The following is a 119,387-nucleotide window of genomic DNA, read 5'->3' as shown; positions in this document are numbered from 1 at the left end:
GTCTCACCACACTCTGGTCCTGGTCTTGGTCTCACCACACTCTGGTCCTGGTCCTGGTCTCACCACACTCTGGTCCTGGTCCTGGTCTCACCACACTCTGGTCCTGGTCTCACCACACACTGGTCCTGGTCTTGGTCTCACCACACTCTGGTCCTGGTCTTGGTCTCACCACACTCTGGTCCTGGTCCTGGTCTCACCACACTCTGGTCCTGGTCCTGGTCTCACCACACTCTGGTCCTGGTCTCACCACACTCTGGTCCTGGTCTCACCACACTCTGGTCCTGGTCCTGGTCTCACCACACTCTGGTCCTGGTCTCACCACACTCTGGTCCTGGTCTCACCACACTCTGGTCCTGGTCCTGGTCTCACCACACTCTGGTCCTGGTCCTGGTCTCACCACACTCTGGTCCTGGTCTCACCACACTCTGGTCCTGGTCCTGGTCTTGGTCTCACCACACTCTGGTCCTGGTCTCACCACACTCTGGTCCTGGTCCTGGTCTCACCACATTCTGGTCCTGGTCTCACCACACTCTGGTCCTGGTCTCACCACACACTGGTCCTGGTCCTGGTCTCACCACACTCTGGTCCTGGTCCTGGTCTCACCACACTCTGGTCCTGGTCCTGGTCTCACCACACTCTGGTCCTGGTCCTGGTCTCACCACACTCTGGTCCTGGTCTCACCACACTCTGGTCCTGGTCTCACCACACTCTGGTCCTGGTCCTGGTCTCACCACACTCTGGTCCTGGTCCTGGTCTCACCACACTCTGGTCCTGGTCCTGGTCTCACCACACTCTGGTCCTGGTCCTGGTCTCACCACACTCTGGTCCTGGTCCTGGTCTCACCACACTCTGGTCCTGGTCCTGGTCTCACCACACTCTGGTCCTGGTCCTGGTCTCACCACACTCTGGTCCTGGTCCTGGTCTCACCACACTCTGGTCCTGGTCCTGGTCTCACCACACTCTGGTCCTGGTCCTGGTCTCACCACACTCTGGTCCTGGTCCTGGTCTCACCACACTCTGGTCCTGGTCCTGGTCTCACCACACTCTGGTCCTGGTCTCACCACACTCTGGTCCTGGTCCTGGTCTCACCACACTCTGGTCCTGGTCCTGGTCTCACCACACTCTGGTCCTGGTCTTGGTCTCACCACACTCTGGTCCTGGTCCTGGTCTCACCACACCCTGGTCCTGGTCTCACCACACTCTGGTCCTGGTCCTGGTCTCACCACACTCTGGTCCTGGTCTCTCCACACTCTGGTCCTGGTCATAAGAACCTTTCCCTTGGCTCCAGACACCCTCCCCTCCTCTGAGTCTCGTGGACCTCCCTCCTCCGGTCCAGACCTCCTCGTGGTTCCAGCAGGTTTTAAACCTGCAGAGACTTGACCGTCTCCGTGAGCCGGCGTCTGCTCGTCATCGTCGTGTTATCACCTGAAGAAGAATGGACCACCAAACGTCTCCATGTGACCAACGCTAACACCGGAGAGCAGAGGGTTCTCCTTCAGTCGGACGTAGCGCGTTAGCTAGAGTAGCATTTTACATACAACAGTTATACATGAAGCTGCTAAATGAGCTACAACATTCTAATCTGGCTTTCAAGTTCATTCATTAATGATCTAAATACTTATTCATATAATGTTTGACAGTATAAACCCAGTGAAAGGGGACATCCAGCTGGAGGAGTCCTTTCATTTGAAATTATTTATAAAGAACACGTTTCTTAAGACACTTCATGCTAGCAGCTCTTTGAATATCGGACATGCATTCTCACAGTATTGATAGCTAGCTTTTAAAGAACCGTTTAAAACTCGTTTTTAGAGCTGATATTTATCTTAACTGCTGACGGCAGAATGCAGCCGTGACGCCGACGCGCCCACAACGTTAGCCACTCGTTTGCAACCGCCACACAAAAGCTAATTATTTCCAGAAACGGATATTTACCGACGCATATTTCACATCATAGAACTTAATGTTGATAATGCTGGACGAAGTTTCTAGAGTTCATCCTCACGGGAACGTCGCTACTTTATAGACATTCACGTTCCCCAATATCCAACAGCTGTCGAGGCATGTCTCTTTAACATTCCTCTTGTGTTAGGGTCGGCACCGACCCGTTTTAGGTTTTAAATGCAAAAAAGAACCACATACATTTGTTTATTTTCATCAAGGCTTTTTGACTTTGTCAGGAACCTCTATTTCAACAAAATAAAACAAAAACATTTTGTTTCACTAAATTATCAAATGCTCTGGTTGAAATTATGACCTTTGTGTTGTTAGGGTCGGTTTCGACCCGGTTATAAAAATAAGATTATAAAGCAATAATTAGAGCCAAAACTGAAATCATAAGTGCACTGTCAGCCAACACAGTTTCAGCCAGCTCCTCTCCCAATCATGGGAGCTTTAGGGGATTCTCATTTTGCATTGTTCTCTACAGAATCTACAGATGTACACAGGCAAAGCTGCGAGTGGCATCCCCGAGAAAAACCAAGGAAAACGTGTGGTCCTCGATATGACTACTGGACTGCAGGGTCACAATATCACTTGTGACAATTTCTTTACCAGCCATGACTCAGGCCACCTGATTCTAAAAGAAAGAGGTGTGAGGTCTGCCCAAGCAAGACACACGTATTGTGCTTCAACTGCAAGAAATATCTCTGCAAAGAACACAATAAAAGTGTCACTTTTTGCCACACATGCATCTAAACACACACATACACATGCAAGTTCTTGCACACAGAGACTTTTACTCTGATTGAGTTTTTTTGTTTGTTTTGGAACTAGTAATTGATTTCTATTGGTTTGATTTGCTTGATTGGTAGTTTGTTTGACCTTGCAAATCTATATTTTGTGTTATGACTTGTTCTGCTTTTTATTTTGTGTTTGTATTGAAGTTCTATTGCTGAAAAAAATACTTTTTAGCCTTTTTCTTGAAGTAAATATACTGTATATGGGTCGAAATTGACCCTAACACCATAAATGTTACTATCGTTAATAATATTAAAATAAAAAAATAAATATAACACATTTATTTCAGAGATGTGTTCTAATACCCCTCAGTAATAGTCAAGTAACACAACAACCCTTTATTTATTTAAATGATTCTCTTGAGGTTCATTTTACCATTTTTAAAATTGAAATATGATATACTGACAAAGAAAAGGCCCAGAAGCCCACACCAAATATATTAAAACCAATATTTTCATGGATAAGGAAGCCTAACAAGGTAACCAAGAGATGAGAAACAAATTGGATGATAGATCATTGTTGTTGGTGTATTTTACAGCTGATTTAAGACACGGGTCGGCACCGACCCGCTAACATAAGAGATGGTAACAGAAAGCTAACACAGGAGGAAGGTTAAACGAGGCGCTACGGGGCGAGTGGTGACATCACCAGACACAGTGGGGTTCACCCTCTGGGGAACATACATATCTTTATATTCCAATACACTCGGTACATGTTGGCTGTTTAACCGGATAAGTAAACAAATAAGACCTACCGGTGGCACTTCATCCATGCCGGGGTTCACCCCCTGGGGATCATGAACGTCAATCCATGGAGTGGTTGAGAAGTTTAGTCTGGACTAAAGACCTGGAGCTGCTCTCCGTCACATGACAGATACACACTGCAGAGTCATGAAGACGACACGCTGGACGTTATGCTTGTTATGGCAGTCAACACAAAACTGCTCAAACACACTTACTGCAAGTCTCACGGTGGTCAGGGCTGATCTGAGGTCAGCCGCTTCCAGGCTCTGAAGCTAACGGTTTGGCCGACGCGGTGTGCAGCTAACGGTTTGGCCGACGCGTTGTGCAGCTAACGGTTTGGCCGACGCGTTGTGCAGCTAACGGTTTGGCCGACACGTGCAGCTAACGGTTGGCCGACACGCTATAAAGCTAACGGTTTGGCCGACGCATTGTGCAGCTAACGGTTTGGCCGACGCGTTGTGCAGCTAACGGTTTGGCCGACGCGTTGTGCAGCTAACGGTTTGGCCGACGCGTTGTGCAGCTAACGGTTTGGCCGACGCGTTGTGCAGCTAACGGTTGGCCGATGCACTATAAAGCTAACGGTTTGGCCGACACGTTGTGCAGCTAACGGTTTGGCCGACACGTGCAGCTAACGGTTGGCCGACACGCTATAAAGCTAACGGTTTGGCCGACGCGTTGTGCAGCTAACGGTTTGGCCGACGCGTTGTGCAGCTAATGGTTTGGCCGACGCGTTGTGCAGCTAACGGTTTGGCCAACATGTTGTGCAGCCAACGGTTTGGCCGACGCGTTGTGCAGCTAACGGTTTGGCCTACGCGTTGTGCAGCTAATGGTTTGGCCGACGCGTTGTGCAGCTAACGGTTTGGCCAACATGTTGTGCAGCCAACGGTTTGGCCGACGCGTTGTGCAGCTAACGGTTTGGCCTACGCGTTGTGCAGCTAACGGTTTTCCCGACACGTTGTGCAGCTAACGGTTTGGCCGACGCGTTGTGCAGCTAACGGTTTGGCCGACGTGTTGTGCAGCTAACGGTTTTGCCGACACGTTGTGCAGGTAACGGTTTGGCCGACACATTGTGCAGCTAACGGTTTGGCCGACACGTTGTGCAGCTAACGGTTTTGCCGACACGTTGTGCAGCTAACGGTTTGGCCGACGCGTTGTGCAGCCAACGGTTTGGCCTATGCGTTGTGCAGCTAACGGTTTGGCCTACGCGTTGTGCAGCTAACGGTTTGGCCTACGCATTATGCAGCTAACGGCCGCGGAGCCAAACATGTGGCATATTCCTGCTAAATGTAGAGAGATTTGCATTTAAACTGGGAGAAGCTCCCCGACTGCATACGAGTTGGAAAATGTTTCATTCATTAAGCGGGCTCCGTCTGGCTGACCTTCATCGGGGAATACAATCTCCACGACCGCTGAAGGTCGAATGGCACGAATCCAAGAGCGCCCTCCTCCCCCTCCCTCGCCGCTCATTTTAATGGAGGAATCAGATAAAACGGCACGAGGCCCCGATGTGATCGATTCATTCGTCACAAACGAGAACGAAATATAAATACAGGGTGGTTGTTGTTTTTAAACCCTATTGTTTTTCAAATCGCCACATAACCATCAAAATAACATGTTTAGAGTTTAGAATGTTTTATTATAGTTTATTGTGATAGCATTTTCATTTTTTTTGTTTTGTTTTTTCCAAAGAACAAACACGGCAAATAACGGCAAGGGGGAGAGAGGGGGGGGGGGCAGGAAGTGGAAGAGAGCAGGGCCACATGGATAAAGATAGACCGATAGATGGATGCATCAGGTTTGGCTTGATCCCCCCACCCCCCTGCAGACCCCCGGGTTCACACACACACACACATACAAACGCACTACATTTAGCTTTACAAAGAATAATTGTCACCAGAATGAGATTAATAACTGTCTGAATATATATATATATATATATGAGTTATAAAAAAAAAGAACAATAAGAGGGACACACTGCAGTGAAACCCACCGACTCTCTACGGCTACGCTAGATTACAGAAATAGACGTAGGCGTCGTCTGCGTATGGGCGCACATACCATGTGTGTGTGTGTGTGTGTGTGGGAGGGGAGGTAAATGTTGGTTTGGATTCCTTCCAAATGCCCAGATTCATACGCACAACTCAAACTCGGCCCGTTTCTGCGACCTCTGCCTCTACGTGTGCTTCTGCACCGCCAGCTGCTAGCTGAGTTTCTATTTACTGTTTCTCTTTTTAAGCAACTGTCCAAATCTCTCTGGGGGGGGGGGGGGGGTTAAGGCAGGCAGCTGATTTCAAGACATATTACGGGGGGGGGGGGGGAGACTCGATTTTTTTGTTTTGTTTGTTTGACAAAACACAGGTAAACACAATAATTTGGCATAAAAAATAGATACAGAGCTAATGTTACCACAGGGTCAGAGAGAAGTGGAGCTGAGCGGGGCGGCTGGAAAACAAGCAAATCAAATAATAAAACAGTTCAACGGTGCCGATGACATCCGGGAAGAAGTAAACATGGCAGCATCCATCAAGCTCTAAACGTTACACTTTAGATATCTGCCTGCTAGCTCGCGGTGGACGTCTTTTCTCACTTAAACTCACAAAAAGGACACGGCGTGACATTATCAGCCGGAGAGTGTTCCCCACCGGGGCTGTGGGGCCTCGGTTCGGCCCCGTTATCATTCACACTCGTCATTCGGGTGTAAAGGAGTCGTTAAGCGGCCGCCCGGCGGTCTTCTCCCCGGAACGAGAGTCCACAACACGTCAAGCTTCACCTTGACAAGCCAACGAAAAAATAAAGAAGAAAGAAATGCCACGGAAACCCAGAGAGCCATATATACAGAGACACGTGCCGATAAATACAGTTAACACAAAAAGATATCTCCATTTCAGATCGACTTTCCCCTCCGTTTACTTTTCTACTTCATAATGGCGGCCGCTGCTCCCACTGGCCCTGAACGCGTCTTTGAACTTTCCCTTTTCTGTCGTCAAGGATCCAGCGTCACACTCAGTTTGCTCTCTTTATTCTCTCTTTAACACTTTGTTTGTTAAACCACAACCAGTCTGTAGTGTTCATTAAATACAAATCATATGAACGTCAACGAAAAGGACACAGAGATAAGAGAGGGAGGAAGAGGATGAGGGAGGGGAAGAGAGGGAGAAAGAACAAATCATGGCGACAAAGAGTGAAAAGAAGCACAAAATAACATAATCATTTGCACTTTTATGGACAGAAGATACAGAGGGAGCTGAATGCTTCCTTAACCACACACACACACACCGACATACTGGAATACCTATATGTCGTCCCTACACACACACAAATAGCATGAAAACTGACTCAACATGTGGAAACATGTCCTGCTATCAACGGGCTGCGTCATGGTCTTCACAACATGTACAGGTGTGTGTGTGTGCGTGTGCGCGTGTAGACACAACACAGCGCATGGTTTGTTCCATACAGACAGTTTGTTAAGAGTGTGTGTAATCTCTACCCAGAGCCTCATCGTTGCTGCAGACACTCAGGTTGTGGAGTATCATCAACAACAACAACAACATCTCTGTGGATAAAGAGGAGAGACAGACTCTCGTGGCTGGAATACAATTCTTCACATCCCGGCATGTTGTTAGATGACATTGTTTAACCAAAAACCAACGGACAATCACAGTAAACTGAACGTGGAGGTCTAAGCTAACTCGGTCAGGTGGTTTCAGGGGGACGCGGCCCCTCCCCCTCCCCGGACCCTTGGGAATGGACGAGGGACTTAGCGAAGACATGGCTGAAAGACGGAGAGAGAGAGAGAAACAAGAGACACCGAGGGAGGGATGAATGAACGAATAGAGCTGAGAGAGATGGTGGGGGGATGTTAACAAACTGTTAGTGAGCCTGGACAGTTCTGTAGAAACGCGAGGAAGAGTCGGAGAGGGCGAGGAGGAGGAGGAGTGTGTTGGGGCTTCAGCAGCAGCCTCCTCCAGCATGTTGGCCCCCCTGGCTCCCGGACAGCGTGGAGTTGGTGGTGGGATGCTGGGGTCCGATCTTAATACCGTTAGCCTGAGGAGACAGAGACGGAGACGATGAGGACATGTTCCTCTGGACACAGGGTACGTTATATATATATACATAAATATATATATATATATAAAGATATAGACATGTATATATAAATAAAGATATATATAAATATAGAAAGATACACTACCGTTCAAAACTTTGGGATCACTTAGAAATGTCCTTATTTTTCAAAGAAAAGCATTGTTTTTTTCAATGAAGATAACATTAAATCAATCAGAAATACACTCTATACATTGTTAATGTGGTAAATGACTATTCTAGGTGGAAACGTCTGGTTTCTAATTAAATATCTCCAGAGGTGTATAGAGGCCCATTTCCATCAACTATCACTCCAGTGTTCTAATGGTACATTGTGTTTGCTAATCGCCTTAGAAGACTAATGGATGATTAGAAAACCCTTGTGCAATTATGTTAGCACAGCTGAAAACTGTTTTGCTGATGAGAGAAGCTATGAAACTGGCCTTCCTTTGAGCTAGTTGATTATCTGGAGCATCACATTTGTGGGTTCGATAAGACGCTCAAAATGGCCAGAAAAAAAGAACTTTCATGTGAAACTCGCCAGTCTATTCTTGTTCTTAGAAATGAAGGCTATTCCATGCGAGAAATTGCAAAGAAACTGAAAATGTCCTCCAGCGGTGTGTACTACTCCCTTCAGAGAACAGCACAAACGGGCTCTAACCAGAGCAGAAAGAGAAGTGGGAAGCCCCGGTGCACAACTCAGCAAGAAGACAAGTACATTAGAGTCTCTAGTTTGAGAAATAGATGCCTCACAGGTCCTCAACTGGCAGCTTCTTTAAATGGTACCCAAAACGCCAGTGTCAGCGTCGACAGTGAAGAGGCGACTCCGGGATGCTGGCCTTCTAGGCAGAGTGGCAAAGAAAAAGCCATATCTGAGACTGGCCAATAAAAAGAAAAGATTGGTATGGGCAAAAGAACACAGGCATTGGACAGAGGAAGATTGGAAAAGGTGTTCTGGACAGATGAATCCAAGTTTGAGGTGTTTGGATCACACAGAAGAACATTTGTGAGACGCAGAACAGGTGAAAAGATGCTGGAAGAGTGCCTGACACCATCTGTCAAGCATGGTGGAGGTCATGTGATGGTCTGGGGCTGCTTTGGTGCTGGTAAAGTGGGAGATTTGTACCAGGTCAAAGGGATTTTAAATAAGGAAGGCTATCACTCCATTTTGCAACGCCATGCCATACCCGGTGGGCAGCGCTTGATTGGAGCCAATGTCCTCCTCCAACAGGACAATGACCCAAAGCACACCTCCACATTGTGCAAGAACTATTGAGGGAAGAAGCAGGCAGCTGGTCTGCTGTCTGTAATGGAGTGGCCAGCACAGTCACCAGATCTCAACCCCATTGAGCTGTTGTGGGAGCGCTGTGCCAACGGCTGCTTGTTTCAGTAGTGGCGTTTTGCTTTTATTTTATTGTCTTTTTTTGCACTTTTCCTCTCTTTTTCTTTTTCTTTTCTTTCACGTTTGTCTTAGTTACGGTCGGACACTGGACCATAACTACTTTTTTCGATAATTCTACTGTGGCTTTTGTTCACTTTGTCGTGAGTATCGGTGAGCCACAGCAAAACAATGACGGGGACCGTCGTCTACTCGCGTGCTCAGTTGATCGCGCTGTGCAGGCGAAGCTTCTGCCTGGAGACAGACCTGTGATCCCGCTGGAGCTACGGAGGAGGGCTCGCGGTTGCAGATCGGGTGTCAAGCGGAGGGCTAAAACGAGGAGATACAAACCCTCGGTACCGTCGATCATAACGGGGAACGTGAGGTCTTTGGCGAATAAGACGGATGAGCTCGGCGCGCTGGTAATGACCGAGAGGATCTTCCGTGAGAGCAGTCTCTTGTGCTTCACTGAGACGTGGCTACACGCGGACTATCCGGATCACAGCGCGTCTTTGCCCGGCTTCAGAACTGTTCGGGCTGACAGAGACGCTACACAGAGCGGTAAGATGAGGGGCGGGGGGATCGCTGTTTATGTGAATGAACGGTGGTGCCATCCGGACCATGTGTGCGTGAAGGAGCGCTTCTGTAGCGAACATTGAACTGTTGGCCGTGGGGATGCGCCCGTACTATTTGCCGAGAGAGTTCACGTCCGCCATTGTGGTTGTCGGTACGTGCCGCCATCAGCTGACGCTGAGGAAGCTGTGGACACCATCCACTCCACTGTGTCTGCTCTGCTGAATCATCAGCCTGGAGCATTCATGGCTATCACTGGTGACTTTAACCACACCACATTGGAAAAAGCTCTGCCAACCTTCCATCAATACATAGACTGCCCAACAAGGAACAATAAAACTCTGGACTTGCTGTATGCTAATACTAAGGACGATACAGCGCCACTGCCCTTCCCCTCGGCAGGTCTGATCATGACCTGGTCCGCTGACACCAGGTATGTTCCTCTGGTGAAGAGGCTGCCGGTGACCACCAGGACTGTGAGGAGGTGGTCTCTGGAGGCTAACGACGCTCTACAGGACTGCTTGAGTCAACGGACTGGGATGTGCTGTGTGGACCGCACGGGGAGGACATCAACAGTATGACCGACTGCATCACGGAATACATCAAGTTCTGTGAACACACCACCATCCCATCACGGACTGTGCGCTGCTTCCCCAACAACAAGCCCTGGATCACCAGGGACCTGAAGGCGCTTCTTAACATGAAGAAAGCTGCTTTCAGGTCTGGAGACAGGGATGAGCTGAGGAGAGCCCAGCGCAACCTAAAGGTGAAGCTCAGGGAGGGCAAGGACTCCTACAGGAGGAAGCTGGAGGCCAAACTCCAGCTGAACAACACAAGGGAGGTGTGGTCTGGCATGAAGCAGATAACTGGCTTCAAGGTGGGAGGGAGACAGCCAGGGGGCTCCCTGGAGAGGGCCAACCAGCTGAACTGTTTTTTCAATAGGTTCAGTTCACAGCCCCCCCCCCTCTCCTCCCCACCTCACACCTCCCAAACACCTCCTCCCCTCTGTCCCCCTGCTGAGCTGCACATCCACCGAGCCCTCAATAACAATGGGCTCCTCCACCCTCCCCTCTCTCTGTGACGACTGACCAGGTGAGAAGACAGCTGGAGAAATTACACCAGCGCAGAGCTGAAGGTCCTGATGGCATCAGCCCCAGGGTCCTAAAGACCTGCGCCACCCAGCTGTCTGGTGTCCTGCAGCGCCTCTTCAACCTCAGCCTGAGGCTGGGGAAGTCCCGTGCTGTGGAAGGCGCCGTGCCTGGTCCCTGTCCCAAAGAAGTCAGCACCATCTGGCCTCAACGACTACCGACCGGTCGCCCTCACCTCCCATGTGATGAAGGTGCAGGAGAGGCTGGTCTTGGCCCACCTCCGGCCGCAGGTGAAATCGTCGCTGGACCCTCTGCAATTTGCTTACCAGCCTCATGTGGGAGTGGACGGCGCCATCATCTACCTGCTGCAACGAGCTCAGTCGCACCTGGATGGAACCGGTGTCTCTGTGAGAGTCACTTTCTTTGACTTCTCCAGTGCATTTAACACCATCCAGCCACTGCTGCTGAGTGAGAAGCTGCGGTGGTCAGTGTGGACGCGTCCACCATCTCCTGGATCACTGACTACCTCACAGGCAGACCACAGTTTGTCAGAATGGGCGTGTGCTGTCTGGAACGGTGGTCAGTGATGTTGAGCCCCACAGGAACTGTTCTGTCTCCTTCCTCTTCACCCTGTACACCAGTGACTTCCAGTACAACACGGAGTCATGCCATCTGCAGAAGTACTCTGATGATTCTGCAGTGGTCGGGTGTATTAGGGATGGACGGGAGGAGGAGTACAGGGCAGTGGTGAGCGACTTTGTAAAGTGGGCGATGAGAACCACCTGCGGCTGAACGTGGCCAAGACCAGAGAGATGGTGGTGGACTTCAGGAGGAAGGCGACAGCTCCTACACCTCTGAGTGTCCTGGGAGTGGGCGTGGACATGGTGGAGGAGTACAAGTACCTGGGCGTCTCCATCGACAGCCGACTGAACTGGAAGGCCAACATCAACGCTGTGTACAAGAAGGGGATGAGTCGACTCTTTTTCCTGAGAAAGCTTGATCCTTCAACGTGTGCAGCAAGATGCTGGAGTTATTCTACCAGTCGGTTGTCGCCAGTGTGCTGCACTTTGCCATTGTCTGCTGGGGAGCAGCATCGGGCCGGTGACACCAGCCGTCTTAACAAACTGGTTAGGAAGGCTGGCTCCATCATCGGCTGCCAGCTGGAGCACCTGAAACAGGTGGTGGAGAGGAGGCGTTGAAGAAACTGGTGTCCATATTGGACAACCCGGACCACCCTCTCCACCACCTCCTACAGGGACAGAGGAGTACTTTCTCCAGACGTCTCCTCACGCTCCGCTGCCACAAGGACAGATACAGGAGAACATTCCTGCCGACGGCTATGAGGCTCTACAACAGTTCACCTCTTGCCAGATCACCCTAACCCTTCTTATATTTTGTGTTTTTTTTTTTTTATTCTTGTGTGTTGCTGCTACTGACTCGACAAATTTCCCCTTGGGGATTAATAAAGTATATATCTATCTATCTATCTATCTAGCTTGACCGTATGGTCCGCAAGAAGTGCCCATCAAGCCAATCCAACTTGTGGTGCTTCAGGAAGCGTGGGGTGACATTTCAACAGATTACCTCAACAAATTAACAGCTAGAATGCCAAAGGTCTGCAATGCTGTAATTGCTGCAAAAGGAGCATTCTTTGACGAAAGCAAAGTTTGAAGAACAAAATTAATACTTCAAATACAAATCATTATTTCTAACCTTGTCAATGTCTTGACTATATTTTCTATACATTTTGCAACTCATTTGATAAATAAAAGTGTGAGTTTTCATGGAAAACACGAAATTGTCTGGGTGATCACAAACTTTTGAACGGTAGTGTATATATATATATATTAGGGCTGTCAATCGATTTAAAAAAAGTAACTAATTAATCGCACATTTTGAAATTCATTAATCGCGATTAAAAGGTTTTTTTCCTTCTTTTTAAAGACAAAACTTCACACAGAGCTGTGTTTTCAAAGAGGCTCCTACCTATAAAGTGCCAGCGAGGTATTTAATATTGTGGATGATAAATTGTTTCTTCAGTGAAACATCAGATTAGTAAAAAAAAAGAAGTATATTGAGACCCCATTGGTCCTGTCATCTTTAACACTGAACACAGCAGAACCAGTGGCCTTGGTAACTGACTGACATTCACAGGCTGGGCTCATTTTATACATTTTACAAAAAAATGTAAATTCACCTTTTAAAGACTTTTGCATATGACACATACCCACGTGTTATACATCAAACATTCCAGAACAATCTCAGCTCTATATATTGAGGCACATTGTCCTCGCGCCGTGTTCTCTGCTCTCTGACTGACAGGCTGCTAATGAGCCTTACATGTTTGGTGGGAGGTCCTTGTGATTTACTGAGTGTTCATTGGTTGTTTTTTCGCTAAATGTTGACAGACAAACGGATTGACCAATCACGTTGAAGGTTTCGTGTGACGAGTTCTTTCCGCGCCGCGTCACCCAACCCGTCGCCCCTCTGTTCCTCTGTGTATCAGAGGGGGAGACGGGAGGAAGGAGCGGAGGAGGAAACCCGACTGATTTCGCGGAGAAATAATTGTTTTAAAAACGGAAACAGTGTCAAACCGCACTGCCGCGGTTTGACACTGGATTAATAAAGTATACTTTAAAAAAAAAAAAAAAAAAAAATTTGCGTTAATTGCGTTACAAATATTTTAGTGCGTTATCACGGCCACATTAATCGCATAGATTAACGCGTTAACGCTGACAGCCCTAATATATATATATCTTCGTTTCATACTGCAAGATGGATACATGCACATCTCCCTTTAGGAAGCCGTCTTTAACCACGTTACAGGCCGAGTGTTCCGTGCTAAGCTAACTAGCATGTCACCAGGGGGGCGTCGCCGCTCCCAGGAAAGACCCGGGTCCTCGTTCAATTATTCAAAAGGAGCATCATGGTGTCTGGTAGCTGGTCCTGCCATCAGGCCGTCCCCCCTCCCCCTTCTACTGCACGCTACCTGACGCCTCCAGAGTCACAGCTGTGTGAATCTGGACTAATCGCGTAAAAAATGTTTTTTCACAAAAGAGTTGTCACGAGTCGGTTGTCTTTGAAGAGAGCAGAGCGAGAGAATATGGATCTAACGCGAGGAGGAGGAGCCTCTGGCCCCTGCACGAGAGTCCATTAGATCACAGACAGCCAACAGGTGATGCTGCGAGGCACAAAGGCAGGGGGAACACCAGCAGCACTCGAGGAGGGAGGAAATATGAAAAGCACTTATGAAAGAACAGTAATCGAGAGAGAGAGGGAGAGAGAGGGGGGGCAGGTGGTTGGTAGAGAGACACAGCTCTTTCATGTCTCTCTTGCTCGGTCTACTGTGGTGCTCTTTCCCTCTGTGTTTCATCATAGCTCGCTCTCTCGCTCTCTCTCTTTATACATTTATCTCTCCCTCTCAGCCTAACTCCCCCTCCTACACTCAGTAGCAGTGTTGCCTCTGGGAAACACGGTATGCCTTTAAATCACATTTATTGAGCTACGGCCATGTGTGTGTGTGTGTGTGTGTGTGTGTTTCTCATCGTGGCTGCCAACATTTCTGGTGGGGCTTCCCTCTCTCTCTCTCTCTCTCTCTCCCCCTCCCTCTCTCCCTCTCTCTCAGCTGATGCGGTTTGGCCGTCTCACTGTTACTAATAACAAAAACACTCGCTGGCTGGCCAACTTCAGACCTGTGCTGACGAACACTGTGCGAATGCAGGCTGGCAGAAGGGACACACACTCACACGCCTACACGCTCGTCGGCGTGTGCAGAGGCTGCACGTGGCCCGCGTCATCATTCAAGGGATGATTTACGACGCGGTTTAGAGTTCTCAAGAGGAAGAAGAAGAGAAAAAGTACATGACATCACAGATGAAGGTCACATGACATCCCAGCTGAAGGTCACATGTCATCCCAGCTGAAGGTCACATGACATCCCAGCTGAAGGTCACATGTCATCCCAGCTGAAGGTCACATGACATCACAGATGAAGGTCACATGTCATCCCAGCTGAAGGTCACATGACATCCCAGCTGAAGTTCACATGTCATCCCAGCTGAAGGTCACATGTCATCCCAGCTGAAGGTCACATGACATCCCAGCTGAAGGTCACATGTCATCCCAGCTGAAGGTCACATGACATCCCAGCTGAAGGTCACATGTCATCCCAGCTGAAGGTCACATGACATCCCAGCTGAAGGTCACATGACATCCCAGCTGAAGGTCACATGACATCCCAGCTGAAGGTCACATGACATCATCGCTGTCCACTCGCATTTCCAAATAAAATTTAAATGAGAAGTTCCGGTCAAATCTAATGTTCGTCTACTGACCTCACAAACCGTTGATAGTGTTAATCGACATTACAGTTACAATAATAATAATACAGTGATCATACTGTTCTATGTTCTTCATATACTCATGTTTACTTGAAGGAGCCTGAACGCACCATCCCGAGTCTCAACGCAACCTCTGCTGACGTTAACGCTTAGCTCGGCGGTAGAGCTCGGCCGGACCGTTAGCGGTTCACGTTACCCGGAACACGGGGTTGTGGTTCAGGACGGCGTGAAGACGGGCCGGCCGGGCGGGGCTTCACGGGAAGCTCGCGGCGTTAGAGGAACCGGCGAGGACGAGATCACCGTCGCTGCTCGTGTAATAGCTCAGAGAGAGAAGCATGACTCGGCTACATGCCCCGCCCCCCCACACCTAAACAGGAAGTGGATTCTCCCGCTGTCGTCCAGGCTGTGACGGAGGTGCGAGGCGACGGCGTGGACGACATCACGGTGGGTGTCGTGCAGACGGCTTCCTGTCCGTCCCCCTTTTTAAAAAGACAACCCGGGGAAGACGCAGGGCTCGGCTGCGGGGGCGACCGGACGTCCTCGGGGACCACGACAGGAAGGCGGCGAGGAGGCTCCGCCCACCGCGCGGCGCTGCGTGTCACGCGCAGAAGTGCATTCTGAGTGGTTTCGGCCGGAGACGGCGTGCGACTAACACTCGCTGACAAGTGCATTCGCTGCATGGATAACGGCTCCGATGGGGAGCATCACCATCTGGCTGCAGGCTGGCTGACGATTGGCTGACTGACTGGCTGCAGCCCGATTGGCCGGCTGCTTACGGAGCTTACGGCTGGACGGTGTTTGTCTTCTCGCCGAATGACTGGGACCGTGTGGGATGTGAGGAATTTATGAGCTGGCACGATGCCAAGAGAGGGAGGGAGAGAGAAAGAGAGAGATAGCGTGAGATAGTGAGTGAGCGAGAGAAATAGTCTGAGATAGCGAGTGAGAGAAAAAAAAAGAGAAAAATAGAGAGTGTGAGATAGTGAGTGAATGAGAGAGAGAAAAAGAGAGAGTGAGAGAGAGATGAGTTTTGCTTGGCTAGTCAAAGGAAGCAGAGAAAAAAAGAGGGCTATTTTTTATTTTTCAACCCTCCCCCTCTCTTTTTGAGGAGAGTGTGATAAACCAGGGAGGAGAAAGAGGAGAACAAAGAATGGAGGAGAGGAGGCGACAGCCTTCGGCACGAGGAGGAAGGGAAGAGGAAACAAAGTGGAGGGTTGAGGAGGAAGGGAAGAGGAAACAAAGTGGAGGGTTGAGGAGGAAGGGAAGAGGAAACAAAGTGCTCCTCACCTCGTTGTTGATGTCAAACACTCCCTCCTGGATCTTCTCATAGATCTCCTTGGCTGTGTTGATGAAGGCCTGGGGAAGGAGGGAGAGAGAGAGAGCGAGAGAGAGGAAGTGAGGACAGGCACAGGCTTACTTACTAAAGTAATCAGACTACAGTGAACTACTCTTTTTCAAAATGACGGCTGAATTTGTTGATATGGGATTATTTTTTTTTTTTAACGGGCTAAAACACAGAAAAAGATAAACAAATACTTTAAAACCTGTTTATAAAGAGACCTCACAGAATGAGTTCCACCCCTCTGGAGGACAACGCCACGACTCTCACGCCACGACTCTCACGCCACGACGCTCACGCCACGACTCTCACGCCACGACGCTCACGCCACGACGCTCACGCCACGACGCTCACGCCACGACGCTCACGCCCACGACTCACGCCACGGCGCTCACGCCACGACTCTCACGCCACGACTCACGCCACGGCGCTCACGCCACGACGCTCACGCCACGACTCTCACGCCACGACGCTCACGCCACGACGCTCACGCCACGACTCTCACGCCACGACTCTCACGCCACGACGCTCACGCCACGACGCTCACGCCACGACTCTCACGCCACGGCGCTCACGCCACGGCGCTCACGCCACGGCGCTCACGCCACGACGCTCACGCCACGACTCTCACGCCACGACTCTCACGCCACGACTCTCACGCCACGACTCTCACGCCCCCGCTCTCACGCCACGGCGCTCACGCCACGACGCTCACGCCACGACGCTCACGCCACGACGCTCACGCCACGACGCTCACGCCACGACGCTCACGCCACGACGCTCACGCCACGACTCTCACGCCACGACGCTCACGCCACGACTCTCACGCCACGACTCTCACGCCACGACGCTCACGCCACGACGCTCACGCCACGACGCTCACGCCACGACGCTCACGCCACGACGCTCACGCCACGACGCTCACGCCACGACGCTCACGCCACGACGCTCACGCCACGACTCTCACGCCACGACTCTCACGCCACGACGCTCACGCCACGACGCTCACGCCACGACGCTCACGCCACGACTCTCACGCCACGACTCTCACGCCACGACTCTCACGCCACGACTCTCACGCCACGACTCTCACGCCACGACTCTCACGCCACGACGCTCACGCCACGACTCTCACGCCACGACGCTCACGCCACGACGCCACGACTCTCACGCCACGACTCTCACGCCACGACTCTCACGCCACGACTCTCACGCCACGACTCTCACGCCACGACTCTCACGCCACGACTCTCACGCCACGACTCTCACGCCACGACTCACGCCACGGCGCTCACGCCACGACTCTCACGCCACGACGCTCACGCCACGCCGCTCACGCCACGCCGCTCACGCCACGACTCTCCGCCACGCCCACGACGCTCACGCCACGACGCTCACGCCACGACGCTCACGCCACGACTCTCACGCCACGACTCTCACGCCACGACGCTCACGCCACGACTCTCACGCCACGACGCTCACGCCACGACGCTCACGCCACGACTCTCACGCCACGACTCTCACGCCACGACTCTCACGCCACGACTCTCACGCCACGACGCTCACGCCACGACTCTCACGCCACGACGCTCACGCCACGCTCTCACGCCACGACTCTCACGCCACGACTCTCACGCCACGACTCTCACGCCACGCGCTCACGCCACGACTCTCACGCCACGACGCTCACGCCACGCCTCACGCCACTACTCTCACGCCCCGACTCTCACGCCACGGCTCTCACGCCACGACTCTCACGCCACGACTCTCACGCCCCGACTCTCACGCCACGACGCGCTCACGCCACGGCGCTCACGCCACGACTCTCACGCCACGACTCACGCCACGGCGCTCACGCCACGGCGCTCACGCCACGCGCTCACGCCACGACTCTCCCGCCACGCCGCTCACGCCACGACTCTCACGCCACGACTCTCACGCCACGGCGCTCACGCCACGGCGCTCACGCCACGGCGCTCACGCCACGCCTCACGCCACGCCTCACGCCACGACTCTCACGCCACGCCCCTCACGCCACGCCTCACGCCACGGCGCTCACGCCACGCGCTCACGCCACGACTCACGCCACGACTCCACGCCACGCGCCACGCCACGCGCTCACGCCACGACGCTCACGCCACGACGCTCACGCCACGCCGCTCACGCCACGACGCTCACGCCACGACGCTCACGCCACGACGCTCACGCCACGACGCTCACGCCACGACGCTCACGCCACGACGCTCACGCCACGACTCACGCCACGACTCACGCCACGACTCACGCCACGACTCACGCCACGACTCACGCCACGACTCACGCCACGACTCTCACGGCACGCGCCACGCCCTCACGCCACGACGCCACGCCACTCACGCCACTCTCACGCCACGCCTCACGCCACGCTCACGCCACTCTCACGCCACGACTCTCACGCCCGACTCTCACGCCACGACTCTCACGCCACGACTCTCACGCCACGACTCCACGCCACGACGACTCCACGCCACGACCTCACGCCACGACTCTCACGCCACGACTCTCACGCCACGGCGCTCACGCCCACGACTCTCACGCCACGACTCTCACGCCCACGACGCTCACGCCACGACTCACGCCACGCTCACGCCACGGCGCTCACGCCACGCGCTCACGCCACGACGCTCACGCCACGACGCCACGCCCACGACGCCACGCCACGCGCTCACGCCACGACGCCACGCCCTCACGCCACGCTCTCACGCCACGACTCTCACGCCCGACTCTCACGCCACTCTCCACGCCACGACTCACGCCCACGCCACGCCACGACGCTCACGCCACGACGCTCACGCCACGACGCTCACGCCACGACGCTCACGCCACGACGCTCACGCCACGAGGAGGAGGGCCGTTCTCCACGGCCACAGCTTTTGAAGTCTAATGAGTCTTCCCCGTCTGCTTCACCGGCTCGTTCATAATAATGAATCAAAGAAGAAGAAGAGCGGAGAGGGGCGTGAACGAGACAAACTCAAGTCTTTTCTGATCGAACCCAGTCGACGGCTCGAGGGGTTCTGGTTCTGCTCTGAGCCCGACGGTCTGAGGTCTCGGGGGTTGAATACAAACCAACAGAAACACCTGGGACAGAGCCGATGGCCTCGATTTGGACCTTTTACTTTTCTCGGGACAAACCGACCTGCGAGGGCTGCTCTTGGACCGCCTGTGTACCGGAGACACGGCACCGCTCCTCATCACGGTGCCTGTAGAACCGGACCGGCCCACGCCTCGGCCCGGCATTCACCTTTTAATACAACTAAATACTTGGAATCTTGCATTTTAACTTGAGGGGCAAACAGGCCGTCACTTGTCACGTGGCAGCTGGAGGAGGAAGACATCACATCAAACAGAATCCCCCGACCCAACAGGAAACGAGAAGCTCCAGAAAGTCCCATTGGACTCAAAGAGATTAAGAAGTTTTAAGAAGTAAACCCACGAGTTACGAGAGCAGCAGAAACACTTGAGAACAGATTTGCTTGTACTTGTCGACAGCTGCTACGAGAAGACACACACACACTTTGTTTTCTTTCCACACACAGGATCAAAGACGTGAGCATAAAGTGGCGTGAGCCTCCCTGAGCGACTCGTCTGTGACATCACCGCATTCGTCTCCGGGGGCGGAGCCTCAGAGCTGGAGAACAGCATGAAGACCCCAAGCGTGTGTGGTCTACGGGGGACTCGTGGTCTACGGGGGACTCGTGGTCTACGGGGGACTCGTGGTCTACGGGGGACTCGTGGTCTACGGGGGACTCGTGGTCTAATGGGGACTCGTGGTCTAATGGGGACTCGTGGTCTACGGGGGACTCGTGGTCTAATGGGGACTCGTGGTCTACGGGGGACTCGTGGTCTAATGGGGACTCGTGGTCTAATGGGGACTCGTGGTCTAATGGGGACTCGTGGTCTAATGGGGACTCGTGGTCTACGGAGGACTCGTGGTCTAATGGGGACTCGTGGTCTAATGGGGACTCGTGGTCTAATGGGGACTCGTGGTCTACGGAGGACTCGTGGTCTAATGGGGACTCGTGGTCTAATGGGGACTCGTGGTCTAATGGGGACTCGTGGTCTAATGGGGACTCGTGGTCTAATGGGGACTCGTGGTCTAATGGGGACTCGTGGTCTAATGGGGACTCGTGGTCTAATGGGGACTCGTGGTCTAATGGGGACTCGTGGTCTAATGGGGACTCGTGGTCTAATGGGGACTCGTGGTCTAATGGGGACTCGTGGTCTACGGAGGACTCGTGGTCTACGGAGGACTCGTGGTCTAATGGGGACTCGTGGTCTACGGAGGACTCGTGGTCTAATGGGGACTCGTGGTCTAATGGGGACTCGTGGTCTAATGGGGACTCGTGGTCTACGGAGGACTCGTGGTCTACGGAGGACTCGTGGTCTACGGAGGACTCGTGGTCTAATGGGGACTCGTGGTCTAATGGGGACTCGTGGTCTACGGGGGACTCGTGGTCTATGGGGGACTCGTGGTCTACGGGGACTCGTGGTCTACGGGGGACTCGTGGTCTACGGGGGACTCGTGGTCTAATGGGGACTCGTGGTCTAATGGGGACTCGTGGTCTACGGGGGACTCGTGGTCCACGGGGACTCGTGGTCTAATGGGGACTCGTGGTCTCTGACGGGGACTTGGTCTGGGACTCGTGGTCTAGGGGACTCGTGGTCTAATGGGGACTCGTGGTCTAATGGGGACTCGTGGTCTAATGGGGACTCGTGGTCTAATGGGGACTCGTGGTCTAATGGGGACTCGTGGTCTAATGAGGGACTCGTGGTCTAATGGGGACTCGTGGTCTAGGGACTCGTGGTCTAATGGGGACCGTGGTCTCTGGGGACTCGTGGTCTAATGGGGACTCGTGGTCTAATGGGGACTCGTGGTCTAATGGGGACTCGTGGTCTAATGGGGACTCGTGGTCTAATGGGGACTCGTGGTCTAATGGGGACTCGTGGTCTAATGGGGACTCGTGGTCTAATGGGGACTCGTGGTCTAATGGGGACTCGTGGTCTAATGGGGACTCGTGGTCTAATGGGGACTCGTGGTCTAATGGGGACTCGTGGTCTAATGGGGACTCGTGGTCTAATGGGGACTCGTGGTCTAATGGGGACTCGTGGTCTAATGGGGACTCGTGGTCTAATGGGGACTCGTGGTCTAATGGGGACTCGTGGTCTAATGGGGACTCGTGGTCTAATGGGGACTCGTGGTCTAATGGGGACTCGTGGTCTAATGGGGACTCGTGGTCTAATGGGGACTCGTGGTCTAATGGGGACTCGTGGTCTAATGGGGACTCGTGGTCTAATGGGGACTCGTGGTCTACGGGGGACTCGTGGTCTACGGGGGACTCGTGGTCTACGGGGGACTCGTGGTCTACGGGGGACTCGTGGTCTAATGGGGACTCGTGGTCTAATGGGGACTCGTGGTCTACGGGGGACTCGTGGTCTACGGGGGACTCGTGGTCTAATGGGGACTCGTGGTCTAATGGGGACTCGTGGTCTAATGGGGACTCGTGGTCTAATGGGGACTCGTGGTCTAATGGGGACTCGTGGTCTAATGGGGACTCGTGGTCTAATGGGGACTCGTGGTCTAATGGGGACTCGTGGTCTACGGAGGACTCTTGGTCTACGGAGGACTCTTGGTCTACGGAGGACTCTTGGTCTACGGAGGACTCTTGGTCTACGGAGGACTCTTGGTCTAATGGGGACTCGTGGTCTACGGAGGACTCTTGGTCTACGGAGGACTCTTGGTCTACGGAGGACTCTTGGTCTAATGGGGACTCGTGGTCTAATGGGGACTCGTGGTCTAATGGGGACTCGTGGTCTAATGGGGACTCGTGGTCTAATGGAGGACTCGTGGTCTAATGGGGACTCGTGGTCTAATGGGGACTCGTGGTCTAATGGGGACTCGTGGTCTAATGGGGACTCGTGGTACCCACCAGGGCCAGCGAGGCGTGCTCGGCCTCTTCATCGTGGTGAAGAAGAGGAGACGCGTCCTGAACTTTTTAATCTGACACAGCAGCTGGAAATAGACGAGCAGCCCGAGGGTGCTCTCTGGTGTCCTGTTCACTCATGTCCTCCTTCCTTACTTCCTTCAATTTATCTCATCCATGTCCTCCTTCCTTACTTCCTTCAATTTATCTCCCTTGTTTCACATGAGTCGTTTAGTGGTTAAACTCTGATGATGTTATAACAGGTTTCTGCTTATCGGTCACATAAAGATCAGGACATTTAAGATGCAACTCCATGAGTTATATTTCATTACATTATGTTATATTACATTATATAATATAATGTAATATAATATAATATTACATAATATAATGTAATATAATATAATAAAACATAATATAATTTATATTACATTATATTATGTTTTATTATATTATATTACATTATATTATGTTACATTATATTACATTATATTATGTTTTATTATATTACATTATGTAATATTACATTATAGTATATTATATTACATTATATTATGTTATATTATATTACATTATATTAAGTTATATTATATTACATTATGTGTTTATACTGAACGGTCCAGTGTTGTTTCTAACGGTTTAAAGGAGGAGAAGAGAATCAGGAATAAGATCCTTAACCACATCCTGGTCCCGTCAGTTCAGTCTGTCCATCCCACGACGAGAGGAGAGAGGAAGCAGCAGAGATAGAAAGACTTCCATTTATTTCTTGAGAAGTGAAAAAATATATATAGCCAAGAACAAAAATAGAGAAATATAGAAATAAAGACATAAATGAGCCGAGCTGAGGAAAAGGTATTCAGGAAGGGAGGATGGATGGAGAGGAGAAGGGAGGGGGGGGTGAGAGGATGCTTACAGGAACCCCTCTAAGGAGCATCCCACCGGCCCGGTGTCCACCCACAAACCCTGACGACAAACCCGGCCCACCGATTGGCTGCCGGGTGTCGCTGAGGGGGGGGGGGGGGGGGGCGCAGGGTATGAATATGTATGAACTCTAACTGGTTGATATACTGCTGAGAGAGAGAGAAAGAAAGATGATGGAGAAGAGGGAGGAGGGGATAAATGAATGGGAGAGGGGCGAGGGGACGAGAGAAGAGGAAGACACGCCGGAGGAGGAGGAGGATGGAGAGTGTGTGGGAGGAGGAGGGGGGGGCGGGGGTGAAGCAGGATGGGAGGGAGGTAAAGAGCAAATGATGGACGTCGAGGGATGGAGTGAAGGAGAGATGAAGGGAAGGGAGGAGAGGTATCGGGAGGATTCAGAGGACACTAATGAGACAAATTAATCATACCACACACACACACACACACACACGCGCACACACAGAGAGAGAGGGAGAGAGAGAGAAACTCTCTGGGGTTAAGATGAGGGGGAGGGGTGTGTGTAGCGTGATATCGGCCAATCAAAGCAAGGGGTTGGAGAGAAAAATCGATGCACACACACACACATGCAGGCACAAACAGGCACACAAACATACATACAGGCACACACACACACACATACATACACACACACACGCCCTCGGCTGACGTGCTGCGCGGCATTAGATGGGATTATTTATGATTGGATAAGTGAGGAAGGGTCCCCTGGGGAACAACGCCGCGCAATCATTACACACTACAACACCCATGGGCGTGGCTCCACGGGGGGGGGGGGAACCGTGCTTTGTGACGCTAGTGTGACGCGCTGGCAAGGTCTTTGGCTCCATGATGTCACGGGGGGGGGGGGTGCTTCGAGTGTGGTGGTCCACTCAAGGGGGGCGTCTCCCCAGAGGTCCGACCTTTAACCCTCAGCAGGTCACAGTGACCCGACTCGTCTCCTCCGCTGGTGGAATGAAATAGTTTTGCCTCTTCAAAACCGTCAAATCACGATGACCACTTCACAACAGAAACAACCTGGAGGGTCTAAACTCGTGGCTCCGTTCCTGCGCCGTCACGCATACGCAGCTGGTACGGGCCAACATTACCCACGATGCTGCTGGGCAACGCCAGCGCGCCCGTGACGACCGACAGCCCGATAACGTGAACCAGAGACGAGGACGTTCACGGCTGCGTGACCTCTCCGGTAAAGAGCGTTACGTGTCATCCAGCATCGTTTTTTTCCCGTGATGACGAGAGCTCTTTTCATTTAGATTTCAAAATAAGAGCTCTGCAGAAAAAGTGCAGAAAAAGTGCAGAGAATAACGGCGTTAAATAAATGTCAGTTTAAAGTCGGCCATTTTGCGGCTCATTTATTATTTGACATGATATCGGCCGACCGCATATTGCCTGAACACAAGAACATCCGTGTTGTGTGTATTTGTGTATTATTACCTCCTCGACATTAGAGGCAGTCTTGGCTGAGGTCTCCATGAATATGAGGCCGTGTTCTCTGGCAAACGCCTCGCCCTCTTCCTTCTTCACCTCTCTCCTCGACTCCAGGTCACTTAAAAAAACACAGTTAAATACGTTAAATTACAGCCGAGAGGGAAACAGCGGAGCATCAGCGCACCGCGAGGAGGAAGACGCCTCCAGTCGGGGTCCAGCAGAGTTTTCTCACGAGTTAAAGCGAGAAGTGTTCTCGATGGCGCCGATAACAGCCCGGAGCGAGGCGTTGTCGTTTCTGCACGTGTGGTCAGGCATTCGGGCCTCGCCGTCCTCAACCGGCCGAAGTCATCTTCCTCATTTAAAAAGAGATGCGTTCACTCCGGGGGAATGAGCTCCTGCACTTCCACCAGCAGCAGGCTTTGACAACACTGTTACGCAACCTCAGGTGCGGTGTTTGTCAGTGGCTGCCGTGGTGATTGGGGCACCGAGGTGGAAGGGGCAGACTCGATCCTAAGTGTGTTGGATTCCAGAGACGCATGTCTGGGACCAGAGCAACGTGGAGCATGAAGAGGGAGCAGTGTGCGGAGAAAAGGAAAGATGACGCGTTATGTTTCCATTATGAAAGGGGGAACGGTGCCACGGGCTTCCTGATACTTAACCGTGATTACATTAACATCTGTGCGTGTTATCAAAATGCCCATTGGGCTGCAGAAAGTTTAGAGTTTTGTTAACCGTTTAAACTTAAAATAATGTGTCTACGTTAAAGAATGGCTCGTCAGTACCGGCTCAAAGTTGACGTTTTTTCTCTCGAATCGCTGACAAAAGTCTAGCACAACATTCCCGATCAGGTTTTGGCGTTTAACCCCCGACGCGCCGACGGTCCGGCCTCGCGTGCCGCGTCTCACCTCTTGTTGCCGATGAGCATGATGACCATGTTGGAGTTGGAATGTTGGCGAGCGTCCTCTAACCAGGTGGTCAGGTGGTTGAAGGTGTCCCTTCTGTGGAGACAGGCAAACGACACGGCGTCACGGGAGGAACCGCCACCACGGAGCTCTGTCTCTCTGGCCTCGTGTCTGGAGTCCCTCTAGTGGCCCCCAAAGGTTGTCATGACCACCGTGCCTCAGTTTTAGAAACTATAACAAATACTAACTGGGTCAGAGCTAAGAATGCTGCCCCCCCCCCCCCCCCCCTACCCCTTCAGTCGACTAATCGGTCGTTTTGGTCTCGGTCGACTCACATTTCTTGAATCGATAAATCATATTTTAAGGCTTTTTTATGCTAAAGACTCATTTACAAGAAACGTACGAGGACATCTCAAAATATTAAAGTGATGTAAACTTTAACAGATCGGTCGATGGCGTCAACGAGAGGATCGGTTGACCAGAGTGAGCGCGAGGCCACGGAGAGTTCCTTTAGTGAAGGGCGGTCCGTGATCAGACTTCTGGGGAAGTAGAGTACCCACAAACCCCCTCCTCGATCGATCGATTAATATCATTATTTATTTTAGATGGAGAAAGCTGCTGGAGGAGAGTTTGACCTCGCGGCCGTGCCGGATAAAAAGGTCACGGGGTCGTGGCGATCGTTAGGAATTAACCTCCGGGGACCGCGAAGATCAATAACAAATTTCACGTCAATCTGGTCGTCGATACATTTCTGCTGTGGTGGATTTATGGGAAGACCGGCAGCTCGTTGAGAAGAGAAGCGGCTAAACACTCGTCAGAGCTCCCCGCTGGGAAGAGCTGCGTGGAAATGCCTCCAACAGAAGGAAATGTGCGAGAAGTTTGGTTGAGACGTTCGTGGCTAACGCACGATGAGGACGCCGAACTCGAACGCCTTCATCGCGTCTTTCTTGTTGTCGGGTTTATGATCAAATACCTGAAGAAACGAAAGACACACTCATCGAAATCATTTGAGTTCAAGGTGAGCGAGTGAGAGCGTGCTAACACGCTAAAGGAAATGGACTTGGAGAGCGCTTTTATAGTCGTCCGACCATTCGAAGCTCTTGAACACTACATGACATCATTCACCCATCCATAACCTGATGGGAGGAGCTACGGTTCCACCTGTACAGGAGTAACTAACATGCACACCCTGATGGGAGGAGCTACAGTTCCACCTGTACAGGAGTAACTAACATTCACACCCTGATGGGAGGAGCTACAGTTCCACCTGTACAGGAGTAACTAACATGCACACCCTGATGGGAGGAGCTACAGTTCCACCTGTACAGGAGTAACTAACATTCACACACTGATGGGAGGAGCTACAGTTCCACCTGTACAGGAGTAACTAACATGCACACCCTGATGGGAGGAGCTACAGTTCCACCTGCACAGGAGTTACTAACATTCACACCCTGATGGGAGGAGCTACAGTTCCACCTGTACAGGAGTAACTAACATTCACACACTGATGGGAGGAGCTACGGTTCCACCTGTACAGGAGTAACTAACATTCACACCCTGATGGGAGGAGCTATAGTTCCACCTGTACAGGAGTAACTAACATGCACACCCTGATGGGAGGAGCTACAGTTCCACCTGCACAGGAGTTACTAACATGCACACCCTGATGGGAGGAGCTACGGTTCCACCTGTACAGAAGTAACTAACATTCACACCCTGATGGGAGGAGCTACAGTTCCACCTGTACAGGAGTAACTAACATTCACACCCTGATGGGAGGAGCTACAGTTCCACCTGCACAGGAGTTACTAACATGCACACACTGATGGGAGGAGCTACAGTTCCACCTGCACAGGAGTTACTAACATGCACACCCTGATGGGAGGAGCTACGGTTCCACCTGTACAGAAGTAACTAACATTCACACCCTGATGGGAGGAGCTACAGTTCCACCTGTACAGGAGTAACTAACATTCACACCCTGATGGGAGGAGCTACAGTTCCACCTGCACAGGAGTTACTAACATGCACACCCTGATGGGAGGAGCTACAGCTCCACCTGTACAGAAGTAACTAACTAACATTCATACTCCATTTTGGGCTTAAGTGTCCAAGGACACATCGGCACGGACTAGAGGAGCCGGGGATCGAACCGCCGACCCTCTGCTTGAAGGACCACGCAGCTCACCACTGAGTCGCCCTGAAGTACGATGTTGAACCTGTAAACTTGTTAGCGTGAGCGTATATAGCACATGTCTTTGGTGCAGCCATAAGTGGATTTACTCAAAAACTAAAATGCTGATCTTAAATGATCTGGCGACCCCCGATGACGAGGAGCGGATGCGCGTGAAGGGGCGGGTTCTTTGAAGTTGAAGTTCTTTTCCTCGTTTCACGCATTAAAGGATGAGATTCATGTTGGGCTGTACACAATAACCGGTTCATAAATGAAGAGCAGCGTTCCTGAACGCAGCGTTACCTTGTGATGTCGTAGACCAGCAGAGCTCCTGCTGCTCCTCTGTAGTAAGACCTGGTGATGGACCGGAACGACTCCTGACCGGCCTGCAGAGACACATGCATATTCATAAAGAACAGGAATCTGAATAATTTAAATGAACCACGGACAACTGCCCCCCCCCCCCCCCTGCTCTCTTAAAGGAGCCAGGCCTCATCTCCAGGTCACCCTCCCACCGGCTCGTCCCAGACGTGTCCTGATCCTTGAGCCGTGTCCTGATCCTTGAGCCGTGTCCGGCTCCAGGTTTCCCCGTCAGCTGGGGGAGGACAGAGCAGCGCCTGTAACGGGATACAATAGCCTCCTCTCTCTCTCTCTGTCGCTCACAATCCCTTTCTTTCTCTCAGCTCGCGTGCATAGTCTCTCAGCTTCCTTATTTACGAACACGGAAGGTCACATCGGCTGCATTTATAAACCCCCCCCCCAGTCACCTTGTTCTCCCTCCCCCTTTACATTATTACCCCTCATTGTCTCTCCTCCACTGTCTCCTCCTTGCATCACTCATCTTCTCATTCTTTTCGCCAAGGCCTCCACTCTTTCACCCCCCACTTCATCCTCTGTCTCCGTCCCATGTACAGTAACAATGTTGTCTGTGTTTGGCCGGAGCCAGAAAACAAAACGGCGCTCTATCCCGGCAGCTGCTCCGCTCTGACCTCATGCGAGAAACAAAACCAGCCGGTCAGAAAACACAACCGGTCGGTGAATCACTCGGCAAGGCGGCCGCTCCGTCAGCCAGGAGCCCGGTCCGGTGACTCGAGTCGGTGCACTCGTCACCCGGTTACCGAGCAGGAGGTGGAGACCGCTAGAACACCGGTAACTAGGTCAACTAGTCAGAAAGAGGACGGCTGGGAGCAAACAGCCAGCCAGGAATGCCATTAGTGAATACATGATAAATAAGGGTGAAGGAGAGGGAACGCCATCACACACACACAAGTCTATGCTTCATGTGTTAAAGCTGCATTCTCTCCTGACCACCAGGGGGCGACTCCTCTGATGATTGTTTCAACTGTTGCATTGTTTGCTGTTACCCACTTAGTCATTATATCCACAATACTGATGATGTAAACATGTTGTGTGTAAGCCCTACACATGAGTGTTGTCATCTGATCCTATCCGACATATTTCACCTTATATTTTACTTTTCGTGCCCAGGTCGTACGCTACATGAACAGGAAGTGGCCTCCTCCCGGCTGCAGTGAGCCCTGCTCCTCGTCATCATGACATAATCAGGGACAACATGACACCCGGAGAGCCCGATTAAAACCGACAGCAGTCAGAGTTTCAGAAGCAGGAGCGACGTCACTGCTGTGGGCCTTCTCCGCTCTATCCATGGAGCTCTACCTCCACCTGCTGGCCCGCCGGAGAACAGCAGGGACGAGGCGTCACATCTTGAGATGTGCGTTTACGGCCTCCGTGCAATTAGGAACAACATCACATCTGCTTTCTCCTTTCTCCTTTTTGACTTTATCGGACCTTATGAGTCGGACCCTATGCGATCTGCCTGATGGATCTGCCTGATCTGCCGTCTGGGATCGTCACGGAATTTCCCTCCTGTGAGCACCCGCCCACTCCTCCTCCCCCCTCTCCCCCTCCTCACCCCCGATGGATCTGCCTGATCGAATATCATCGTGATCTATGAACTATACTTACACTCATATTCATTCATTCAATGTATTTGAATGTATTTTAACTCTTCTCTGTACATTACATTACATCATCTCCATCCATCTGTCCATCCCTCCTCTGTTGCTCCTCCTCTTCTTCTCCTTTTTTTCCCCTTTTTTCCTATTTGGTATTTTTTTGTTTTTCCTGGTCCGATTTTGGGGCAGGGATGTCTATGTGTACAGATTGTAAAGCACTCCGAGACAAATTTGTAATTTGTGAAATTGGGCTATACAAATAAACTGAATTGAATCACCGCCGCAGATGGACGACACGTTCATTCACGAACAGAAACCATCGCGCTTCCATTAGTTCTCTCTTTACGACGGGAACATATATTCATAGGTTTTCATTATTTTCCTCATGTAACGGATGACTAGAGCAGCATGAACACGACGGCCCTCTGCAGTCCAGAGACGGACGGACGGTCACAGCCTCGGACTCTTCACAGAGAGCTTTAAAAATATATACATATACACAACAGATATATTACCGTATCCCAGATCTGCAGTTTGATCTGTTTTCCATCTATAGTGATCATCCTCGCTCCAAACTCCACACCTGGACACACAAACACACACACAATAATTTGCATTAGTAAAATTAAGCCACAATAAACAATGTTATGTTAATCCATTTTCACATAAGATAAAATAAAAAGAGCATTATGAACCTCATTAGATGAACATGACAGAAAGTAATATGGTCGTACACATTCCACCCGTTTCACTCACTTTTTATTGGATAAAAGAGCGTGTGTGTGTGTGTGTGTGGGGGGGGAGGACGACACCTTTTTGACTTTCCTCTCACGCCCACAAAATGACCTCAACCACATCTTTGGCATTTCTGTACGGCACGTTGTTCGGTTCCCTCTGGGCCGCCACACCTGCCCACAATGGGCCCCGCAGAGGTCACGAGGTCATCGTGGCCCGTGCACATCTCCTGGTCGCGCTGGACGCCGCAGCTCGTACCGGCCGGCGTGGACGACTGCGTATTCAGCCGCCGGTACGTCTCCACTGACTCAACCGGTCATTTGATTGGACGACGGCATCGTGCCGCGTTTCAACACACGAGGCGAAACGAAACCGGCTCGAGCGAGTTAGTCGTCGTTTTAAAACCTTGCGGCGCGAGACCCGGAGCGCGGACATATTTCACATTCCTCGGGGTTTTCCCTCCACGATCATAATCGGGGTGGATATTAACAAAAGTCAAATACGGTTTTCCCGTGATCGTCCTGGAACAAAGCGGTAAACACGGCCGCCGGCTGGGCGTCTATTCAAGCTTCTTTTGATGGAACTACGCAAATCCATCTGAAAGAGTCCCGTCTGGATTCACTCGTTTCTTTCTTCTTTTCAGAGAGACATTTGTACCTTTCGCACGTATATAAATAAGAGAGCAAGGCGATGACATTTTTTAAATATTTGAATATTTAAGTTCTAAGACGCGGTGATGTGATTCCATCCGTCTGCATGTTAGGACAAGCTCAACATGTCAGAATTAGCTGCGACACAGTAACTTACAGGTGGAGCAACAACAGATTAACAAGATAATCACGCCACCTTTCCAGCCCCGCTAACACCAGCTGGACTGGTTTTGAATAAGAAGCTCGAGTTCAGTTGGTAATAAATGTGTACGGATGATGACGTGAGGCGCGTGATGAATGCAGGTGTCGTGATGGTGCGTCTCTTACCGATGGTGAGGTCGTGAACGGGCTGAAACCTCTTGTCTGTGAACTGTAGTAATAGACATGACTTCCCCACACCTGGAAGAAAGAACACACACACACACCATTAAAAAGAGCCGTCTCTGAGATGATATCGTCTCGCATAAACAAGCATAGAAAGGAACAATGAGAATCCCAAAGCATACAGTTTATAACCTTAAATGGCACAAGTGAATGAGACAATAGTTTAGATCAGGGGTGTCAAACTCATTTTCACCGAGGGCCACATCCGCCTCATGGCTGCCCTCAAAGGGCCGGTTGTCACTAACACGGTATAATTCCAGAACATATTGTTAAATAACTGTCTTTGCATTTGTTTATTTAGGTGTACTTGTATAAATGTATAACTATATATGCAAATGTATTTAATATTATAAAATCAATCTATTTAATTTAATTATATTTATTTTAACCCACATTACTTTATCAAAGATCAAACAAACATTATTACATTAACTTTGTTAAAAGCTTTGTCACAGTTGAGACGGGTGGTTCTCCACTGGTCTGGGCAGTGGTTCTCCACTGGTCTGGGCAGTGGTTCTCTACTGGTCTGGGTATTGGTTCTCCACTGGTCTGGGTAGTGGTTCTCTACTGGTCTGGGCAGTGGTTCTCCACTGGTCTGGGGCAGTGGTTCTCTACTGGTTCTCTACTGGTCTGGGTAGTGGTTCTCTACTGGTCCGGGCAGTGGTTCTCTACTGGTCTGGGCAGTGGTTCTCTACTGGTCTGGGCAGTGGTTCTCCACTGGTCTGGGGCAGTGGTTCTCTACTGGTCTGGGGCTGTGGTTCTCCACTGGTCTGGCTTTGGGACGCACTATCACCCCTGAATGACAAGCTGAGGCCTAAATCGAGGGACATTTTTAACTTCTCAAATGTATTTTATGAAAAGATGGTGCAGTTTGAACCTGAGAGTTCAGAATATCACAGTATGCACAACAAAACTATTTAGTAATATTCCCTTTTACAGTCAATTATGAACCAACAAGTGAATCTTAAGGACACAAGGTAATACAACATACATTACTACTCAGTAACTTCAGACTTTAAAACATGTATAAACAATGCTTTCATGCATAAACATAAAATAAAAAAGTCTGGTTTTAAAAAGCCTCAAAAGATGTAATTCATGTCTCACTCACTGAACCTATGACACATAAAGCTGCTCAACAAGTCAGAGTCTTGAGGAGCAGCTTTTATACACAAACTCTAAATAAATTAAACAAGGGTAATTAAAAAAGATTCACATATTCAACATTAACTTTTCTTCTAACTATATTATAAATACACAAAAACATGAAGCAGCACTCACTTCAACCTTAGTGACCACTGACATAGACCTGATGAAGGAATTCATAATAGGGGAACTGGGGATGTTTGTTAATACAAAGTCAATGTGGTCACACACGCACGCACGCGAATGACAGGACGCGAAAAATGCGCCTCATTCGGGCTGATTTTTTAAACTCGGGCGGTAAAAGTACCTGAGACTGTTGAAATGCTCCGCGTGACGTCACTGACGTCATACCGTTGAATCAGAACCTACGGAGGATATTGATCGTCTGGAAGCGGCCGTCATCCAGACGCAGCTCCTGGAGAAGCTGCGTGCGGCTACGGATAATATAATATGTAATATTAATATTATTAACCCAGACTCGAGGGCTTGATGGTCCGACGTGTGTGGGACTTTCTCAACAGCACAAAGAGTGTGTATTTCTTCCGTGGTGGACAGTGGTAACGAACTGTTATATGCCACGATAAGCCACGCCCCCTCTCCGGCGCGAGTGAAGAAAACGTGATGAATAGTCCGGCGACTGAACTCACGCGAGTACATTTAGTAAAGCAACGCAAGGGTTCGCCTCTCCTCTGGCGTGAACGCAGCATGAAGGAGCGTGAACAGACCGCAGTCCGCTGCAAAAAAATGACCTTCAAAATAAAAGCACAAGATTTTTTTCCTCCCTTTTTTAAGAAAAGGCATCATATATATTTCATGCCGTCGCGGGCCACATAAAATGACGTGAGTTTGACACGTATGGGTTTAGATTAAAAGAATAATCATTCATGTCTTTTCAGTTAAGGTGCGTTCACTTGCAGCGCGTAAAAAAGTGTGAGAAAGCGTATTCCGGCTTATATTTTGAGTGTCATTCTTTAAAAAGCATATTCATTATTTTAAACTCACTACTTAAGCATATGAATACAACACATTTCCAGGACTTTTCCAAAACTTTGGGGATTGTTTTCCAGGCCTGAATATCACCATTTACAAATATCCATGTTTTTACTTTTCCAGGTTTTTAAATGGCCGTACGAACTCTGCTTATAGGTTTACCTCATCAAAATGAGACATGGCAACATATCGGAGCCGTGTGTGTGTGAGACAGTGTGTGTGTGTGTGTGGAGAGAAGCCATCGGTTACACAGTGAGACGTTACTTCCTTGACCATGCTGGGAAAAACAAACACACACGGGGAGCATTAGAAACCGGTTGAGGAAGAATCTCAAGAGGTCTGAGTACCTAGAAAACATTTTTATATTCCCAGAGTGGACTCTTATAACCCTCAAGGCCTTTATATGGGTATATAAACACAACGTACTCCACGTATTGCTGATATCATGTATAAGTCACATGGTCAAAATAATCTTTGAGCTGAATCACATCCGTTACACTCATGAGGTACACATACTACAAGTCAATCTTCACACTTATTTATATATATATATTATACAATACAGTATTATACTGTATAATATTATAAAAAAGGGCTTTCCAGACATCAGCTCAGTCAATATGAGGCTCCTGCAGTTTCAGATAATCAAATAAAATGAGTATCTTCAAAGTCTTTTTGAGAACAAAACCTGTGTGTGTGTGTGTGAGTGTGTGTGTGTGTGTGTGGCTGTAACCAAGTCTTTTGATAGAAAATCATTCCCGTGTTCTTTTCCTCACAACTACCTGGAGTTAGTGTGTTAGTTGTGATATCTGTTCCACCAGGGAAGCTGAGATTGGAAACCGTGACGGGAGTTTTTTTCCCACCATGTCCTGACATTTTATTGAAGGTGAATACTTGGGGGGGGGGGGGGGGGGGGATCAATAGCTAGTTGCAGGTCTAGGTGATGTTGACAAAAAGAGAGGTTGTTTTTTACCCTCGATCTCGCCACTGGAGGGTTGTACAGCGTTAGCTTTGGCTCCGCCCCCTTGTGCGTTCTGCACAGAATCAAGACTTTCTATTGGCCAAGCGATCATCATCCTCCACAATCACACATCAGGAGGTCATAGCAAGTGAGGCCTTAATAAACATTTTATTATCGGGAGATATATGAACTGGATGAAAATTAATCCAACAATAAATTCAGTCTTTAAATGTATTAATCAACGAGAGGTTCTTGTAGACGTCTGCAGAAGCCAATCTGCCTCCCCCCCCCCACACTAAACCTACTGACGGCCCTTCATTCACCTCTAAAGCTAATGTACAGATTGCTTTAAGATGTTAATTAAAATAAAAAGGTGCGTGACTATCTATTGACGGAGGGAGCCTACTGATGACATCTTTGTATATTGGAAATATTACAAACTTGTGTATCGTTGTGGTAAAGTTACTAGAAAAAGTACTGTTGCTCTACATTATATACACACACAAAAATAGAAATTCCAAAAATAGAAATTCTAAATGATGGAAATTGTAAAGGATCGACATCGTAAGAAAGAAAGTTTCCATTTCAAAGATGTTTTTTTCTCTCTTTCGGTTTGTAAAATGTGAAATCATCTTCCCTTCAAGTTAATATTAAACGTGATTTAATTTAAAATGCACAACTCTTTGGGAAAGGACCAGAGTGTCCGACAGACAAAAGGCCGTTTTGATGCTTGTTTTGCAGACGTGGGCTGGAGCCAATGAGCCGGCAGAGGCTTGAGGGAGTGACACAGCGCTGTCAACAGGGAGGAGGGGGGGGGATGAGTGGGAGGGAGGATGCTGATGAGAAGGCCAGCGTTGGCTGACAAGGAGGTGACAGGGAGGGACGTGTTCTTCCTCCTTCGTGGTTTCCCAGGGTTACCATCGCCAGGCAGCAGGGCGTTGCTAGGCAGGCGTCCCTGCGTGAGTCAGACGATGGTGACGATGATGATCAGAGACGGCGGGGAAGGAGCAGGGCGGCTATCCGGGGGCGGCACGACCGCTTGGGCGTGGCCTCCTTCACACGCGCGTCAACGGACGCTCACGACGCAGCACGGCTGAGACAGCAGACGATTAGCATGTAGCACGTAGCATGTAGCGGTGTGACGGACCCGGAGTTATCACACAGTTTAATGTCAACCATCACGGTGTGAATCAGCAAATATTCAGGACATAATTCATGGTTTTCTAGTCTGATCATGTGACCTTGTAAAGAACCAATGAGTGTTTACACCAGTGGTTCTCAAGCTGTGGTGCGCGCCCCTCTAGTGGGGCGCGCACCACAGCTTGAGAACCACTCGTTAACATCAACAGGAGTGCTCGTAACGTTAGCAGCACAGTTACATTGTGATGCGTTCAGGCTCTGTTCAGTAAAAATGAGTATTGGGCGACGTAGGGACATTTGAACATTATCATGACGCGTTCAGGTGTAATCTTGTAAAATGAAATACGAGTTTACACCAAGTACCAAAACTATTAATGACAAGATTAGAATCCATAGAACTACAATCTTTTATTCCCTCATCATTTTATGAATGAAGACCAGCTGCTATCATCAAACAGCGACGGGATCACCACTCAGGCAGATCAATGATCGTCAATTAGTAACCCGATCGTCTCTAGAAGTGATCTTTGACCTCTTTTTTTTTGTGCTGCTCCGATCTGAGAGTCTCCTGATTCGTCGCACCACGAGCTCAACAACACAACACCTGCGGCCCGGAGGCGGAGCATCTGAGGCGGCAACCAATCACAACCTGCTGTGCCTTCAAGTGGCTGCAAGCTGGGTTCTTACACTTGACTTTTCCGGGTTTTCCATGACCGAAGGAACCCTGGAGGAGAACGCTTTGACGAGCACCTGAAGAAGTCTGCTTGAAGAGCAACAACAATATTCTGTACGGGGGCAACCTGGACAGAGCTCTACCTGGTCAGTGGGACAGGTGACCCTTTAACTGGACCCTCAGTCCTTCAGAGACGGCTTTAGCCGTTGTCACGGCAACAAGTGTTTCAGTGTCACCAGGTGAGAGGAGGGTGTTCCATGTACCGACTTCAGGGGACGACGTGTCGGCTTCCTCTTTAGGTTTGAAAGAGATTTAATTATCATCGCAATTTGGTTTTAGCAATAAAAGACACAAGCAGCTTTACCCGGCAACAAGACTGCACGCTGCTCTTTAAGCCACGCCCTCTCAGTCTGTGTCTCACAACCACGAACAAAGTGTATCCCTCCTTCACTACTCGAGTACCAATACAATTAAAGAATAGATGCAAATGTGGGTGGAGCTTCTCTATGGGGGTCCGGTGGTGATTGTAGAGGGAGAAACAGACGGTTGTTGCTCACGCTGTACTTTAAGGCGAGGATGTTTACAACCTGGCCTTCATAGAAGCGTCATCAATAAGAGGCTCACATCGTCTGGCGGTCCTGGTGGTTCCGCCCGATTCATCAATGGATGGAACTGCAGATGAGGGGTGGAGCTCGGCAGGTGGATGACTCACCGCTCCGCTCCCGGGAAGCAGGAACATGAGTCAGGAATGTGACGGGAGGTCTGAGAAAAGACACGTCGGTGCCGAGTCCCGGCCGAAGCCGAGAGACGTGGGAGCGCTGGTTCTAAATCAGTGTGAATGCGTCCAGAGGAAACACCCGTTATCTTTCTGAAGACGCGTCACTGTGAACAGATCCATGTTGAAACCTGGAGGGCCGCCATCGAGGAGTCCATGACGCTCCCTTAAGAAATGCATTCATGCGTTATCATCATCATCGTCGTCGTGTGTATTTCCACGGTCCAAAGGTCTGTGACGATGACGCAGTCACAGAGTTCCTAAGTACACGGAGAGGATGACTTCATACAAGGAAGCGCTCCTTAGGAGACACATTCCCAAATAAAAATGTATCATTTAACAAAGCAGAGAACACTTAACCCAGACACACAAGTTTGCGTGTTGAGTAATCAATGTAAGGCGGTTCAAGTCATTGTGTGTCAACATGTTGAGTACCAGAGCCCACCAGAGCTCCCCTGATCCAGCATGGAGACAGAAAATCAAACGGAAAAACAGAGTTCACATCTTTCCTTTCTATTGACCTGGAGGGTTTAATCCACGATGACTCGCTCTGAGGGCGTCGGGCCTCCGCCCCTCACCGGAGAGGAAAGTCTCACCGCAAACGACCACGAATGAATGCGTTTCATTTTCTTTAAGTATTATTTGGGGAACTATTAGACAGCAGAGAGCTACACGGAGAAGAGGGGGGGGGGGGGGGGCATGGTGAGCGTCTTACTGCTCCCGGATGCCCCAGTGAGTGCTGCTTTTTAACTCCAGAAAGGCTCAATGACACATTGAAGAGTCAGTGTCACCATAAATATTATTTAATCAGTTGCACTTTCGGCGGTTTTCTTTCTGAAAAGGGAAATGTGTTTTAAAGTAACACAGGGGCGTGAAAAGGATTTTTTATTTTTATTGAACCCAGACGGTCACACAGACTCACCTTTTAAGTGGAAGCCCAACACCGTAGGATAAGAAAGTCTGAATACGTGCATTTAGGACACAAAGATGCACAAAAAACTAGAAAAACTGCCGTTTTGGAAGTTTTTTTTCTTCCGCCCCCAAACACTTATCCTGTGCATCACCTTTCTAACTGCGTGTGTGTGTATATATATATACATATATACACACACCGTGATATATAATATATATACACTGCCGTTCAAAAGTTTGGGGTATATACAAATATATGTATATACTTATACACACATATTATATATATATACACACACACATACTGTGATATATAAATGTATATCATATAAATATATATTATATATGTTAAATATACATTATCTAAATATATATCTACACATTAAATAAATATACATACAGTATATATATATATACACTACCGTTCAAAAGTTTGGGATCACTTAGAAATGTCCTTATTTTTCAAAGAAAAGCATTGTTTTTTTCAATGAAGATAACATTAAATCAATCAGAAATACACTATACATTGTTAATGTGGTAAATGACTATTCTAGGTGGAAACATCTGGTTTCTAATTAAATATCTCCATAGGTGTATAGAGGCCCATTTCCATCAACTATCACTCCAGTGTTCTAATGGTACATTGTGTTTGCTAATCGCCTTAGAAGACTAATGGATGATTAGAAAACCCTTGTGCAATTATGTTAGCACAGCTGAAAACTGTTTTGCTGATGAGAGAAGCTATGAAACTGGCCTTCCTTTGAGCTAGTTGATTATCTGGAGCATCACATTTGTGGGTTCGATAAGACTCTCAAAATGGCCAGAAAAAAATAACTTTCATGTGAAACTCGCCAGTCTATTCTTGTTCTTAGAAATGAAGGCTATTCCATGAGAGAAATTGCAAAGAAACTGAAAATGTCCTCCAGCGGTGTGTACTACTCCCTTCAGAGAACAGCACAAACGGGCTCTAACCAGAGCAGAAAGAGAAGTGGGAGGCCCCGGTGCACAACTCAGCAAGAAGACAAGTACATTAGAGTCTCTAGTTTGAGAAATAGACGCCTCACAGGTCCTCAACTGGCAGCTTCTTTAAATGGTACCTGCAAAACGCCAGTGTCAACGTCGACAGTGAAGAGGCGACTCCGGGATGCTGGCCTTCTAGGCAGAGTGGCAAAGAAAAGCCATATCTGAGACTGGCCAATAAAAGAAAAGATTGGTATGGGCAAAAGAACACAGGCATTGGACAGAGGAAGATTGGAAAAGGTGTTCTGGACAGATGAATCCAAGTTTGAGGTGTTTGGATCACACAGAAGAACATTTGTGAGATGCAGAACAGGTGAAAAGATGCTGGAAGAGTGCCTGACACCATCTGTCAAGCATGGTGGAGGTCATGTGATGGTCTGGGGCTGCTTTGGTGCTGGTAAAGTGGGAGATTTGTACCAGGTAAAAGGGATTTTAAATAAGGAAGGCTATCACTCCATTTTGCAACGCCATGCCATACCCTGTGGGCAGCGCTTGATTGGAGCCAAGTTCCTCCTCCAACAGGACAATGACCCAAAGCACACCTCCACATTGTGCAAGAACTATTGAGGGAAGAAGCAGGCAGCTGGTCTGCTGTCTGTAATGGAGTGGCCAGTCACCAGATCTCAACCCCATTGAGCTGTTGTGGGAGCAGCTTGACCGTATGGTCCTCAAGAAGTGCCCATCAAGCCAATCCAACTTGTGGAGGTGCTTCAGGAAGCGTGGGGTGACATTTCAACAGATTACCTCAACAAATTAACAGCTAGAATGCCAAAGGTCTGCGATGCTGGAATTGCTGCAAAAGGAGCATTCTTTGACGAAAGCAAGGTTTGAAGAAAAAAAATTAATACTTCAAATACAAATCATTATTTCTAACCTTGTCAATGTCTTGACTATATTGTCGATACATTTTGCAACTCATTTGATAAATAAAAGTGTGAGTTTTCATGGAAAACACGAAATTGTCTGGGTGATCCCAAACTTTTGAACGGTAGTGTACATTATATAAATACATTATATAAATTATATAACTATATATATATATGTATATATACATTATATAAATAAATTGTATAAATATATACATTTGATTTTGGGTAGGACCGTGGACGACGCAGACAGGAGGGAAAGAAGCCAATTGGGAAGCAGGCTGACCGACATCGTCATCACAGCCACCACAGGCATGGCGGCCGTGGAAAAATGAAAAGGTGAGACATTATGTGAGCGGATTTGACTAAATCTTCGAGTGTGGACCAGCCAAACTGACACGAATCAGTCCCCGGCTGGCGTGGTGCGGGTTAGACCTGTGAGCCAAATGGAGAGCAGAAACATATAAAAACAGTGACTTTCTGTAATCGTGCATGTGTTGCCACAGAGACCTGAGAGGACCACGCTGCTGCTCTTGTGGATGTGTTATTCATCTGAGCGGACTCGACAGTTACTAGGATACAAATGGACAACGCGGACTGATCCTACTGCAGACCTCGATGAGCCTCGGATAATGAAGGCCAGATAACACCTGGACAGGGAATCTCTACCAGAAGGACCCGACAGCTTGCATTAAACTGTAGAGGAGCAATATGATTGGACGATAACAAATACAGAACTGATAACATATCTGCTGTCGCTCTCGTCAGGGTAAGAGGCCAGTAGGTTGACAAATGAGTCAAACGATTACAAAATGAAATCACATCCCTCTATGATAATAATGCGAAAATAATTCCTTCCAATTGTTGAACATCTTCTTTCTAATGTATCCATGGATTTAGTCAAATATAAAGTAAATCGTCAAAAATGAAAAATTGTTTACAGCTTCAAAGATGCTAAGCAAAAATACTACATTTTGACTATTTAAAATAAATAAATGAATATATATACACACACACATATGATTACATAAATAACATAATTTCAACAACTGCTTTTTGGGGGTTGGTGTCAACTTAGCTTTAACCTTTGGAAAAACAACTTCCGAATCTCCTTTTCTGTCCTACAGACAAAAATGTGTGGCTCGTGTCAAGTTGTCTTTGGAATAACCAACAAACTCATCCGATTAAACAATCACACCGATGTCAACAGAACCGGACCGACTTCTTATATGTTGAGACCTCGTGAAAAATAAATGTCATCTCAGAAAGGTTACTACAAAAATACATGTCTCTTTGTGTCTTGTATGCCTTTTTCTTTCTTTCTAGGTTTACTATTTAATTTTATCTTACTACATATTGATGTTTTCAGGGTATGGCCAGAAGCAGCACGGTCAAATAGAGGGATTATGCAATGTGATATCAAAAACTGTCTCCTTTATGCAGCACAAAACATTACATTTAGAGTATTAAAATGATACGTGTGTGTATATACACACACACATATATAAATATATATACCGTTATCAGATCATCAGCCCAAATCTAGTCTTTTAATTTACATTGGGAAAAAATTAACAAGTAAGCCAACTGGGTTTGTGCTTCAGAAAAACAAGTTTTGGAAGCTTCTGTGGAACACACACACACACACACGCTGTTATGGGGAGACTGAATCGATATTCCAGGTCATGTGCCTCTTCTGTTCCATAACAGATATCAGTCAAATATGTTCACCAACAGCTGAAGGTCCACGAAGTGATCCCCTTCTTTTCTTTCCAATAAAAAAGGACCTATGATGTCATGGCTCGACGTGGACAAACGCAATGTGTTTGGGATTTTTATGCCAGCCCATGGTGCCATTTGGGAGCAGGTGTAATGCTGCCGACCAGAGGAAATGTCACAGACAGAGTGTGCGTGTCTATCGGAGTGGGCACAAAAAACACACACACACCTGCACAATCAAATTGAATTCAACACGTCAGCTCTGCAATGAAAGCCGCCTCGAAATGTAAACACACCAGATACTATACACACATTACACAAGACTGAACTACCAAAACAGACATGTCATATTACTCCAGCTAAGACCAGTGAAAGGGAAACCTGCTGTCGCAATGATCATGTGTACCCTCTCATGTTGCTGAATGAAAGAAAAAAAGCTTGGGCAACACTCACCCAAATTAGAAACACACATATACTGCTTTAGATGCAGAGTATTTCTGGAGTAGACGTGCATGTAATCAAGCTAAGCTGCATCTCTCTTCAGTACTCACTATTAGAGATAAACAACAACAACAACATCAAGCAAAAACAGGTGTCTCAATAAAAAGGTAGTAGACTTCCAGTCCACCAGTGATCAAGTCAACACGCATTACGATTCTGTTTCAACACACTGTAATAACTGCCTGGGTCTGTACAGTACGATCACACACGTATTCACATGACTCAACCGTCTTGACGGGAGACATTTGTTTGTACTGTGTATTTGTCTTTGGTTTGGCCTCCTGCACGATGCTCCTCAGACACGTCTCCCTGCAGCGAGCCCTGTCTCCGGGTAGTGAAACACTGAAGCATCGTCACAATACAGCCGGAGCACCGATGCACCTGCCGCCGGTGTGACCGGGCAGGCCGCTCATCAGGGCGGCCAGCTCACGTTAAACATTTGGGTCGGAAACAGTGCTTCTACGCCATTTTAGAGGGAATATTGACAGGCTTTAGCTTGACGTGTTGGCCTTCTGTGACAAGAAGCTGAGCTCGTGTAACGTGTTTAATTTAACGGACGGGCCCGCGACACGAAGAGACGAGTATTATGAGCTTATTGTATGCGAAAAGTGAGCTAATTAACCACTTAATGTCGCTGTAACAGCTGTTTAATCAAATATTTTAGTGTAACCGCTAATGCTAGGCTAGCTAGGCTAACACCCCTACCCTCGACGCGGACGGACAAAAGGCCCAAATGTGTCAACAACCGCCCCGCGAAACTAGTTTATGGAACCGTTAAGTCAGAGTGTCCGTGTCTCTTTCCCCGGGGCTGTCGGGTGTTAATAACATAATATAAACGTGTTAACGGGGAAGAATCGGAGCTGTCATCCCGCCCCTCGCCTCGCTCCGCTTTTACCACGTCATTGGACTGTCCAACACTGCGGAAATACACCACTAGCTCCGCGCGCGCTGCATGCTAACTGACATGTCTCGCGACTCACCCGTGTCTCCGATGATGATGTACTTGAACAGGTACGCGTACGCCATGGCCCCTGGTTCGTGCGGTCAGCTGTCTCGCGCGTTACACCTTTCGTTTAAAACCCGACTGTGAACCGTGTGGACTCGCGGGGAAGCGGACAGCTTGTTAAGCCTGCTTTTCCTCTGTCGGTGTCGGGGAAGGAACAATAAACAGCCAGAGCCTCCGCCCTACGTCACACGGTCCGCCCACGCCACGCTACAGAATGATGCCTTCAGGGACTCCTCGGAAAATTCAGCGTTCTTCTTTCTCCTGGTTTATTAACTTTGGTTCTTTATTGCAATAGTTGGATGGAAGTCAGCGGGCGCAGGACTATTGAAACTATTGATTTATATTAGATTATTACCTTCGCATTGAAAATGCGGAAGGTTATGTTTTGATCGCCGTGTATTTATTTATTTATTTGTATGCGTGTTACTCGCATAACTCAAAAAGTATTTAACCGAATCGCGTGCAATTTGGTGGGATGATTGGTTATTATCCAGAGACCATTTGATTCGATTTTGGGATCGATCGGGTAAAAGGTCACGGTCATGGTCATGAAAAGGTCAACATCTTCTTGAATCGCATGCAATTTGGTGGGATGATTGGTTATTATCCGGGGACCATTTGATAAAATTTTGGGATCGATCGGTCAAGGTCATGAAAAGGTCAAAATCTTATCTTTACCATATTTTTATCCAATTGGCATGCAACTAATGCCAAAATGTTCATAATTCAATGCCCAACCTTGTGATATGCGAAGGTATGCGCTCTACCGAGTACCTGTTCTAGTTGCAAAATAAAATGGTTAAAAACTGTCATAAGACAAGTTTAGCCTCTAGCGGCTACATCGCTCACACAAATGGACCCACAGCTCAAATGTGATGGGCTGACGTTTAGAAAAGTCATCACTACTTTTCAAGTCTGACATCTTTTTTCATTTTTAATATGACACGTTTAGTTATACAATATAATTAAGTAACTAAGTTTAATGAGGACAATTTACTAAATAATGATAAACAAGTAGACCGCCTCTGTTGCTGGTCGAGGTGGAGATGGTGTCACGTGAAGATCACTTTCTTGATTAATTAATTGATTTTTTGACGAAATGAAAATAATCGAAATAATTAATAGGGAAAGCAGCAAATCCTCATATTTGAAGAGCAGCAACCATGACATATTTGGCATTTTGCAAGAAAAAGGAGAATAATAATTATCATAACAGCTGACTATTGATTTGTCTTTACCGTGCAGAGACTACTAGTTTCATCTGTATAACCGTTGGCTTTGAGGTGTAATCTATGAACAAGTCGATGTGTATGTTTGTGTTCAAACAGCTTTGTAAATGAACTTTTTATACCAAGCAAATCAAAGTAGTATTCAGTGCAATGAAGTTTCTAAGTAAATCTCCTTAGTTACTTTTGACCACAGGTAAGTTAAAGACAAATTATGCAAATTAAACTTTATCGTGTGAATGTATGAAGGAAAAAATAAGGATACCAGGTGTCAATATATAGTTGGAAAAAAAAACCCAAAGAAAATAACTATGTTATTGTTCCTGAAATGTTGTTAATGCTCCATATTTCTATTGCCATCTATGTAACAGCCAGTTGATGGCAGCAAGAATGCAATGCTAAGTGATGGAAACATAGTTCAGAGTTTTAAATGAGTTCATTATGACAACAGAGAGAACCGTCTAAAAAGCAGGAAGTACACGTACAGGTGAGCTGTAGTGGCTCATCATTTCCTGCAGGGGGAAGCAAAGTGATGTAATTATTATAATTGTATTCTGCGTGTGCTTCTTTGTTATTTTTATGTTATGGTTAATTATAGGACAGTGCATATTAACACATATTGTTGGAGTTTGCCAAAAGGCGTGTCTTCACATTTAATTCGTGAAAAGATGTGAGTGCTATCATAAGAAAAGAAAAATATTAAAATGACAAAAGTTATTCAAATGAACTATGAGAATTAAGAGTAATAATAATATTATTTTTTAAAGCAAATATTATAATACAGGGCACCATTTCACAACACTGTCAATGCACACATTAAAACATGCAACACATAAGCATATAATAAATATCATGCTAAACAATGATTCAGGAAATATCAAGATGTATTAAAAGAAATATGCACTTTTATGTATAAACAATATTTTCTGGTTAATTAAAAAGAAAGTCTGATCAATGTTTATTTTGTAACTTTCCTTCGTTTATATGACTCAACAAAAGGTGAAAATCATCTTTCTTTACTCCTTAAAATAAAATGCAGGTGAGGTTAAATTTCTCCATGCACTCTAAACCCCCAAAAAATAAAAATAAATGTGAACGTGTTAAGTCATATTTAAAACATGGAGCAGTGGACGCTTCAACCTCTTGTGGCTGAAATAAGGATTACAACATTTAGAAGATGGATCACCACACATTTTATTTGTCACTTGTCCCTCAGGGCTTCTGTAGCCATCTCACCAGCCTAGCCAAAGGAATATGATTGAGGAGTATTGCAACATATTTGTAGGAGCAGAAGAACATTTCATTTTTTTTATATTGCTTGGATGAGATTACAGGCCGGTTGTTCTCATTCACGATATCCACACTGGACGTGAAATCATTCGCAATGATAAAAAGTAGAAAATAAAATAGAAATAAACGGTGAGGTCGGACTGCATGCTGCCATATCACATGATAAGTTTATGAAATAACTGACTTTAAGAATAGGGGACACTCGATGGTCATCCGATTATGGATTGCAGCAATAGAACAAAAATGCAGGTAAATTGAGGCACAATCAGCATAAACAATCATCTACCTCTTTTTGGGGGGATCAAATGTTTATCTATTCAACATTATGGAAAGGAGAACCGTCACATGCAGCCTGGGAGTGAGGTCCATGAGCGTAGCTCAGGTGGATCTGTTGGTGATCTGAGATCAGGAGAGGTCAGCAGAAGATTGAAGAAGTTAAGAATGAAAAGCAGAGGCAAGCCCCTGGAGGTCCCTCTATCAGTGATGAGCGATGAGTGGAATATGTTTTATATTTTAATGGAGCTGAAACAGTTGGCCCAAATTAGATACGCTTTTTCTTTGTTAAATATAATGATTTTCACCTGATTTGAAAAACTCAGCCTCATATCAGCTTAAGCTAAACTTGAAAAAGCCTTTTGAAACAGAATGAGGGTGGTGGATTTTTTAGAATAGCCTTATTAAGGGATGTCCTCATGACCGGGAAGGACAGGATTAAAGTAACCGTTGACTCTTTCAATGTACGGATGGGCAAGTGCACTGATTGTGTATATGGGAATGCCTTCAGGAAGTGCCTTGTATGGAGAAAACACAATAATGGAAACAGGGTCCCCTTTGAGTGGAGAAAACATGATAAATGCCCTCTTGGATGTCCCTGTAGATAAAACACGATAACGTGCCCTCAAGTGGAGAAAACACGATAAATGCCCACTTGGATGTCCCTATAGATAAAACACGATAACGTGCCCTCAAGTGGAAGAAACACGACAAATGCCCTCTTGGATGTCCCTATAGATAAAACATGATAACGTGCCCTCAAGTGGAAAAAACACGATAAATGCCATCTTGGATGTCCCTATAGATAAAACATGATAAATGCCCTCTTGGATGTCCCTATAGATAAAACATGATAAATGCCATCTTGGATGTCCCTATAGATAAAACACGATCCTCGGTGGTGGAACAGGGGAGCTCGGCTGCATTTAGATGCTCTAAGGACACTTTCCTGATAAGGAATGTAGGGTAATTAACACCAGCAGCCTGGAGAACATGGGATGAAGGGAGAAGGAAATGAAACAAGGAAGAACAAAAAAGGGAACATGAACTATTTATCCCTCTTGACCTTTCACACACGCTTTTGTAAAAGAATCCAGATAACAGATCATATCTGGTCCATGTTTGAAAGAGCATGACGGGTCTGACCGCGGGTGTGTTTAATGGTCTCAGTATTATGACCATTTAATGTGCGAGAGTTTCTCAGTCCATCTTGAAGTCATCAAGGTTGGAGAACAGTTTGGCCTTTCACCCCCCCTCCCCCCCGCTGCTTTCTGCTTGTTTTCTCAACCATTGCTGTTTCCTACACCCTGGGTCTGTGCATGGCGTCCAACCGAAACACCAGCATGACCTTCCTGCCGGCATGCCAACACACACACACACACACACACACACACACACACACACACACACACACACACACACACACACACACACACACACACACACACACACACACACACACCACACACACGCCAGGCTACCCAAAACAAAGTATCATACAAGTCAAACTGCAACTGAGAAACATTCATTATGTGCTAGAGAGGAAAGAATGACGAAAGCTAACAGAGTAAGAGCAAAGAGGGAAGGTGGAGATTATTTGGGGCGAGCGCACCTGCAGTCTGCAGAGTAAACGAGAGAGAGAAAGGAAGTAAGACAGAGAGAGAGAGGGGGGATAGCAGCAGAACAAAGTGGAGAGAGAGAGAGCGAGAGAGAGAGAGGAGGAGGAGCGACAGAATAAAGAGAGACACAGAGAGCTCCACACACTTCAGTCAGTAGCTGTGAGAAGACAAGAGTGAGAGAGAGAGAGAGAGAGAGAGGACATAAAGGGAAAAGAAGACACTCAGATTAGAAACAAGAACAAAATCCAGAGAACAGACAGAAGACAGAAAGGAGAAAGTGAAAGGCCGAGGGAGTCGCTGCTCCGTTGGGAACCCGTCCAGCAGACTTTAGTTTGTGTCCGAGTGAACGGTCCAAACCAGTGTGACTGGGCATCTACTGGGAGGAAGGACTGGTTTCTACCCGCAGTGAGCAGACTGCAGAGGCACCATGGCCGACGGCGTGAATGAGGAGTCGGATTATAACCCGGGGAAAAATGAGCTGGGCTGGGGCTATGAGGAAGGTAGGCCGGCGCTGGTCTTCATCAGCATGTGGAGGGATGCTGGGAAGTATGGGGTGTTGTATAAAACCAGTTCACAGTCTGAAACAATGACTTGGATTATGAGGGTAGTCAACCTGTTTGTTTGTTTTGCTGCCCTAGTTTACAGGTAACTCTAATGTATGTACCTTTTTACTCATGAAGGCTGAAGGGGTGTTTTTCTACAAACTAGTTATGTTGCACTAATTAAAATAACTAATGGTCAGAGGCCTAGATTTCCTTGGATCCTTTAATTCCCATGATGGAAGTCAATGGTGTGTTTTATGGCATTGGTTCTGGTTCAGGATTTATTCAATAATCCTTGAACAGTTTTTAATAATCTTCACTTAGTTCCTGTGATTTAATGTAATTTTTCCTTTCTGGTAGTTTGTCATTGGGGACGCCTTTATGAACTGCAACTCCCAAAAAGCCTCAGCGAATATTGTTGATTTGTGCATTTTGTCATTGCAGTTGGGAACAATTCATCTCGCCACAGTTACGAAATTCATCCGAAACGTAATCCAAAAGAGACGCTTTATGCTGCTTAGACTCCTGTCTAGATGGTAAATCGGAAAACTCCAGCAAGACTCCTGCGAGAGTTTCTGTTGAGGACCTATCCTAACCGTAACCTTTCAAGGTCAATGCCAGACCTCAACCATCTCACCAGAGTTTTTCAAATGGAGGGTTGCCATCTCTGACATGACCAATACGCAATTTACGTCCACCATTAGTGGCAAACATATTCGTAAAAACCAATGACTAAAGTTGGACCTGAGCAGCTCAAGTTAAAGGCATAACTGACTGCATCTCAGCACAGAGCCTCTGGGTACGCCACGCTTCTGCTTACTGTCCAGCCTGTTGGTCCGGTTAACAGTGAAGGAACTGGGCCAGACAGGGACCTCATCCTGAGTGGATCCTCATCCACGAGTAAAGCCTGTCGAGATACAGACCAGTTCAGGGTCTCAAACACCAGGTACCTTCAGGTGATGTAGAGCTGCCCACTTGACTCTCCCAATGCAAGTTACGGTAGACGTAACCAGTGGCGGCTGGTACATTTTTGGGGGGGGGGGGCGCAGTTGGGCGACGCGGTTTAAATAGCACTCAACAATGAGAAGAAAAGGTTTTGAGTAGAATATTGTAAAAAACAAAGCTTTATTTCAAGAACACAGCGTGCTCAACACTGTCCAATAACAACTATCAACACACTGTAACTTTGGGCATGAGAGGTTCAGAGCAGAATGCTTTAAGAAACTTTGGGTTGGGTTTCAGAGGTTTACAAAATAAAAGAGTTTCACCCTCACATGAAAGAGGTTCAGAGCAGAATAGAGTCAGAAAGAGATGCAGCACATGTGACATTGGGTGTTTGACAGAGTAGACCCACTACGTGTAAAGAAAAGTAGCCCTCCTCTCTTTAAAGTTGGCAAACTTCTCAATAACTCTCTGGTTAAAGTCAATCATGTCTGTGACAAGCCTGTTTCCATCATTCTGGAGGGAATGTGTCTGTTTTTCAGAACTTCTTTGTTGTGTTTTCGATGCCAGTTCGGTCTCCTTCTGCTGCTCTGCAAACAGGGTTAGCTTCATGCTGTTAGCTCGTTAGCTCCATGCTCTTAGCTAGATAACTGCGGCAAGATTCGTGCTTCTTACACTTGTCTGAAGCTCTTTAGATCCCTCACCCCGTTGTAGTCCAGAGAGTTTCAGTCTCAGGACTTTGGAACAACAGACAGGGGAAACTAAACAGCGCATTACTCACTGAGCTCCAGCTAACCAGCTCCGGTTAGCAACCTGCTCGCGTAGCTCCGTGGAGCTCTCTGGGCTGAGGGAACGATACCGGTCTCTGATTGGCCGAATAGTCCAGTCACGTAAAATAAGAAACGATGTCATTGGCCAGGGCGCACATTTTTGCGCCCCAAGATTCACGTTTCATCCGCCAATGAGAAGCCATCCTTGCCGAAAAGACCGTGAAATGTTTGCTCGCTGCCGCACACACACGTTGGGCTGACGCCCCGAAAATGGGGCGGAGCTTCTCTGAGTGAAGACGAGTGGCGATATATTATTTACGTCACATTTAACATAAGTGGTTGTTGACAGGCTGACGGTCTCCCACACACATGGAGCGCGTCAACACGGTATATTTGCTATTTAAATGATTTGGTAGATAATGTTTTTTGACAGTATATATTATATTTTTTTCTTCTTCTTTTTTTTTCATCTCAAAATTTTAAGAGGGGCTCCGCCCTAGCGCCCTTTATGGACGCACCGCCACTGGACGTAACTTGGGGATGTAGACCGGCCCACTTGATTATCCCAATGCAAGTTACGGTGGACGGTAACTCACGGGAATGTAGAGCGGCCCACTTGACTGTCCTAATGCAAGTTACGGTGGACGGTAACTCACGGGAATGTAGAGCGGCCCACTTGACTGTCCTAATGCAAGTTACGGTGGACGGTGACTCAGGGGAATGTAGAGCAGCCCACTTGACTGTCCCAATGCAAGTTACGGTGGACGGTAACTCAGGGGGATGTAGAGCGGCCCACTTGACTCTCCCAATGCAAGTTACGGTAGACGGTAACTCACGGGGCTCCAGTAGATTCTGTGCCACAGTTTAAGCTCTGTGATTGGGTGTTTCCTGCTGAAATGCACACTGGGAGTTGTAGCTGACTTATCACCTTACAGTTTCCCAGACTTGAGCCTTTTTCCGTCAAAGAGATATTTTTTAACACATCTCTTGTACTGGTTATTCAGGTAGGAGAGTTTCACGCCCCTCCAAGCTGTGGCAATGCTCCCCCTGTCAGTCACGCTACATTATGGGACTTTTCTCCACGCGACCAGGGGCTTCTGAAATAGCTCCTCTCACTTTGTGATGGACAGGGCCTCCTCTTGTCATGTCGTTCAAACTCTACATTGTTCCTTAAATAAGACGAAGCTCTTCCAGAACCATTTTCAGAGGCTAAATCATACTCCCCATGACCAATAAGCGTATCTTTGTGCTTAAAATAGGTGTCTCTCCCCTTTAACTAACTGGAGGGTCAATCGGTACAAGATCAGAGGGAAATGAGACACCATTGTAGCGTTGTGGTAAGCCTTGGAGCTGATTTATGTTAATCAAACAAAGAGAAAGGTAATCTGGGTTCCAAGATGTTCTCTGACACATGTGAAAGTTCAAAGTGATGAGTTTATTAAAATTGTGTTGGTTCACTCTGTCTTCTTTCTGCTGCTGCCTTCACTGAGCATCGAGGGATGCACTGTGGCATTGAGCTGTGACATTCTCACCGTGAGTATACTGAGTGATATGCAACGCTTCGTCGGCACGAGATGGCCACTAATGTATCACTTGCAAATATCACATCCGTGTCCTGTGGAAATAGAAGTAATCTAAATCATAGTAATGGGATGTTCCATTGACAGAGCTATTCCTTTTCAAGTATAAATGAATTTGAATTGGTTTCTCCTCACATCGTGCAGAGAGCTATACGGTGCACTGGAGATTAAAGGACTTCTGCAGGACACTTGTGATTGCAAGTTCGTTATTAGAACGTTGGAAGAACTGACTTAATACACTTTAAGTAACCTGTGGCATTGTAAAGTAATAGTACAAACTCCACACAATGATAGGTTATGAGACATCATATGAGATATCATATGAGATATCATATGAGATAATAATATCAGTGAGAGGACACAGCTCCACTGAGACTGGTCAATCCGTTTCTTCAAAAGTATTTGAAATCTTTTGCAGTAATCTGCATGTGAATCTGGATCTGCAACAACATGCTGTGAGTGATGGAGAAGTCATGCTGATGATTTGGAGAATGTTTAAATCTTGTAAGCATTCGAGTTTCCAATCCAATGATAAAGTCAACTGTGTTGGTTGGATGTGGCCACAGAGTCATTGTTATCCAAAGTTATCTTAAGAACTGTCCTTCTGTACACATGACATCTATTGTTCTGTCCATCCTGGAGAGGGATCCTCCTCTGTTGCTCTCCTGAAGGTTTCTTCCCTTTTTTTCCCCCTGAAGGGTTATTTGGGAGTTTTTCCTGGTCCGATGTGAGGTTTTGGGGCAGGGATGTCTATGTGTACAGATTGTAAAGCACTCCGAGACAAATTTGTAATTTGTGAAATTGGGCCATACAAATAAACTGAATTGAAACTGAATTGAACTAATGAAAATGTTCCTGAATCTGTCTGAGATTTAACTGGTTTAGAAAACCATTTCACTCATTGCATTGGTACCAATTAGAAAAGTTCATTTTAGGTTTGTTTTAAGATGCATGGATGACTAATATGGCTATTAACTTCAACTCTAAGCTGCTTCCCATGTTTACAGTTAATTGTTTTGGTTCTCTGGACCAGTATTAACACTAGCTAACTGCAAACTACCATTCCACCGGAAATCTCCGACCTTTCTGTAATAACAGCAGAGAAGTACATTCATTTCAGGATTTTGCATACTGAACATTATACAACCCTGTCTCCTACAAAATGTCTGTATGTTGCCACAAAACAGAGCAAAAAGGTTACTTGGCTACGTTTCTACAACAAAAGTACTTGGTTTGGTTTCGTAAAAGATGATGATTTGGCTTTAAATAAGTATGTTTGTTACGTTATTTAAGTTAAATAAGTGAATGTATATTTTCACATTGGTGATGAATGGTGGTCTCCTCGGTGAGTCTTCGCCCCAATCCAGACTTTCACAGACAAAGTAATAAGAAACATTTCTTACATTGGATAAAAATACCGTGATCTAAAAAAGTAATTGACAGTGTAGTTTTAGTCGCATGGAAACGTCACTTTTAGAAGACGAGGCTAACGTCTTGCGGTCTTGTGGTTTTAGGATCAAAGTCAAAATCTCCACACAGTAGATTTGCTTGACAATTGCAGGTCCGTCGTCCTCTGCTGGTTGGATTGTCTTGCCGCCGTCTCAGGGTGATGGCCTTCTGGCCAGGAGCCAAACAAAAGATATTCACCATGTGCCAATACGGTTATCTGGAATTTTGGCAATCTTGTGCTAATATGAATGAAAAAAAGGTCGAGAAAAGCTGAGAGCCAATGAGGTTTCATCAGCCCTCAAAGACTAGTAGATGCACGAAGACCTAAAAGCTTCGGAACAGAGTCAGAAGCATTATATGGTTTAGCAATGTGATCTGAACACTAATTTATATAGCCGGACAAGCACACACACACACACAAATAATTCTGCACGGTCTTTTTTGTGTACTGTGGCTTTAGTAAACCCCTCACTGCTTTTAGTAAATTGTTGTCATGGCTTTAGTTACTGAGGAGAAAGGGAATGTGGTGGGTCCCCTCAGCCCTCTCTGCTATGGAGAGAGTACACACAGAACAATAAAGGTTCTTAAATGGTTCTTTATAGGGCTTTGTGGTTCTACGAAAGAACCATCACCTACTGGAGAACCATTTTTTATTTTGAGGCACCTTTATAGGTTCTTTGAGGAACTATTTAAGGAAATGGTTCTTTAAAGAACCCTGGTTTGAAAGGTTCTTTGTGGAACCAGAAATGGTGCCTGAAAGAACCATTTTTTAAGGTTCTTTGAAACACCTTTCTAGGTTGTTTGAAGAACTCTCTAAGGAAATGGTTCTTTAGAGAACCCTGGTTTGAAAGGTTCTCTATGGAAACCAAAAATGGTGCCTTAAAGAACAATTTTTTTGAAGGTTCTTTGAGACGCCTTTATAGGTTCTTTGAAGAACTATTTAAGGAAATTATTCTTTAACGAATCCTTGTTTGAAAGGTTCTTTGTGGAACCAGAAATGGTGCCTTAAAAAACAATTTTTTAAAGGTTCTTTGAGACACCTTCAGAGGTTCTTTGAAGAACTCTTTAAGGACATGGTTCTTTAAAGAACCCTGGTTTTAAAGGTTCTTTGTGGAATCAGAAATGGTTCTTCGATGACATCACTCTGAAGAACCATTTTCGGTTCCAGATGGACCTCCATGGTTCTGTGTGTAGTCGGTCCGCCTGCAGGTTTCGTCTCTGCTGCAGTCGAGAGGCCCACTGTGAGGAGTTGAGTATATTTCGGGGTTTACTCGCGTCCCGGGCTTTCTTGAATGCGATACCCGCCGCCAAAAGGGTTCGCCTGGTCCTGTTAAAGAAACATTCCACACACAATGTTCTCGTTGTCCCAATAGGGTGATTGTGGTCAGCAAAAAGCTGAAGGAAATGTCGCCCGCTGTGCACCTTAGGTGTCACTGAGTACTTTCTGTACTCTGCCGTGCTTCTTCACTCAGCCAGCACAACAGAACTTGAGTTGAGTTAGAACCAAAGACGGTTTTCACCCATTCTTAAAAAAGACATTGCAATATCTCAACGCCTCATAGAGTTTGATATGTGCAACTAACTGTCCCAGTTAGACAGGCTGACCCGCTTTCTGCTACCACAACATGCTGACATGTGTTTACTCTACACTCATCCTGCCTTGTTTCTTCATCTGTCTCACAGCGTTCAGGAAATCCAGTTTCCTCGAACCGCTTTCACCTTTACTTCCCAGGAAACTTAAACGCACAACAATAATTCACTCTGTCGTCGTCAAGTATGGACTCATCTATTGCGGTTGATGAATTCATCATCCAGGTCATGCAACCGCAGACACAATGATGCACTTCACATTTGAAAGAGTAAATAGAGGAGGGACCTCTGCAGCAGTACACAACATAGTTCAACAAAGAAACTCAACACTTGACCAACTTTCCTGTTTCACTGTTTTTAATCTGTGTGTTTAACGCATATGATATGTTGAGACTAGCTTAACGCGGAGACATGAGGCAGGTGGAAATAGCCAGCTAGCTTGTTAGCGAGGACAAAGCGTTGTTACTAAATGTAGCGGTTGTGTGTAACACATAGAAACACAACATGAGACATCGTGGTTTGACAAGCGCTAAACCCATGTTAAGCTAGCAACAACTGGGCCTTGTGACAACACACAGCTTTCCGTACGCACGGAGGTCTATGGGGTCAGGGCGACTTCTGATTGGCTACAGTAGGTCTATGTTGAAAAAAAAAAACCACATTTGCGAATCAAGCCACGGCAGGGGAGTCTAAAAAAAACCCCAAACAAATGTGTAGCGACCCACAAACAAACACATGGTAGGAATTCATTCATGTGTGCATTGGAATGTATTTGTGAATCTGTGTTTTTGCATTTGTGAGTCTCTCTGTGTGCGTTTTCAATTATTGAGAGTGATCTGACCCCGTAGCGGTCAGCAGCTTGTGATACTTTTGCGACCCAAGGGACTGTTGTTGTTGTTGTTGTTGCTCTCGCTAACATGATGCAACATAATTGAGTAGCTTGTTGGTTAGCTAGTTAGCTTTCATTAGAACATGTTCTTATTTAGTCTTTCTGCTGAGCTACAAGCTTAAAACACAACAAACTCTCATAGCGATTTCTCTATTAAACACACAGAAGGTAAATAGTTATTGGCTTTTTTTGTAGCATGTCCATATTTTGGCTCTAGGTACATCTTTTGCAACAACTTAGTGTATTTACACAGAACTTTAATAATATGCATCGAAGAATAAACTAACCAACAGTATACAAATTATCTTTATCCATGGTCAATTATCAAAAAACTGATCTGCAGCTGTTTTGATAACTGATTAATTGCGTTTTAATTCTAGAAATAGTTTCTCTAAATCACTTTTTTATATCAAATGTTGATATTTCAGCAGAAGCAACATTTTAGAATAACTCTATACTGAGTTCAACTTACACTCGAGATGTTTGTGTGTCTTGAAATACTGAATTAGAGACGACTAACCGAGTCAAAAGCTAAACAGTAGAATTTAAGAGTACATTAAGACTAAGCTAATACACATTTGGTCCCTATCTACAGAGGGTTAAAGAGCCACTCGGGGTCAGTGGTTAGCAGGTCAGTCTTTCTATCAGATGGTTGGCGATTCAATCCCCGCCCTAGTCAATGTGTCCTTGAGCAAGACACTTGACCCTGAATTGCTCCCTGTAGATTAGCTGTGTCTTTCCTGTATGAATGTAACATTCTTATAGTCGTTTTGGATAAAAGTGTCATAAATGACATGTAATGTAACACTGAACGTAGCGATAACATTTCAGAGTTAACACAACTCTGGTAAGAGTTATTATTCCACACTGAGAAGTCTGTAAATAACACTACATGTGTTATTTACATTTGACACTCGTTTGACTCGTGTTAATCCAAATGCACACTTCTCAGTGTAGTGTAGAGTAGAATAATAACTCTTACTAGAATAAAGCGTTAACTCTAAAATGTTAACACTATGTTCAGTGTTACTTTAACAGTCTAAAGATAAGGGGCCATATGTTCACTGGCTGATTGTTAAAATGTACTCTAAGTGTTAAATTGACACTGACAATTTGACTGTGTACAAGAGTAAAATGCAACATTAAAATGAGAGTAATAATGTCATCATATACTTCCATTATAATGTAATATAGAGATGATATATAGATGTATTCAGTATACATTCACAGGTGGAATTGCTCTGCATTGACGACATGTACAGGGCCCATGTCATGTGTTCCTGTCTTCACTCACAGGTGTAGAATGGGGACTTCACTTCCCATCGGCCAACGGCGAGTACCAGTCTCCCATTAACTTGAACTCCAGGGAGGCCCAGTACGACCCGTCCCTCCTGGACGTGGGCTTGTCACCGAACTACGTGGTGTGTCGAGACTGCGAGGTCATCAACGACGGACACACGGCCCGCATCCTTCTCAAGTCCAAGTCAGGTAACCCCGGAGACGACGGGTCAAGACTCACTGCTCTCTACAGACAACGTCAGATCACTTTGATTTGTCTTCCACTTCCTGTGTGTTCTGTTACCCACAATGCCCTGGGCTTCCTGTGCTGTTGTCAGTGGTTACCGGCGGTCCGTTGCCGAGCGATCACGAGTACGAGCTTCACGAGGTTCGTTTCCACTGGGGCAAGGAGAACCAGAGAGGATCAGAGCACACGGTCAACTTCAAGGCCTTCCCTATGGAGGTAGGACAAAGTCAACCCCCACCCCACACACACACACACTAGGGTGGGCCGTCGCACTTTCAAAGAAGACCAACAGCCTCGAAGAGGCTACAGAAATCCAGTGTTCACATGTCTAGCCGTGTGGCATTGACGTTTGTCCTTCAGATAACATCGTAGCTCGTTGAGTCCTTCAACACACAACTTGTTTTTCTTCTCTCATAATTAACACTTTCGACATCGGAAGGCATTTGAAGTCTTCATATGAGTCCGTGGAACCTTTAAATAGGCCATTGCCCATCCACATGCCTGTAGACTTTACTCTTATAGCCTCGAAGAAAAGCTCAAATAAATTGGGTACTATTAAGTTATGTTAAAATAGAGATCTTTGACACAAACTAAGCTACGCAAAGCCAGCTGTCCTTAAATGCACTGCTCAAAATGTAAGGGAAAAAACACTTGTAAACTTAATGAAACACCTCTGAAGTTCACAAAAACTTGGTGGTTTACGTAACTTGGATGCAGAATACCAAACTTGGCGACGACACACTGAGGACAAGACTCCAGGAAGTGTCTGTACCCTGTGTGCTGTTGGTGTGTTGTCTTATTTTTTGAAGAAAGATATTCGGGTTATTTCTTCCTGCCCTGTATTTATTACGTCATCGTCGTGGGGGACGTCTACCTGGACTCATTGTACTTTACGCTCATACATTTCACAGTATAACGTTTTCCAAAATCTGCATTTCATTTGATGTTTTCAACACAATTTTAAGGGATCAGTAATTAAGTCTCCATGTGGATTTTTAAAAGTACTTTTGCACCTTTCTGCAAAATTTTTTACTTCAATTGGCTCGTTTAAAATAAAGAAGTGCATTTTTTTTTTATTGCTCAATTGAATCAATGTTGATTTAAAAAAGAGGATTTTTTAACAAACTGTTCTTGTACCTCAAGTTTAGATATAATGATTTTATTTTCTTCCAAAAGCAGAAACATGAGAACGGTATTCTCATCTAACTCTTTCTCAGAGGAAAGGTAAACCAAGGATATTCCCCAAAATGTTGAAGCATTTCTTTAGAAGTCACACTTTTCAAAAACTATCCCACCATGACCCTATCCCACCTTTGTGGCAGTTTTGTAATGATGGTAAAGACAAACAATATATATTGTTGTTTAAGTTGGAGTACTGTTTAAGAGATGGAGATTAAAGTATAAAAGTCTGGCAATATTTCAACAAGAAATGTATCTATTCTCTTAACAAAGAAATTATTAATTTTCATCTGAAAATAATCCCAAACAAATGCACTATTTCCTCCTGTATGAGTTTCCTTTCACAAAAACTATAGTATCCAACTTTCACTTCTTTTTTGTGTGCGAAAAATGAAACAATATATTTGCAAACCATCTTCAATGGTAAACATGTTTGTGCCACAGAAACTATTTGTTTGTCTTTTTATGGGTCTTTAGTCTTCTTAAAAAAGAAAATTTTAAATCAATAGAAATCAACAACATTTAAATCACTCTATATTTAAATAGCAAAACACAAACCAGTGCTGTAGTTAAACTATGTATAGATCTGTGGTCTCATAATGTGTTTCATGCTAGAAGTTTTGCAATTGTTTCTCAACGTTTACCTTAACTTGACATACAGAAAGCCCTCACTCACCCCCAGCTGATGGTCTCTCACTTACCACTGTTCATTACACCTGTTCACAACAATGGCCTCTCAAACACAGGTTGTGTTCTTTCCCCCCGTCTTTAGCTCCATCTGATTCACTGGAACAGCACTCTGTTCAACTCTTTGGAGGACGCTCTCGGGAAGAAGAATGGAGTCCTCATCATCGCTCTTTTCGTGCAGGTAAAACATCCACATCAAGAACCAGAGGGCCGGCAGAGCGGCCAGGTTGGTTTTTAACACAGTTCAACACTGCCAGTTTAACAGAGAGCAACAATCACATTTGACCAAATACACTCACTGGATGAGCATGTTTGGTCCAACATTTATTTCCCCCGAAAAATATGTATTATACCAAAATACAGGTAACAGTTACCAATACACAATATATGTATGGATGACGTAGCGCAGAGGAGTCGTTAGGTCTATTTTAGGGGGGCTTCAGCGCACAAACATATCCTGACATGCCACTCCCCTTGGGGCTTAGCCCCCTCTTTCTTTTAATCCTACTCACGCCCCTGACGTAGCATAATATTGTTTAAATATAGGTGTGTGTGAGAATATATTGTGTACCTGTGTTAGCCTCCCAGAACCACAACCCTCTATCGCGAGATATTCACTTCTATCGTATGCATAACATCACAAGCTACGGCATGCTGGGTAACATCAACCTGCTGACGACTGCTCCACCCACCAATCAACATACCGAAGCTACTCCACCTTAGCGAGCAACTACGCACACATTCCTGTCTGACCACCCTCTAAAAACGTGCTAGCAGAACCAGCTCAGGATAGTTAAGCTAATTAGCATGCTGCCCGAGACAACACATAAAGATACCTCACCTAGCAACAGCTAACAACATGCTAAGCTAACTAGCATGCTGCCTGAGTCAACACATAAAGCTACCTCACCTAGCAACAGCTAACAACATGCTAAGCTAACTAGCATTCTGCCCGAGTAAACAAATAAAGCTAACTCACTTTAGCACACTAGCTACTAACAGCTAACGACATGCTAAGCTAAGTAGCATGTTGCCCGAGCCAATAAATAAAGCTACCTAACCCTTAGCACACTAGCTAATACCAGCTAACAACATGCTAAGCTAAGTAGCATGCTGCCCGAGCCAATAAATAAAGCTACCTCACCCTTAGCACACTAGCTACTAACAGCTAACAACATGCTAAGCTAAGTAGCATGCTGCCCGAGCCAATAAATAAAGCTACCTCACCCTAAGCACACTAGCTAATAACAGCTAACAACATGCTAAGCTAAGTAGCATGCTGCCCGAGCCAATAAATAAAGCTACCTCACCCTAAGCACACTAGCTAATAACAGCTAACAACATGCTAAGCTAAGTAGCATGCTGCCCGAGCCAATAAATAAAGCTACCTCACCCTAAGCACACTAGCTAATAACAGCTAACAACATGCTAAGCTAAGTAGCATGCTGCCCGAGCCAATAAATAAAGCTATGTCACCCTTAGCACACTAGCTACTAACAGCTAACAACATGCTAAGCTAAGTAGCATGCTGCCCGAGCCAACAAATACAGCTACCTCACCCTTAGCACACTAGCTGAGAACAGCTATCAACATGCTAAGATAACTAGCATGCTGCCATCACTTACTTTTTAGGAATTTAATTGTCATTGGTGTTATTTGTGTAATTTGTATTGAAGTAATATTATCATATGCATTTATTGGGTCCTATGATTGTCCACTGTCATTTTGATACCAGGTCTATAAAACACTTTAAATGTATAGGCGACCTAATATCATCCTTTTATCATGCTTATTCACCACATCATTCAGTTTGACAGGGAAAAGAAATGTAAGAAATCATAAACATTTTAAAAAAAAGTCAAGTGTCAAAACAACCATGTTTCAATAAGGAGAGAGTTGGGATTATATATGTATTTACTTGCTGGACCCTCGCACAGCATAATATACATTTCACTACATATCACCAGAATAATAACTGTGAGGGTAGAATAAATGTAAATACAACTGCTGAGTAGAATATTCTGGAGCACAACCATCCATCTTTTTTGAAAGTAAGCCTGTGTGCAGGCACATTTCCCTCCATGTGTCTCAGATAAAAGAAATATTGATCTTTCAGCGCGTCAGTGGGGCCTTTAAGTGTTTTCCCCTCCTGGGATTGTAAGAGTTTGTTCATTTTTTTAATGAATTTTTTTCACGCCCGATGAGCTTAAACCATCCTGTGTAATAATATAAGTAGGCTTAAGGTACGACTTGGAAAACAACGTCAGCAATATTCCTAGAAATATGGACTTCCCTGTTGAAATCACCCTTAGTTTCTCTGCTAGGAAAAACTCCTTTAAACAACCTGGGAACCTTCTACTCCATCACACCTCAGTTCGAGAGAGAGCTGAGTCACAACAGCCCAGAGGTCTCCTCCTGGTTCCACCCCAGACGGCACTGACCTCCTGAGGTCAACCATACCTCCTGTTTTTGACAGCTCCTTTAGTTTAGTTTTCCTTTACTTCCTCTTTACTTCCTGTACGGATATGGCAGATACTAAATTAAATCTTCTTAAAACTCCGTTGACGTCTTTCCGTCCATTAGCGATAAGCTACAATCGATAAGTCCGCCCCCTGAAACCCGTAATGCATTGTGTTATCAGATCGGTAAGGAGCATCTGGGTCTGAAGGCCATCACTGAAGTTCTACAGGACCTGCAGTACGAGGTGAGATTCAATCGGAAAACACAGATTACAGGACAGTTTATTACAACCGATAAATAACCGCACTGTTACATGGATGATTCATTGACACATCATCTGATGTGTTGCTGTTCCACCTTCAGGGAAAGAGCAAGATAATCCCTTGCTTCAACCCCAACACTCTGTTACCCGGTGAGCAGGACAAGTATTGTTTATTTCAAACGCATGGTGAATAAGAAATATGAAATGAGATGGCAGCCCTGCAGTTTTTACAACATGGTGAAAAGTTCCCTCCGGCCATCATCTTTTAAATGGTTGCTACTTAAAATGATGAACAATATATAAATATTTAAGCATGGACTTGTTGTCCCTCCCTTTGGGGGGACCGTGAAGCTTCAAGGTGCTAAATGTGAATTTCAGAGCATTAATCTTGCAGCAAACACATCTTTGCCATGTATGAAGGAGTTACTGCATCCTGAGTAGAGAATGAAGTCACTCTCCTTTAGTCATAGATATCCTCTGAATTTCTAATGTAGCACTTTGAATGAATCCGGGTATTTTCGACTGGTTTCAGGAAAAGGAGTTCCCGTATCGCCAGAACCCCGAGCGTAATATAACAAAATGAGTCTGTAACAGGTTCTTGCCTGTGACGTTTCGGTTTCTCCCCCAATCCCCGAAGGATGAGCATACAGGAAGATATTTGGTAATATCTTTTATTTAATTGCAGACTGTGCCTCTGCTCTCCAGTCCCTACTGCTCCTTTATGGGGACAGACACACACACACACACACACACACACACACACAGATTAGCCTCAGCTGGGGCTGATTAACAATCAACCACTGGCCGAGGCCAATTAGACCTGGTCCCGACGGCGTTCCTTGAACCCCCCCCCCCGCTCCACCCCCTCTACCACCGAGCCTCAACACCCCCCGCTGCCACAGAGGCATTTCTGTACATTGTGCTGAGAGGAGCACCTTCTCTGCCCAACTTTTAATTTCCCATCGTACCAGTGCTAACATGTAGACACATCTAACCATGTCAGAAGATTGGATTATTTATTATAATGCACAGTTGGAGAAAAAAACAATGTATTTGACGCAAACTGTTTTAATCTGCCTCCAGACCCGTTACTGAGAGACTACTGGGTGTATGAAGGATCCCTGACCACACCGCCGTGCAGTGAAAATGTGACCTGGATCCTCTACCGCTACCCTCTCACCATCTCACAGTCACAGGTAAAAACATCAATACCAAACAAAGTCTGCAGACCTTTACAGGAAAGCTCCACAAGGTTACAAGTCAAAGACCCAGCCAGGTCCAATGGACCCTACGAGACATGGAGTCACAAAGACTCCGGGGAGGAAGCAGAGTTAGTAATGTGTGATGGAGAGATGAAAATTCATCCATAAGGAGAGAGAGAAAAGGAGAGAGGTGCTCAGTGTATCCTAAACGTCCAGACGGAGAGAGGAGAGGAGAGAGGAGCTCAGTGTATCCTAAACGTCCATAAGGAGAGAGGAGAGGAGAGAGGTGCTCAGTGTATCCTAAACGTCCATAAGGAGAGAGAAGAGGAGAGAGGTGCTCAGTGTATCCTAAACGTCCATAAGGAGAGAGGAGAGAGGAGCTCAGTGTATCCTAAACGTCCATAAGGAGAGAGGAGAGGAGAGAGGAGCTCAGTGTATCCTAAACGTCCATAAGGAGAGAGGAGCTCAGTGTATCCTAAGCGTCCATAAGGAGAGAGGAGAGGAGAGAGGTGCTCAGTGTATCCTAAGCGTCCATAAGGAGAGAAGAGAGGAGAGAGGTGCTCAGTGTATCCTAAACATCCATAAGGAGAGAGGAGAGGAGAGAGGAGCTCAGTGTATCCTAAACATCCATAAGGAGAGAGGAGAGGCGAGAGGAGCTCAGTGTATCCTAAGTGTCCATAAGGAGAGAGGAGAGGAGAGAGGAGTTCAGTGTATCCTAAACATCCATAAGGAGAGAGGAGAGGAGAGAGGAGCTCAGTGTATCCTAAACATCCATAAGGAGAGAGGAGAGGCGAGAGGAGCTCAGTGTATCCTAAACATCCATAAGGAGAGAGGAGCTCAGTGTATCCTAAGTGTCCATAAGGAGAGAGGAGAGGAGAGAGGAGCTCAGTGTATCCTAAAGGTCCCTCAGCAGTCTTTTAGCCTATAGTCAGAGGTTCCCTTGTCCATATTCCATATTAGGAGTATTTTAATCAGCCCTTCATCGCTTTTAGTTCAGTAAACTGTTGAGTGTGTTACTCATGAGTCTTCCGTTCCAATCTAATGAATATGTATTTATATGAACAATGGCTTCAAACGACCAAATGTAATGTTGCTAAAAGTGACAAGGAAGCTCTGATCGAGCCGCTGTGCTCCACCAATCAGGGAGGACCCAGTTCGAGACCAGCTGGGGCACAAAGTGGAGCATTCGGCTGAAAGGAGAATGAAATTGAGACCTGCATCCATTCAGGTGGACACACAGGTGACGATTGAGCCGTCCTCAGAAGTAGTAATGTGATACGTGGAAGTACTCTGTCACAGGTAGAAGTCCTGCCTTGAAGATCTTACCAATACAAAAATAACATTTGCACCAAAAGTACCAAAAAGTCCATTATTATCGATGTGTCGATCACTTTAAACGTTGCAGCTGGTTAACATCGTTCATTTTAATGAACTTCCTTATTTCATGTGTTACTTATCAGTAGCTTATGTCCCCCTCTCGGGACCAATGAAGCCTTCTTGGTATAATATAGAATAATACATTGCATTTCGTTCCACACAGATGTGGTTGAGTATGAGAAGAAAGAAGCAGAAAATATCAACACGCAAATAATAAAGAAAGTATAAATACCTTCAATTTGTACATTACGTAGTCACTCTCCATCAGTGCAAAGAAACATTAACGTAGATCTGGTTGCCATAACAACTGTATACAGCGAGGTGAAGATATGTATCGGTTGTCTTTCCCAATGTCCCTGAGTGAAAGAGTCGTGATCCATTAAAAGAGACGTGATCACGGCTCATAAACGATCACCGTAGAAACAGCAAGGTCGTCACTAAGACTACTTTTTAATACATGCACGCATCCGTCATCGGACGCCGCCCTCTCTTCTCCCACAATGCAGCAGGCTGTACATGGAGTCCATGTCGGGCCGTTTAATGGCCTTCACACGACACAGCAGCGCTGACCTGCGGAACAGGAAGCCTCGACGCCCGCCGCCAAACAACGAGCCGTCACATCGCCTCCAGTTCAGCCTTTTGCCCGAGTCGCGGTTCTCTCGGAGGAGGATGACGGGTCAATCCTCTGACGTTCATCTCGGTCTTTCATTTCCTTGCTGCCCCTCCGGCACGCTGACCCTTTGAAGGTCTCGTAGGAAGGTAATAATGCACATTAATCAGCATCGGCAAGCCCAGAAGATTCCTTCTGACTGCCGGCCCCCGTGGAGCGTTGAGTCCCAACCTCGTGACCTCAAAATGTGAAGCAAGCCAGCCTCCACTTCTAAACACAATCAAGCCAGCCTCCGCTTCTAAAAAAAAACGGTCAAGCTAGACTCAACTTCGAAAAAAACACGGTCAATCAGCCTCCACTTCGAAAAACACGGTCAATCAGCCTCCACTTCGAAAAACACGGTCAATCAGCCTCCACTTCGAAAAACACGGTAAAGCCAGCCTCCACTTCGAAAAACACGGTCAAGCCAGCCTCCACTTCGAAAAAAACACGGTCAAGCCAGCCTCCACTTCGAAAAACAGTCAAGCCAGCCTCCACTTCGAAAAACACGGTCAAGCTAGCCTCCACTTCGAAAAACACGGTCAAGCTAGCCTCCACTTCGAAAAATACGGTCAAGCCAGCCTCCACTTTAAAAAAAACACGGTCAAACCAGCCTCCACTTCGAAAAACACGGTCTAGCCAGCCTCCACTTCGAAAAACACGGTCAAGCCAGCCTCCACTTCGAAAAACACGGTCAATCAGCCTCCACTTCGAAAAACACGGTCAATCAGCCTCCACTTCGAAAAACACAGTCAAGCCAGCCTCCACTTCTAAAAAAAAACGGTCAAGCCAGCCTCAACTTAGAAAAAAACACGGTCAATCAGCCTCCACTTCGAAAAACACGGTCAAGCCAGCCTCCACTTCGAAAAACACGGTCAAGCCAGCCTCCACTTCGAAAAACACGGTCAATCAGCCTCCACTTCGAAAAACACGGTCAATCAGCCTCCACTTCGAAAAACACAGTCAAGCCAGCCTCCACTTCGAAAAACACGGTCAATCAGCCTCCACTTCGAAAAACACGGTCAATCAGCCTCCACTTCGAAAAACACGGTCAAGCCAGCCTCCACTTCGAAAAACACGGTCAAGCCAGCCTCCACTTCGAAAAAAACACGGTCAAGCCAGCCTCCACTTCGAAAAACAGTCAAGCCAGCCTCCACTTCGAAAAACACGGTCAAACTAGCCTCCACTTCGAAAAACACGGTCAAGCTAGCCTCCACTTCGAAAAATACGGTCAAGCCAGCCTCCACTTTAAAAAAACACGGTCAAACCAGCCTCCACTTCAAAAAACACGGTCAATCAACCTCCACTTCGAAAAACAGTCAAGCCAGCCTCCACTTCGAAAAACACGGTCAAGCTAGCCTCCACTTCGAAAAACACGGTCAAGCCAGCCTCCACTTCGAAAAACACGGTCAAGCCAGCCTCCACTTCGAAAAACAGTCAAGCCAGCCTCCACTTCGAAAAACACGGTCAAGCTAGCCTCCACTTCGAAAAACACGGTCAAGCTAGCCTCCACTTCGAAAAACACGGTCAAGCCAGCCTCCACTTCGAAAAACATGGTCAAGCCAGCCTCCATTTTGAAAAAAACACGGTCAAGCCAGCCTCCACTTCGAAAAACACGGTCAAGCCAGCCTCCACTTCGAAAAACAGTCAAGCCTGCCTCCACTTCGAAAAACACGGTCAAGCTAGCCTCCACTTCGAAAAACACGGTCAAGCTAGCCTCCACTTCGAAAAATACGGTCAAGCCAGCCTCCACTTCGAAAAAAACATGGTCAAACCAGCCTCCACTTCAAAAAACACGGTCAATCAGCCTCCACTTCGAAAAACAGTCAAGCCAGCCTCCACTTCGAAAAACACGGTCAAGCTAGCCTCCACTTCAAAAAACACGGTCAATCAGCCTCCACTTTGAAAAACAGTCAAGCCAGCCTCCACTTCGAAAAACACGGTCAAGCTAGCCTCCACTTCGAAAAACACGGTCAAGCCAGCCTCCACTTCGAAAAACAGTGAAGCCAGCCTCCACTTCGAAAAACACGGTCAAGCTAGCCTCCACTTCGAAAAATACGGTCAAGCTAGCCTCCACTTCGAAAAATACGGTCAAGCCAGCCTCCACTTCGAAAAAAACACGGTCAAACCAGCCTCCACTTCAAAAAACACGGTCAATCAGCCTCCACTTCGAAAAACAGTCAAGCCAGCCTCCACTTCGAAAAACACGGTCAAGCTAGCCTCCACTTCGAAAAACACGGTCAAGCCAGTCTCCACTTCGAAAAAAACACGGTCAAGCCAGCCTCCACTTCGAAAAACACGGTCAAGCCAGCCTCCACTTAGAAAAACACGGTCAAGCTAGCCTCCACTTCGAAAAACACAGTCAAGCCAGCCTCCACTTCGAAAAACACGGTCAAGCTAGCCCGCAATAAATTTGTCACGGTAAGAGCGTGTAAGAACTAACTACGAAAGAAGAGCAGACTTCCAGTGAACGTAAAGCAGGCAATACACCATTAAATACATAAATAGTAATACATTAAACTAAATGAATGAGTGAAAAATCAATAAGAAGAATAGAAAGGGAACTCGTCAAATATTGGTATACATAAAGGTCACAGGTCACATGTTAGCAGCTCGATTCTTAAATATTTGTTTTTTTAATAACATGATTGTTAAATTTAAAACCCTTTAGAGGCCCAAAGAGGGTAAAACTACTTCATTAAGAAGAAACCAAAACAATTTAAGTAAAGTCTGAAAAATACATATTTTGCATTTCCAGCCCGAGTTTATGGACTTTTATTTGTGAGAGACATCAGAGACATCAATCGGGAAGTTTAAGCCAGAATCAAACTTTTAAAAAGTTCACAGTTATTCATGAATTATTATTAATGACTTAATGTCCTCCTTGAGCTGTACTATATGTTATATTCTAATCAAGCTTAAAACATCTGCATATATGTTCACCGTTATCTCAAAGTGATCTCAACCAGCGGGTCCTGCTTACCTGGACGACACTCCTCCAAACGTCCGGCTGTTATTGACTGCTGAAAGAGGGTGTGTGTGTGTGTGTGTGTGTGTGTGTGTGTGTGTGCGGGTGTGCATGCAGGTCTTCAAGCGTTCCTATGCCTACAGGGTTTTGCACTTTGACAGCGGGCTGTAAATCCTGCTTCTGTAAGCTAGCGGCGGCTCAGGAACGCTTGTTTGTCTTCACAGTACATGCATGTCAAAGCCAGCGTATCATCGCCGGTTTACAGGTGAACAACGGGAAGTGGGAAGTGGATCCTTCTCGTACAGCGAGGCTGAAGACGGGCTGTTTGCCGAGCCGTCTGCCTCGCTGTGTGAAGGCAAACATCAAGAGCTGAAATCACCTGAAACACACAGTCGCCTTCACAGAGCTGCCGGCGGCCTTCGGCTCTCTCCTTTCATCCCCACACCGTCATGATATCCCGACGGGGTCTTTCTCTGCCAATGTGGTTCCCGGTCCTCCAGTTTCTCCCCAGGCAGGTTACTCTTCACACAGCCCGAGGAAGCAGGGAGCACAGAGCAAATATTTGAAGTCATACTTAAGGAACTTGAATGATCCGGTGTACCTGGAGGAAGCCAAAGGGCAAACATGTTGTCTAGTTGTGTTTCACAACCTGTAGAATACAGCCGCTGGGACAGTGACGTACGTAGAGCGCCTCGAGCGCCAGTTTCACACACGACAATTATTGTTACTGTCTTTTTAAGATAAGAAGAAACTATTTGGTAAGGTGTATTCAGACAGGTGTCGGTGTATTCAGACAGGTGTAGGTGTATTCAGACAGGAAATATGAGGAACAATAATGGTTTATTTGACCTTAATGTATATCACTTGTTTTGTTAGAAGCCCAAAACACAACTACGAACCTGAAAATTAGCATAATGAGTTTCACACGAGCCTCGAGGGGGAGAAGTCCAGAAAGTCCTCCAGCTTACCAACCACTCCTCATCATACAGCAACAGACCTCTGCAATCTTTCCTCCTCTGCAGATCGAGGAGTTTCGGAGGCTGCGGTCCCACGTCAAAGGGGCGGAGCTACTGGAAGGGAACGATGGGATGTTGGGGGACAACTTCCGTCCCACCCAGCCGCTCAGTGACCGGACGGTTCGCGCCGCTTTCCAGTGACCCTGGCTGCCCACTGCCAACCCAGAGGAGCTGTGGCACCTACAGACACAAGCACAGACGGTAACGGTGTCCCAGCGACCGCGCTCTGCGCTGTTTTCAACACGCAGTGCATCAGCTGACGTAGCTTCAGCCCACTTTAACAAAAAAAGTATTGTCCTGAGAATAAGTTCCAACGCACTTATCCACCCTGTTCTGCATCAATGAAGCATCAGATTACATGACATTATACAGGTAAACCCTTTATGAGTGTAAGGAAGGATCTTTAGCAGAACCTTTTGTTGTTGTTCGCAAACACTTTTCCTATTTACACGTCCAGCAGACACAGAGAAGCCAAGTATTCCTTTGGAGTCATTTTGTTTCCACCCGATGAGTGTCAGTTCAATATTCAGTCTGTTCGTCAGGCGAGGTCGTTTAAAGAACGACGAAGTCAGCTTCAGGGCAAGTTGGGTCAAACAAACAGAACTCTCATCATGGAGATTGATGTTTGTGTCCCGGGTGAAACCGAGTCAAGGTTTTGTTTCTTAACTTCTGTATGTGCTAACACACATACGTAAGTTCCGTAGTTAGCTTACACACATACGTAATTTACTTACTTAGCTAACATACGTAGGTAAGTTACGTACTTAGATTATACACATACGTAAGTTACGTACTTAAAGAACACACGTACGTAAGTTACGTACTTAAAGAACACACGTACGTAAGTTACATACTTAGCTTACACACGTACGGAAGTTACGTACTTAGCTTACACACAAACGTAAGTTACATACTTAGCTAACACACGTACGTAAGTTACATACTTAGCTAACACACGTACGTAAATTACGTACTTAGATAACACACTTACTTTAGTTATGTACTTAGATAACATACAGTACGTAGATACGTTACGTACTTGGCTAACACACGTAATTCAATTCAGTTTATTTGTATAGCCCATTTTCACAAATTACAAATTTGTCTCAGAGGGCTTTACAATCTGTGCACATAGACATCCCTGACCTTTGACCTCACATCGGACCAGGAATAACTCCCAAACAACCCTTTCACAGGGAAAAAAAAGTGAAGAAACCTTCAGGAGAGCAACAGAGGAGGATCCTTCTCCAGGATTGTCAGGTGTAATAGATGCCATGTGTACAGAAGGAATCATATGTAAGTAAGTTATGTGCTTAGATAACACATGTATGTAAGTTATGTACTTGGATAACACATGTACGTAATTTACATACTTAGCTAACACACGTGAGTAAGTTACGTACTTAAAGAACACCAATATGTAAGTTATGTACTTGGATAACACAAATACGTAAGTTACGTACTTAGAGAACACAAATACGTAAGTTATGTACTTGGATAACCCACGTACGTTAGTTACGTATTACGGACTTAGTTAACACACGTACGCAATTTTCTTACTTAATGTAAGTAAGTTATGTACTTAGATAACACATCTAAGTAAGTTATGTAGTTAGCTAACACCAAGTACGTGACTTAAGACATGAGTCAAATAAATGAATAAAAAACCGTGACATACCGTGTTCTCCGTGATTTTAGTTAATTCAGCACATTTCTTCTCAAGGGACAGTCTTTTAATGGAACTAGGCATTCTGTCTCTGAGGTATCTGGGTCCTCTGAAACCACAATGGAGCGGGTCAACTAACCCGGTTCAGTTACTAATCTGGGACAAGCCTATATACAATGTGTCGTGTACGAACGGCGCCCAGATTCAGCTCAGCAGCACTGCGGCAGGAAGACAGACAAAGAGACTTTCTGAGTTTCCTAACTTTTGCGGATTGTACATATTTGTGGTTATTTCTACATGTGAGTATAAGATGGAGGAAAATGAGCCTGCAAAGAAATGCTGTTCTCACAGCTTTTGTTTCTTTACAGTCTGACGCGTTCACATGACTATCAGTTGGCCTTGGCACACAACATGGAGTCAGGGACACAGTGTATTCCATGCAGTACATTATCTCCTTCAACCCTGCTGTAGCTTTACTCTTTCTTTAAAAAGTGAACAACATTTAGTGTCGCGCTTTATTACTTTTAATCCCTAGTTTCGGTCAAGCTCCAAGAAATCCGATATTTATCGTCATGCATCTCAATGACATTTCCTGTTGTGGAATTTTATTTGGAAATAAAATGTAAAAATATACTTCCAACAGAACAGAACAGTGTTGTCCGTTATGTGAAATACGTCTATGTATTGTGTTGCAGAGATTTGTACTGTATCATAACTAGCTTTTTATTTCATTAACTGATGGACCGAGTAGTAAAGGTGAAATGCTGCCCTCCATTGGTTTGAAACACGTAGCCAGATCTTACACACTGAACCTTTAGACAACGGTTTGGAGTAAACGTCTTGCTTCAAACAAATGGTAACCTCATTGCAAACATTATGGTGTAAACTTTACTAACTTAACGATATCCATGAAGAGCAGGCCGGTGAATATCTGAGCTGACGTCAACGCGGCTCATAGTGAAGAGACGGAGAGGCGAGAGTAGCAGGAAGAGGTGTGTTGAGAGGAGGGAGGAAGAGGGGAGCTGAGAATGCCAAAGGGAGGGAAAAGGGACAGACTTGCAAAAAAAGGAGAGAAAGAACAGTGGACTTTTGTATGTAGTGTAAACGGATACTGATCTGGACACAGCGTAAACCCACCTGAGAGAGAGAGAGAGGACGAAGGCAAGCAGAGAGGAGAGGGAGCTGGGTCAAAACAGTCTACTGGTGCCAGAATATACACAACCCAAACCAGTCCAACCTGCACGGATGTGATTATAGAAACACAACCAGCTATCACCGGCTCAAAAAAGCATATAGTGCAATTTAAAAGAACCTGTCTTGCAACTGTTTTTGTCCATCTGGCCGCAATGCTGATAGAGGAATGCTGACATGCTCACCATAGCTAGGTTAGCATGCTAATGCTAAGCAGGTGTCCTGTTTAGCATGTTCTTCATCAGCATGTGTTAGCTATGTTGGATATGTCTTCTGAGGACCATGAATATCTGTTGGATATGTCCTATGAGGACCATGCATATCTGTTGGATATGTCCTATGAGGACCATGAATATATGTTGGATATGTCCTCTGAGGATCATGAATATCCGTTGGATATGTCCTATGAGGACCATGAATATATTTTGGATATGTCTTCTGAGGATCATGAATATCTGTTGGATATGTCTTCTGAGGATCATGAATATATGTTGGATATGTCCTATGAGGACCATGAATATATGTTGGATATGTCTTCTGAGGATCATGAATATATGTTGGATATGTCCTCTGAGGATCATGAATATCTGTTGGATATGTCCTATGAGGACCATGAATTTATGTTGGATATGTCCTATGAGGACAATGAATATATGTTGGATATGTCCTCTGAGGATCATGAATATCTGTTGGATATGTCCTATGAGGACCATGAATATATGTTGGATATGTCCTCTGAGGATCATGAATATCTGTTGGATATGTCCTATGAGGACCATGAATATATGTTGGATATGTCTTCTGAGGATCATGAATATATGTTGGATATGTCCTATGGGGAGCATGAATATATGTTGGATATGTCCTCTGAGGATCATGAATATCTGTTGGATATGTCCTATGAGGACCATGAATATATGTTGAATATGTCCTCTGAGGATCATGAATATCTGTTGGATATGTCCTATGAGGACCATGCATATATGTTGGATATGTCCTCTGAGGATCATGAATATCTGTTGGATATGTCCTATGAGGACCATGAATATATGTTGGATATGTCCTCTGAGGATCATGAATATCTGTTGGATATGTCCTATGAGGACCATGAATATATGTTGGATATGTCTTCTGAGGATCATGAATATCTGTTGGATATGTCTTCTGAGGATCATGAATATATGTTGGATATGTCCTATGAGGACCATGAATATATGTTGGATATGTCTTCTGAGGATCATGAATATATGTTGGATATGTCCTCTGAGGATCATGAATATCTGTTGGATATGTCCTATGAGGACCATGAATATATGTTGGATATGTCCTCTGAGGATAATGAATATCTGTTGGATATGTCCTATGAGGACAATGAATATATGTTGGATATGTCCTCTGAGGATCATGAATATCTATTGGATATGTCCTATGAGGACCATGAATATATGTTGGATATGTCTTCTGAGGATCATGAATATATGTTGGATATGTCCTATGGGGACCATGAATATATGTTGGATATGTCCTCTGAAGATCATGAATATCTGTTGGATATGTCCTATGAGGACAATGACTATATGTTGGATATGTCCTCTGAGGATCATGAATATCTGTTGGATATGTCCTATGAGGACCATGAATATATGTTGGATATGTCTTCTGAGGATCATGAATATATGTTGGATATGTTCTATGAGGACCATGAATATATGTTGGATATGTCCTCTGAGGATCATGAATATCTGTTGGATATGTCCTATGAGGACCATGAATATATGTTGGATATGTCCTCTGAGGATCATGAATATCTGTTGGATATGTCCTATGAGGACCATGCATATATGTTGGATATGTCCTCTGAGGATCATGAATATCTGTTGGATATGTCCTATGAGGACCATGAATATATGTTGGATATGTCTTCTGAGGATCATGAATATCTGTTGGATATGTCTTCTGAGGATCATGAATATATGTTGGATATGTCCTATGAGGACCATGAATATATGTTGGATATGTCTTCTGAGGATCATGAATATATGTTGGATATGTCCTCTGAGGATCATGAATATCTGTTGGATATGTCCTATGAGGACCATGAAGATATGTTGGATATGTCCTCTGAGGATAATGAATATCTGTTGGATATGTCCTATGAGGACAATGAATATATGTTGGATATGTCCTCTGAGGATCATGAATATCTGTTGGATATGTCCTATGAGGACCATGAATATATGTTGGATATGTCTTCTGAGGATCATGAATATATGTTGGATATGTCCTATGGGGAGCATGAATATATGTTGGATATGTCCTCTGAGGATCATGAATATCTGTTGGATATGTCCTATGAGGACCATGAATATATGTTGGATATGTCCTCTGAGGATCATGAATATCTGTTGGATATGTCCTATGAGGACCATGCATATATGTTGGATATGTCCTCTGAGGATCATGAATATCTGTTGGATATGTCCTATGAGGACCATGAATATATGTTGGATATGTCCTCTGAGGATCATGAATATCTGTTGGATATGTCCTATGAGGACCATGAATATATGTTGGATATGTCTTCTGAGGATCATGAATATCTGTTGGATATGTCTTCTGAGGATCATGAATATATGTTGGATATGTCCTATGAGGACCATGAATATATGTTGGATATGTCCTCTGAGGATCATGAATATCTGTTGGATATGTCCTATGAGGACCATGAATATATGTTGGATATGTCTTCTGAGGATCATGAATATCTGTTGGATATGTCTTCTGATGATCATGAATATATGTTGGATATGTCCTATGAGGACCATGAATATATGTTGGATATGTCTTCTGAGGATCATGAATATCTGTTGGATATGTCTTCTGAGGACCATGAATATCTGTTGGATATGTCCTCTGAGGATCATGAATATCTGTTGGATATGTCCTATGAGGACCATGAATATATGTTGGATTTGTCCTATGAGGACCATGAATATATGTTGGATATGTCCTCTGAGGATCATGAATATATGTTGGATATGTCCTCTGAGGATCATGAATATATGTTGGATATGTCCTATGAGGATCATGAATATATGTTGGATATGTCCTATGAGGACCATGAATATCTGGACAAAATGTCAACATGAATCAATGGATGTTGAAACCTTTCAGTTTCCAGAGTCTAAAAGTCTTTCTACACAAATAGCAGACATAGGAGAGCTACGTTATTGACATTATGGGTTATTTGGAATGTGTGTGTTTGGCTATTTTAAAATATAATCTTTAGAAATAATTAAAGTCCTTTCGGGAACTGTGTTCCTGTATTTGTTTAGTTTCAGCTGCAACAGCCAGTGGCGTAACGGCACGCTAACATCTAAAAGCCTCAGAGCACACCCCCTTTAATCCATCCAGGGTCCGACCTCTATAAAGGCCAACGCATCTGTGGTGGTGAGGATGAGTAATGAAGTCGGCACAATCTTAAACGTCATATAGTTCTCATATTATTTCAACTGTCCGACATTCTGTGATTTCTGTGTGAAGCTTCCAGGTGGAGGTCGTACAACGTTATAGAGCAGTGTTTATGTCACAGCGGTTGTGTCAACCATCTGGTCCTGTCGAGTAACTCCAGTAAGTCTCAGTTTATACGAGCCAGGCCAGTGTGCTATACGTCATCTTACAGTCGTTGTACTGTGAATCCCAAAAGGTGAAGAACCTTATTGAAGCAGAGGATGTACATCACACTTCATGTGGCTGATGACTGGGGGAGGGGCTTCATGTGGCACTGCAGATGGAAATGTCTTTATAAAGAAGTTTAGAATATTCTTCAGGAGCTTTATCACAGTTCTTTTGGTACCAGTCTGAAGTATGTAGGAAAGTTGTAAAACTACATATTCGACAAAACCCGGGACCAATAAAAGAGTTTTCACGTGGATCACATCTGGTTTCTCTCTCTTTGTCTTTTGATCTGATTCATATTTCTCTCTCACTACAGGGGAGCAGGAAGACGAGAGGTGTGAGAAGAGGAGCGCCAACAGAGGGAGACCGAAGGTGGACAACCAGCTCACACCTTCAGTGTGTGTGTGTGTGTGTGTGTGTCATGATTAGATGAGAGGGGGCTGCTCTGCTGTCAAAACAAGCCACAGGTGTGTTTTTTAAAGAAAAAAGTTCATATAAATTATGATTTTGGTTTATAAAAAATATATATATACACATTTTTTCCACAAGACTTTTATCAGCTCAACAACAAGCTGAGTCTTTGAAATAATCCGGAGCCGCTGCATGTCGCAGTAATGGCACATGTCTCTTCTCTAGCAACCCAGCAGCAGTTTAATACTATTTGTTCTCATTGTGCAGCCTATAACGGAATATATACACGGGAGTTTAGGAGTAACTGTATAGGGGGCGGGGTTTATTTATATTTAAAGGAACAGGGTGGAACAGAAAGGCTCTGTTGGCAGAAATGGAATATATAATATTCATAGCTAAGTTTTTCCTTCATGTCTTTTTACATTATCAAGTAGTTCTTGTAAAGGGAGGAGATAGCGAAGGTCACACTCCTCCACCCCCCCTCGAGATGCCTCGGGGTCATGAGGTCATGTCGCTCTCCTGGCCTCGAGCTGCTTGCTGTAAGTAAAGACGAGTCTCCGTGTTCAGCCGGTGTCTCTTCAGTGGCTTCGTGCTCCGGGTTCCCCCTCCAGGTTCTCTAGGACAGCGCTGGTGGTCCCTGTGCCGGTGTGGGGTCGGAAAAATTTACGATTGAACACTTGTTTCCTTTTTAAAAAAGAAAGAAATGTCTCATCACACTGTGGACCATGAGCAGGTTAAAACACCGACATCTCATCACTCCCTTCGAATGTGTCGGTATCGAAGAGGGTTACTAGCACTGCTTTCATGTGTGTGTGAGTGTGTGAGTGAGTGAGTGTTTAGACTATATTACCCATTTACACCTGGCGTTATAATAAGATCTGATTTATGGACAATGTTTTCTGGAGATAGAAAATCATCAGTGGGATCCTCCAGTCTGGAAAAGGGAAACACAGAGTTTAAATCCCTCAAACGGCCACTTGAGGCTCCAAAAGCGAGACAATCCCCGTAGAGTAGACCTCCATGTTGACACCGATGCGGAAGTATCTTAAAACTGGCAATATCTCTCCACTGACCACCAGGGGGCGACTCCTCTGGGTGTATAGAAGTCTATGCATCATGTGTTAAAGCTGCATTCTCTCTCCTGACCACCAGGGGGCGACTCCTCTGGTTGTATAGAAGTCTATGCATCATGTGTTAAAGCTGCATTCTCTCTCCTGACCACCAGGGGGCGACTCCTCTGGTTGTATAGAAGTATATGCTTCATGTGTTAAAGCTGCATTCTCTCTCCTGACCACCAGGGGGCGACTCCTCTGGTTGTATAGAAGTATATGCTTCATGTGTTAAAGCTGCATTCTCTCTCCTGACCACCAGGGGCGACTCCTCTGGTTGTATAGAAGTCTATGCTTCATGTGCTACAGCTGCATTCTCTCTCCTGACCACCAGGGGGCGACTCCTCTGGTTGTATAGAAGTCTATGCATCATGTGTTAAAGCTGCATTCTCTCTCCTGACCACCAGGGGGCGACTCCTCTGGTTGTATAGAAGTCTATGCATCATGTGTTAAAGCTGCATTATCTCTCCTGACCACCAGGGGGCGACTCCTCTGGTTGTATAGAAGTCTATGCATCATGTGTTAAAGCTGCATTATCTCTCCTGACCACCAGGGGGCGACTCCTCTGGTTGTATAGAAGTCTATGCATCATGTGTTAAAGCTGCATTCTCTCTCCTGACCACCAGGGGGTGACTCCTCTGGTTGTATAGAAGTCTATGCATCATGTGTTAAAGCTGCATTATCTCTCCTGACCACCAGGGGGCGACTCCTCTGGTTGTATAGAAGTCTATGCTTCATGTGTTAAAGCTGCATTCTCTCTCCTGACCACCAGGGGGCGACTCCTCTGGTTGTATAGAAGTCTATGCTTCATGTGTTGAAGCTGCATTCTCTCTCCTGACCACCAGGGGGCGACTCTTCTGGTTGTATAGAAGTCTATGCATCATGTGTTAAAGCTGCATTCTCTCTCCTGACCACCAGGGCGCGACTCCTCTGGTTGTATAGAAGTCTATGTATCATGTGTTAAAGCTGCATTCTCTCTCCTGACCACCAGGGGGCGACAACTCTGGTTGTATAGAAGTCTATGCTTCATGTGCTACAGCTGCATTCTCTCACCTGACCACAAGGGGGCTCCTCTGGTTGTATAGAAGTCTATATAGTGACTCTACTTCTCTTGATGTATTCCCTCAGTAAACATTGTAAACATGAGTTTATGTCTCAGTCTCTAGTTTCAAGTCTTCTTCTATACAGCATGATGTCATCATTTATACTTCATAGTCATTTAGAGTCTACAGGCCATAAAGCAGGGGACGCTTTAGGGGCGGAGCTACAGGTGATTGACAGGTCTCTACCAGAGCCGTATACAGCGTCACTACGTCACTCCTCCGCATTCCAGATATGGTTGCAAAAAATAACACCGTGGCGACGGCCGTAATCCAAGATGGCGCCGACCTCGAGGCTTCAAAACATCAGTGCACAAGCCGACGGGTGACGTCACCATGACTACGTCCACTTCCTATAGTATATATGTATATTAATATATTTTAATTGTATTCAAGGTATATAGGTATAGAATAAATGCCAGGTGTAAATGAGGCCTCTGTGTGTGTGTGTGTATAGTATTTAAAGGTACACACTGAGCTGAAATAAACTAAGAACTGATGACTGTTCTTGTAAAGCAACAATAAACTATAACACTGACTTACTAATAACTCTGAATGGTCTGTTTTTCTTGATCAGAACTACAGTGCCCCCCCCCCAGCAGACAGGAGAGAAGTGAGAGACTCTATTGTCGGGTTTTTTCCTCTTGGGATTACTGGACCGAAGAAGAAGGAGATGGAGTACCACCTGCCTTATCCTTTAAGCAAACACGGACCATCAGCTGATTTGAAGACAGGTGTGGTGGTTTGGGAGTTGACTCACTTCACCTGTCGGCTCTCTTTGTCCTCGGCTGTGATGCCGACAGAGGGACACTGTATTGTCCAGTGAGATCTATTAAACCACGAGCACATGCCAAAACTTATATGGAAAAGAGTTTAGGTGCAATATCACTTTTCACCAGCTATCCAACTATTCAAAGACACTTTGTATAAACTCATGCGATGACTCTGAGACATTAGGTTAGATATTCCTTTATTAGTCCCACATTGGGGAAATTGCAGGATCACAGCAGCGAGTGCACATAAGAATAAAATACAAAATACAATATTAAATATACAAAGGAATTCCATTCTCATGAATATATATATGTATATATACAAATATATATGTATATATATATATACATATATATATAATATACAGAGGAATTCCATTCTCATAAATATATATGTATATATATATAATATATATGTATATATATTAATTATAATATAATTAATCTAATTATTATTTGTACAGATTTATACAGGTATGAGCATCATTTACATCTTTATAATCAGTTGTAGTGAGAGGTTTGAGGAGACCCAGCCCCCATCCAACAGAAAGTACAGTGCACTGAGAGTGGACCTGTTCCGGTCTGGTCTGGTTCTGGTCTGTTCTGGTCTGGGGTCAGCCCAGTACGAGGCGCTGGGGGACCAGCTCTCCTCCTGAAGACCCCCCAAAATGAGACATTAAATAGAAGTAGACAGAAGGGGAACTGATGAGGTCTGGCGTCTCGGTATCACTGTGTCGCTCTGCTGCCCCCTGCTGCCACACAGAGGCATTGCACGCTGCTGGAGCGACGGAGACATGATGGAGAAACGTAACGCTGGAAGAAGTAATCCCTCCTCGTGTCTCCTCTCATTATACTTTCATATAAAGGTGAGGATACTCAAAATGCATCTTATAAAAAGATCACAATAAGCAGCATTTAAAAAATCTAGAAAATAATTTTAATGAAAGTAAAGAGATCAAAATAAAACAGAAGTGTGGTTTACATGTTACACCATCTTGTCATTTGCAAGTTCCTACATCAATTGTTTCTTGTAAAAATAAATTAGATTTGATTTGCTATATCTTATTAATATACATATAGATTATATTATTATTATTATTATAGATAATATTGGGGAAATTACATATATATAAAATAATATAATATAATAATAAAATATTATTGTATTGTATATATATATATATATATATTTGTTTTTTGCGTTAGCTACCACAATAATACTTTTGGGGGTGTCGAGATAATCTTTTTGTCAATGTCTAAATGAAAGTTACATGATATAAACTTTTTTACCATGATTTGGACTTTGTGTTGACACAATGAAGCCTTTTATAACAACAACAACAACAACCCCCCCCCCCCCCCCCCCAGTGGAGCCTCCCTTTCAGACCCCAGATTCAGCCCCCTCACAGTGGGTCTGTAAATGCAGTCAGCCAGTGACAGTTCCTCCGGTGACCGACAGGGGGCGCTGTCGTGCCGTGAAAGAATGACTGCTGTGCAGAGAGGACTGTTTGGACACCGGGAGGCGGAGCATCCAGCCTCCCTTGGACCAGGGACACTTCTGCTTGGAGCTCTGCAAAAGTTTTCATTTCATTTCACGTGTTCATGTCCAGCTTCATGCTTTTGTTCGACAAAACATACAACTTTATCGCGTTTTACTCAAGTGAACAAAAACACCCCCACCCTGATGGAGCAGAGCAGTCCTTCCTTTTGTTTTGCTCATTCAGTCACTGATATGTGGTCGAGCATCACTGAGGACCTGGAAAACGTCTTCAGGGGAGTTAGGTTCTAATTAATATTTCCATAATGACCACGTATCAATAAATAAATCTCTCCGGCGCAACTGAACTCAATCCATGTTTACAGTGACTGTAATACGACAAGAATGAATCATAAGAAGACCAAAACATCACCTCAGCACATACTGCAGAGGCGTGACGAGCGCTGATCATGTGATGCAGTACATGGAAACACACCAGCATGTTGTGTGTGTGTGTGTGTGTGTGTGTGTGGGCCTCTTGAAGTGTTGCTGAGACAATCGTTCATTTCCATAATAACTGACTGATTTATGAACAGATGGACGAGGCGCTGCGAGGCTCCGTCAAGGGTTAAGTGCAGAGTTAGTGTGAAGATGCAGGACAAAGAAATATAATTAGAGAACAAAAATGAATATATATATAATTAAATAAATCCAATACCTCAAAGTGTAATGATGAGCGTGTGTGTGTGTGTGTGTGTGTGTGGTGTTTGAATTCCCCTGCTGTTTGTCAACTTGACCATCTGTCTGACCCTCTCACACTATTGACCTCTCTCTCTCTCTCTCTCTCTCTCTCTGTGTCCATTGTGCCCTTGGCCCAGATCACATTAGCACAGACATCATTAACTCCTGAATGACCACAGTGCGCACACACGCACGCACACGCACACAAGATATAGAGAAGGATGAGGAAGAAAGAGGAGGTGGCGATAGAGAGAGGGAGGAAGAAGAGAGGGAAGGAAGGAGAGAAGGAGATGGAGGACTGGTGACTTCATCCATTGGCTGACTGGTTTTCTGAATGTGGATTAGTTTGCTCCCCACCAGCTGGGGACTGAACCTCACACTAAAGCTAAACATTATGAACGCGTATGATGCGCGTGTCACTTTTCTACTTCCTGTTATGGGTAATAAACCAGAAGGAATTCATTCCTCTGAATCACAAGGTCTCAACTTCAGGTTCTGCTGAGTGAAGCTGAGGCTGAATGTCTTAAAACCTGCATCATCTCTCCTGACCACCAGGGGGCGACTCCTCTGGTTGTATAGAAGTCTATATAGTGACTCTACTTCTCTTGATGTATTCCCTCAGTAAACATTGTAAACATGAGTTCATGTCTCAGTCTCTAGTTTCAAGTCTTCTTCTATACAGCATGATGTTCACTTGCCCTGCTTCCTGCTTCCTGCCTTATTGGCTTTCGCCTCAAAGGCCGGGCCCCTGCTACGGCCCTGCTGAGGCCCCTCCTCTCTACCTCCTTTGTTTACATGCATCATGGAGGTCTGGATCGTGGTCCATGCCGACTACCAACTATTCATCACTCTGTCAGACTCATTGAATGTGTTGTTACTCTGTAATGATTCCTTCTGGTCACATGACATCTATTGTTCATCTGGTCACATGACATATATTGTTCATCTGGTCACATGACATCTATTGTTCATCAGGTCACATGACATCTATTGATCATCTGGTCACATGACATCTATTGTTCATCTGGTCACATGACATCTATTGTTCATCTGGTCACATCACATCTATTGTTCATCTGGTCACATGACATCTATTGATCATCTGGTCACATGACATCTATTGTTCATGTGGTCACATGACATCTATTGTTCATCTGGTCACATGACATCTATTGTTCATCTGGTCACATGACATCTATTGTTCTGTCCATCCTGGAGAGGGATCCTCCTCTATTGCTCTCCTGAAGGGTTCTTCAGTTTTTTACCCCTGAAAGAGTTTTTCCTATTTCTTGGGAGTTGTTCCATATCCGATGTGAGGTCAAAGGTCAGGGATGTCGTATGTGTATAGATTGTAAAGCCCTCGATCCTGAATAGGAGAAGCGCTTTGGAGAACGGATGGATCTACGAATTACAGCACATTAACTTATTGTAGGTATTACGACCGCTGGATGAGGACTCTCTTCCCGCTCCGTGTTTGGTCTCCTCCTCTTTCCTGTGAGGGGGCAGTTTGTGCCGTCTACAGCCACAGATACAGCCGGTGACTCTGTGGGTTCTGATAGGAACACTGTCACATGACCTCTTCGGACTTGTGACTGTCGTTTGTAATCATGCAAAAAATATAGATTACAGCCACTTACACATGTGCATGTGACTTGAGCCGCCCACTGGTCTCAGGTCAGTTTGGGCATCGAACCAAATGAAGTCTGAGAGCCCGTCAGCGTGTTATCATGCGTCTGGAGAACCTCCTTTGAGTCTGGTGGGGACCCGATTAAAATAACTTTATGTAAGCAGGTGAAGCCCGTTGAGAGTAAAAATCTCTTTTTCGAGTGTGATCTGGACGAGACAGCAACATTAGAAACACGTAGTTAGGAACAATAAACACAGAACAAGACGAGTTCAAAGAAACTACAAGTTAAGAGATGGTGACAACAGTTCATTTAAGAAACATTGACGTGTTTGGGAACCTGCCTTCCTTTCTTTAATGTTCTTCTCCATTGAGTTTGGTGCAATTGGGACAAGCGACACATTTAATAACTAGAACGGGCACTCGGTAGAGCGCATACCTTCGCATATCACAAGATTGGGCATTGAATTATGAACATTTTGGCATTAGTTGCATGCTAATTGGATAGAAATTGACCGCGCTGTGGTAAAAGAAGATGTTGACCTTTTCATGACCTTGACCTTGACCCGATCAATCCCAAAATATAATCAAATGGTCCCCGGATAATAACCAATCATCCCACCAAATTTCATGCGACTCGGTTTAATACTTTTTGAGTTATGCGAGTAACACGCATCCAAATAAATAAATACACGGCGATCAAAACATAACCTTCCGCATTTTCAATGCGAAGGTAATAATAACCTCTGAATAAAGAAGCTTACACACCTGTTGTGGGCTCAGAGGAGTGGGCCACCGCTCCCGTGTACCGGTTACACTGAATTTGTTTTTGGAGCTGCACCATACATTTACATTTTTTTATTTATTATGACAGCATTCTAATTACTCGTCATTAAGTTATTTATAATGTCATTACAGTTTAATTCCATCTTACTCTTTATTTAGTTAAACCTCGCTCAGAGGTTATTGGTGGATCTCTGTTTTCTGATTATTTTTCTCCATAAAGCAATTACAGCTTGCTTGAAAAATAATAGAATGAAAAAAAGAACATATAGATATAAATCCTCTCCTGGTGGAGGTCCAGCGAACAGAGAGCGTCTCTGTGTGTGTGTGTGTGTGTGTCCATCCATTCCTGGGGTGCAGTGGAGCATTCTGGGAGCTGAAGTGTAATTGTGTCAGAGCAAAGACCCAGAAAACACAGAGAGACAGACAGACAGATAGAGACAGGGGGAGAGAGAGAGAGAGAGAGAGAGTTCCCCCATCATCCTGAACTTAGCTAAATGTCATCCATCAAGGCCTTTTACTATGTTCTCTTCATTCTGCCGCACACAGAGCGCTGCAGCGTGTTTCTGCCTCACGCTCCTCCACCCAGGCTGCAGCTGACGGAGCAGCCGCACGGTGATTTGATTAAAAGATGAATGAAATAATCAAAATATACATTCATTGTAATACCTGTTTGATTGTTGTTTTTTTCACTCATCACACATTCACAGAGAGGAAAGCGGGTCGACCGCGACCGACCGGGGCGCGTCGCGGTCGACTGTGTCGGCCGCCGGGCAACACGGCGTTCGGAATTGGAGTTTTGCTCAAGGGTGCCTCGGCAGTGGTGAAGTAGAGCTGCGTTCACACCAAAAGCGTGGCTCACATTCGCTTTATTTCAAGTTTTTATTGTCACATCCCCTTTTATACAAGTATAATCGGTTTGTGAAATTCTTATGTGCAAAACACCCGACAGCAGTAGCAGACTAAAAAAAGAATAAGAATGAGAATAAACTATACAATATCCACACACAAAAAAGAAGAAAGTATTAACAATATATATATAAAACAATGTAATAGAATATACATCATGACAATATATATATATAAAACAATGTAATAAAATATACACTTTTTTGAGACAATATATATATATATATACATACAATATATATATATATAAACAATGTAATAAAATATACACCATGGCCATAGATATTCACAGAATATGTTCTGGTGTGTAGTGTTAATGAGGGTCTCAGTCCTTGTTCAGCAGCCTGATGGCCTGACTGAAGAAGCTGTCCCTCAGTCTGTTTGTGCGGCACTTGATACTGCGGTATCGCCTGCCTGACGGTAGAAGGGTGAACAGTTTGTGGCCGGGTGGTTATTGTCTTTCATCATCCGTTTGGCCCTGGCCACGCACCGCTTGGTGTATATGTCCAGGATGGAGGAAGCTCACCTCCAACGATGTACTGTGCCGACCGCACCACCCTCTGTAGTGCCCTACGCTCCAGGGCGGTGCAGTTCCCGTACCAGACGGTGATGCAACCTGTCAGAACACTCTCGATGGTACTGGTGTAGAATGTTCTGAGGATGCGGGGGGCCATGTTGAATTTCCTCAGTCGCCTAAGGAAATACAGGCGTTGTTGGGCCCTTTTCACCACGTGAGTGGTGTGCGTGGTCCATGTGAGGTCCTCGGAGATGTGCACGCCGAGGAACTTGAAGCTGCTGACCCTCTCTACTGCAACTCCGTCTATGGAGATGGGGGTGTGCTCTCCTCTCCGCTTCCTGTAGTCCACGATCAGCTCCTTGGTCTTCTTGACGTTGAGGACGAGGCTGTTCTCCTGGCACCACTGTACCAGTGATCCAACCTCCTCCCTGTAGGCTGTCTCGTCGTCGCTTGACCTTTCCCGTCATCAGGGGGCGGGGCTTATGTCAGTGGAAACAGTTATCATTGGAAGAACTAACCGCTCCCTCTGCTTTATACTTGTCGTGGACATCCCACAAATATTTGAACATCCAACGCCCTCGTGTTAATTAGTATCATATATATATATATTTATGTATATTCATACATGACATCACCCGTAGGCTCACACAGCTCGGTGACTCACCTCTACGTCTGAGTGACTTCCAGCGCCATCAGAGCAGCAGTTAGATTCACCAACGGTGGAGCGTCTCAACGTTGATTGGCTCTCGCAATTCGGCGTCGGACGATTTCTTCGCCTAAGTGCACATTTTTCGAGCAACACAAGCCCGCCGAAAATTTGCGTCAATCGCCAACCACTCGCGTCTGTACGTTGACTTTGCTTATGGGATCTACTCACGCAAAAAATTTGCACCGCTTTTGGTGTGAACGTAGCCGATTCAGGGAGGGGCCAGCTCGGTGGGGTTGCTTAGCCACCGTCTCCTGGCTCTTCAGGAGTTTCAACTCTTCCCACGTGTTTGTGTCTGACTAATGAGGACAAGCGCTTGTTGAGATTGGTCCAGTTTTGAGGGAGAGCCGCTAACCTAGCCGCTATCGCATCTGGTAATCGACCCTGGGAGTGTCCCTGGAATGCAGACTGGGCCAATCATAGCGTAGCTTCGGCTAGCTCTGACCAGGGTCCCACACCTATCTGTCATGTGTAGTCGCAGAGAGAGAGGACCCAAATGCCGACATAACTTCCAAACCAATATTTAATCCTGAAATCCAACTAGACAGGTAACACAGTACGACAAACATGATCCAAACGGTATGACGCCACACTGGGAATGAGAAACAGGGTTTAAATACACAGGCAAGGTGAAGGTGATTGGACAACGGGGAACGAGACACAGGTGGACACAATGAGGGCGGGGCCAGCAATCACACAGAAGGAAACAATCAGGACCAGGGCAGACAATCACAGGGAGACAGATGACACAAGGACTTCAAAATAAGACACAAAACAAGACAGAAACTCCGGGTCGTGACATTATCCGGCTCCATCGGCGGTCCTCAGGCTGGTTCTGTGCATTTGGAGCTCGTCGTGGTTCAGCGTTGTGTGACCGTGATGCTTGTTACCCAGAGAGGTCGGAAGGAGATATATATACGTTTCTAAAACATGACGTTTCTACATTAAAACCTGTGTAGCTAACGTTAGCAGCGTACGTTAGCTTATCATGAACTAGCGCTATTATGTTTATGGTACGCTAGCTAGTGAATGTAAGCGGCTGCTTTAGCTCTTTAGCTAGGGTGACCAGACGTCCTCTTTTCCCCGGACATGTCCTCTTTTAGAGACCTAAAAAATGCGTCCGGCAGGGATTCCAAAAACGTCCGGGATTTTGCTTCGTCGGATGTTTGTGTTTCTCTGGGTCTTTCACAAACTAGTATTTACCCCTTACAGGTTTTGGAAATGGTATCTCCCTTACCTTCCACCTTCTTGCGCGAGCTCTGACTGTAGAGAGAGTAGTCATTGGTCGACCGATCTCAGGGTTGCCAGATACCCGAAAATTATCCTCCAAATACGACCATTTTGTGCCTTTGGTACGATACTTCACCATCTCCAATCCGGCAACACTGAGCACCTTGTCACGAGTTGCATTGTTTACAGCACATGACATCTGCAGCCATGCCGAAACGTAAATGTAAGTTCACGGACGAACTAAAAAAAAACAACCCATGTTCTATATAAAGTATTTATTATTTAGATTGTGTTATTTGTTATTCAATTCAATTCAGTTTATTTGTATAGCCCAATTTCACAAATTACAAATTTGTCTCGGAGTGCTTTACAATCTGTACACATAGACATCCCTGCCCCAAAACCTCACATCGGACCAGGAAAAACTCCCAAATAACCCTTCAGGGGGAAAAAAAAGGGAAGAACCCTTCAGGAGAGAACAGAGGAGGATCCCTCTCCAGGATGGACAGAACAATAGATGTAATGTGTACAGAAGGACAGATTTAGAGTTAAAATACATTCAATGAATATGACAGAGTGTATGAATAGTTCATAGTAGGCATATTCCATGTTATCATTATTGCTTCAATATATGGACAAGACACATTAAAGAAGCGCTGGACTAAATGCCACAAATAAGATTTGTTTTACATTTGCACTTTGCAGTTTTGTTAAAGTTCCATAAATAGATGTTCATATAGTCATTTGTGTCATTTTTGTCATTTCATTTGTGACATTTGTATGCATTCACATGGTCATGGTGCGGCATGCTATACACTACCCCCCCCCCCCCCCCCCTCGACAAAGTGTCCTCTTTTTCACAAACTCAAATCTGGTCACCCTACTTTAATACTTGTCACAGTGAATGAAGACCTCCTTCACGGGAACAGAGTTGTTCCTTAACTTCCTCGTCTTCAGTCTCCACCAGCAGGTGATGAGTTCACCTTCACTCTGAGATCTGTAGCTTCAGCTTCCATCTTTATCTTGCTAACCTGTCAACACTGAAGCATCCTGGACATGTCCTTTATAACACACACTGTACACCCTTCTTTATGCTTCTCTCTGAAATCACTTTGCAAACAATAGACATATATTGTACTACCTGACATATATATAGTCAGGTAGTATCGTTAGTGACAGTGTGGGCTCCATAGTAGCTCTGACAGCATGATGGTGAAATATATTTAAATTATAATTTGGGTGAAGCAGTCCTCATCTATTATTCTCTCCATCCTGGAGAGGGATCCTCCTCTGTTCTCTCCTGAAGGGTTCTTCACTTGTTTCCGCCTGAAAGGTTTTTTTCTATTTTTTGGCAGTTGTTCCTGATCCGATGTGAGGTCAAAGGTCAGGGATGTCGTATGTGTACAGTTTGTAAAGCCCTCTGAGGATGATTTGTCATTTGTGATATTGGGCTGTACAAAATAAATTAAATGTAAAACAATGGCGATGATGTCAGAGGAGAGAACAGCAGCGAGCTTCATCCTCATTGATTCATATTTACATGAATCTGATCTGGAGCCCTCAGCCCAGATATAGAAAACCTTGCATGGCTTTTCCTTTGAAGCTGCACGAGAATGTCCTGATTTTAAATAATGCATGCAAGCACACGTGCCTGCTATAGGGTCATTACATAATCTCATCAGCCTGCATCGATCTCCTCCCGTCTGAGAAAATTGAAAACACTAGATGGAAAGAGGGAGGGGCGAGAGGAGGCAAGAGGAAGAAGCTCCATTTTTGTTCCTGTTATTTCTCTCTGCAGATGTGGAGCGACGAAATTATATTCACATGTATCATCTCTCGGTGTATTTCAACAACAGTGTTTGAAATAGAATATAGCTCAAACGTAACGGTTGCGTTGATAAATAATTGCATGACATTTTTTTAAATAAATGAGGATTTGAAACCGATCAAATAAGTAGAGCAGCTTAAAGATGCTCATCTTTCCACAATGACCGTAATAATCATGATTGTAACCACTCAATATAGGAACACGACACCGTAAAATGGGATTTAATTGCTTTTAATTCAGACAAATATCGTAAGGCGTCACGGTTATCACGGAGGCTAATTGTGAAATGTAGGACGAGGCCTGCAGCCGACACGACGACCAGCAGCCAATCGCAGAGCTCCCAGAGGATCATGTGAACAACCGATGGTGCCGCTTTCTCTTTTGAGGAGCCCAGAACAACAAAAAGACATTAAGAAATACATACTTACGTAAATACATTAACAATTTGTGAAATCGTTTTTTTTGAAGGATTAAAACTCATTCAATTTGATTTCATGACCATCTCAACTATATAATAATTTGTATCTGCTATCTTAATGTTATAGTGTCCGTTTTCATAAGTCGGGCTGCTTTTCTTATTGTTTCTTCTTCATAATGTCACTTTCAACTCTCAGCCAATCACACGCCCCTGTGCCTCTTAAACTAGCAAGCTCCACATCTGCTCCCATTGAACCAGTTAGCACCTGTTAGCTAGAACGAGTTATTCTGAATCAACCACCTACAGGCTGTAAATAAACACAGTACACAGTCACACCAACTGACACGGTAACTCCCATGATGCATCTGGCCTAGCAAGGCTGCTAACGCTGGCTAAATGAAGGAATATGAAGGGAAACTTTACGTTTGAAATATAAGCATTACTATGAACAAATTCCAGGGAATAAGATAAGAAGGATACACTAAGATTCCACCGAAGCACAGCGTCATCACATCAACACTGTTATACTGTTCGCACTGTTATGATGTTAGCACTGTTATACTGTTAGCACTGTTATACTGTTAGCACTGTTATGATGTTAGCACTGTTATACTGTTAGCACTGTTATACTGTTAGCACTGTTATGATGTTAGCACTGTTATGATGTTAGCACTGTTATGATGTTAGCACTGTTATACTGTTAGCACTGTTATACTGTTAGCACTGTTATGATGTTAGCACTGTTATGATGTTAGCACTGTTATGATGTTAGCACTGTTATACTGTTAGCACTGTTAGGATGTTAGCACTGTTATACTGCTAGCACTGTTAGGATGTTAGCACTGTTAGGATGTTAGCACTGTTATACTGTTAGCACTGTTATACTGTTCGCACTGTTATGATGTTAGCACTGTTATGATGTTAGCACTGTTATACTGTTAGCACTGTTATACTGTTAGCACTGTTATGATGTTAGCACTGTTATGATGTTAGCACTGTTAGCACTGTTAGGATGTTAGCACTGTTATACTGTTAGCACTGTTATGATGTTAGCACTGTTATGACCCTTCCTCCATGGACCCGCTGCAGTTTGCTTATCGCCCAAACAGATCCACAGATGATGCTGTCTCCCAGGTACTGCACACCACACTCTCTCATCTGGACAGCCAGAGGGGGGGCTATGTGAGACTGCTGTTCATTGATTATAGTTCAGCTTTCAACACCATAGTCCCCTCCAGACTGGCCGGCAAGCTGACTGAGCTGGGACTGAACACCCCCCTGTGTGCTTGGATCCTGGACTTCCTGACCGCCAGGCCACAGGTGGTCAGGGTGGGCAGACACACCTCCAAACCCCTCACCCTGAACACAGGATCCCCCAGGGTTGCGTCCTCAGCCCCTACTGTACTCCCTGTACACACATGACTGTGTGGCCAGGTTCAGCTCAACACCATCATCAAGTTTGCGGATGACACAGTGGTGGTGGGCCTGATCTCCGACAACGACGAGAAGGCCTACCTGGAGGAAGTTGCTGATCTGTCACTCTGGTGCCAGGACAACAGCCTCATCATGAATGTCACCAAAACTAAGGAGCTGATTGTGGACTTTAGGAGGGTACAACAACAGAGGACGTACTCACCACTGGGGATTAACGGGACTACTGTGGAGAGGGTGAGCGGGTATAAATACCTGGGAGTCCACATCACCGAGGATCTGACATGGTCAACAAACACAGACACTCTGGTGAGAAAGGCAAGGCAGCGCCTCTACCACCTCAGGCAGCTGAGGAAATTTAAAGTTTCCCAGAGGATCCTTCAGTCCTTCTACTCTGGAGCTGTAGAGAGCGTCCTGACAGGAAGCATCACAGCCTGGTTTGGCAACTGCTCCGCTCAGGACAGGAAGGCTCTGCAGAGAGTAGTGCGTTCGGCTGAGCGCACTATTGGAACTACACTCCCACCCTGCAGGACTTGTACACCAGGAGGTGCAGAACCAGAGCCGGCAGGATCATGAAGGATCCTCACCACCCCAACAACAGACTGTTTCAGCTGCTGCGGTCAGGCAGGCGCCTCCGTAGTCACGCTGCAAGAACAGAGAGACTGAGACGGAGTTTCTTTCCTCAGGCCATCAGGACTGTGAACTCCGACCTCACCAGGACCCCCACATAGACCCACACAACTGCCCCTCTTAGGCACACACACACACACACACACTTACTGTAAATATTGTGTTGTTTTTTATTTGTAAATAGTGTGTACTTGTTGCCCTTGCACATTCCTGCTGAGCATTGCCACTTTCATTTCACTGCACACCCTGTGTGTGTATGTGACAAATAAAACATCTTGAATCTTGAATCTTGAATCTTGAATGATGTTAGCACTGTTATGATGTTAGCATTGTTATACTGTTAGCACTGTTATACTGTTAGCACTGTTATGATGTTAGCACTGTTATACTGTTCGCACTGTTATACTGTTAGCACTGTTATGATGTTAGCACTGTTATACTGTTAGCACTGTTATACTGTTAGCACTGTTATGATGTTAGCACTGTTATACTGTTAGCACTGTTAGGATGTTAGCACTGTTATACTGTTAGCACTGTTATGATGTTAGCACTGTTATACTGTTAGCACTGTTAGGATGTTAGCACTGTTATACTGTTAGCACTGTTAGGATGTTAGCACTGTTATACTGTTAGCACTGTTATGATGTTAGCACTGTTATACTGTTAGCACTGTTATACTGTTAGCACTGTTATGATGTTAGCACTGTTATACTGTTAGCACTGTTAGGATGTTAGCACTGTTATGATGTTAGCACACTGTTATACCGTTAGCACTGTTATGATGTTAGCACTGTTAGCACTGTTATACTGTTAGCACTGTTAGGATGTTAGCACTGTTATACTGTTAGGATGTTAGCACTGTTATACTGCTAGCACTGTTAGGATGTTAGCACTGTTATGATGTTAGCACTGTTAGGATGTTAGCACCGGTATACTGTTAGCACTGTTAGGATGTTAGCACTGTTATTACGTTAGCACTGTTATACTGTTAGCACTGTTAGGATGTTAGCACTGTTAGGATGTTAGCACCGGTATACTGTTACCACTGTTAGGATGTTAGCACTGTTATTACGTTAGCACTGTTATACTGTTAGCACTGTTAGGATGTTAGCACTGTTATGACGTTAGCACTGTTATACTGTTAGCACTGTTATGATGTTAGCACTGTTATACTGTTAGCACTGTTATACTGTTAGCACTGTTATGATGTTAGCACTGTTATGCGGTTAGTACTGTTAGCACTGTTATGTGATTAGCACTGTTAGTACTGTTAGTATTGTTATACTGTTGGCAGCAGATAAAGGACTCCTCTCTGTCCTGGTCTTGTTAGACCTTAGTGCTGCATTCGACACCATTGACCATGACATCCTGTTTCAGAGACTGGAGCAGTCGATTGGCATTTCAGGCACGGCACTAATTTGGTTTAAATCCTATTTATCAGATCGATCTCAGTTTGTATTTGTAAACGATGACGCCTCGATAACCACTAACGTTAGTCACGGAGTTCCACAAGGTTCTGTGCTTGGACCAATTTTATTTACCTTATACATGCTTCCTTTGGGCAATATTATCAGGAAACACTCAATAAACTTTCATTGCTATGCAGATGATACTCAACTATATTTATCGATAAAATCAGAGGAAACCAACCAACTAAGTACAATTCAAGCATGTCTTAAAGACATAAAAACATGGATGACCTGCAACTTCTTGATGTTAAACTCAGACAAAACCGAAGTAATTTTAATCGGCCCTGAGCACCTCAGAGATCAATTATCTGGTGATGTGGATTCTGTAGACGGCATTGCCCTGGCATCCAACACCACTGTAAAGAATCTTGGCGTTATCTTTGATCAGGACTTCTCCTTTAACTCCCACGTAAAGCAAATCTCAAGGACTGCATTCTTTCATCTACGTAATATTTCAAAAATCAGGCACATCTTGTCTCAAAAAGATGCAGAAAAATTGGTTCACGCGTTTGTTACTTCGAGACTGGATTACTGCAACTCCTTATTATCAGGCTGCTCTAATAAGTCTCTTAGGTCCCTCCAGTTGATCCAGAATGCTGCAGCTCGTGTTCTCACTAAAACTAAGAAAAGAGATCACATCACTCCTGCACTAGCTGCTCTGCACTGGCTCCCAGTAAAATCAAGAATCACTTTTAAAATTCTTCTCTTAACCTACAAAGCCTTGATTGGTGATGCTCCATCATATCTTAAGGAGCTTGTAGTACCATATTGCCCCACTAGAGAGCTACGCTCACTAAATGCGGGACTACTTGTAGTTCCTAGAGTAGAATGGGAGCCAGAGCCTTTAGTTATCAAGCTCCTCCTCTTTTATGGAACCAGCTTCCACCTTCAGTCCGGGAGGCAGACACAGTCACCTCGTTTAAGAGTCGACTGAAGACTTTCCTCTTTGACAGAGCTTATAGTTAGGGCTGAATCAGGTTCACCTGGTCCAGCCCCTTGATATGCTGCTATAGGCTTATAGCTGCCGGGGGACGTTTTAGGATGCACTGAGTACCTATCTCCTCTTTTCTCTCCTTAGGGATGAATTTTCCTCTCTCAATCACACGTTACTAACTCTGCTTTCTCCCCGGAGTCCTTGTGACTTCACGTCTCATGGGGTCATCGGACCCTATGAGACGGCATAGATCCTATCTGCCTGATGGATCGCGAGGTCTGGGTCGTGGAATTCCTGCTCCTGACTACGCCACTGTCCTGTTGAGACTCCGCCCACTGTTGAGACTCCGCCCTCCGCCTCTACCGCCATCTGCCTGATGGATCGTGGAGGTCTCCATCGTGGAATATGCCTACTATGAACTATTCATACACTGTCACATTCATTGAATGTATTTAAACTCTAAATCTGTCCTTCTGTACACATTACATCTATTGCATCTGTCCATCCTGGAGAGGGATCCTCCTCTGTTGCTCTCCTGAAGGTTTCTTCCCTTTTTTTCCCCCTGAAGGGTTATTTGGGAGTTTTTCCTGGTCCGATGTGAGGTTTTGGGGCAGGGATGTCTATGTGTACAGATTGTAAAGCCCTCTGAGGCAAATTTATAATTTGTGAAATTGGGCTATACAAATAAACTGAATTGAATTAGCTCTGTTATGATGTTAACACTATTATTGATGTTAGCACTGTTATGCTGTTAGCACTGTTATGATGTTAGCACTGTTAGTGCTGTTAGCACTGTTAGTGCTATTAGCACTGTTATGCTGTTAGCACTGTTAGTGCTGTTATTACTGTTATGCTGTTAGCACTGTTAGTGCTGTTAGCACTGTTAGTTCTGTTAGCATTGTTATGCTGTTAGCACTGTTAGCGCTGTTATGCTGTCAGCACTGTTATGCTGTTAGCACTGTTAGTGCTGTTAGCACTATTAGCTTCCAACAGCGGCAATCGCTCAATCATTGATATCCTCTTAATTTAAAATGTAGCACCTTTAACCATTTATTTATTTATCATGTCATTCCATATTCAGACAGAATGCGACTGAAAATACAGAAATTTAGTAAAGTCAAGAAATAGACAGTAAGTGTATATATACTGAACTATATCTATATACTATAGCAACACAGTCCCAGTCTTTCAGCTCACTTTATATGTGCAGCAGGGAAACTATCCCTTGAGTCTATAAAAACATCTGACCAACACAAAAGCCACTTAATATCCACTTAATAACCACTTAATATCCACTTAATAACCACTTAATATCCACTGAATAGCCACTTAATAACCACTTAATATCCACTTAATATCCACTGAATAGCCACTTAATATCCACTTAATAACCACTTAATAACCACTTAATATCCACTGAATAGCCACTTAATAACCACTTAATATCCACTTAATAACCACTTAATATCCACTTAATAACCACTTAATAACCACTTAATATCCACTTAATAACCACTTAATATCCACTGAATAGCCACTTAATATCCACTTAATAGCCACGTAAGCCCGGTGCTGAAGCTTACCTGCACATTTGCCCTCAAACTCGTGGGCATAATAGTGGTAACACACTGGCTAAGTCGCTGAACCTACTAAGAATAAACATACACTCAGACAGTATATTGAGTTTTGTGTACGTGTCGTCGATGGTGTCTTTTTTCACGTTATGTTGCAATTTGGAATGTTTTTGTTTTACTGTCAGACGCTGCATGCTGTTCAGTTTAGTCTGGTCTGACTGTCCAGCTGGCTAGAAATGTGTGAACCCAGAACCCCAAGCAGGAGCAAATATCCATGAATTCATCGTCCCATCAGTGAGTATCTTATTGCACAAAAAGTCACACTCCCCAAACAAAGACATGCTGGCTTTGCTACCTGCACTGCGTCTGATGTGAGCACCAGTGACAGTCATGTCAGCGTGACACGGCAGCACCTTCCACCAACACAGAGCATGAAGACGCTTCTTTATGGTGACTGTGTGTTGTCTTTCTACATTTGAATAATTCAGTCTGTGAGAGCTGTGATGGTTCAACAGCTGTCAGTGCTGGGAGCCGGTCCAGGACTGGAAAGGTTGGAGTGGTTTTATTCACATGAGAGCTCAAACATGTCTGATTTTTCTTCTTCTTTTTTCTTGTTAATGAATAATTAACCAATATTTTCTATTCCTGATCGTTCATATTATTTTAGAAATAGTGTACATTTCTAATATTTGTAATTGCACTACCAGACTTATCTCTAGAGTGTCACTTTAACCCCCAGGTCTGAACCTCCTCTTTAACTAGTGGTTAGCATGTCCATCTTTCAATCAGGGGGTTGGCGGTTCAATCCCCGCCCAAGTCGATGTGTCTTTGATAGGGATGGGCATCGAGAACCGGTTCTGTTTTAGAACCGGTTCCCAGTGAACCGATTGTTTGGGATCGTTAGCCAAATTCTTTAACGGTTCTGCTAACGGTCCTCTGTGGCGTTGCGCATGCGCGAACTTTTTTAGTTTCTTCAGACTGCAGCAAACATGGCAACGAGGCAGAAGCGCTCTAAAGTTTGGCTCTATTTCACACGACAAAATGACAACTACGCCACTTGTAACGTGTGTCAAAAATCTATTTCGTCGAAGGGAGGAAATACAACTAATATGAATAAGCATTTGAACACAGCGTGGAATTAAATGACAGGAATGTCGTGTGTTCGATGCAGCAGCTCAGCTAACGCCGGCGCTTCATCTCTTTCTGTCCAAGGTAAACTCCTCCAAAGTGATCACAACCACTCACTGTGTGAAGCCATTTGCCTTTATTGTGTGGAGTCGATCAAGTTATCTTCTGTCCCTTCGTTTGAAGCATATATTTGCCGGCATTGGTCTCCCATTATCGATCACTTCACGTTTGGATTGAAAGTCCAGTTTTGAGAAATGTTTGATCGTAACGGTATTAATTATTGGAGGGCGTGTGTTATCAGCAAACGTTCGCGTTATCGTGTTAACCCATTATTAAACTGAGCATATCGATTTTTAATCCATTATTAAACTTAGCATATAGCTGCTCTAGCTTAGCTACATAATCTTCCATTGTCACCCTACATTGAGGCAGAGGTCGTGTTTGCCTCCCCTCTTAATGTGGCTTTATGTCAGCTCAGCAAATTCAGCGATTTTGTTAGTGCCATTTGTTTCATTGTGTAAACCAGCTTTCACTCTATAAATAATCTCCATTGCCATCCCATTTAGCTGATGAGGTTCAGAGTCAGACCGGTTCAGAGGCTGGTCGTCTGGGTCACAGGCTACAGCACGTCTTGTACACCTCCTCATATCTTTGTGTTCATCCTCCATCTGAGAGAGTGTTCTCCACGGCTGGAGACACAATAAGTCCTGAGAGATCGCGTATCCTCCCGGAGAAAGCAGACATGCTTATTTTTCTGCACAAGAATTGTTGATGATCTATACAATTGATGGTTGCACACTTGGTATTTGCCACTGCTAGTTTCATTTTTGGCAGCTCAGTTCATATACCCTTTAAAAAAAAGGAAGGAGCACTGTAATTTCTAGGAACATGTTTAAATTAAACAGAATACATTTTATTTAAGTTATGTAAGTTTTATTTTAAGTTCAAGAGTAATATCGTATAAATGTTTTTGCTTATTTAAAAAAAGTAAATGTGTATGTATACATACTGTGTGTGTGCAGCATTATATAAAAGAAAATTAATGTGAATAAACCCGTTTGTGCTCTTTTTTTCACCCCTTGCCCAAAAGAATCGATAAGAGAATCGATAAGGAATCGAATCGATAAGCAGGAATCGATAAGGTATCGGAATCGTTAAAATCTTATCAATTCTCATCCCTAGTCCTTGAGCAAGGCACTTAACCCTGAGCTGCTCCCTGTAGCTGCGTCTACAGTGTATGAATGTCACATGATTGTAAGAAGCTTTGGATAAAAGCGTCAGCTAAATGTAAAGTAATGTAAGTCCATCCGCTGCACAATCAGGACAAATGTAGTTAGTGGTGCATTGAGCCGAGAGAATAAACCACGCCCACTTCCGTGTCACGAAAAACACTGCCTCAGCAAATGCGTTAGCTACAGTAGCACTGAATTATATTAATGTCCTGTTTAATGAGAGAAGAATGTGCTAGCTAGCGCAAGAGTGAACCTTAGCGCCGATGCTTCCAGCTCATTTACCGTGACGAGTGCAGCTTGAAGGCGTGGTGGAAACGGTCAGCTAACGTAAGCTAGCTGACTTTATTCTATAAACGCTTCCTCCACACACTCTTGCCACAGTGTTGGATACTCAGAGGGCTGGCAGCGCAACGCTACGCAGCGGCTTGAGAAAAAGGGAAAAAGAAAAGACGCTGTTGGTAGAGGAGAGGAGGAGGGTTTGATTAGAGGGCGGTAACATTCTTACTCGGCACCGATGAGGGCGACTGTGGGTCAGTGGTTAGCAGGTCAGTTTCAATCAGGGGGTTGGCGGTTCAATCCTAGTCGATGTGTCCTTGAGCAAGACACCCTCAATTGCTCCCTATAGCTGTGTCTACGGCGTGTGAATGCAACATGGAACGTCTCTTTGAGAACCTTAAAATGCGCTATATAAATGAAATGGATTATTATCGGTTGACTCGATCTCAGAATTGGCCTCGCAAGAAAACATGGAGTCTGTATTGAATGCTGATCTCTGTAGCCTACATTTGGAAACAAATATTTTACACCAGCATTGATGTTTTTTCCTCACAGTACAGTGAGAAAAAACCGTGTTTCAGATTGAAGTACCTCTTTAGGGACACGGGGCCATGTCGACCCCCGATGCTGAATGGATGTCCAGGTTCTTAGTCGACACTGGGACTTCGTTCTAAGTGCAGATATCCCAGAAGCCCTCAGTGCTGTCACCATCTGCCACCAGGATGCTGTGCAGGGGGAAGAGCTCCTTCTTCCTGGTGAAACATAAAGTCTACCAAATGTTGTTTTATCACTTTGTGGGAATCACATTACATGATCTGAAATAGGACTGCAGCATATGGCACCTTACGTAAACATGAAATGCCTCTTAAAAAACCTCGGTTTATCCTTTTCATTTTGACACGTGCAATATGTTCTTCTTCTCTCATTTTCTGTTTTTCTCATATTCATCTGCACACGGTATCTTTACTGTGGCATTTAAGTGCATTTGAATTGATTTGAGAGAGAAAGAAAGGGAGGGAGGGGAGGGCAGAGGAGGGAGAGGGGGATGGGAGAATGTTGCCATGACAACTGCCATAATAATCATCCTAATGATTGATGTGCTGCGCTCCATTTCTCCCCGTTTGGACTCTCTCTCTCTCTCTCTCTCTCTCTCTCTCTCTCTCTCTCTCTCTCTCTCTCTCTCTCTCTCTCTTTCCCCCAACCTGCCTGTCGGCCCTGTGTGCTGCTTGTGTTTCTATGAGGCTTCACAGCATAAATACTCAACACAAACACACAACTACCATCAACATATTGGTGGGACAAGGAACGGTTGTTCTTTTTAATTCACTACTGTCTTCTCACTCTCATCACTAGTGGAATGGATAACCGAAAACTGAGAAGAAGAGAGGAGTAGGAGTAGGAGGGGGAGGAGATAAAAGAGAGGAAAGAGGAGGGGAGGGGAGGTTTTGGTTATTAAAGTATATTTATTAAACCATTGCAGAGAGACGCCAGATCACTTTCCCATCATCACAAAAGGGAAATAAACCAGTCGTCCAAACACAGAGACGTGCGGATACTTCATTACTCATCCTCCATCCTCCGCAACAGAGCGTAACCCCCCCCCCCCCCCCCCCCCCGATAGCTCAGATACGACTGTAGGCCAGCCTGAGAACAGCCACATTACTTCAGCAGTCCCTCCAGAACCGGTACCAGTTCCACTCCGCTGGTGTTTTGAGCCTGACTCGTCTCAGCCAGCAATGGTAAGCTCAGCTGAACCAGACGAAAAGTTGTGTCCGATGTCCGTGCAGTTTTCTTCTTGACATAGTAACCAAAAATGAACCAAAAATAAAGATAGCGGCTGGAATAACTTCCTTGAGACCCTGAAACCACCTTTTTAAAAGCTGAACCGGTGCTAACAGCCAAGGACTCTGAACCCAGAAACATTCAAGGGTTCAAATCAGGGACCAGAAGATACACTCTTCCCCCGGCTTTTGGTCCAGGTGCACTCTGTATCTGTTCATAGCTATTGCCCCGTGTACAACCCCCCCCCACTGGAGGTCTGCAGTCCACTTCTACAAAGACATCCAGCTGTCTTTGAGGGGAACATCTGGACCAAAGAACTCCGCCTCCTTGACTCCTTCATCTCTGCCGTAGAGCGCAGGTTCAGAAGCTCGACGCACGTTTGGTGGACTGTTCTTTTACCCGCAGCCTGAAACATGTCCAGGTGTGCACGACAGCAGCTTCCTCCTCCCTGGCAGGGGTCGTAGACGGAGAGGAGGACAGTCAGACGTCCTTCCACCGGTCACACAGAGTATCCGGGGTTGCGTCAGGGTAACAAATACTCCCTCTGCTGATCAGCCCGAGAGAGGAGATGTTGCTATTCTGTTTGGTGCAATCAGCCTCTGGTAGACTGCCGTGTTTAAGCCTTAATAAAGTAGTTACAAATAAAGTTTACTCAAACGACAACATTCCCAGAGTATCCTTCCGTGTGATCCTGAAAAGCTGCAGGTGTCAGTTCCTCAGGATGCAAGAGGAAACACCTTTTTATCATAGCCCAGCTCTCCTCTGCAGCAATGGTACAGTCCAAAGTCTCAATGAGGCGGACTTCGGACTGGATGTCAATCAGGTCCTGGACCAGCGCCGCCGGTCAGACCAGAACAAGCCCAGGCTGGCTGTCTGAATGTCGTCTGTCAGGCCCATTGGTGGCACCAGAACAATGAATACCCGCCAAAGAGTCAGTTAACCCAGTTATTGTGCTGTTCCCTCGAGGACAACTCGGGTAGCAACCATCTCCATCGAGGCTGCCGGGTGCACACGGTCTCCTCTACGGCCTCCAGGTGGTCTGAGAAGCCCTCAGTGAGCAACAACACAAGCAGCACGTTCAGCCCCGCTTTGCCCCGCCCAGGTCTGGGCACTGCCTGATCCCACCATCTTCCGACTACCACGGCTTCACTCTGAGTCCAGTTCATCCATGCGGACGAGGCCTTTTCATACAGGGACAGGCTACCCTGCACACATTCAGTTTATTTGTAAAGCCCTATTTCACAAATTACAAATTAGTCTCGGAGTGCTTTACAATCTGTACACATAGACATCCCTGCCCCAAAACCTCACATCGGATCAGGAAAAACTCCCAAATAACCCTTCAGGGGGAGAAAAAGGGAAGAAACCTTCAGGAGAGAACAGAGGAGGATCCCTCTCCAGGATGGACAGAACAATAGATGTAATGTGTACAGAAGGACAGATTTAGAGTTAAAATACATTCAATGACTATGACAGAGTGTATGAATAGTTCATAGTAGTTCACATCTGTCTGGAGGCAGAGTTGGAAACGTCAGGAGGACGCTCGGGCCGAGGGCCCCCCGACCCCTCAACCCGCACAGCAAGGGCTCGATCGCTAAGCTACAGTTGACCTGAGATGGGGCAACCCTGTTCACCCCTAGCTGCCCAGGGATTGGTCGACTCGGCCCTGCCCCCCGCCTTCACCTAACATACAACAAACCAACCCAAAGTCAAAAAAGCATCACGGTTACCACAAGCCCGAAGTGCAGAAAACAAATCAGAGAGATCCAGCTTGTCAACGTGTTCTGATCCAGAGAGACGAGCCCAACATGAATGAATAGATCTGCACACAGCAGGAACGTCTGGATAATGTTAGGACTGAGTGGTGTCTGAACCCAAAATGCAGTACTCCGAAGGCAGGGAATGAGGTAATGCCTAACGAGGCGTTTTAATGTCCAAACAGGCAAATCGATGTATATCTCTATATATCTATAAATATACCTGAATCCATAAAACTCACAGGCTGTTGTTAAGCATACGTATTCAGGTAGATATATAAGATATAAACGATACTTAGGGGCATTCGGAAGAGTAGTCAGAGTCCAGGCAGGGGGTCGTGGCACGGCAGGTCTGGAGTGGAAAAAAGGTGTCAGAAGGAATGCAGCAAAAGTACTGAAAACAGCTCTACAAAGTACGGACAGCAACAATGTAGCTCAAAGCCTCTCCTGGTACTTGCCAGGTGAGTCTATGGGATGATCTGGCGAGGAGCCCACACATTCACTAACGTCAGTCTGTGACAGAGACATGTCTGATGCCTCTCTGGACTGGACAGCTCAGCCCCCCCCCCCCTCCACCAGGCAGGAAGCTCCCTGCACATCAAACCCCAAAGTGACTCAAACCCTCCACCAAAACCAAAAGCCCTTAAAGTGGAAAAAAAGGAAAACCCTGATCAACACGATTAAAGGCCTTTTCTTGATCGAATGATATTACGCACACATCAATATCATACAGTTTACAAATAATTAATAAATCTCTCATGAGAAACCAGTTGTCCATGATGGATCTGTCTCTGTGGATGATCGTCTCTAGAAGCTTCTTCAGACGGTTGGCGAGCAGCCTGCACAGAAGTGTCTGTCTGTCTGACCAGCCCACCGTCTGCAGTGTCCAGGCCCCTTGTTTGGGGAGCAGAGCTGCCTGTCGACATGTCGTGGGCAGCGGGCCTGTCCCTGAACGCCCCGCAGCTCCTCCCACAGGTCGGCTCCCAAACACCTCCGGAAGTGCTCACAGAAATCTGCAGGCACGTCCAGTCCAGGAGCTCCATCAGCAGCCCTCTGACCCCCAGCAGCGGTCAGCTCCTCCCATCCAGGAGCTCCATCAGCAGCCCTCTGACCCCCAGCAGCGGTCGGCTCCTCCAGGGTGACGCTGGCGTCCAGCGCCGCTCTCTCCTCGGGGCCCAGCTGAGGAGGGTCTCCAAGCAGCTCGTCAACGCTCTCATTCCTGAAGATGGCGCCGCAGAAGCTCGCGGCCTGCCGTCTTACTTCCACCGGGTCAGTCGTCATCTCACCATCAGGAAAGCAAACCATTTGTTTGGTCCGAGAGACGGACCTCTCCAGACTGGAGGAGGAGGAAGGAGGAGCCACCATGTCCCCAACACCGGGGAACCTCCCCCTGACCACAGCTTGTTCTCGTGAAGACGAACCGAGTTGTTCTTTGTTCCCGTTGAAGCCGATGCCCAAAGACCCAACCCTCACCTTGTGCACCGAAACATGAAAAGGAAACGTGAAGTAGAAAATCAACAGTCTCAGAAAAAAACTAAAGTGCAGCACATTCATGACAGTTTCACTTAGTTCTCCTCTTTTTGGAGCCTTTCTTCGGCTTCAACTGCTTCCTGATAGCAGTCATGTATTTTTTAAGACGGTAGCGCTTCTTCTCATCTAAAGTCTCCACACCAACCTTCTTCTGTATTGATAAGACACTTTTCATGAATTTGTGTGCATCTGGAAAATGCTCTAGAACATCTACCGATTGCCCAAAGTTCTCATCCAGAAAGCTATTTATGTCCTCCAGCTTGTAGAGATCTCCAACGTAAGCCTGGGACCCGGTGGAGGCAGAGTCAGAGTCAGAGTCTGTCTCGTCCTCCATCTCCTCCTCCGCATCACAGGCCTCCCCACTCTCCTCCATCTCCTCCTCCACCACACAGGCCTCTCCTCCCTCCTCCGGGCCAGCAGCCTGGCTCTGGTCGGGTTCAGCTGTCGGCCCGTTGCTGCTGCCTGCTACACTTTGCTTCCTCTCTTCCTCTTCTCCTCTCAGTGCTACCTTCACCTTTTTTCCTTTTGTTGGTCCCCTTCCTTTCCTCCCTTCCTTTGCTCCTGTCAGTACTTCCTCCACCTTTTTTCCTTCCGTTTCTCCACTTTCCTTCCTCACTTCCTCTGCTCCTGTCAGTAAATCCTCCACCTGTTTTCCCTCTCCTGTTGTATTCTGAACAGCTGAAATCTCCTCGTTAATATTTCCTTCAGCTGAATCAGCACTCTGTTCCCCGGTGTGACTGTCGCTCTGCCCCTCCTCCGCGGCCCCGCCCACCGGGGCCTCGCCGCCGCTCCGCGGAGCCCAGGCGGCCCGCTTCTCCGCCGGTGCGTCCCCCGGCTTGGGGTTCCCTCCGGCCGGCTCGCGAGGACAGCTGTCGCGCTTGTGCCCCAGTCCCCCACACCTAAAGCACTTCATGCTACCCGTGCTAGCATACAGCATGTAGTGCTGAGCCTTGTGCTTCACTCTGAAGGAGATCTCCAGCGTCTGAGACGGACAGTTCAGAAACATTAACACCTGCCTCCGGAAGGACTTTATGTGTTTTAGTTTAGGGTGTCTGCACCCCAGACCGATCGTTGTGAAGCCGCTCGCGAGCTTCCCGAAACACTGCAGCTCGCTCTCCAACACGGAGTGGAGTATGAACGGCGGGACCCCGGACACGGTGACCCGGGTGGTGGGCACCGTCAGCGGGGACACCTGCAGGTACACGCCGTTCAGCGTGACGCCGCTGCATATCAGCGCGGACACATACCGCTCCTCCGTAAAAAACACCAGCAGCCCTCGGTTCAACCTGGAGGCGTCGGAGATGTTCTCGTGTCCGACAACATCTCCCACCGCCAGGAGAACCTCCTCTACCGGGGTACTTGCGTCGGACTCGATCCGGACGCCAAGACCCGGAGACGGCGTCTCAGAGGACGCCGTCTCACACCAGAAACACGGTTATCTCCACAAAACACAAATAAACCCCAAAATAAACCAACAATCAGACACTAGAAACACAACAACTCAATCACACAGTGAAATATGAAGAACAAAATGTGAAAAGTTTGAGAAAGATTACCAAACATTTGCCCTCACCACGCTCTCGATCGTGAGCAGCTCCCTCCAGAGAGAGAGAGAGAGAGAGAGAGAGGAGAAGAGATTATTCAATATGAAGGGATGTGGCCTGTTTAGGAGCTTGAATTAATCTTTCTGTGTCATTGCATTAGACCATTCAGGTGTGTGTGTGTGTGTGTGTAGGTTATTGTGTTCCACTGCTCTTGTGGGGACACACATCTGAATCCACATTGTGGGGACCAGCCCTGTCTGGGGGACAGCATGAGGACCATGACGTGCCCCTAAAGACCGGTTCCTATGGTTACGGTGAGGGGAGGTCTGGTGCGGCTCGACAGGGTCAGGCTCCAGGAAATGAATGCAAGTCAATGTAACGTCACCAAAAGCCATACAAGCTTGACTGTGTGTGTGTGTGTGTGTACAGTGTCATAATAGATAGCCTTGTCATATACGACAAACAAATTGCTCTATAAATGTAGAAATGGATGACCTTACTGTCCGTGTGTGAAGCAGCAGCCAGGTGACTGAGGAGCACCTGGAATGGAGTCCAACACTAAATAATCTGTGTCTGCATCTAAGGAGTAAGTGGTTCAGTTTGATTGGTGATAACATTGTAAATCTTATTTTAAGAAGAGATGGTGGCACAACCTTTTCATCATAAAAAGCGTTTTGAAAGTCCATTATGGAATTGAATTAGCTCATAAATAAATGGGTCATTTTAGGTCTTTAATTCCTGGATCATGTCCTCTATCTGGTTTCATAAAGACCAGATAAAAGATTACGATCTTGAATATTCACAGACCTTTATGTGCATGCCTACTATACGAGGACTCGTTTTCATTTGAGCATGACGCCCTCCACATGTACCTTCAACATATGGGATCTTGTGACATTCATAACCTTCTACAATATGTCAGAGGGTGACACACATTATAAAGGTCACACTGCAGACCTCAGCGTCAAGCTCTTTAACCCCTTCCTAACCCTAAAACATCTGCGTGGACTATCCTTAAGTCAGAATTCAAGTCCACATTTTTTGATCTATAGCTTCTTTCCTCATCTGGTCTTTAAATGTTTTTTTAATTACATTTTTTTTTTTTTACCTACCACCTACCTTACTTACCACTGTTTCCCCCCAGCCGCTGCATCCTGTGCGTAGCGCGGCCCAAGACACTTGTGGCGGGGTTCGAGAAATGCAAACAAGCCAGAGCATTGCATTCACAAATACATTCCAATGCACACATAAATACATTACGATTTATATCAATTTAAAAGAAAAATCACAAATACATTTCTGCCTTTCTATGTGGATTTGTATGCATTTGTTTGTGAGTCACTACACATTTGTTTTTGTTTTTTTGAGCCTCCCCTGTCGTGGCTCGATCCGCAAATGCCTTTTTTTCAACACAGACCTATCTGTAGCCAATCAGATGACGCTCTCATTGTAAATCCTTCTGTGTGTATCTGTAAATCTAATTTATTTGTGAATCGTTCTGTGCGCATTTGTGAATCTTTGTGTTTGCATGTGTGAGTCTCTCTGTGTGCATTTGCAATTATTTCCTTCGCATTGAAAATGCGGAAGGTTATGTTTTAATCGCCGTGTATTTGTATGCGTCCGTGTTATTCGCATAAGTCAAAAAGTGTTAGACCGAATCGCATGATATTTGGTGGGATGATTGGTTATTATCCGAGGACCATTAGATTAGATTTTGGCATTGATCGGGTCAAAGGTCAAGGTCAAGGTCATGAAAAGGTCAACATCTTCTTTGAATCACATGACATTTGGTGGGATGATTGGTTATTATCCGGGGTCCATTTGATTAGATTTTGGGATCGATCGGATCAAAGGTCAATGTCAAGAAAAGGTCAACAACTTCTTTTTACCATAGCACGGTCAATTTGTATCCAATTGGCATGCAACTAATGCCAAAATTTTCATAATTCAATGCCCAAGCTTGTGATATGCGAAGATATGCGCTCTACCAAGTGCCCGTTCTAGTTTAGACTGATATTGTAGGTAAAACTAGAAATAGTCATTTTACATTACACACTCCACTATTTAAATGTGTCAATCCAGTCAGGGCTGGCCACCCAGCGAACTCTTCCCCATATACATAACATACAAGGTTTGTTCTGCTCTTCGTGTGTACCTTCGTGTGTAGGCTTGTGTAGCCTTGAGCTGCTCGTCTCAAGTAGAGATGAGCATGTGGGCCTCAGAGCTCTGGAAGAAGACATCACCCCCACGCTTTGGGAAATTGTGTTGGGAATTTTTCTGTAAAAGATTAATCAATTGCTCAAAGAAAAGCCGATTAAATGATATGAAAACTCATAATTAGTTGCAACCCAACATCAGAGGGACGGGGAGGGTGAGTGAGTGAGTGTGTGTGTGGGGGGGGGGGGGGGGCAACCTGTCAAAACGGAGTAGAACTCATCGCCACATTGTTGTCTATGCAAACTGACACGGTGTCAGCAACACTATCTCTCTCTCTCTCTCTCTCTCCCTCTCTCTCTCTCTCTCTCTCTCCTCTCTCTCAAATCCAAATGGGCTTTAGTGGCATGGAAGTTTAACAATGTTACCAAAGCATCAACAAACAAAACTACACAATAACAGTAATATAAACATTTATATATATATTATATATATATATATATATATATATATATATATATATATATATATATATATATATACATATATATATATATATATATATATATATATGTATGTTCCTCTCTGGATGCTCCCTGAGCCTGTCCTGCTGCACTGGGTTGTATCTCTGACAGTAGAGAGATAATCATACACTCCATCATCTCTTCTCAGGGCTGGAGAACACTCTCATCTTTCTGTGGCTTCTAGCTTCTTTTTTCCAATCTTACAAACAGGTTTCTTGAGATTGTGTTATCATTCTGTTTCCTCACAGTGTGTCTGAGGGAGGGAGGGGGGGGGGCAGTTCGAGGGACTTGGGAGTTGGTGGTCTTTGGACTGTAGGTGCACTGGGGGGTGTGTGTGGGGGGGGGGGGGCTGGATTAAAGAAAAAAACATAACCCACAGAATGACCATTTGTAGATCATTACTCACCCCGAGTTACCTCGAATTCCTGGATAACACCTTTTCTCTCGCATGCCTCCGGTGACAATCCAAATCGTATCCATCCAGTCCTCAGCTCTCTGCTTCCCGAAACACATCCTCACCAACATCTTGACTATTTTAAACTCCGCCGCAACTAATGCTAATGAATTAGAGCGAGAAAGTCACCCCCCCCTCCCCTAAATAAACACGTGCCTAGCACACACGGAAACATGAAGGTGCCATCTGCAACCAAAAATGGTTCTTCAGAATGTGATGGTTCTTCGTAGAACCACAACGCCTTTTAAAGAACCATTTAAGAACCTTTATGTTTCTGTGTGCAACAGTATAGAAGCAGAAAGGGGGGCCATCTTGGAACACACGCCACAAGTGAAACATGGAATAACTAAAGCAGAATAAACACTCACACACGCTCCTGTCTGGCTCTGGTCTTGACTCCTCTTTCGGAGCAGCGGTCCAAGACGGACTGGATCTCCTTTCTGTGGACACAAGTTATAGATTTCTTTGAACCAGAGGCTAACCGAGGTTGATCCGCAGAATGGGCACCAAGGCAGCGAGTGACCGGTGACCTCAACACTGATGATGAGTGTGCTGATCCAATGGACGTGTGGGTGCTGTTAGAAGTGGGACAAATAAATGCGAATTTTTCTGGGATTATCAAGAGGAGCCGTAGACCAGGCCGGGAAAAGCGAATGCGGAATGTGAGTAATAAAACAGATCAAAGGGGACCCCAGTTCCATTAGACTACAACAACAGGAAAGCAACAAGGCATCCATCAGGCCGGCCGACAGGGAGAGTGGCTGTAAGATCAAATGAAAGCGTCGAGGCCATCGCTGGGACGATAAGCAGAGGGCCAGGTGTGACAGAGCAGGGGTCCTGAGTGGTCAGCGGAGGCGTTTACAACCGGCTCGACACGAGAGGTAACCATGGCACCTCTTGTGATATTCAAATGAAGACCTGGTTGATTGGGTGTTCGAAGCCCATATCCTGACCAAATGGGCCAGAGAGGATGTTACTACGAAGTGAATAAACACAAGCCTGGATTCATGTGTGTTAACCTGCCTGTAGATCAATGGTCTTTGATATGATAATGTGATATATGTCTCCCAATATGTTCGGTATCCTAACCCCCGGTTAGAGTGTGTTTGATGTCACTGGCATCGGGAAGTCTCACCTGGTCTGAAAGGATCATAAAGAGGGGACCCTAAGTGCCTGAGAGATAAGAGGAGACACCCAGAGACAGGTCACCGAGGTGACCGAGCTCATCTAAACCAGCTAAGACAACGGTCCCCCTCTTTGAAGAGGGACGGATATCCGGTAAAAGTGGGAGGAGCCGAGGGTATAAAGGTGACGAACAGGGTGAAGAAAAAGGAGAGTTTTTGAGAGGTCAGAAAAAAGAGGTTTTTAGTGGTTGTGTTTTAGCGTCAGGCTTCCGTGAGGGAACTGACTTGTAATTGTACTTTGTTTCTTTCTTCTTTCTTTTTTTGAATAAAATACTTGGCTGCCTTGCAGTCTTAAACTTTACATTCGGTTTGTGGACCTACTTTGTTTGTGAGACCTATTTCTTCACCGGTCGACCCACCCGAGGAGACGGAAGGCGGAGACCCGGGAGCGGACCCCGCAGCCTCCGAGGTGAGTCTGCACGGCTACCCTACTGACCTCAGTCCCCCAGGGACCCTTCTGAGCCCTCACCCTCTCCCCTGACATTTTGTATTGACGAGAGAAATCCCTGCAGCTGGTAGGCCCCCGGCCCCCGGCCGAGCCGTGGTTGGCTCCGGGACCAAGAGAGGACTCGTAACACTTGAGTCCTCGTCGGAGTTTGTCCTAAGAATAAGAATATTAATAAGTGTCCGCCAGCCGCTCACGAGCCTTGTACCCTCGGCGTGTTTGGGAGGAGACCAGATAATTGAATACACAGCATTTCTCTCCGGAGATCGATCTGACATCATCCGGGTGTCGGCGAGCCAAACAGCAACCACTGTCGAGGTGCACGCGTCGCTCATCAGGCCCGAACGATCGCAGAATCATATAGAGGAGTTACTGATCTCGCCTCCTCTCCCCTTAACTCGGTCTTCGCCCTCGCCGAGTTTCCTCTCCCCTCGGCGTAAGCGGGATACCGTGACCGGGCCGGTCGTCAGAAGAGAGGCCGGGCATCGTGACCCGTGTGGACCCGTGTCCTCTCCAGTGCGACAGGTTAGCAGCGGTGACGCTGCGCCTGGCGCCGCCGACGTGCTTTTACGACAGTTTGCTACACGTCTGTCCTTAGAGCACGATTATTTCCCTCAATAAAGTTACCGGTGTGAGCCGACTCGCACCTCAAACCTTTCCCCCCCTCTCCATCTCTCCTCTCCCGTCTCGTCCCCCTCCCCGTTCCTTTCCTCTCCCGTTTCCCCTACACGAGAAGACTGCGGCGTGACTTTTCTTTCCGTCTCCCACCCGAGGCGACCGAATCGGTTCACGTACGCGTCTCTCTTAACAGTGCGCTGTGACCTTTGAGCTCAATGAAAGTCCATATCTGCAGAGTGAATGAGTAAGATGCTGCTCTATTGGTACCAGTACTGTGAGTTTCAGACGGCAGCGTCAGTGACCCGACAAATCCACTGAGCTTCACAGAACCTTTGGAGGAGCTCAGAGTCTTTTCACATTCAGATCTCTTCAGAAAAGCGCCGGTGCAAACTGCAGCTTACTTCCTGTCGTACGAGACTTCCCTATCAGCTGTTTGGGTGAAGAGGAAAAGGCCAAACGCCGGCCTGTACACGATATGATTTACAGTGACTACTCTGGCTATTGGAAATTATGGGATGATGTTCTGCAATGAATTTATGAAGACCGCTCGAATCCCGTCAAATGCAGTCGAATAATCAGAAAACCGAGCCACCAGTACAGACTGGTGCTGAGCGTTTTGGACTGACAGGAATTCAATTCAATTCAATTCAATTCAGTTTATTTGTAGAGCCCATTTTCACAAATTAGAAATTTGTCTCAGAGTGCTTTACAATCTGTACATATAGACATCCCTGACCTTTGACCTGACATCGGATCAGGAAAAAAATGAGGGATGACGAGCAAAGAAGAACCAGAAGCTTCTGTTTTATTTATTTATTTACATTCACTTTTCCTGTTGACTCCAAACTATACTTTTGACATTTATTGTAATTGCTTAAAATTAATCCCTTTATAAAAGTACACATTTTTACCTGACGATGACCCGAGATTTTATTTTTTTTTTAATGCAGATGGGGAAGTCTGTTCCAATCCATCCAAAGTCCATGTCAACCTCTTCAGGGGAGGTCAGAGGAGAATAAAAGTGGGAAGCCATATATGCCTGGAACACATTTCATACCGATAGAGTCAAATATTTGTCATCACAAGTCTCAATACACTTACAATACTTTACAATCTGTAGAACATACAACGCCCCCTAAAAAAACACCTTTAACAGGAAGAAAATAGAGGACACATAGAACAATAGACTCTGACATGTACAAATAATTATAACCTTAAGTGGGGAATCAATTGTTTTGGCCCAGGCTTCATATGTTGTTTATGGGTCTATAAATGTGGTCTTTAAAACCTGAATAAAAGGCCTCAGCTCCCCACCACTTATCTCCCTGAGAGGTTTGAATTCATCAGGATTACATCCCAGTTCTGTTGCACACTGCTACGCATATTATACATGTATTTATGTCAGTATGGAACAATATACAGAAGATTTAACCAACAATAGAAAGAACAATGCTATACTTACACTGTAAAAATGGTCAGAGAGCAAATTAAATATTTTTCACCCTGTGAGAGTAAACAAACTAAAAAAATCGATGTGGTGAATACTCTATGTGCATCGATTCTTTTGTATGCATATATGTGTGTGTGTGTGTGTGTGTGTGTGTGCTGTACAGCAGCATAATAAATAAATAGCCCAGTATGAAATAATGATGAGATTGGGTGTAAAACAGTGACAGCATGGAAAAATAGGCCTGAATGATGCATCAGCCCGCTGCTAAAAATGTGCAAATGAATTCAGAGGACTTGACATTCATCGAATATGAGAACTGTCAGATCAGAGGATCTGTGTGTGTGTGTGTGTGTGTGTGTGTGTCTTTAAAAAAGCAGAGTTTAGAGACAGAAAGAATATATTGGTTTGTACAAGGGTCATAAAAGTTCATATAAAATCTGTTCTTCAATATGACTTCTCCTTTCCTCTTCCTGTTCAAAGCATCCTACCTGTTGTCCTTTCCTTTCCTAAACTGATTGGCTGACCTGGAGATGTAGATCACGATATCAGTCAAATACATCACTGGACCGGAGGTTTGTAAAGTCCACGTTTCCAATGTTGCGGTTCATTAAAGGTACAGTGCGGAGATGAAGTTAAATATCAATAAGTATGTTCTTGAGACAAACCGACTCCAGATAGAGAGACAATCACCAGCATTAATAGGACGGAGAGAGAGAATGGCCAAAGCAACCCTCGTGGTTAACTGAGCATCTGAACACTGTATCAATATTTAATCACTCCAGCTCCTGCATCCGGGACCATATTTACCTATAAAGCCTTCATAAGCAGTAGGTTCTAGCTTATGACCACTACAGTGTTGTCTTAAGCATCACCTCATGCTGTGACGCCCATGAGGAGAGGCTGCCGGGTCAACGGATACGATTGGACCACATTGACCACGGTGATGGACGCCTCTGTCCCTGCCTCCTCCCGTCATGTCCTCCAGCTGCTCTGACACAAAAGCCCTGAAGTATGAAAAGTTGCATAACAACAGATAACAGCGTCTCGTAAACCATTCACCAAATGATTATGTTATATTCATACAAGCTAAATGTTAAGATATATTGTTACCGACTTACTGTTACCCACTGTTACCCACTGTTACCCACTGTTACCCACTGTTACCCACTGGTACCCACTGTTACCAACTGTTACCGACTGTTACTGTTACCCACTGTTACCCACTGACGCCCAGGTACTTGTACTCCTCCACCATGTCCACGTCCACGCCCAGGACACTCAGAGGTGTAGGAGCTGTCGCCTTCCTCCTGAAGTCCACCACCATCTCTCTGGTCTTGGCCACGTTCAGCCGCAGGTGGTTCTCATCGGCCCACTTTACAAAGTCGCTCACCACTGCCCTGTACTCCTCCTCCCGTCCATCCCTAATACACCCGACCACTGTAGAGTCATCAGAGTACTTCTGCAGATGGCATGACTCCGTGTTGTACTGGAAGTCACTGGTGTACAGGGTGAAGAGGAAGGGAGACAGAACAGTTCCCTGTGGGGCTCCAACATCACTGACCACCGTTCCAGACAGCACACGGCCCATTCTGACAAACTGTGGCCTGTGAGGTAGTCAGTGATCCAGGAGATGGTGGACGCGTCCACACCGGCCACCCGCAGCTTCTCACTCAGCAGCAGTGGCTGGATGGTGTTGAATGCACTGGAGAAGTCAAAGAAAGTGACTCTCACAGAGACACCGGTTCCATCCAGGTGCGACTGAGCTCGTTGCAGCAGGTAGATGATGGCGTCGTCCACTCCCACATGAGGCTGGTAAGCAAATTGCAGAGGGTCCAGCGACGATTTCACCTGCGGCCGGAGGTGGGCCAAGACCAGCCTCTCCAGCACCTTCATCACATGGGAGGTGAGGGCAACCGGTCGGTAGTCATTGAGGCCAGATGGTGTTGACTTCTTGGGACAGGGACCAGGCACGACGTCTTCCACAGCACCGGGACTTCCCCCATCCTCAGGCTGAGGGTGAAGAGGTGCTGCAGGACACCAGACAGCTGGGTGGCGCAGGTCTTTAGGACCCTGGGGCTGATGCCATCAGGACCTTCAGCTCTGCGCTGGTGTAGTTTCTCCAGCTGTCTTCTCACCTGGTCAGTCGTCACAGAGAGAGGGGTGAGGGTGGAGGAGCCCATTGTTATCGAGGGCTCGGTGGATGTGCAGCTCAGCAGGGGGGACAGAGGGGGAGGTGTTTGGGAGGTGTGATGTGTGGAGGAGACAGGAGAGGGCTGTGAACTGAACCTATTGAAAAAACAGTTCAGCTCGTTGGCCCTCTCCAGGGAGCCCCCTGGCTGTCTCCCTCCCACCTTGAAGCCAGTTGTCTGCTTCATGCCAGACCACACCTCCCTTGTGTTGTTCAGCTGGAGTTTGGCCTCCAGCTTCCTCCTGTAGGAGTCCTTGCCCTCCCTGAGCTTCACCTTCAGGTTGCGCTGGACTCTCCTCAGCTCATCCCTGTCTCCAGACCTGAAAGCAGCTTTCTTCTTGTTAAGAAGCGCCTTCAGGTCCCTGGTGATCCAGGGCTTGTTGTTGGGGAAGCAGCGCACAGTCCGTGATGGGATGGTGGTGTGTTCACAGAACTTGATGTATTCCGTGATGCAGTCGGTCATCCTGTTGATGTCCTCCCCATGTGGTCCACACAGCACATTGACTCGAAGCAGTCATGTAGAGCGTCGTTAGCCTCCAGAGACCACCTCCTCACAGTCCTGGTGGTCACAGCCTCTTCACCAGAGGAACAGACCTGGTGTCAGCCGGACCAGGTCATGATCAGACCTGCCGAGGGGGGGAAGGGCAGTGGCACTATATGCGTCCTTAGTATTAGCATACAGCAAGTCCAGAGTTCTATTGTTCCTTGTTGGGCAGTCTATGTATTGATGGAAGGTTGGCAGAGCTTTATCCAATGTTATCCACTGTTACCCACTGTTACCTACTGTTACCCACTGTTACCCACTGGTACCCACTGTTACCTACTGTTACCTACTGTTACTGTTACTGTTACCCACTGTTACCCACTGTTACCTACTGTTACCCACTGTTACCCACTGTTACCTACTGTTACCTACTGTTACTGTTACTGTTACCCACTGTTACCTACTGTTACCCACTGTTACCTACTGTTACCCACTATTACCCACTGTTACCAACTGTTACTGTTACCCACTGTTACCCACTGTTACCGTTAGGGTTCCTGTCTGCTCCTAGTGTGTGATTCCCTGTCTTGTTTCCCTTCTGTCTGTGTGGTGTTGTCTGTCTATAGTATCCACCCCCGGTTTCCGCCCACTGCCACGCTGTGTTGAGTTCGGGTAATCACCAGCAGTGGTTATAGGGACCATGTCTTTCTCTGGCTCACTGTCAGGTCGTTCCGGTAAGACCAGTTGTTCATCAGCAGCGCACAGGCTCGGTGGAGTTGCCCTCCCGACGTTGGAGTGAGACTGCCAGTTCCCCCGTGTTGAGATTTGTTTGTTTGTTGTTTTTTGGTTTTGTGAATTCAGGTTAATAAGATCCTGAATTGAATACTGAAGCTACTGTGTTGCGTGCGTTTGGGTCCTCCACAACACTCATAGCATAACAGAACGACCTGACCACGATGACGGACCCAGCCGCAGCAGCAGCTTCACTTTCTGCGGATCATCTGCAGAGGGCGGTTAGCTCTCAAGGTGTCCTCCTCGGCCAACACCACCAGGTACTGGAGGACCTACTGACGTCCCAGCGAACTTTCGGGACCCAGATGACGGAGATAGGAGGCCTGTTACAGGAGTTCACACGGCGCCGTTCACCTCGAGCAGAGCCGATCTCGGATGACGGGGAGTTGTCCAGCACCCGTGAGTCTTTTGTTCCTTCACCCGTGCCCTATGGTGGAGCATCCGGAGGTTGCAGAGGGTTCATGCTCCAGTGTGGATTTGTTTTCGGTCAGCAGCCCCGCATGTACGCCTCGGACAATGCGAAGGTGGCGTATATGGTGGCGTTACTACGCGACAGGGCGCTGGTCTGGGCTGAGGCATGGCTCCACAGACGCTCAGCTCGGGTCGCCTACGAGCGCTTCGTGGAGGAATTCAAGAGGGTATTTGATCACCCGGTGTACACCCGGGACGTTGTTCAGCGACTTCTCAGTCTTCGCCAGGGTTCCTCCAGTGTAGCGGAATATTCCGTGGAGTTCCAGATTCTGGCCACGGAGTCAGGCTGGGACAGTGAGGCGCTGAAGGGAATATACCGCTGCAGTCTGTCGGATCTTCTGAGGGATGAACTCGCCGTCCGGGAGGAGCCAGACTCTTTCGAGGAGCTCATCACCCTCACAATCAGGTTGGATAACCGTATGCGGGAACGCCGTCGGGAGAGGAACCACGGGTCACCGCATGACCGTTTGCTCGTTTCGGCCAAAGGAGAGAGCTCGCCAGTAAGAGTGGGGGTGCTGGCGAGCGATAACACCAGGAGAATTCCCCATTCTGGGCCTCAAGCACTGTTTCCCGTCACCCTGCATTTGTCATCTGGGCCAGTGCAACTGTCGGCTCTGATTGATTCTGGGGCTGAACAGAACTTTTTGGACACTGGGTTTATTAAGAGCCAGGGAATTCCTGTCGAGGCACTAGAGTGCACTTTGCGGGTGAACGCACTGGATGGCAGTTCACTGGCAGAGATAACGCACTGGACTCAGCCAATTACCCTGCACGTGTCCGGCAATCACAGTGAGACGACCCGTTTTTGCGTGTTTCCGTCCCCCCTGACACCTTTGGTCCTGGGACTTCCCTGGCTCAGGGACCATAATCCTCAGATCGACTGGGCTCGGGGCAGGATCACCGGCTGGAGTTCCGCCTGTCACTCACGCTGCCTCAGATCTGCTGTGCCTCGTCAGGTTTCTTCGCCCAGCAGACCGGACACCGTTTCAGGAGACGCGGCAGTGCCCCGAGAATATGCAGATTTGGGAGAGGCATTCAGCAAGGAGCGGGCCCTTTCACTTCCTCCTCATCGTCCCTATGATTGTGCCATCAACCTGCTCCCGGGTGCTCCACTTCCCACTAGCCGGCTATTTAATCTCTCCCGGCCAGAACGTGAGTCTATGGAGAGGTACATTACAGAGTCAGTTGCCGCGGGAATCATACGCCCTTCATCTTCACCTGTGGGAGCGGGTTTCTTTTTTGTTTCCAAGAAAGATAAGAGCCTCCGTCCCTGCATTGATTACAGAGGTCTGAATCAGATCACCATCAGGAATAAATATCCTTTACCACTAATCTCCTCTGTTTGTGAGTCCTTAGCAGGTGCCAAGGTTTTCACTAAGCTGGACCTCCGTAACGCGTATCACCTGGTCCGAATTCGTGAGGGTGATGAATGGAAGACGGCCTTTAATACACCCCTGGGACACTTTGAATACCTGGTAATGCCGTTCGGGTTGACTAACGCTCCTGCCGTTTTCCAGACCCTGGTGAACGACGTCCTCCGCGATTTCCTTAACCGTTTTGTGTTTGTGTACATTGACGACATTCTCATTTTCTCCCCGAATCCCCAGGAGCACACTAACCATGTCCGCCTGGTCCTGCAACGACTGTTGGAGAATAAGCTCTTCGTTAAGGCGGAGAAATGTGAGTTCCACGTCACTTCTGTACAGTTCCTGGGAATCTTCATTGAGGAGGGTCAAGTTAGGAAGGACCCCGCGAAGGTTAAGGCAGTAACGGATTGGCCGGTGCCTGCCTCCAGAAAGAAGCTCCAGCAGTTTCTGGGGTTCGCAAATTTTTACCGGCGTTTCATCCGGGACTACAGCCGAGCGGCAGAACCATTGACACGACTCACCTCCTCCAAGGTGCCTTTTTCATGGACCCCAGAGGCCGACAGGGCTTTTCGTGGCCTCAAGGAGCGGTTCGTCTCGGCCCCGATCCTGGTCCACCCGGACGAGACTCGCCAGTTTGTCGTCGAGGTGGACGCTTCGGACACCGGAGTCGGAGCTGTACTTTCCCAGCGGTCAGCGTCCGACTCCAAGCTCCATCCTTGTGCTTTTTTTTCCCGTAGACTGTCCCCGGCGGAGAGGAATTATGACGTTGGCAACCGTGAACTGTTGGCAGTCAAGTTGGCCTTGGAGGAGTGGAGGCACTGGCTGGAGGGATCGGTGCTTCCCTTCATAGTCTGGACCGATCACCGGAACCTGGAGTATATCCAGTCGGCGAGACGCCTCAATTCTCGGCAGGCCCGCTGGGCGTTGTTCTTCACCCGTTTTAAGTTCACTATCACCTTCCGGCCAGGGCACAAGAACACCAAGCCAGACGCACTCTCCCGTCAGTTTGCCCCGGAGGAGGGGGAATCCACTCCCGACACCATCTTACCCGCCTCATGCATGCTTGGTGCGGTTACCTGGGAGATCGAGAGGGTGGTACGCGAGGCTCAGCACACTCAACCTGACCCCGGAGGGGGCCCCCTGAACCGCCTGTTTGTTCCTCTGGCTGTCCGGTCCCAAGTCCTGCGGTGGGCCCACGAGTCCCGTCTCTCCGGTCACCCTGGCATCCGTCGGATGATAAGCTGGCTCCGCCGTTCATTTTGGTGGCCGTCTCTCGAGGGGGACGCCCGTGCATACGTGCTGGCCTGCACAACGTGCGCCCGCAACAAGGCTTCACATCGACCACCCGTGGGGTTACTACGACCACTTCCTGTGCCTCAACGACCGTGGTCCCACATCGCGGTAGATTTTGTTACTGGTTTCCCCCCGTCGGATGGGAATACGGTCATCCTGACGGTGGTGGATCGGTTTTCGAAAGCGGCTCATTTCATTCCCCTGCCCAAGCTTCCTTCAGCCTGCGAGACCGCCGATTTACTGGTCCAGCATGTAGTCAGACTTCATGGCATCCCGGCGGACATAGTTTCGGACCGCGGACCGCAGTTCTCTTCCCAGCTTTGGAAGGCTTTCTGCCACACCCTCGGCGCCACGGCCAGTCTCTCTTCAGGATTCCATCCCCAGACTAATGGCCAGACGGAGAGGATGAACCAGGAGCTCGAGGCCATCCTTAGGTGCGTGATCGCCACCAGTCCCTCCTCATGGAGTCGTCATCTCCCTTGGGTCGAGTACGCCCACAATTCCCACTCCTCCACCGCCACCGGGCTATCCCCTTTCGAGGCCTCTTTAGGCTATCAGCCCCCCCTGTTCCCGAGCCAGGAGGTCGAGGTTGCGGTCCCATCCGTTTTGAGCAATGCCCGTCGCTGTAGGCGCATGTGGAAAGTGGCTCGGGCCGCCCTGCTTCGCACAGCTGAGCAAAATAAGAGAGTGGCGGATCGACATCGAGTGCCAGCTCCCACCTACCAGGTCGGGCAATCGGTTTGGCTTTCGACCAGGGACATTCCCCTTCGCACTGAGTGCAAGAAGCTCTCCCCCAGATATGTCGGCCCTTTTCCCATCATCTCCATCATCAACCCTGTCTCGGTGAAACTTCAATTGCCACGTTCCATGAGGGTTCACCCCGTTTTTCATGTTTCCCTCCTCAAGCCCGTTGTCTCTAGCCCCCTTAATCCACCGCCAGACCCCCCTCCACCCCCCCGGCTCATCGAGGGGGGCCCCGTCTATACGGTCAATCGCCTCCTGGATGTCCGTCGCCGTGGTAGGGGGTATCAGTACCTGGTTGACTGGGAGGGTTATGGTCCGGAGGAGCGGTGCTGGGTTCCCCGTTCCCGAATCTTGGATCCAGGCCTCATAACTGCCTATCACCGGCGGAACCCCGTTAGACCTGGTAGTTCGCCAAGAGGCTCCCGTTGAGGGGGGGGTACTGTTAGGGTTCCTGTCTGCTCCTAGTGTGTGATTCCCTGTCTTGTTTCCCTTCTGTCTGTGTGGTGTTGTCTGTCTATAGTATCCACCCCCGGTTTCCGCCCACTGCCACGCCCGCTTCCATTGGACCAGCTGTGTTGAGTTCGGGTAATCACCAGCAGTGGTTATAGGGACCATGTCTTTCTCTGGCTCACTGTCAGGTCGTTCCGGTAAGACCAGTTGTTCATCAGCAGCGCACAGGCTCGGTGGAGTTGCCCTCCCGACGTTGGAGTGAGACTGCCAGTTCCCCCGTGTTGAGATTTGTTTGTTTGTTGTTTTTTGGTTTTGTGAATTCAGGTTAATAAGATCCTGAATTGAATACTGAAGCTACTGTGTTGCGTGCGTTTGGGTCCTCCACAACACTCATAGCATAACAGTTACCTACTGTTACCCACTGTTACCCACTGTTACCTACTGTTACTGTTACCCACTGTTACCCACTGTTACCTACTGTTACTGTTACCCACTGTTACCCACTGTTACCCACTGTTACCTACTGTTACCAACTATTACCCACTGTTACCTACTGTTACCTACTGTCACCTACTGTTACTGTTACCCACTGTTACCCACCGTTACCCACTGTTACCTACTGTTACTGTTACCCACTGTTACCCACTGTTACCTACTGTTACCAACTATTACCCACTGTTACCTACTGTT

The 119,387-nt window shown here is 46.3% G+C and overlaps 2 protein-coding genes and 1 long non-coding RNA gene across 3 annotated transcripts; 2 read left to right on the top strand and 1 right to left on the bottom strand.

Annotated features, from left to right (window-relative positions):
• Positions 1 to 6,484: 6,484 nt before the first annotated feature.
• rab2a (RAB2A, member RAS oncogene family) lies at positions 6,485 to 43,303 on the bottom strand. The gene is made up of 8 exons (XM_056420572.1): positions 43,111 to 43,303; positions 31,371 to 31,442; positions 30,174 to 30,241; positions 27,986 to 28,068; positions 25,510 to 25,602; positions 24,611 to 24,722; positions 16,232 to 16,300; positions 6,485 to 7,529 (listed from the first exon to the last, which is right to left on the bottom strand). Exons 1-8 carry the CDS (start codon positions 43,154 to 43,156, stop codon positions 7,434 to 7,436), a joined length of 639 nt encoding a protein of 212 aa, XP_056276547.1. The 5' UTR covers positions 43,157 to 43,303; the 3' UTR covers positions 6,485 to 7,433.
• On the top strand, positions 39,286 to 41,194 carry LOC130197727 (uncharacterized). Its single transcript, XR_008832521.1, has 3 exons — positions 39,286 to 39,869; positions 40,143 to 40,249; positions 40,417 to 41,194. It is a non-coding gene; the product is annotated as an uncharacterized LOC130197727 (long non-coding RNA).
• A 4,568-nt stretch (positions 43,304 to 47,871) lies between the features above and the next one.
• ca8 (carbonic anhydrase VIII) lies at positions 47,872 to 76,798 on the top strand. Its single transcript, XM_056421218.1, has 9 exons — positions 47,872 to 48,044; positions 56,603 to 56,794; positions 56,923 to 57,047; positions 58,783 to 58,878; positions 61,339 to 61,401; positions 61,521 to 61,569; positions 62,503 to 62,615; positions 68,638 to 68,832; positions 75,483 to 76,798. Exons 1-8 carry the CDS (start codon positions 47,972 to 47,974, stop codon positions 68,770 to 68,772), a joined length of 846 nt encoding a protein of 281 aa, XP_056277193.1. The 5' UTR covers positions 47,872 to 47,971; the 3' UTR covers positions 68,773 to 68,832; positions 75,483 to 76,798.
• The last annotated feature ends 42,589 nt before the right edge of the window (positions 76,799 to 119,387 follow it).

The sequence above is a fragment of the Pseudoliparis swirei genome, chromosome 8 (genome assembly GCF_029220125.1).
Source record: "Pseudoliparis swirei isolate HS2019 ecotype Mariana Trench chromosome 8, NWPU_hadal_v1, whole genome shotgun sequence".
Classification (NCBI taxonomy): Eukaryota; Metazoa; Chordata; class Actinopteri; order Perciformes; family Liparidae; genus Pseudoliparis; species Pseudoliparis swirei.
Note: the sequence above shows the minus strand (reverse complement) of the source record. Positions and strands in the feature narration are given on the sequence as shown.

Coding starts and splice junctions, on each gene's coding strand:
- ca8 (XM_056421218.1), top strand. CDS start 47,972: ATGGCCGACGGCGTGAATGAGGAGTCGGATTATAACCCGGGGAAAAAT. Junction 58,879..61,338: donor TCATCGCTCTTTTCGTGCAG/GTAAAACATCCA, acceptor TTGTGTTATCAG/ATCGGTAAGGAGCATCTGGG. Junction 61,570..62,502: donor CCCCAACACTCTGTTACCCG/GTGAGCAGGACA, acceptor ATCTGCCTCCAG/ACCCGTTACTGAGAGACTAC.
- rab2a (XM_056420572.1), bottom strand. CDS start 43,156: ATGGCGTACGCGTACCTGTTCAAGTACATCATCATCGGAGACACGG. Junction 28,069..30,173: donor AACTGCAGATCTGGGATACG/GTAATATATCTG, acceptor GTGTCTCTGCAG/GCCGGTCAGGAGTCGTTCCG. Junction 7,530..16,231: donor TGTTTGACATCAACAACGAG/GTGAGGAGCACT, acceptor CTGTCTCCTCAG/GCTAACGGTATTAAGATCGG.